Below are 144,179 nucleotides of genomic sequence, written 5' to 3'. Positions count from 1 at the left end.
ATTGATGAATATTGAATATAGAAGAATATAGATTTTAGAACACAAAGAATACACAGTATAGAGAACAGAATATAGAATGTAGAATTTAGAACACGGAAGATGGAATATAGAGAAATATAGAATATAGGATATTGACAAAAATGGAATATAGAATATGGAATACAGATTAGAGATGAATGTCTTATATACAAAAATATAGAATATCAATAAAAATGGAATATAGAATATAATATATAAAATGTACAACATAGAAGAATGTAGAATATACAACACAGAACATAGACTGTAGAAGTACATAGATTATAGCATATAGAAGTATATAGAAAATAGAATTTAGAATGTAGAATATAGAACATAGACTATAGAATGCAGAAGAATATAGATTTTACAACATAGAAGAAAAAAGAATGTAGAATGTAAAATATAGGATACAGAATATAGATTATAGAAGAATATAGAATACAGAAAAATTTAGAATATAGAATGTAGAGTGGAGAATATAGAATATAGAAGAATATAAAATATAGACTGTAGAATATAGAAAACAGAATTTAGAATGTAAAATGTAGTATATAGAATATACAATATAGAATAAAGAATACAGAACAGAATGTGGATTATAGAATATAGAATATAGAGTGCAGAACATAGATCATAGAAGAAAGAAAACAGAAAATATAGAACATTGATGAAAATGGAATATAGAATATAACATATACAATATACAAGAATATAGAATATAGAGTTTAGAAGTATATAGATTATAGAATATCAAGGAATATAGAATATTGAATGCACAATGAAGGATATAGAATATAGAAAAATATAGATTATAGAATACAGAAGGATATAGAATGTAGAATATACAATGTAGAAGAATATAGAATACAGAATGAAGAATGTAGAATACAGGATATAGAATAAAGAGTATAGAACATACAACATAGAATATAGAAGACAGAATATGGAATATAAGATATAAAATATCCAAAATAGAAGAATACAGAATATAGAATGTGTTAGGATATTGATTATAGAATATAGAAGAATATAGATTCTAGAATGTAGAATGTAGAGTATACAATACAGAATATAGAAGAATACAGAACATAGAAGAATATAGAATATACAATTAGAACATAGAACTTAGAAGATAGAATATAGAAGAACGTGGAATATAGGATGCAGAATATACAACATAGAATACAGGATCTAGAATACAGAAGAGTATAGATTATAGATTACAGAACAATATAGAATATAGATGACCGTATAGAAGAATATAGATAGAGAATGTAGAATACAGAATATAGTATATAGAATAGAGAAGAATATAGAATGCAGACTGTTGAATATAAAATATAGTATATAGAATATTTAATATAGAAAACAGAATATTACAGATTATACAATATAGAATCATGGAATATAGAGAACAGAACATAGAAAGTAGATTATAGAATATAGAATACAAAAGATAAAAGATAGAATATAGAAGAACATAGAATATTGGATATTCACAAAAATGGAATATACAATATAAGATATAAAATAAACAATATAGAAGAATATAAAATATACAATGTAGAAGTAGATTATAAAATATAGAAGAATATAGATTGAAGAATATAGAATTTAGAATGTAGAATATAGAATATAGAAGAATATAGATTACAGAATATAGAAGAGTATAGAATATAGTTTATGGAATATGAACTATAGAATGTAGAAAATATAGTATATAGAAGAATATAGAATACAGAATTATGACATATATGGAATACAGAATAAAATATGTAAGAGGTACAATATAGAATACAGAACACAGAATACAGAACGCAGAAGTACATAGATTATAGAATATAGAAGAATTTAGAATATAGAAGAATTTAGAATATAGAATGTAGAATAGAGAATACAGAAGAATATAGATTATAGAATATAAGAGAATACAGAATATAGACTGTAGAATGTAGAACACAGAATATAGCATATAGAAGAATACAGAATATAGAAAATTTTTGAATATATAATGTTGAGTGTAGAATATAAAGTATAGAATACAGAATATAGGATATAGAAAAATATAGAATATAGAATGCATAACGTGGAATATACAATACAGAATATAGTATAGAAAATAGAAGAATATAGAATGTAGAATATAGGATATCAAGGAATATAGAATGTAGCATATAGAATATACAAGAATATAGATTAAATAATATAAAAAATATAGAATATAGGATACAGAATATGGGATATAGAATATTGAAGAATATAGTATATAGAAGAATATAGAACAGAACACAGAAGATAGAATACAGAATATAAAAGAAAATAGAATATAGAATAATGTAGAAAATAAAATCTAGAATATAGAAGGATATAGGATATAAATATAGAATACAGAAGAATATAGTGTATAGAATAGAGAACACAAAATATAGAAGAGAGAAAATAGAAGAATATAGAAAAAACATAGAAGAAAATGGAATATAGAATATACATTATAGAAGAATATAGATTATAGTATACAGAATATAGAATATAAATTTAGAATATAGAAGAATATAGAATATAGGTGACAGTATATAGAAGATAGAATATTGATGAATATGGTATATAGAATATACAATATAGAAGAATAGAGTATAGAATTTAGAAGAATATAGATTATAGAATATAGAAGAATGTAGAATGTGGAATATAGGATACAGAAAACAGAAGAATATAGAATGTAGGATCAAGAATCTAGAAACTAGAACATAGAATATAGCATATAGTAGAATACAGAATATAGAACATAGAATATAGAATATAGAAGAGTATAGAATATAGAATTTACAAAGTAGAATGTGGAATATAGAATACAAAATATAGAAGAAATTAGAATATAGAATGTAGAATATACAAAAGAGAGAAATATAGATTATAGAATATGGAAGAATATAGAATATAAAATATAGAACATAGATTATAGAAAAATATAGAATATAGAAGAATACAGAATGCAGAATATAGATTACAGAGTATATTATATAGAAGAAAATAGAATATAGAACATAGAATATAAAAGAATATAGATATTGAATATAGAATATAGAATTATATAAAAAATATGGAATATAGAGTACAGAATGTAGGTGTGTATAGAATATAGAATACTGAATATACAGGAATATACAATATAGAAAATTATAGAATATAAAAGAATATAGAATATACATTATAGAAGAATTTAGAATACAGAAGAATATACAATACAGAATGTAGTAGAATATAAAATATAGAATGTGGAAAATAGCATATAGAGGAATATGGAATATAGACTACAGAATGTAGAAGATAGAATATAGAAGAATGAATATATAGAATATAGAATATATGATATAGAAGAATATAGATTATAAGATTATTGAAGAATGTAGAATGTAGATTATAGAATATAAAAGAATATAGATTATAGAACACAGAATATAGAGTTTACAATATAGAATAAAGAATGTAGAATATGGAATATAGAAGAACACAGAATATAGAATGTAGAATGTGGAACACAGAACAGAATACAGAATAGAGAAGAATAAAGAATATAGAAGAATTTAGAACATATAATACAGACTAGAATATAGATTATAGAATATAAAAGAGCATAGAATATAGAGCACAGAACATACAATATAGAATACAGAACATAGAAGTTAGAAGATAGAATATAGGATATTCACGAAAATGGAATATAAAGCAAAAAATATAAGTCATAAAATATACAATATAGAGGAATATAAAGAATATAGAATGTAGAATATAGAAAATCATTATAGAACACAGAATTTAAAAGTATATAGATTATAGAATACAGAAGAATGTAGAATATAGAATGTAGAATATAGAAGAATATAGATTATAGCAAAGAGAATATAGAATGTAGAACATAGAACATTGAAAATAGTAGAATATAGAATGTAAAACATAAAGTATAGAATATACAAGAATATGGAATATTGACAAATAGAGAATTTAAGATATAAAATATACAATTTAGAAGAATAAAAAATAGAATACAGAATACAGACTGTAGAAGTATATAGATTATAGAATATAGAAGAATATAGAGTATACAATGTAGAATAAGGAATATAGAACAGAGAATATAGAAGAATACGGAAAATAAAAAAGGAAAATAGATTACAGAATATAGAATATACAAGAATATAGTATTTAAAAGAATATAGAACACAGGACATAAAACATAGAATATTGATTATAAAGTATAGAATGTAGAATATAGAAGAGAGTATAGAAGAAAATAGAATATAGAAGGATATAGAAAATAGATGTAGAATATGGAATACAGAATATAGAAGTACATAGAATATAGCAGAATAAGGAATATAGAAGACCATAGAATAGAGGAGAATATAGAATATAGAAGACAATAGAATACGGGACACAAAAGAATATAGAAAACAGAAGAAAATATAATATCAAATATAGAAGACAATAGAAGATAGTAGACAGAAGACAGAAGATGATAAGAGATAGAAGATTGAACATAGAACACAGCACAAAGAATACCAAATATAGACTATAGAAGAATATAGACTATACAGTATGGAATATTTAATATGGAAGAATATAGAATATAGAAGAATATTAAGTACAGAATTTAGAATGTAGAATATAGAAGAATATAGAGTATAGAAGATAGAATATAGAAGATAGAATATAGAATATTGAAGAATATGGAATAAAGAATATAGAACGTAGGATACAGAATATATAATAATATAGAGTGTAGAATATAGAATACAGAAAAATGTAAAATACAGAATGTAGAATATGAATAAAGAATATAGAATATAGCATATAGAATGTAGAATGTGGAATACAGAATATACATACAGAAAACATACATACAGAATATAGAAAATAGAAGAGTGTAGAATATAGAACATAGAATATAGATTTTAGAATATAGAATACAGAATAAAGAACATAGAATATAGAATGTAGAGTATAGAATATAGGAGAATATAGAATATGGAATAAAGAATATGGAATATAGAAATAGAAGAATATAATATATAGAAGAATATAGAACATACAACATAGAATATTGAATATAGAATATGGAATGTGGGATATAGAATATAGAAGAATAAAGAATATAGAGGTATATAGAATATAGAAGAATATAGGATATAGAATATAGAAGAGTATAGAATATAGGAGGATATAGAATATACAAGAATATGGAATATAGAATAATATAGGATATACGATATAGAATAAAGCAGAATGTAGAATATTGAAGAATATAGAATTTAGAATGTAGAATGTAGACTATAGTATTTAGAATGTAGAATAAAGAATATAGAATACAGTGTATAGAATACAGAATGTGAAATGAAGAATATAGAATGTAGAATATAGAAGAATATAGATTATAGCATATGGAGGAATATAGAATATGGCATGTAGAGTGTGAAATATAGTATATACAATGTGGAAAATATAAAAAATAGAAGTGTATAGAATATAGAATGGGCAATATAGAATATGGAATAAGAATATATAAAATAGAACAGTATAGTTCATAAAATATGGAATATAGAGTACAGAATATAGAATAAAGAACATAGAGGATAGAAGATAGAATACAGGAGAGTATAGAACATAGAATATTGATGAATATAGAATATAAGACATAAAATATACAATATAGAAGAATATAGAATACAAAATATAGAAGTATATAGATTATAGAATATAGGTAAATATAGAATGTAGATTATAGAATATAGAAGAATATAAAATATAGAATGTAGAAAATAGAATATGGAATATAGAATATGGAAAATAGAAGATCATAGTATTTAAAAGAATATAGAATATTGATGAATATGGCAAAAAGAATATAAGAAATAAAATATACAATATAGAAGAATATAGAATACAGAATGTACAAGTATATAGATTATAGAAAATAGAATATAGAATGCAGAATGTAGGATATAGAATGCAGAATTTAGAATATAGAATACAGTACATAGAATAGAGAATATAGCAGAATATAGATTATAGAATATAGAAAGTAAATGTAGAATATAAAATATAGAATATAGAAGACCATAGAATATAGAAGAATAGAGAATATGGTATACAGAAGAATATAGAACAGCAAACATAGAATATTGCATATAGAATGTAGAATATAGAAGAATTAAGAATATAGAATAAAGAAGAATGTAGAATGTTGAATGTAGGATATAGAATGCTGAATGCAGAATAAAGAATGTAGAATGTAAAATATAGAATTTAGACTACAGAGTATAGGATATAAAATTCAGTATATACAATACAGAAATAGAAGAATGTAAAATGTAGAATATAGAATATGGAAAAATATAGAAAAAAGAATATTGAATATAGAACGTAGAATGTAGAATACAGAATATGGAATACAGAACATAGAACATAGAAGCATACGGTATTTGGAAGAATATAGAATACAGAATATAGGGCACAGAATACAGAGTACAAAATATAGAATATAAAATGTAGAAGAATATACAATATAACATATAGAAGAACATAGAATATAGAATACAGAATATAGAATGTAGAATATAGAAGAATATAGAGTAGAGAATATAGAATATAGAAGATAGAACATAGAATAAGGAATATTGAAGAATATAGGATTTGGAATATAGAATATAGAAGAATATAGAGTATAGAATATAGAAGAATATAGACTATAGACTAGAGAATATAGAAGATAGAATACAGAAAAATAAAGGATATTCACAATTATGGTATATACAATATAGAATAAAGGATATAGGATATACAATATAGAAGAATATAGATTATAGATTATTGAGGAATGTAGAATATAGAGTTTAGAGTGTAGAATATAGAACAAAGATATAGAATACAGAATATAGAATAAAGAAAAATTTAGATTATAGAATGTAGAATACAGAATATAGAGCCATATACAATATAGGACGTAGAATATAGAGAATATAGAATAGAGAAGAATAAAGAATATAGAAGTATTTAAAATACAGAATGTAGACAGTAGAATATAGAATACAGAATATGAAATACAGAGTATAGAATGTAGAATATAGATTATAGAATATAGAGAACAGAATATAGAATATAAAATATAGAACATAGAATATAGAAGGATATAGAATACAGAATACAGGATATTGACAAAAATGGAATATAGATATAAAATATACAATATAGAAGATTATAGAATATAGAATGTAGAATTATATAGATTATAGAATATAGAAGATACAGAATGTAGAACATAATATATAGAAGAATATAAAATACAGAATAAGAATGTAGAATATAGAACATGGAATATAGAATATAGAAGAATAGAGCATATAGAATACAGAATATTGATGAATATATAATATAGAAGAATATAGAATATACAGAACAGAATATAGAACATAGAATTTAGAACATAGAAGATAGAAGAATATAGAATATAGGAGAGTATGGAATATAGAATATTGATGAATAATGTAGACTATGATATATAAAATGTACAATATAGAATATACGAAACAGTATAGAATGTAGAAGAATATAGATTATAGAATATAGAATTTAGAATGCAGAATATAGACTATGGAACATAGGATAGAGAATATAGAATGTAGAATATAGAATATGGAATATAGGAAAATTTAGAATATAGAAAGTAGAGTGGAGAACATAGGATATAGAATACAGAACATACAAGAAAATAGAATGTAGAATATAGAATACAGAATATAAAAGAGAGAAGTTAAAGAATATAGAAATATTTAGAATACATAATGTAGACTGTAGAATATAGAAGAATATAGAATATAGAAGAGTATAGAATATAGAGAAAAGAATGTAGAATATAGAACATAGAGGATAGAAGATAGAATATAGAAGAATATAGAATAGAGGATATTCAGGAAAATGAAATATAGACTATAAGATATAAAATATACAATATAGAAGAATATAGAACAAAGAATGTAGAATATAGATAATACAATACAGAATAGAGACTATAGAATGTAAAAGTATATAGATTATAGAATATAGAATACAGAATGTAGAATATAGATTATAGAACATAGAATATAGAATACAGAAGAATATAGATTATAGAATATAGAAAGTAGAATACAGAAGTATATAGAATATAGTAGAATATGGAATGTTGAATGCGGAATATAGAATATAGAAGAATATAGTTTACAAAAGAATATAGAAAATAGAATATTGATGAATATAGACAATAAAACATAAAATATACAATGTAGAAGAATATAAGACATAAAATATACAATACAGAAGAATATAGAAAACAGAACGTAGAAGTATATAGATTATAGAATATAGAAGAATATGGAATACATACTATAGAATGTAGAATACACAATATAAAACACAGAACATAGAATATCGAATACTGAAGAATACAGATTATAGAATATAGAATGTAGAAAAATATAGACTGTAGAATATAGATTACAGCATATAATGTAGAACACAGCACATAGAAGAATATAGAACATAGAATATTGAATATAGAAAATAGAATGTAGATTACAAAATATAGAAGAAAATATATAGAAGATTATAGGATATAGAGTATAGAATGTAGAAGAATATAGGAGAATATGGAAAATAGAATATAGCATTAGAATACGGAATATAGAAGAATATAGAATAAGGAAGATAATAGAACATAGGACACAAAAGAATATAGTAAATAGAAGAAAATATAATATAGAACATAGAATATACAATATAGAAGAAAATTGACGATAGAAGATAGATTGACGATAGTAGATAGAAGAAAGCAGATGATAGAAGATAGAAGATTGAACATAGAACATAGAACACAGAACATAGACTATAGAGTATAGAATACAGAATATAGAATTTAGAATGTAGAATATAGAAGATAGAATATAGAATATTGAAGAATAAGGAATATAAGATATAGAATATAGAAGAATATAGAGTGTACAATGTACAATATTGAGTACAGAGGATAGAATATAGAAGATAGAATACAGAATATATAACATAGGCTATAAATGATAGAAGAAAATAGAATACAGAAGAATATAGAGTGTAGAATGTAGAATATAGAATATGAAATATATAATGTAGAATATAGAAAATAGAATTTAGAATATACTATAAGATAAATATAGAATATTGTTGTTGTTGTTGTTAGGTGCTGTCGAGTCGGTTCCGACTCATAGAGACCTTATGCACAACAGAACGAAACACAGCCTGGTCCTGCGCCATCCTTATAACCGGTGTTATGCTTGAGCTCATTGTTGCAGCCACTGTGTCAATCCACCTCGTTGAGGGTCTTCCTCTTTTCTGCTGACCCTGTACTCTGCCAAGCATGACGTCCTTCTCCAGGGACTCATCCCTCCTGACAACATGTCCAAAGTATGTAAGACGCAGTCTCGCCATCCTTGCCTCTAAGGAGCATTCTGGCCGCACTTCTTCCAAGACAGATATGTTCGTTCTTTTGGCAGTCCATGGTATATTCAATATTCTTCGCCAACACCACAATTCAAAGGCATCAACTCTTCTTCAGTCTTCCTTATTCATTGTCCGGCTTTCACATGCATATGATGGGATTGAAAATACCATGGCTTGGGTCAGGCACACCTTAGTCTTCAGGATGACATCTTTGCTCTTCAACACTTTGAAGAGGTCCTTTGCAGCAGATTTGCCCAATGCAATGCGTCTTTTAATTTCTTGATTGCTGCTTCCATGGCTGCTGATTGTGGATCCAAGTAAAATGAAATCCTTGACAACTTCAATCTTTTCTCCGTTTATCATGATGTTGCTCATTGGTCCAGTTGTGAGGATTTTTGTTTTCTCTATGTTGACGTGCAGTTCATACTGAAGGCTGTGGTCTTTGATCTTCAAATATAGAACATAAAATGTAGAATATAGAAGAATATAGATTATAGCATATAGAAGAATATAAAATATAGAATGTAGAATGTGGAATATAGAAAACAGAATATAGACTATAGAAAATAGAAGAATATAGAATACATAATGCAAAATGTAGAATATAAAATATATAATAAAGATTAGAGAATATAGAATATCGATTATAGAATATAGAATATGAAATATAGAGTATAAAGATGAATATAGAAAAATATTGAAGGTAGAATGTAGAATATAGGATATGGAAGATAGGAAATAGAAGAATATAATATATAGAATATAGAGCATAGAATATTGAACATAGAATGTAGAATATAGAAGAATAAAGAATATGGAGGAATATAGGACATAGAATACACAACAGTATAGAATATAGAAGAATATAGAATACAGAAGAACATAGAAAATAGAATATAATATGTATAATGTGGAATATGGAATAGAGAATACAGGATATAGAAGAATATAGAATATACAAGAATATAGACTAAAAAACAGAAAATAAAAGACAATATAGAATATTGAAGAATATGAAATATAGGATATAGAATATAGAAGAATACAGAAGGATATAACAGAATATAGAATATAGAAGGATATAAAACACAGAAGAATAGAGGGAGAAAGAATGGAGAAGCAGAGAGAGATTTCATAAAGACACAAGCGGAGATGACAATGTGACCACAGAGACAGAGATTGGATGATGCAGCAACAGCCATGGAACAGACACAACCACCAGAAGCTGGAAGAGGCAATGAACAGATTCTCCCCTGGAGCCTCTGAAGAGTGTGTGATGTGGTTGTGCCGTGACAGCTTGATTAAGGCTCACATATTTTGGCTCTGACTTTGGATTTCTGGCCTCCTGAACTGTGGAAGAATAAATTTCTGCTGTTTTAAGCCACTCAATTTGCAGCAATTTGTTATACCAGACACAGAAAATGAATTAACTGACCAATGAAAGATGTGGTAATCTATGCATCATTATAGTACTGTAACCTTATGAGGGTGGGTCTTCCCCGGTGTGACCCCTTGAGTCAATTGAGAGACACCAGGCCTTTGAAAAAGAGAAAACAGACTTTATTGCAAGCTGGTCAAGCAAAGAGCTCAGAGATTAAGTCTCAAATCAAGCTCCCTGAGGTTGGGGATTCTAGTGCAGTTGCAGGGTTTGTGATAGGGAACTTATGCATAATTCATGAAGTTTATAAGAACTGGCAGACAATTTCAGGAAATTAACACATGCAGGGGTGCACTAGGGGGTGCAATATGGTGGCTGGGGGCATGTGGTTTTTAGGGGGGGTATGAAACATGAAGTTTATCTAAGGACAGCTTTGTGGTTTATTGCTCATGTCCAAATGGAGTGGGGGGAAGGTTGGTGGGTAGTGAAGCAAACTTGAGCAGAGAAACAGTAAGATGGCCTTGAGCTGCTACACAGAATTTCTTATCAAAATTGTGTGATGTGGCCCAGGTGTGATGGGAGGAAGAGGAACCATTTAGCCCTGTTGTTTATGGTATCAATAATATATATTTTTAAAAATAATTTTTATTGTGCTTTAAGTGAAAGTTTACAAATCAAGTCAGTCTCTCACATATAAACTTATATACACCTTACTACATACTCCCATTTACTCTCCCCTTAACGAGTCAGACCGCTCTCTCCTTCCAGTCTCTCCTTTCATGACCATTTTGCCAGTTTCTAACCCTCTCTACCCTCCCATCTGCCCTCTAGACAGGAGATGCCAACACAGTCTCAAGTGTCCACCTGATACAAGTAGCTCACTCCTCATCAGCATCTCTCTCCAACCCATTGTCCGGTCCAAACCATGTCTGAGGAGTTGGTTCCTGTCCTGGGCCAACGGAAGGTTTGGGGACCACAACCGCCGGGATTCTTCTAGTCTCAGTCAGACCATTAAGCCTGGTCTTTTTATGAGAATTTGGGGTCTGCATCCCACTGTTCTCCTGCTCCCTCAGGGGTTCTCTGTTGTGCTCACTCTCAGGGCAGTCATCAGTTGTGGCCAGGCACCATCTAGTTAATAATTTTTTTTTATTAACTTCTATTGAGCTTCAACTGAACGTTTACAAATCAAGTCAGTCTGTCACATATAAGTTAATATACATCTTACTCCTTACTCCCACTTGCTCTCCCCCTAATGAGTCAGCCCTTCCAGTCTCTCCTTTCATGAAAACTTTGGCAGCCTCCAACTCTCTCTATCCTCCCATTCCCCCTCCAGAGAGGAGATGCCAACACAGTCTCAAGTGTCCACCTGATATAATTAGCTTACTCTTCATCAGCATCTCTCTCCCATCCACTGTCCAGTCCCTTTCATGACTGATGAATTGTCTTCGGGGATGGTTCCCATCCTGTGCCAACAAAAGGTTTGGAGACCATGACCGCCGGGATTCCTCTAGTCACATCCAGACCATTAAGTATGGTCTTTTTATGAGAATTTGGGGTCTGCATCCCACTGAAGTTAATCATATTTTTAATAAAATATCTAGACTTAAAAACTTAAGGAAGGAGAAGTGTCTTTCACTTCTTAAAATACGGCAGATGTTATGGGTTGAATTGTGTCCACCAAAAATGTGCATCAACTTGGCTAGACCATGATTCCCAGTATTGTGTGATGCTCCACCATTTTGTCAAGTGATGTGATTTTCCTACACACTGTAAACCCTACCTCTATGATGCTAATGAGGTAGGATTTGTGGCAGTTATGTTAATGAGGAAGGACTCAATCTACAAGACTGGCTTGCGTTTTAAGTCAATCTCTTTTTAGATATAAAAGAGAGAAGCAAGCAGAGATACAGGGGGACATCATACCACCAAGAAACAAGAGCCAGGAGAATAGAGTATCCTTTGGACTGGGGGTCCCTGTGCTTAGGATCTCTTGACTGGGGAATACTGATGACAAGGACTTTCCCCCAGAGCCAACAGAGGGAGAAGGGCTTCACCTGGAGCTAGCACCCTGAATTCGGACTTCTAGCCTGCTCTGCAGTGAGAGAAAAAAATTTCTCTATGTTAAAGCCATCCATCCACTTGTACTTCTGTTATAGCAGCACTAGATAGCTGAGACAGCAGGTATATTGAAAAATATATCTCTGGCACAAAAAGCCTCAAATTGCTGAAAGAAATTAAAAATATACTTGTATTTTTGTATATTTGTGTGGGTATATATATGTGTGTGTGTGTATATGTATATATGAGCTCTGGTGGGTCTATATATATATGTATATATATACACCTGTATATGAGTTCTGGTGGCACAGTGGTTAAGTGCTCTGATGCTAATCAAAAGGTAAGCAATTTGAACTCACCAGCCTATTCCACAGGAGAAAGGTGTGGCAGTCTGCTTCCATAAAGATTTAGAGCCTTAGAAACCCTATGGGGCAATTCAACTCTGTTCTATAGGGTCACTATGAGTTGGAATTGACTCAGGGGCAACCGGTTTGATTTGGTTATATATATGCTGTAAGATGAATGATTGAGCTACTGGAAAAGTAAGATAAATTTGCACTATCTGGAAAGATATTGTGAACAAGTCCTGAAAAAGGTCAATACAGGTAACAGACATGAAAAAGGTGTTGGACTTTACTAGGACTCATACAATGGGGAAAGGAAGCAAAATTAAGTCCCATGCACAGTGGTTAGTTATTGCACATGCAGAGATATCAAGCTGGGACCAGGAAAATTATTTTCTTAAAAAAACCCAGTAAGAAAAATCTACATCAAAGATAAATGAGGACCATGGATGTCTGTGGAAGGGAAATAAAAAAGCTTTTCTTAAAATTTCTATTCTCATCCCCACACTTAGATATATATGGAAGTAAATTGCATACCACCATGTGATTTAAATATCACCATCTCAAAATTTAGTTAACATAGAGTCCGAGTGATGAGCAGCCAGTTACTGAGCAACTGTGAAGGACAATTCTCTTATTAGGATTCAAATATAGACATAGATAAATTTCTAAACAATATGATCTCAGAATGAAATACCTCATATTATATGTTTAACAGTATTGCTCTGCGCAAATCTGCTACAAAAGACCTCCTTAAAGTGTTAAGAAGCAAGGATGTCACTTTGAAGACCAAGGTGTGCCTGACTGAAGCTATGGTATTTTCAATGACCTCATATGAATGTGAAAGCTGGACAATGAATTAAGTGTTGGTGAAGAATATTGAATATGCCAGTGACTGCCAGAAGAATGAACAAATCTATCTTGGAAGAAGTACAGCCAGAGTACTTTTTTGAAGCAAGGGTGCCGAGACTTTCTTTCACGTGCATTGGATATGTTATCAGGAGGGATCAGTCCCTGGTGAAGGACATTATGCTTGGTAAAGTAAAGGGTCAGTGAAAAAGAGGAAGACCCTCAAAGACATGGATTGACACAGTGACTACAACAATGAGCTCAAACATGGCAATGATTGTGAGGATGGCACAGGACCGGGCAGCTTCTCGCCCTGTTGTACATGGTGTCACTATTAAAAAAAAAAAAACCATTGCCATTGAGTCAATTCTGACTCATAGTGACGATGGTAACTAACAACAACATATTTTTTTCTCAAGTATTGGGATGGGAAACAACCAAGGTAATAGAATCTTAATATATTGCCTAATGGAGACATAAGTTCCTTTTCGAGTTAAACATCTGACCAGTAAAATTACTCAACAGCTTCATGGGAGCTGAGAGTAGATTGCATACCACCATGTAACTTAAATATCACCATCTCAAAATGTATTTAACATAGGGTCCAAGTGATGAGCAGCCAGTTACTGAGCAACTGTGAAGGGCAATTCTCTTATTACAATTCAGATATAAAAAAAAAAAAAAATTTTTTTTTTTTTTTTTTTTTTATGACCCCATGGGAGTGGAATAGCAGAATACTGTTGACACCTTATATAGAGTTTAAATCATTTTTGGGAGAATGTCCCCTCAGTTTTGCACTTAAAGGAATTGACAATTCTCTCTCTCTCTTTTTTTTTTTTTTTTTGTATGTAGTTGGTAGACAGGAACACCAGTCTCCACAGGAGATTTCTTTTTCTTTTTTCCTTTTATTTCATTTAATCCCCTCGAGTCTTTTATGAGCAAACTGATAAAACTGTAACAATTGCGCAATTTGTGCACAATTGCAAACATAGTCATTCTTTGTTATGAAAAGTGGGTTCCTGTAATCTGAGAGTTTTCCTAAAATATTCTTCCCTTTGAGAATAATATTTTCATTTAGGTTTAAATATTTAAGGAAAAAACTTCAGAAAAATTCTGTCTATTAGAAAGAGTATTCTAATTCAATTATCTGTAATAACTACATCCTGTGATTTTTGTGGAAACCCTGGTGGCGTAGTAGGTAAGAGCTATGGCTGCTAGCCAAAAAAAAGTCAACAGTTCAAATCCATCAGGCGCTCCGCAAAAACCGTATGGGGCAGTTAGTTCTACTCTGTCCTGTAGGATCACTGTGAGTTGGAGCTGACTCAATGGCAAGGGGTTTCATTTTGGTTTCAGGTGATTTTTGTAGTGTATGTCCAATAAGGTAACCATGAGTTGGAATCAACTTGACGGCAACAGGTTTGATTTTTGGATGCAGGAATAAAAAGAAATATTTTATTTAACTGGGATAACAGATTAAAAACCTAGTGTAATGATATAAAAAATGACTAAAGTAATTATTCTTACAAATACCCAATCTAAATACCATATTACCAAACCAAACCAAACCCGTTGGCTTTGAGTCAATATGGACCCATAGCTAACCTGTAGAAGAGAAGTAGAACTGCCCCATAGGGTTTCCAAGGAGTGACTGGTGGTTTTGAACTGCTGACTTTTTGGTTAGCAGCCTGAGTTCTTAACCACTGTGACACCAGGGCTACTAACCATATGAGACCTATAAAATACCTTTGACTTTAAATAGGTCAATGTTGAGGACTTCCGGCCAACATGGCACCGTAGCCAGAAACACCTCACCATCCCTCCACAACAAAGACCCAACAAACCAAATAAAACAGAGACACACATCATTCCTGGACCCCAAAGTGTCAAATGAAGAGATAAAGAACTCAGCCAAGCACCAAATGGAATAAGAAACTGACAGAGGACTGAGAATGAGCAGAGATATTTGCTGAGAATCCTTATCAGCTAATTCAGCATGGATTGACCATCTTGGATTCCTGTCGAAGACTGGCTAACAGAGAGCATGGGAAAGCAGCTTCATGGAGCTCCTAGCAGGAGATAGAGCACCTGGTAACCAGCGATACGTGCTTTCCTGCCCCCCATCATCTCCCCACTACTCTACTCCCCGCTTCTCTACCTTCAAACTTCCTGACTGGCTGTGGTGGCTTGGACAGCTGGGAAGTGCAGCATCTGCAGCGAGTATAGGAAAGCAGCTTCACAAAGTTGCCAGCAAGAGGCAGAGGACCTGATAAGGACTTATATATCTTTCCTAATCCCCACTCTTCTTCCCCTCCCCCTTCAGCCTCCTCTGCTTCCTGCCAGCTGCAGTCTTTTGGCCAGGAGGCAACTGCTTCAGCCCCAGGATGCTTGGGTTTGCCCCATCCACACTGGCCAGTTCCCTGAGCTGGGTTGCTACTTTCTGTCTCTTTTGGTTTTTTCCATGCCTCCTACCACCTCCCCCTCATTCTTCTCCAACACTTGGCTCCATGTGCCATCTTTGCTTCTTCTTGAAGGGCTTTGAAGCCCTGCTCAACTGGGGATCCACTCCCCTGGCCTAAGGCACCACATTGGCGGGATCCCTGGGGCTTTTCTTTCCTTTCTTTTTTTTAAATTTGCTTGTTTGTTTTCTTTCTCTTTTCACACTTGAGAGCCCTTTCTAGCTGGGCTGGACTGCACAACCTAGGAGACACTCCCCCAATCTGCATAGCTGAGTAGGCGGGATCCCTGGGGAAATTTCTTTTTTTTTTCTTTTTCCTTCTACCTTTTTCCCTTTCGGTCTCTCTTCATTTCTCAGTTCTCATCTGTGTATACTTACCTTCTTTTCCTGTCTCCTGAATACTTGGTGTTATGTGACATCCATACCCCCTCTAGCCAGGCTATACTGCGCAAACTGGGAGACATCCCCCAGCTTCACGGAGACACAGGAAGGACACCTGAGGGCATTTCTTTTCCAAATTTTTGTCTAGATTTTTTTCTTCTTTTTCTCTTTTCCTTTTGCTTCTCTCCATTTCTTGGATTCTCATCTCTCCAACAGCAAGCTCCCTTTGCACTCTTTTGTTGTTGTTGTGTTTCTCTCTCTCTTTTTTTTTTTTGGCTCCTGTTTCTCTCTCCTCTTTTCCATACTCGTGCTAGCTCCTCACACCACAACCTCCTCCGTTTCCTACCTACCTGCACTTTGTGCTAAACATCACACCTCAGAGTAGCACAGGCACAGCCTACTGGGACCTGCCTGGCACTGATTCCTGGCCCTCCCTGTTGGCTCTATGTGTGCCACAAACCCATTCCAGGCCCTCCCCTTCAGCTGGACTTGCCCTGCTGCACTGTACCTGAGTGACTGGCCCCACCCACTGGACAAGTAGGTGAAAAGTATCGTGATTACAGATGAGAAAACAAAGAAGGCACAGCCCGCCTGCTCAAACATAACCAAATAAAACTGTAAGACAAAACAAACAAATCAAGAAACAAAGAAAATAACCACTGAATGTCCTGAAGACAGCAGACAATATCAAAACATATTTAAAAAAGGAGAAGATGGTTCCTGTAGGTGTCCAAAATAAAACACCAGATGACTTTCCAGTAGAAGAAAAGGCACTAGAACTACCTGACAGGGAATTCAAATCTCTAATAGTCACAGCTATCCAAGAATTGAAGCAAAAAAAAAGACAAAAAATGAGGAAAAGTACACAAATTTATGGAAAAAGCAGACAAATTCATGGAAAATACAGACAAAAAATTGAAGAATTCAGGAAAATAATACAGGAACAAAATGCCAAAATAGATTCACAACTAGAAGTCATGCAAACACAAGAATTAGAAATCCAAAAGATAAACAACAAGATTTCAGAAATGACCAGTGTCATAGAAGGACTGAGGAGCAGGTTTGAAATGATGGAAAACAGGATTAGTGAAATTGAAGGCAAACACTTGGATACAACTCTGAGGAAAAATCAGAAAAAAGAATGAACAAAAATGAGGAAACCCTGAGAATTATGTGGGATATGATTAAAAGCAAAAATTTGCAAGTGATTGGACTTCCAGAACAGGGAGAGAAAATAGAAACCACTGAGGGGATCACTGAAGAATTACTGACAGAAAACTTCCGTAATATCATGAAAGATGAAAAGGTGACCATCCAAGAAGCTCAATGAACACTATATAGGATAGACCCCAAAAGAAAATCACCAAGGCATGTCATAACACACTCGCTAAAACCAAAGACAAAGAAAAAATCCTGTGAGCAGCTCGAGAAAAACTAAAAGTCACATACAGAGGAGAAACAATAAGACTAAGCTCTGATTACGCAGCAGAAACCATGCAGGCAAGAAAGCAGTGGGATGATATATATAAAACCTTGAAAGAAAAACATTGCCAACTGCAAATAATATATCTTGAAAACTTTCATTCAAATATGATGGTGAAATTAGGACATTTCCACATAAACAGCAATTAAGGGAATATGTAAAAACCAAACCAAACTCACAAAATTATTAAAGGGAGTCCTTCGGCCTGAGAACAAACAACATCAGACCACAGCCTGAATCTAGGACACAAGATTGTACCAGCCAGACACCAATGTAGGAAATGAACTCTCAAGGACTATCCAAAACCAAAAGAATTACCACAGGGAACCAGAGAAGCTAGTCTGTAAACGACAACAGCATCAGAACAATAAAAGAGGGGAAAAAATGGTGTAGGTATAGAGCTTTGTAATGGAGAGGAAGGCAAGGTGATACCAAGAAATACTAGGCTTGTTCAAACCTAGGAAGATAAAGGTAAATTTCAAGGTCACCACAAAGAAAATTAATAAACCTACTCATCAAAATAAAGAAGAAAAATAAAGTCTCAATAAAAACAAAATCTACAAAAACAAATTAAAATAAAAACCACAAACAAAAGGAACTCAGCACAGGAGAGTAAGAGGAACAAAGAAAATGCTAGCACCACAAAAAAGAAGCACTACAAAATGACAGCAATAATTGCACACCTATCAATAATTACACTGCATGTAAATGGCCTAAATGCACCCATAAAGAGACACCACGTAACAGAATTGATAAAAAAAAAAAACAGGATCCATCAATATACCGTCTACAAGAGACACACCTTAGAAACAAAGATGTAAATTTATTAAAAATCAAAGGATGGAAAAAATACATTAAGCATATAACTACCAAAAAACAGCAGGAGTGGCAATACTAATCTCAGATAAGAGATTAGATAGACTTTAAGACAAAATCTACCATAAAAGACAAAGAAGGGCACTGTATAATGAGTAAAGGGACAACCCATCATGAAGACTTAACCATAATAAACATCTACACACCCAATGACAGGGCTCCAAAATACACAAAAGAAACTCTAACAGCACTGAAAAGAGAAATTGATGGTTTCACAATAATAGTAGGAGACTTCAACACACAGAACATGTAGAAAGAAACTCAAGAAAAATACACAATCAGCCAACTCGACTTCCTAGACATATATAGAACACTCCACCCAATATTTGCAAAGTACACATTCTTTTCCAATGTACACGGAACGTTCTCCAGAATAGACCATATCTTAGGCCACAGAGCAACCCTCAACAAAATCCAAAACACTGAGATAATACAAAGTATCTTCTCTGACCACATTGTCATCAAAGTAGAAATTAACAAGAGGAAGAGGAAGGAAAAAAATCAATTACATTCCTAGGTTTGAACCTACTTAAAAACCACTGGGTAACAGAATAAATCAGAGATGAAGTAAAAAATTCCTAGAATCAAACAAGGATGAAAAGACATCATACCGAAGCCTTTGGGAGACAGCAGAGGCAGTCCTCAGAGGTCAATTTATAGCAAGAGATACACACATCAAAAAAGAAGAATGGGACAAAATCAAAACATTAGCTACAGAACTTGAACAAACAGAAAGAGAACAGCAAAAAAAAAAAAAAAAAAAGGTGAATGTTAGGATAACACTTCAACATCTTCATTCAGTTAAAAGCTCTTTTCCACCATAGATGTATATATACAAGACAATCATCTACTGAACATAATGCATCCAATAAGCAATTTAGCAAACAATGGCCCTGTTCATCTACAGAAAAGACTTACTTCTGGATTTAAGAACAGTTATGTTGAGTGACAAAAATGATATAGTTAGGATTGTAAGTTGACTATTTACTATCACTTCTGTACTCACGTTTGACTAACAAAATAATTTAATTCAATTCTTTACTCCTTATTAAAATCACTTTTGTATTAAGAACACAAAATTATTTATTATGGTCTGCATAAACAGGAAAAATGTACTATATAGAATTTATTAATTATCTGAATCTAACACAACAATCAAGTCAGAAAATGCCTGATTTGTTTGTTTCTCCTAAAAGCTGTATTTCTTTCCCTAATGTCTTTAGACTTTTTTGAAATCAGTAAATGCATCTTGAACATATTTCAAAATGATGAGTTTAAATGCAACATTTTCAAAAAGCCTGATGATTTGGAAACAGAAAAAAATAATAAAGGAAATAAGTCAAAGAATAGTGAAGTGGTTCTGCATTGGGGCTGAATAATTAAAGGCATATGCTGAAGAATTTCAATCATACTTAGGGAAACCATGTAATAGCTGATATTACTGTATGTTTCATAGATTTGAAAAAGTCTTTTCATAAGGTAAAAAATACTGAACATGCATAATAAATTGACACTGGCAAAACTGTCTAGATTTTATAAGAATTTATTGTGATCACTAATAAACATACACAGAAAATACATCTTAAATAATACTTGGGCTCTCTTTATTTAGAACGTTTAAGCAGAATTCAGATCATTTAGATTTAAATTACCTTTCAAGCCTAAAATGGGAAAAGAATAACTTGCTATTGTAGTACGTAAAACTTTAATGTATAAAGTCAATTATAAGATTATGCTTAGTTTGTTCTGTACTATAATTTTAGGTATCATCTGCCTTGTTAAACTGCAACAAATGTTTACACTTGTTTATATTTCTAGATAACAGATTTTTTTCTTGATGGTAACTTTAAAAAACTACTGTTATTTCTGCTTTTGGAGTTTCTTTCAATGTCCATTTAATAGGTCTCAAATCTGAAATGAGAACCAGGGAGACAGAGCTCATTCTCTTGAGACTGACAGATGACCCACAGTCGCAGATTGTAGTTTTTATATTTTTTCTTTCTCAACTACATTTTGAGTGTGATGGGGAAATTACCCATCATTCTCCACAGCTTGCTGGATCCTCGCCTCAAGACTCCAATGTATTTCTTCCTCTGAAATTTCTCCTTGGAAATCTTGTTGACAACAATCTGCATTCCTAGATTCCTGACAACCATTGTGACTAAAAACAAAATCATTTCCTACAATGGTTGTGTGTCTCGATTATACTTTTTTCTTTTATTAGGAGATGTACAGTTTTACCTTCTGGTTGCCATGCAAACTCCTGCATTATTCAGTCATTATGAGCAGCAAAGTGTGCTACCAACCTGTACTTAGTTCATGGTCAGCTGGCTTTCTGAGTATCTATCTTTCCACCACTGGTCTTGGGACTGAAATTGTAATTCTGTGTTTCCAATGTAATGGATTGTTTCATATGGAACACTTCTCCACTCTTGCAGGTTTCTTGCACAGGCACTGTCTTCCTAGAATTGGCTTCATTTGTTTCAGCAGGTGTAACACTTGTGGTCACATTGCTGTTAGTGATTTTTTTCCAGTACACATATAATCAAGACCATTCTAAAAATCCCCTCTGCTCAGAAAAGAACAAAAGCTTTTTCTACTTGTTCTTCCCACATGATTGTAGTCTTTCTTACAGGTAGCTGTATCTTTATTAACTTGGAGCAATCAGCAAAAGAAAGTGTGACTTTATCTAAAGGTGTAGCTGTTATCTATATGTCAGTTGCCCCTTTATTAAACCCTTTTATTTATACCCACAGCAAGTGAAACAAGCTTTCAAGGATACACTGAAAAAGATTTTCATTTTTTTCAAAAAATGAAGAAATAATTTAAAATTTTTGATGTAAACATTGAGTAAAGGTTATTGCTCCCATGTTCATGTTTACTTAATCTATTCTTTCACTTAATTAACATTCTTAGAATATTTTAGACAAATATCTCAGGATGATTCACACTTTCCTACTTCTCTTTATGATTATTACTTCTTGCAGTGTCATAGAATTATCCCTTCAAGTTTTCAAGATAAATTTAAACACATTTTACTTCCCAAGGCATGGAACTCACCTTCACTAAAAAGAAAAAAAAAATTAAATTATGTGTTTATATATCCCATAATCAATTTGCCTGGATAAGTGTAGTTAGTTAACATCCTTTATTATAGATAAGCTCATCTGTTTCTACATTAGTCATAATTTTTTTTTTCTCATTAGGATGATACAGTTTACTGTGGGGCAGAGAAATAAAGAAACCGAAATTATTAAAGACTGCAATTTCTTTTATGACAGAGCTATATACAGAATTGTGTGATAACAGTAATATTTTATTATTTTAGTGAATCAAGTTTCATTATTTTAGTGAATCAAGAATGCAGTTCAAAAAGAGGCAATTCTTGTGACAGTTGCAATACATAGAAAAAAGAGTAATAGGATGTTAAAGACATGTATATAACAACATACACACTGTTCAGAAGCACAGGAAGTAGTTCAAATATCACTAGCTGGTATCACTATACTGATATGCAGGAGCATAGTCTGAGGCATCCAGCCAGGGTATAACCGCAGAATTATGTATAAGCATGGTCAAGGTTCTCAAACTCTTTGTTGCTGAATTTCTCCATTTATGAAATAAACATAATAACTGTTCTCACTTGATAAGTTTGGGAATGAATTGAGGAAGTACAAAAAAAGCAATTCTAGGTCAGCACCTGGCCCTCAATGAGCTCTCAATAAGTGTTAGCTGCTCTTTGGGGGTAAAATTTACCTTAGCTGGGATAAATTGTAACAAGAAAAAGAGACAGACTACAGATTTTAAAAACGTAAATGCACTGAAATGTACCGGAACTTAATCTGGTAGGTGTACAGGCCCAAAAGTTTAGTGTGAACAGAGCAGTGAGATGCAAGTTCTTTGTGTCTCATACCTAAAGCAACTTTAAAATCACATGGAATATCCTAGAAAAATGAACTGTCGGTGATTCTGAGGCAGATATTCATATAAGGGTTTCCTCTTTTAATCTTAGCATCTATATGATGAGGTATTTATCTTATACAGATTGCTCTGTCAAATGTGCTCAGAATGGATTTTTAAATGTTTAGAGTTAGGACAACAAGTTAGAGTGCCAATACTTTAAACTAAATGAGATATTTTAAGAGTTAAAAACACAATAGTGGGAGTGGATCAAAAGCTCCAGATGTGACCCCCAGATACATTTAGGAAAATGAACTGAGGGAAATTATTGAACGTGTCATATCTGGGATAAGTGAAAGAAGGTTGCAAGCAGGTTATAAAAAATGATTCTTCTTGGGCTCTCCCTGCTTTCCACTTCTGCACACAAGCACCCACATATTTAATGCCATTTAAAAAAGGAAGTTTTAACTCTATGGGGAGCAAGGGAAAATGAAGAAAACAAAAGACACAGGAAAAAAATTAGTCCAAAAGACTAATGGGTTACAACTACCACAGCTTCCTCCAGCCTGAGTCTGGTGCCTGCCTACTACCACTGACTGCTCTGACAAGGATCACAGAAGAGAGTCCTGGACAGAGCTGGAGAAAAATGTAGAAAAATATGCTAACTCACAAAAAAAGACCAGACTTACTGGCATGACAGAGATTGGAGACACCCTGAGAATACAGCCCCTAGACACTTTGTAGCTCAGCAATGAAGTCAGTCCTGAGGTTCACCCTTCAGCCAAAGATTAGACAGGCCCATAAAACAAAACAAGACTAAAGGGGCACACCAGTCCAGGGGTAAGGACTGGAAGGTAGAAGTGGGGAGAAAGCTGGTTATAGGGAACCCAAGGTCGAGAAGGGGAGGTTGTTCACATGTCAGGGGGTTGGTAACCAATGTCACGAAGCCATATGTGTACTAATTGTTTAACGAGAAACTAGTTTGTTCTGTAAACCTTCATCTGAAGTACAATAATAATAAAATAAAATAGAAAGGGAAGTTTTATTAATATACTTTCAAATTTTTTAAAAATCACCTACAAAACTTATGGGATTCTATATGGGATATAATTTGCCATATAAGTGAATGATGGTGTAACTATTATATATGTGACCCTGAATATAAATCATTTAACTTCAGATTTGTGTTCAAATTAGTTTTACAAACTTTCAAAGAGAGAATTTTGAGTAATCTACTTTTCCTTTGGTAGATATGGTGTAAGGGCACATGATTATTTCAAGGCCTTGAGAGCCTCCATCCACATAGATTTTGTTTCCTCAATAAGCTCTTAAAAAAAAAAAAAAAAACTAGAATCTTATCAGATATATGGTTTGCTGGTGGAATTTTTATTTTCTTAGTAGTGTTCTTGGATGCACAAAAACCTTTCCAATAGATGAAGAAAAGAAAATCCTTCCTTTTGACATCTAAAGAAGTAGTTTGTATCACAATATTTTTTCAAAAAATAAGTGGACAGAGATATATTGCATATTACTGAAATTAAGACACTATTTATCTGAATTAGTTTAAGATGCTAACTATAATCTTTACAGAAATTTCTAAGAAAATAATTTAAAATATATATTGTAAAAGATAAAAAGTAAATTTAAAAATTCACTAGGAATATTGATTTAACAAAAAAGTAGCCAGGGATCAATAAATAGACTAACTGAAAAAGAACTAAGACACATAGCAAACAAATTGAAAGAAGTAAAAGGAAATATTATCTGTAATTAAATTAAATTTAAATAGTGAAACAGCCCAATTGAAAGACAGATGCTGGAAAAATGCATTAAATAGAAAATACGATCCGAATAAAAATCAGTGTGCATAGACACACTTAAGATTTAAAGACACAAGTAGTTGTTTGAAAATAAAGGATGGTAAAATGTATGACCTGTGTTATGAAATGAAAGTGTACCTGGAAGTAATATGTTGAAGTCCTAACCCCTATACCTGTCATCGTGGCCTTGTTTCAGGAAATAAGGTTATTCTTTGAAAAAAAAGAAGATATTATCAATTAAGTCATATCAGAGTAGAGAAGGTCCTAATCCTAATATCTTCTGAGAGGTATATTATAAAAGGAGAGAACAGTTGGAGAGACAGACATACAGGCAAGAGAGACGATATGTGAAGATGGAGGCCAATGCATCTATAAGCAGCCAGGGAATGCCAAGAAATGCCAGGGGCTACTAGAAGCTGGAAGACAGGAAGATCTTCCCCTAGAACCAAAAGAGGAAGTGTATAACCCTAAATTTGGAGCAGAACTGTGAGATAATAAATAAATTTGTTATGGCACCCCCAGGAAATTAAGACACCATGCAAGCAGTGCCAAAAAAGACTGGAATCAGCTATACTAATATCTGACTGCAACAATTGAGATTGTGTGTCACCTTGGCTGGGCCATGATTCTCAGTGTTTACATGTGATCTCCCCCATGATGGAATCTGCTGTGAGTAGCCAATCAGTTGAAAGGGAGTCCTTGGGCATGTGGCCTGCATTTGAATATAAGTCGATGTTCTGGCTTTTACCCTGTCTGGGATCCTACAGCTGCCTCCTGTTCACCTGACCTCTGATTCTTGGGACTTGAGCTAGCAGCTTATCAGCTGGTCTTGGGATTTGTCAATCTTTACAGCCTGTGAGGAAGGGCCCTGCTCTCTGACCTGCCAATTTTGGGTTCACCAGCCCCTGTGGCTACATGAATCAGGAGAAGCCTCTATTCTGATCCATGGACTTGGGACGTTCCAGCCTCTACAATCCCATAAGCCGTTTCCTTGATATAAATCTCTCTATATATTTATATGTTTTACTGTTTTTGCTTCTCTAGAGAACTCAGGCTAAGACTCTGACTATTAGACTTCAAGTAAAAACACGTTACCAGACACCAAGAACATTTTAAAATTATAAAGGTGTTAATCTGTTGGGCAGAACAAACTATTAGAAACATATACACACCTAACAACAATTCAACAGTAATAGTTGGAGACTTCAATACCTCACTTTCAAAAATGGATATAAAAAATGAGCAATATACATGGGACATTCTCTAGATTAACCATATGCCAACTATAAAACTTGACCAAATAAATAAAAAATGTTTGACGTAATAAAAATATGTTCTTTACTCGATGGTGCCCGGCCACAACCGATGACTGCCCTGACAGGGAGCACAACAGAGAACCCCTGAGAGGGCAGGAGATCAGTGGGATGCAGACCTCAAATTCTCATAAAAAGACCAGACTTAATGGTCTGACTGAGACTAGAGGAATCCCGGCAGTCATGGTCCCCAAAACTTCTCTTGGCCCAGGACAAGAACCATTCCCGAAGACACGGAAGGGACTGGACAATGTGTTGGAGAGAGGTGCTGATGAAGAGTGAGCTACTTGTATCAGGTGGACACTTGAGACTGTGTTGGCATCTCATCTCCTGTCTGGAGGGGAGATAGGAGGGTAGAGAGGGTTGGAAGCTGGCAAAATTGTCACGAAAGGAGAGACTGGAAGGGCTGACTCATTAGGGGGAGAGTAAGTGGGAGTATGGAGTAAGGTGTATATAAGCTTATATGTGACAGACTGACTTGATTTGTAAACATTCACTTAAAGCTCAATAAAAATTATTAAAAAAAAAAGAAGATTCAACAACCTCTGCTCTTCTTTACAGTTGTAGTTATAAACCATGAAGTACAATATCTCATAGACTGTGTGTCCAAAGAGGTGGGGAGAAAATATGAATGATTCTTACCAGTTTTAGAAATGTAGAGTGGTTAATATTTTTTAGGAGCTATGTTTACTATCCCTTTGGCTCATAATACAACATGAAAAGATGCAGCCATTTTATTTCATTAAGCATATCATTTATTCTTTTATTACTGATTATAAAAAACTCATGTTCCTTGTGAATAATTCTGCAAGTTAACAAAATGCCAAGGAATAAAATTAAAAAATCAGCCATAAATCCACAACCTAGAGATCTAGACATACATGTGTGTTATAAAATTGGGGCAATCTTATTTTATGAATTTGCTCTTTAACTTATCAACACATTGTAAACATGTTCTCATGCCATTAATATTTTCCTCCATTATTTTGGATGGCTAGATAGTTTTTCTTTGAATGAATTGTTTCAACTTGTTTCAGAATTTGTTTAGCCCTTGTTGTTTGCATTCAGGTTTTGCCCTTTGAAAAATAAACAATTTACCAAACTCAAAATATATATATATATGTCCTTTGACCCTGATGAAAGTAAATTAGGAATCAATTACAGAAGAAAATACAAGAAATTCACAAATATGTGGAAATTAAGCAGCACACTCCTAGATAAACAGTAATCCAAAGAGTAACACAGGAGATAGTGGCTTAGTCAAACACACCATGCCATCCCCCTACAGTAAAGACCCGAGAAACCAAGTGAAACAGATACAGATGACAATCCTGGAACTCTGAGTATCAAACCGAAAGATAAAGAATTAGATTGAACACTGGAAGAGGAAACTGAACAAAAACAGAGAACAAGGAGAGATACACAGCAGAGGTGCCCTGCCAGCCTGACACATCCCCCTGCCTGCCACCTCACCCACTCAAAAGCAGCAGAGAGCACTCTGCACACTCAATAACCTGTCACATCCCCTCATGCTGGGTGAACAGCAGTGAGCACACCTACGCCACTGGTCACCCACCATATCAACCCCACCTACTGCCCAGTGCACTTAATGAGCATCATCAGGCACTCCCGTGCCTCTGAACCAACTGAAAGTGGCCTGTCCAGCCCTTCCTCAGCTACTTCCTACATCCAGTGAATAGTGACATATACTTGCCCTTCCTGATAGTGTTCCATCCACCTGGAAACAGATGGTGAGCCCTCCCATGCTGCAAGACAAGCAATCAATGCAGCACACCTGCCCCACTTGCCCTAATTAAAGAAAAAAAATCAGGACAAAACAATCAATAAATACATACATACATAAATAAAATAATACCTTAATGTCTTGGAGAGAGAAGACAATAAAAAAAATCATATGAAAAAACAAGATAAGCTTGCTCACGCATGTGAGCAAAATAAAGGGAAAGAAAACCTTTCAGAGGAAAAGACAATGATAGAACTATTAAAAAAGGAATTCAAAAGACTTATATATTTAGAATCCTCAAAGAGATCAAGGAAAATACCAAAAAAATCCTAGAAGAATTCAGGAAAACAATACAAGAACAAAATGACAGACTCAATAGACAATTAGAAACTATACAAAACAACAACTAGAAATTCAGAAAGTTAACAATAAAATATCAGATATAGATAACTTGAAGGATACAGAAGAACTGAATCAATACAAGAAAGAATCAGCAAAGTAGAGGACAAATCTCTTGACACTAATTGGCTTGAGGAACAATCAGAAAAAAGAATGAAGAAAAATGAAGAAAGCCTAAGAGTTATGTGGGACACCACCAAGAGGAATAATTTATACTTCATAAGAATTCCAGAAGAGGAGAAAAAAAGATAAGTATAGAGAAAAACTTTAAAGACATTGGCTGAAAACTTCCCAAATATCATGAAAGACAAGAAGCTTACAATGCACAAAGCTCAACAAACTCCAGACAGGACAGATCCCCCCCCAAATTACCAAGAAATTTCATAATCAAACTTCCCAAAACCAAAGACAAAGAAAGAATTCTGAAAGCAGATCCTGAACAACAAAATATCACTTACAAAGGGCACCAATAAGATTAAGTGCTGATTTCTCATCAGAAATCATGTAGGCAAGAAGACAATTGGATGACATGTATAAAATCCTGAAGGAAAAGAATTGCCTACCAAGAATAATATACCCAGCAAAATTTTCTTTAAAAAATGATGGCAAGATATTGGGTACATCAGCCCCTGCATCTACATGAATTGAGAGAAGCCACTATCCTGATCCACACTCTTGGGACGTTTCAGTCTTTACAATCATGTGAGCCGTTTCCTTGATATAAATCTCTTTAAGTATATCTTTATATGCCTTACTGATTTTGCTTCTCTAGAGAACCCAGCCTAGAGTGGTCTCCGGGAATGGCTTCTGTTCCAGGTCAGATGTGTGGCTTGGGGCCATGGTCTTAAGTGTTCATTCAGTCTCTGTCAGACCAGCAAGTCTGGTCTTTGTGTGAATTTGATTTTTTTTGTTGTTGTTGTTGTTCTACATTTTTCTCCTGGCTATGTTCAGGACTCTGTTGTGATCCCAGTCAGAGTGGTTGGTAGTGGCAGCTGGGCACCATCTAGTTCTTCTGGTATTGGGGTTGTGTAGGCTGTGGTTCATTAGTCGTTTGGACTAATTGCTTCCTTGAGTCTTTGGTTTTCTTCACTCTCCTTTGCTCTAGATGGGTAGAGATCAATTGTATCTTAGATGGCTGCTCATAAGCTTTTAAGACCCCAGATGCTAATCACCATAAAAAAAAATCACCAAAGTAGGATGAAAAACATTATCTTTATGAACTAAGAAATAAAAAGAAGATGGTGAAGCTAAGACATTTCCAGAGAAGTAGAAACTAAGAAGATTTGTAAAAAGCAGACCAGACTGACAAGACGTATTAAAAGGAGTCCTTCAAATAAAGAACCAATGACATCAGACAACTTGAGATAAAGACCCACAACAATATCTCCCAGATACCAACTCAAATAAAGACTTCACAAGAATAAAATAAAGCTAACAAACTGATCACAGGGAACCAAGGAAGATAAGCTGTAAATGATGACAACTTTGCAAGAAAAAGGGAGAATTAAAGATGTAGTTATATAAATTCCATATGGGGAGAGAGTCAGTGAGATTTCTAGATGTAGCAAATTGTCTTAATTTTAAGAAGACTAAGGTAATATTCAGGGTAACACCTATGAAAAGTAATAAATCTACTTACTTAAATAAAGAAGAGACCCAAAAAGACTCAGTAAATGCAAAAACAACAACACTAGTTGGTAGGAAAAGAAAATCCAGATACAAAAAGAACCCAGCACAGAAAATTAAAAGCAACAAAGAAACCATTAACCTCTCAAAACAAACAATGGTACAACAAAATGACAGCAATGAATACATACCTATGTTAATCACCCTCAATGAAAATGGATTAAATGAACCAGTCAAGAGACAGAGAGAGAGTGGCAGAAAGGATTTTAAAAAAATGCATCAATATGTTGCCTACAAGAGACACATCTTAGACACAAAGACGTAAACAAGTTAAAAATCAAAGATGGGAAAAAAAATGCCAAGAAAAAGTATCCAAAAGACAGCAGGAATAACAGTAATAATTCTGGATAAAAAAGACTTTAAGCCAAAATTCATTATAAGAGACAAAGAAGGGCATTATATAATGATTAAAGGGTCAAACCGCTAAGACATAACAATACACAGTCCATTTATTCATTTAATGAAAGATCTCTAAAATACATAAAACAAACTAACAGAAGTGAAAAGAGAAATAGACAGTTTTACAGTAACAGCATGAGACTTTAACACGCTACTTTAGATGATGGACAGAACAACTAGAAAGAAACTCAATAAAGATACAAAAGAACTGAACCACAAACTCAAGGATGCAATTAATCCACAGGACTAATGGGCCACGCGAACCAAAGCCTCCTCTAGCCTGAGACCAGAGAACTAGACGGTGCCTAGCTACCACTACTGACCGTTCTGACCAGGGACACAATAAAAGATCTTAGTTTGAATGAGAGAAAAATATAGAACAAAACTGACATATGTAAGAAAGACCAGACTTCCTGGACTGGAAGAGACTAAAGGAATCTCTGACATTATAGTCCTAAAACAACTTTTTTTTTTTTTTATACCGTATTTTAGATGAAGGTTTAAAGAGCAAACAAGTTTCTTATTAAACAATGCATATACAGTTTTGTGACATTGATTACCATCCCCACGACATGTCAATATTCTCCCCTTCTCGGCCTTGGGTTCCACAATACCAACTTTCCTGTCACCTCCTACCTTGTCATCCTTGCCCCTGGTCTGGTGTGCCCATTTAGTCTTGTTTCATTTTATGGGCCTGTCTAATCTTCAGCTGAAGGGTGAACCTCGGGAGTGACTTCATTACTGAACTAAAGGATGTCTGGGGTTATCTCCAGGCTCTGTCAGACCAGTAAGTCTGGTCTTTTTTTGTGAGTTAGAATTTTGTTCTACATTTTTCTCCAGCTCTGTCCAAGGCCCTCTGCTGTGAGTCCTCTCAGAGCAGTTGGTGGTGGTAACCAGGCACCATCTAGTTGTACTGGACTCGGTCTGCTGGAGGCTGTGGTAGTTGTGGTCTGTTAGTCCTTCAGACTAGTCTTTTCCTTTTATCTTTAGTTTTCTTCTTTCTCCCTTGCTCCTGATGGGATGACAAGTGGAGTATCTTAGATGGCCGTTCACAAGCTTTTAAGATCCCAGATGCTACTAACCAAAGGAGAATGAAGAATGTTTTCCATAAGACAACTTCTTAAACTGGAATGGAAATCACTCTTATAGGTCACTTTCAGCCAAATAACAGATCGGCCTACAAAATAAACAATAACACCCCTCGAGGAGTATCAACTATATGAGACCAAAACGGCAATATTTGCCCAAAAGCAAAGATAAGAAGGCAGGAAGGGGTGGGGAAACCAGGTGAATGGAAACGTGGACCCCGGAGTGGAAATGGGGAGAATGCTGGCACATTAGATGGACTGCAACCAATGTCACAGAACAATGTGCATATGAATTGTTGAATGGCAAACTAACTTAGTATGTAAATGTTCACCTAAAGCACAATAAAATGTCAAAAAATAAAATAAAATAAAAAAACAGTAACAGTTTGAGGAATGTGCTTCTTAGAACAATCAACTATATGGAAACAAATGGGCAACATTTGCCCTAAAGCAAAGATGAGAAGGCAATTGGAGCATGGAAACTGGAGGGATGGATACAGGGAAGGCAGGGTGGAATTGGGAAGAGTGCTGACACATTGAGGGGATAGCAACCAATGTCACAAAACAATTTGTCTATGAATTTTTTTTTTGTCCTACACACCTGTTTTTGTCTATGAATTATTAAATGGAAAACTAATTTGCAGTGTAAACTTTCACCAAAAACACACAAAAAATACTCAAAAAAACTAAAAAAGGATAAATCACAAGAGAAATTTTAAAATAAAATATTTAGATAAAAGAAATAGAATGCAACTTCCGAATTGTTTATAGAGAAATTAATAGCTGTAAATGATTGCATTAAAAAAGAGGACAGATTCCAAATTAATAACAAACAAGCATTATACCTTTGAAAACAAGAAAAAGAAGAATAAAATAATCACAAAGAGGACAAAAAGAACATATACTATATGATTTCCTTTATATAAAATTCTAGTAAATGGAAACTAATATGTAACAACAAAATTAGGTCGACTGCCTCCTGGGTGTGGCAGGGGGTATGTATCAAAGAAGCTGGAGAAGGGCTGAATGAGGGTGTACAAAATGGAACAGGAAAACTGTTGATGATGATGAATATGTTAATTATGGTGATTGTATTGATGATTACAGGAGTGAATACATACATCAACATGTATCAAATTGTACACATTTTAATCACGTGCAGTTTATTATATTCCAATTATACCTCAATAAATCTGTTTTAGAAAAAACAACCAATGTGTTATTATTTTCTACTAGATAATATACACCAGGCTACATGTCTGAGGATTGTTTATTGCTGAAGATCATTCAAAAACATCTGCAGCAGTATATTGACAGAGAACTGCCAGAAATTCAAGCCGGATTCTGAAGATGATGAGGAACCAGGGATATCATTCCTGATGTTAGATGGATCCTGGCTGAAAGCAGAAAATACCAGAAAGACGTCTACCTGTGTTTTATTGACCATGCAAAGGCATTTGATTGTGTGGATCCTAACAAATTATGGATAACATTGTGAAGAATGGGAATTCCAGAACACTTAATTGTGCTCATAAGGAGACCAAGAGGCTGTCATTCCAATAGAAAAAGGGGATACTGCGTGGTTTAAAGTCAGGAAAGGTGCGTGTCTTGCTTATCTAGTGTTGCCATAACAGAAATACCACAAGTGGATGGCTTTAACAAAGAGAAGTTTATTTCCTCACAGTAAAGTAGGCTAAAAGTCTAAGTTCAGGGTGTCAGCTCCAGGGGAAGGCTTCCTCTCTCTGTTGGCCCTGGAGGAAGATCCTTGTCCTCAATCTTCCCATGCTCGAGGAGCTTCTCAGGCACAGGGACCCTGGGTCTAAAGGATGCACTCTGCTCCTGGTGCTATGTTCTTGATGGTACAAGGTCCCCAACTGTCTACTTGTTTCCCTTTCATCTCTTGAGAGATAAAAGGTGGTGCGGACCACAACCTAGGGAAACTCCCTCTACCTTGGATCAGGGAAGGGACAGGAGTACAGGCGATGTTACAGTACCACCCTAATCCTCGCAACATAAAATTGCAATCACCAAATGGAGGGCAACCACACAATACTGGGAATCACGGCCTAACCAAGTTGATACACACATTTTTTGGGGGACATAATTCAATCCATGACAGTGTGCATCAGGGTTGTATCCTTTCACCATACCGATTCTATCTGCATACTGAGCAAATAATCTGAGAAACTGGACTATATGAAGAAGAACGGGCATCAGAATTGGAGGAAGATCATTAATAACCTGTCTTATGCAGATGACACAACCTTCCTTGCTGAAAATGAAGAGTACTTGAAGCACTTACTGATGAAGATCTAAGACCACAACCTTCAGTACAGATTACACCTCAACATAAAGAAAACAAAAATCCTCACAACTGCACCAATAAGCAACATCATGACAAATGGAGAAGAGATTGAAGTTGTCAAGGATTTCATTTTGCTTGGATCCACAATCAACACCCATGGAAGCATCAGTCAAGAAATCAAAAGATGCCTTGCACTGGGCAAATCTGCTGCAAAAGATCTTTTTAAAGTGTTGAAAAACAAAGATGTCACCTTGAAGACTAAGGTGCGCCTGACCGAAGCCATGGTGTTTTCAATCGTCTCTTATGCATGTGAAAGCTGGATGATGAATAAGGAAGACCGAAGAAGAACTGATACCTTTGAATTGTGATGCTGCAGAACATTGGATACACTATGAACTGCCAAAACAACAAACCAAATCTGTCTTGGAAGAAGTACAGCCAGAGTGTTGTTCCTTAGAAGCAAGGATGGTGAGACTACTTCTCACATACTTTGGACATGTTGTCAGGAGGGATCGGTCCCTGGAGAAGGATATCATGCTTGGTAAAGTAGAGGGTCAACGAAAAGAGGAAGACCCTCAATGAGATGTAATGACACAGTGGCTGCAACAATGGGCTTAAACATAACAACAATTGTGAGGATGGTTCAGGACCGGGTAGTGTTTCATTCTGTTGTACATAGGGTTGCTGTGAGTCACAACTGACTCGATGGCTCCTAACAACAACAGGTCTGCAGGTGTCTGGAGAGTGGTGCTGCCTATCATGATCTGGGTATTATGAGATATAGAATTGTATGTTTGGGCAAGTCAAGAAGCAAAGTATTACACAATGCATTCTGGACAGGCTTTAGAAAGTCTTAAAATAAGACTTTATATCACTTTTATAACACCTAATTATACTTTACTTATATTTACTTCTTTGCTCAGAGAGTATAAGCTCATTGAGTCTTCCCATGGCAACTGACAATGGAAGAAAATGTTCACGCATGTTTTATGTAGATGGATTGATGTGATAAGTGATTCTGCTCATAAATGGATTGCTACCGCATAGTAGTTCAATTTAGGGAAGATCTTAAAAGACTTCATATGTAGAAGAACTGGCCTGAAATGTCAATATACATGGACGCCTGGGCAGTGGTAAATGGCTTAGTTAGTTGATGAAAGTTCTGAAAGTCTCAAGACTGCAAGTTTGGGGCAAGGGCTGTAGAAGTGGTGTGTGGTTCAATCTATGGAAATGAACAAAAAATATGCAAAACTTATTTTCTCATGTTGTGTCAACTATGGAGTTTCCACTACAGAGAAGACTACCAACAACCACTGTCATGTGGATGTCAGTGAGCCCTTCTTGTTAGCCATGTCAGTACTGGTGCTCTGTGCCAATGAACAGGCTGGCCATGGTAAACACTGTTAGAGACTATGCATAAGCCCAATAGCATGGACTAACTCTCACCAAAGCTGATGCACTTACTACTGCTATTGAATTCTCAACCTGCCAGAAGCAGAATTTGATGGTAAGCCCTGAATGTAATATTCTTGCGTTAGAAAATTAATGATAAATAATGGTACACAGGCACTAAAAATTACAACGGCCTAAGAAAGTTAAACTAGCTAAAGAACAAACACCTTGAAAATGAAAGGTCTGGCAACGCTGACCAACAAAATTGCTGGCTCAGACTGAGGAATCCTAGACTGCTTGGTGAAGCAGGGTGACAAGGAATATCAACCATTCTGTTGGAATTAATAAAAGCAACACACTAATGAAATAGGAGTAGCAAAATTGGGACATCCATGCTTTCTTGCATTATGTTTTGTTCAGGGATGGCTGTTTGAATTTGCATATTTTCACCACAAGACGATATTGAGATATACTGCTTTCACGAAAATAAAGCCCGAATATTGTACCATGGGGGCTGGTTAAATGGGAGGACTTCAGCTGATCTGAGTGTCACAATGAGTATACTGTGTCAGAAGACTCTGGTGTTTACATCTAGTGCACCACTTTAATGAAAGAATCCAAAATAGGCTCTAGCTAAATTCATTTGGGTACAACCCGAAAATCTATTGTCTTTTATTGTATCATATGCCTTGTGCATCCTGTACTAGACTCTGTTGTTATTTCTGAGGCTAAAGATATTGCCATACCTGCTCAGTTCGAAAAGTGAAGTACTGAGCAATGAACACAATATAGGGCAAATCTTTGACCAATGGAAAAGCAGGTCAGTGAGTAAATTCTTCCTCTTCTTCCTGGTTGGATTATTCTGAGACATACTCATTCATAGGACCTTTGAAAGAAGGTAACTAAACTAAACCAAACTCACTGTCATAGAGTAGATTTCGACTCATAGTGACCCCATAGGACAGAGTAGAACTGCCCCATAGGGTTTCTGAGGCTGTAAATCCAGGTGCATCTAGTGGATTTGAATCATCCACCTTTCAGTTAACCAAAAGCTTTAGCTACTGCACTACCTGGGCTCCTTTTTGAAAGAAGGTAGTAAGGTCGACCTATTAGTTATGCTTGATAAATAACTGGCACAACATTCCAGTAACGAAGTTTAGACTGGTTTTCTCTGTTTCCCTCAGTCCTAATTTTCTTCTCTTCTGTGTCTTTAATATTGTACTTCATAAAAAGCAGTAGCTTATAGGCTTCTTTTTATATTAATATCTCTGAAAAATTAGCTAAGATATCACGTCTATATCTATTTAGCTATCTATCTACATATATAGAAAGATTTTCTTTTCTTTTTTTTACTTAATACCAGTAAGATTTTTTTGGTTAAACCAAAATGCTCACTAGTGGGAGGACAATACAGAGGTTTCATGTTTTTGAATAATTACAGAAATATTTACTGAGTGTAAATTATATTACTTCTACCAGGCACTGAAGATACAAATACACCCACTACTCACTTATCTACGTGGGTAAGTTCTAAAGACCAGGTTGTTATGGAAAAGTAGGCATTATGAAAAATGAAGGATACAGGGTTCCCCTCACACTCTTCGGTGCGCCTGGCGGCTGGCGGCTGGTGGCTGGTGTGTCCTCTGTGGCACGTCTGCTCCAACCCCTTCTTCTTTTCACTTCCATTCCCTTCCTTCTCTTCTCTTGCTCCCAACTCCTAACCTTCTGCCTCTCCCTCCTTCTTTCAAATTCCTCGGTCTCCTCAACCCTCCACTCTCCTTTGTCCTTTGTGCATGGTTGGAAGCTAGTTGGAGACTGCGTGGTCAGGATGGTAGCGCTGGTGGGACCCTAGCGCTCAAGCCCTGAGTGGGACTGCACCGATGGCGCCAGGCTGGGGGTTGGAAGCCATTTTTTATGTTCCCAGACTGTTCTGCAGCCCTCCTGGCTTGCCCCTGCAGTGCTTTGTTGCCTGGAGCCTGGAGCCGCTTGACGAGTCACCCGTAGCTGGGCACCTGCTCCCGACGCTTGGACGGGAGTTCTGGGAGTTTAGGGTGCTTCCCGAGCTGGAGCTCAGGCTGGGGCTTGTATGGGAGGAGGTCCATGAGTTACCACACTGGTGTGACATCAACCCTAGTGACGCCACTGCAACCAGTGTTACTCTTGTCTCACACCTCTGCATTCCTTAAGCCAGACATACATCGTCAATGCGCAAATTAAGTCAGCTGATTTTTCACTAATGACGTAAATGGGAAAAGTAGGTTAATGCGATAATAAATGAAGAGCAGGTATATAAAATAACCAAGGCCTAATGCCTCCTCCTTAAGTTGCTTTTTAATAGAAACAGATTTCTCTACAAATAAATGCAATGGAGTAAGATAAGAGTACAAATTGTGGAGAGGGAAAAGAAGACAAAGCATCTAATCCTGGTTTTACAGATAGGGAAGATTTCAAAGATTTTATGATATTTAGATTAAACATTAAAGGAAAGTATAAATTTGTGTGTGTGTCTGAAAATACCTCACAATTTGAAGAATTAGAAAAGATTTGATGATATTAGAGCAATGGTTATGCATAGTCTTGGTTCTGGAAAACATGTCGTACACTTGGTTGCTTCCCAAAGAACAATGAAAACGAGAAATAACGGATTCCTCAGCACTTGTCCAATATAATTTTCTGCAATATATAAATGGTCTTTAATCTGTGCTGTCCCATACAACAGCCATTAGCCACATGTGGATACTGAGCATTTAAAATGTGGCTAGTGTGACTGAGGAGTTAAACTTCTATTTGAGTTCATTTGAATTAACTTATATTGAATTGAAATAACCTCATACATAACTTTCTGCTGAGCAAGGATGATACCTGGTTAGTAATTAAAATACAATTACTGCTATTAAGATGAAGCACAGGGTATTATAAAAACACATAAGAGTTTGAGAGAATCAGAGAAGCCTTCTCTAAGAGAGTACAATTAAAGTACAAACGAGCTGAGGTGCCAGAGAAGCCACATCCAGCAGGCAGAAGAACATGTATGAATGTCATGAAGGAGAGAAAGGGTTGAAATATTAAAACAAACAACAAAAACAAGAACAAACAAACAACAACAAAAGCCGGGTTACCGGAATGGAAAAAGTCAGGTGAGATGGTACAAAGTGAGTCTGAAAGGGGAGGAGTGGGTTAATAATTACAGGACCTTGAAGGTATTAAATTTAGTTATTTACATACTTTATAATGAGGGCAGTAGGAGCCCAGTTTGTTCTTTACCTGAAAAGTGAGATGATATTTATATATTACATGCATCATTCTGGTTGCACTACAAGTTAAAAGATCAAGAGAGGAGTTTTTAATTATGATATACTTCTGTCTCCACATGGAGGCGAAGATAGTTCCAGGGATATTAGATAGTTTTTTAGACCAAGGTTCTATTTCAATAGACGCATCTCTATCTCCAGCTGAAGGATTATATGTAGACCTTGTAGGTGAGAACTCTGGGCTAGAAATATTACTAACAGAGGGTAACATGACATTGGTGCTTATATTGTCTCTAGCCTAGCAGTGTTAAAAAAAAAAAAAAAAGGTAGGTGGTTTTTAGAAAATAGTAAAATTAAATCCATATCTCACAAAAACAAGAATGAATTATATGTGGATTCTGGATGGATTAAAGATGTCAGCCTAAAAAGCATAACCATGGAAGTATTAAATATAAAGGAATATTTATATAGATTGGAGGGCATGCAAAATACCACTGCAGAAGAGTTGCCTACTTAAATTAGAGTCAACCTGAATGATGTGGTTGGAGACAAGCTTTCAGGACCTTCATTTGTGGATGTGGCACAATTCAAAATGAGAAGAAACAGGAGCAAACATTCATTTGTAATAGAAATGTGGAATGTATGAAGTATGAATTTAGGAAATCTGGAAATTGTCAAAAATGAAGCGGAATGTATAAACATCAATATCCTAGGCATAAACATATATATCCTAGGACTGGTATTGGCCATTTTGAGTTGAACAATCATATGGTCTACTATACCCGGAATGACAACTCGAAGAGGAATGGTGTTGCATTCATTGCCAAAAAGAATATTTCAAGATCTTTTTGGTCTTTAAAAAGGCAGGAAGAAAGAAAAGACCAAAATGGATGTCAGAAGAGACTCTGAAACTTGCTCTTGAATGTCAAGTAGCTCAAGTAAAAGGAAGAAAAGATGATGTAAAAGAGTTGAACAGAAGATTTCAAAAGGTTACTTGAAAAGACTAAGTAAAGTATTATAATGACATGTGGAAAGACCTGGAGATAGAAAACCCAAAGGGAAGAACACCCTTGGCATTTCTCAAGCTGAAAGAACTGAAGAAAAAATTAAAGCATCAAGTTACAATAGTGAAGGATTCCACAGGGAGAATATTAAACGATGCAGGAAGCATCAAAAGAAGATGGGTGGAATATACAGAGTCATCATACTAAAAAGAATTATTTGACTTTCAACCACTTTAGGAGGTAACATATGATCAGTTACCGATGATACTAAAGGAAGAAGTCTAAGCTGCAATGAAGGCATTGGCAAAAATAAAGCTACAGGAATTGACAGAATATCAATTGAGATATTTCACACAATGGATGCAGTGCTGAAAGTGCTCACACATCTATGGCAAGAAATTTGGAAGACAGCTACCTGGCCAATCCACTGGAAGAAACACATATTTATGCCTATTCCCCAGAAAGGTGATCCAACCAAATGTGGAAATTATCGAACAATATCGTTAATATCACACACAAGTAAAATTTTGCTGAAGATCATTCAAAAGTGGCTGCACCAGTATATTGACAGGGGACTGCCAAAATTCAAGTTGGATTCAGATAAGGACACGGAACAAGGGTTATCATTGCTGATGTCAGATGGATCATGGCTGAAACCAGAAATACCTGAAAGATGTTTATCTGTGTTTTATTGACTATGCAAAGGCATTTGGCTGTGTGGATCATATCAAATTATGGATAACATTGTGAAGAATGGGAATTCCAGAACACTTCATTGTGCTCAAGAGGAGCCTGTACATAGATCAAGAGGCAGTTGTTCGAACAGAAAAAGGAGATATTGCATGGTTTAAAGTCAGGAAAGGTGTATGTCAGGGTTATATCCTTTCACCATACCTATTCAATCTGTATGCTGAACAAATAATCCGAGAAGTTGAACTATAGGAAGAACGGGGCATCAGGATTGGAGGAAGGCTCATTAACAACCTTCATTATGCAGATGACACAACCTTGGTTGCTGAAAGTGAAGAACTTGAAGCACTTACTGATAAAGATCAGAGACCACAGTATGGGTTACAGCTCAACATGAAGAAAACAAAAAATCTTCACAACTGGACCGAGAAGCAACATCATGATAAAGGGAGAAAAGATTGAAGTTGTCAAGGATTTCATTTTACTTGGATCCACAATCAACACCCATGGAAGCAGCTGTCAAGAAATCAAAGGACACATTGCAATGGGCAAATCTGCTGCAAAAGACCTCTTTAAAGTGATGAAAAGCAAAATGTTGAAGACTAAAGTGAGCCTGACACAAACCATGGTGTTTTCAATCGCTCCACGTGCATAGGAAAGCTGGACGATGATTAAGGAAGACTGAAGAAGAACTGACAACTTTGAATTGTGGTTTTGGCAAAGAATATTGAATATACCATGGACTGCCAAAAGAGTGAAAAATCTGTCTTGGAACAAGTACAACCAGAATGCTCCTTGAAAGCAAGGATGGAGAGACTACATCTTACACACTTTGGACACGTTCTCAGGAGGGATAAGTACCTGGAGAAGGACGTCATGCTCGTCGGTAAAGTAGAGAGTCAGAGAAAAAGAGGAAGGAGATGGATTGACACAGTGGCTGCAACAATGGGCTCAAGCATAACATAGATTTTGAGGATGGCACAGGACTGGGCAGTGTTTCATTCTGTTATACATAGGGTCTCCATGAGTTAGAACTGACTCAACAACAACAACATTTATATAATTTTGAAGTCCTTGCTAAAGAGAATATGTCACTAAGAATTTATGATAGTTGTACAATCTTTTCGAGTAGAACTACAGAGGAAATTTACAAAATAAGGATACACAACAGAGAAGACACACCATGTATTTATACCCGCAATATATAAATGTATACTGCCATGGAAACTCTGGTGGTGTAGTGGTTAAGAGCTCTCCTGCTAACTAAAAGGTTGGCAGTTCAAATCCACCAGGTGCTCCTTGGAAACCCTATGGAGCAGTTCTACTCTGTTGTATAAGGTCGCTAGGAGTCGAAATTGACTTGATGGAACAGGTTTTTTTTTTTTTTTTTGATCAGTAAATAGGAAGACAATAAATGCAATGAAAAGTGAAAAAGCTTATAAATAGGCAATTCAGGAACAGGAAATAAAAATACTGAAAATATATTCAATCTCTATATGAATCAAAGAATATGAAAATATAAAAATAGATGATTTATGCATTAAGCACTTACTATACCTCAAGTAAGAAGCCCTTGTGATACAATGGTTAAACACTCGGCTGCTATCCCAAAACGTTGGTGGTTAGAACCCACCCAGCAGCTCCAGGGGAGAAAGACGTAGCAATCTGCTCCAGTAGAGATTACAGCCTTGAACACCCTCTGGGGCAGTTCTACTCCGTCGAATAGGGTTGCTCTCTGTGAGTTGGAATCAACTTGAAGGCAACTAACGATAGCAGCATATCCCAATTAGCATGCTGAACTCTCTTATATATTATCTCATTGTAATTTTTATAATAGCCTATGACTTAGGACTATTAGTCTTCTCATTTCATGGGTGAAGAGACCAGTGTTCAGAAAGCTGCATTAAAATTTGTGAGTTTGCAAAGAAAGTGGATTTGTTTAATCTAAAAACCCAGGCACGGTGATCTCTAAGCTACAGTGTCTTTGCCATTAAATAAATTGTGACATTATTCTGTCTTTCTGCTTATAAAATTTTTAAATGACCAGTAATATCCAGTTTTGACTCAAATGTGAAGAAAATGGTTCATTTTTATCTGTAGGAGAATTTTTTAAAGTATCTATTAAAATTTGAAACTCACAGCTGTCAGTTTTACACATATGTAAACATGCATATAGGTGCATTGTAACATCATAAGTAATAATGTGAAATTTGTCACAATCTAATCCCCTAAATCTTAAATCAGCAAAGTAATGATTAAATTACATGCAAGTCACCTCTGGTATTCTATGCAACTGTCACAAAAAAACTTGATAAGGAATGATATCCATTACATATTACATCCTAAGAAAAAGATAATTATAGAGTATTTGGCATCATATAATGGTATTAATGTGTAATAGCAACAGGAACAAATCTTCAAGTGTGTGAATGGGAGTGCTCCCATATTACTCCAGATAGAGAAAAAACATATCTCGAGAACACACTATAAACTCTTAATACTGGCTAATTTGAAGATTGGAGTAAAAATGGAGGATTCATTGGAAATATTAGGGCCATTCAAAATGCCACTCTATACTACTGTCACCTTGATTCTTATAACATTAAGCATGTATTAGATTTAAAATTAAAAAAAGGAAAATCAAAACTAAATTTTTAAGTACTCTTCTGATATTCAAAGATATTGAAATCCCTTATTTTATTTATGTATTCATTCATTTTGCCTTATGCTGGTGGATATATATGAATGAATAAAACATAGGTAGCACTCCCAAATTTGGGTCCACTGTGGTGTAGTTTGGTGCTGGATTTCACCAGACCCAAGGGACTGAGAAGAAATTATCTCTTGAGTGTAGAACAAGTGCCATATGCATATTAGGAAAATTATACACAGTCATAGGGAGACTAGGTTGATGGTACAAGCTGTATTGGTATGTTTTTACTTTTATCTCATTATATTGCTTAGCTTTCCAGAAAACTGTATGTTATGACATCATTTACAGTTTTGGAATTTATCTCTTCTTGCACCTTTCCTTTCTTCATGATAATCTCTGGGGAATTTATTGTTTTATTTTTGGATAGTGTTAAATCTTCATCTTATCCAGAGAACTTTGAAATGCTTAAACTTCCAGTCTCTTAAAGCATTATTCCCTGGACATTTACCTAAAGAACTCTTAGTGTTAAAATAAGTAGCTCTTATTGGAGTTCAGGTCCAGAGCAATGTGTTTTTGTGGAAAGATAAGAGAAATTTACGTTACTTTTTTTTTTTTTGTAACAAAGGCTGCTGACAAGCTGACATGGAGTTTGGTCTGTGTTATCTTTATGCTAGAGGTTCTTATGTGATAGAAGCAAGGGTGGATCATGTGACAAAAAGTTCTCCTGAAGGACATTATGCGTGTATTGTTTTTCATTTTTTAAATAAATTAAGAAAAAATCAGGATAATATTTCTGACTGGAACCATCAGACATATCACAAAAGTGAGTATGTTTCTTATTATCAGTGAAATGTCCCATCCATAGTTTGATTTTGTTGGAATAAAGTGCAGGGAGTCCCAGATTATCCCTTTAACATATTTAGTGTTATTAATTATATATGTAATATGTTTCAGCCATTGTTGAAAACATAGAAATACAGTCTCTGCCCTTTGATATGCCATATTTTGCTGATATGTTAATAAACACAAGTGCATATTCCTAAAGAAAGAGAGTGTTGATTGCCGGAAAAAGAAAAAAGGATAAAAAAGAAAAGAAGGCATAACACCATCTTGGACACTACTCACCCATCAGTAATATTAATTGTTGAGTTAGGCAGAAGGGAACATCTTTCTACATGTTACCTTCCTCAGTGCTGTCTTACCAGTTCATGCTATAGAAAGAGATTAATACTAGAAACATTACTGAGAACTTATACACAGATACAATTCTGGTTGTAAAGTTAGAGCAGTGGAAAAAAAAAAAAACAGATAAAAATCACTGAGCTTACATTTTAGCAATTTCTGTTTTCCGTATAGTAAATCCTAAAATATATGTATATACATATACATACATATATATATATATTTCCTGTAATCAGTCTTCTAAAAAGGAGACAATGAGATATTTGGCATTAAAACTTTATGAATTCATTCTTGTCCTCAATCAGGTTTAAGATTAAAGAGAATAATAGTAAAAAAAAAAAAAAAAGTCCATTTAATAATTGTTAATTTTAATAAAAAACACAATGATACCACTAATCATGTTGTAGAAATATATTAATGATAGACTCTATCTATGTGAGTATTGATTCATCTCTCTGGTTTCTGTTTTCTTTCCCATTAATGAAAAGCAAACTTTACTCTATTTACAATCAAGGTCATTCTAGTGATATGTTTATGTGACTGGAAAACACCTTTATTTTTGTTGATTGTATTTAAAATAAAAGGTATTAAGAATAAAAATAATTTCAGAAACTGTTAAGTTCAGGGATTGCAATTAGGTTCCAATTACCACCAAAGCCCTAGTAAACAATAAAAACTTTTGTGTTTTGTTTTTGTCTTTTTTTTTTTTTAATTTATTGTACTTTGGATGGAGGTTTACAGGACAAACTAATTTCTCATTAAATAGTACACACATTGTTCTATGACATTGGTTAAGAACCCTACAACATGAGACAAGAAAATTTTTAAAATTTTGGCACCAGGATAAATACTCAAAATTAGATTCATTCCTAAAATCATACAGTCTTCAAAGCTGGAAAACAACGTTTCAGTATATAAAAAATAAAAAACTAGTACTAGATATAATTCATTAATATTGGTGTGGAAATTTATGATTCAAGGATATACTGAAAATGTAGAAAATTTGACTCTATGAAGAGGTTATACACACTGACACTGATTTGGGTTTTAACACAGGTCTGTGAATACATTTTCTTTTCAAAGAGGCTCTAAGAAAATTTTCCGTTTTAATAAGGGTGACAAGATATTGGAAAAGAGCTGAAAGAGAAAAAAGGGTCCATTGTTTAGTGTCATTGGGGTTATTAATACTAATATTTAAATCTTTAACGTTTGCCCATTCTTTATGTTTTGTTTTTCACCAATAGATTTTGCTTAAAGAGGAAAATACATCAGTATGAGAAATCACACAATGATTACAGAGTTTGTACTCTTGGGCGTATCAGACGACCCAAAGTTTCAGGCTGTGGTCTTTATCTTTTTATTTATAGCTTACGTATTAACTGTCACAGGCAACCTGACCATCATCATCCTCACCTTGATAGACTATCGTCTAAAGACGATAGTCTATGTACTACTTATCTGGAACTTCTCCTTCTTAGGAATTACGTTCATCACTGTGTCTATCCCCAGATTTCTGGGGGCAGTCATTACTAAAGTCAAAACCATTTCTTACAACAATTGTTCAGTTCATTTTTTTTTCTTCATCTTTATGGGTGTGTCTGAATTTTTTCTTCTAACTACCTTGTCTGTCTTATGATTGTTACGTTGCCGTCTGCAAGCCCCTTCGTTACACCACCGTCATGAACAAGAAAATCTGCACCCTGCTTGTTCTTCGTTCATGGCTGGGAGGATTCCTGACCATTTTCCCACCACTCATGCTTATCCTCAGTTAGATTTCTGTTCTTCCAATGTCATTGATCATTTCTCTTGTGACCACTTCCCCATCTTACAACTCTCATGCTCGGATACCCGGCCTTTAGAGATGATTGGCTTTTACTTTGCTTTTGTTACTTTGCTATTCACATTGGCATTAGTGATTCTATCCTACTCGCGCATCGTTATCACCACTCTGAGAATCCCTTCTGCCAGTAGGAGTAAAAGCTTTCTCCACTTGTTCTTCTAATATGATTGTCATTTCCATCTCTTATGGCAGCTGCATATTCATGTATGTCAAGCCTTCAGCAAAGAAAGAGCATCATTGACCAACACTTCCATTGCCTCCATGCTGAGCCACTTCATTTACACCCTGAGGAACCAGCAAGTAAAACAAGCCTTCAAAGACTTGATCCATAAAACAGGATTTCCAGAAAATAAATGAAAGTATTTATTGGCATGAATGAATGTTATTATGAAGGTTCAATAAAGAATAAAAGAAATTCTACCCTTCTTCTAATCTTCACTCTCCTAAATCCATCTCTCCACTACCCCTAATGGCGGACTCAAATGCTTAAACTTTCTTTTTAACCCGGAAGTGTCCATGTTGTGCCTTCCTTTTAAACTTTCAGTAAATTCCGTGTAATCGTAGATTTATCATTCTGAATAGAAAACCAGCGACTATAATATACAATCCATTTGGCTAATTATCCGGAACATTAAAGATGTTTTCCATTGTAATCGCTTAAAAGCAGTTTTAATTAACTCTTAAATTTTCTCTGTTACTAGCACAATAGTTTCTTCTTAGCAATTACATGAAACATGAAATTTGACACCATGTTTTTTACACTGTCTGCAGTGTCTGTACAATTATTTCCACTTATCTGATGGACTTGGGTATTATTTTCCTACTTACAAGTAATTTAAAATTCATAAATACTCTGTTTCCTAGTTATGTCGAAGACGTGTTATCTCTGGCTTTTTATAATCTCCTCGTTATCTGTATTTGTTTTTGAAAATGTATAACAAAGATGAATATATATGGAGCCACTATTACCATTATATAACCTGGAAGTCTGATTGATGTGTAATAAATAATAATAGCTCTTCTGTAGAGAATACCTACTCTGTGCATTTACTCAACTAGGTAAGTTCTATACTATATTTTATAAACACGATTATCTTCCTTTTAAAAATGTGTAAATTCATTCTCAATTTGAGTAACTTGCTTGAGGCTAGTGAGCTATAGTATCTAGTGTGATAGCCTGAAGTAAAAAAACAGAACAAATAACAGAAAAAAAAAGCTTGAGTTTGTTCTAGTTTTATACATAGTTGGAACTCTGAAACGACCCACAGATTTTGTATAGATTCTGAAGAATCTGAACAATTTTCCGTATTATTCAAATTATCTAATTTGAGTGTAAGTATATTATTGAACGTAGGCAGGGAAGATACTAACTTCAATTATTATTTTGGAATATAAGTTATAACATTATTCAATCAAAATAAGGTGCACTCTTCATTTTGCTATTGCTGGTGAGCAGTAGCAGAGTGATCACAAAAAAAGCATAAAGTATTAGCAGTATATGGCAGCAAAAATTTGTATTAGAAGGCAGATTAAAAATAATAAGATTCATGTATGTATTTCTTACAATGTCGTAGACTCTTAGCTTTAAAAAATGGCACAGAGTATTGAGAAGAAATCTGAATTTGGACATATTTGGTTTCTTGTCTTTGTCTGGGGGTCAGGGGAATCAAGGGGAACAACTTCAGACCGAACTGTTGTTGTTAGTTTTTATTCCCTGTCTCACAGGCTCTCTTTTCCAATTTCACTACTAATGTGTGTTATGTTTTATATTCCTTAGTGTTTTGTATACATTCCTCTTCTGGAAATTTTGATTCCCTGAATTAATCCCTTTGAGCCAGTGGCAGTTCAAATAGATAAAACGTTAAGTATCTGTGTAAGTAAAAATCTATGTAGAAACCATGTCATAGAGTTTCAAAACACCTTCTGACATTTTTTCTCTTTTGTATTTTTGCTCCTTTCTCACTCTCTGCGATTATATATTCCTCTAGGGTAAAATGAGACATATTTGTAACAGGGCATTATAAGATCCTATGTTCAGTGGGAAAGGGAGGGGATGGTTTCAGGAATGCTGGCTTCCCTGGATTACAACGATGGCATTTTTACTATCCTAGGCATTCTGGGCGTGTGTGAAACTATATGAATAGCAGAGGTAAGTGGGGCATATAAAAGGCAATGAAAATTCCCTATTCTTAGCATTGATTCATTTTGTATCAACTCAACTTTTAATGAAATTAAATAGGATATGTAGGGGTTATAATTTAAAACCAAATATATTAAAAAGTATTTTAAAAAAGTTGAGTATTATTTTATTGTATCAATTTATTTATTCCCTATTAATTAAAGGCAGACAACTGCTGTCTCTATGTCTGTGTTTCTAATTGTACATAGGCTATGCAGTTTAAGGGAACAGAATTGCATTTCAGGTAGTCCGATATTACATTTAACACTTGCTAGCTATTTTAGCTATATGAATTTATTTGTCACATAATTTCTCCCAGCCTTAGTTTTTTCATTTAAGAATAAAGATAAAAAATTCATAGCAATTGTTACAAAGAATGAGATAAATTATAAAATCTTTAGTCTTTCACTGAAATAGTGCCTTTGAAAATTCACAAATATGAATATCTTTTCCAAAGCTGAGCATTTATTCCAATTAAAATGAAAACAAATTTACTTAAACCGTTACTTTTAAGCACCAATTTAGTATGATATAATTTATGAAGCACTTTCATTTATGTTATTTCAATTAATTCTCAAAAACACCCTTGACATTTCCATTTCATTTTTAAAAGAAATTCAGTAACTCACTCAAAGTCACAAATCCATGATGTTGCCTGTTTGAATTTTTAATGCACGTCTTTCTATCTGCAAAGCCCATATATTTTCTAGGATAATAAATTGACCTTATAATACCAAAAGTTGAAAATTAATATTAAGTTTTGATACTATAACTTTATTAATAATTATTTCCTTTTCTTGTTTCCCTGGCAGGGAAGTGGTTAAGAGCTATGGCTGCTAACCAAAAGGTTGGCAGTTCGAATCCACAGCCACTCCTTGGAAGCCCTGTGGGGCAGTTCTACTCTGTCCTGTAAGGCCGCTATGAGTCGGAATTGACTTGATGGCAATGGGTATCTTGTTTCTGTGTTAAATGGTCTGTTATATTACAGGTGGCAAATTAATGAACTGAAAGTGTGAGGTTACAAGTTGATATTCTCCATAAACTCTTACATGTATGAATGTTATTGGTTCTGAAGTTATTAATAAATGTGACTTTGGGTTGTCTATTTACTTTTAATTTGCTTCTATACACACTGGTATAAAATCTGAGAAATGAACCTGCCCATCTTTATTGAAATGAAGAAATACAAATTATTCAACTTTTTCCAGGGAAACAATAAAATTTCTAGGAAAAATGGTAAAAAAAATTTTTTTTTTTTCCTAATAAAACAATTCTGCCTGCAAGTCAATGCCATCCCCTGTGGAGACTTTGTTTCATTCTGGAAGAGGGAAGGTCTCTGATGAGCCCCGTGTTATTCAAAGCCAAGAATGAATGAGCAGTGCCAAATGTATATTTTAGTGTAATTATGAAGCTATGTTGAATGTTGCTCACAACTCTTTTCCTTTTTCTAATGTATTAGTGTAAACACTAAACAAATCTTTAAATTCAGTAAAGTAAAAAGAAACAGGGTGACATGGTCAGCAAAGCAAATTGCTTCAGAGATTCGTTCTGTCCTTGTTTTTCTAATGGCCTTTAATGAGACTTAACTAAAGAAGAGAGAACTGAGTGAACATGGAGGAAGATGAAAAAAGTAAGCTTTCAAAGTCATTAAATCACCAACTGGCATTCCCTCCCAGTGTAACATAAAGCACTAAAAAGAAAAAAAAAAAAAAACACCAGAAAAGAAGTGGAACCAGTCAAAAGTTCATCTTATTTTGTCAAAGGTATATCCTTCGATCTTCAAATCTAACTTGACCTTTAAAATAAAGTTCCTTTCTTATTTTGTGCATCAAAGAAATTGTCTTCAGTATTCGAAAGGGAGATTGTTAGTATCTAATTGATGGTAGGGATTTTGGAAGAGCAGAATCTAGGAGTGCTTTGAGAATGAAGGCCCTGAAAATCCTTTCCAGTCATTTTACTTAACCAGTGTTACAGATTACTGTTAATTTGTATTTTGAATGATTCACAGAGTCTGTCTCAGGGGTCCTTTGAAGGTAATTAAGACTCCATTTTGAAGAAATGGGTGGAAAGAAATGTAAAGCTTGGTAACATGACCCATGTTCAGCCAGGGAAAAATAGGGATCTGCACTCAGCAATACAAAGCTGAAATGTTGAGTTAAATTTTGAAGATGTCCTTCACTACCCTGAGTTCATCCTTGGGATGACTTAAGACTCTACAAATCATATGACCTTGTGGAACACTGAAGTTTATTTCCCTGTAAGGATTATGAGTGGTGAACATTTTTATCAGCTTATTTGATGTTGGTAAATAAATATAATTCATTGGATTTCCATAAACATTTTTGCATAAAAGTTTGATGTACTGCCACTAATCTTATGGTATTGGATCATGTCCTGCTAGAGTTTCTTTTTGCTAGGTTTTTTTTTTTTTTTTTAAATAGTTCTTGCAGACTGGGTATAGAAGTGTTAATTCTTTGTGATGCTCAAGTAAACTATCTCTTCATACATTTCTTCACAGCTCTTTGTACACTTCTTCAGAGCTTTAATCAATCTCCAGAATGAGTAAGTCATGGTACCATTACTCAGAAAAATGCTAAAATTAAGAGGAAAAACAGATACTTTTTTAAAAAGTTGTGTACATTTAAAAATACTGTGCAATGATACGTTACTCACTGTATAATAATAATAATAATTATAAAACAGTGGTAACAATAACCCTTGGTCCCCAAAGCCAGTAAGCTATTGAAGGAACTTCAATCTTGAGATTGAAATAAAATCTTTTCTATTTGATGAGGATGCCCTTTGAGATTTTAAGTTGTTATGAAAAACTAGTGATTTAATGAACAGTGACCTCTGAAAAGGAAGAATAATATCACTGAACTAACAGAGGGAATTGAAAGGATGGATTGTAAAGTAATTTAAAGGGAAGTAATTTTAAAAAATGTTTTATGAAGTTTGTTTTTAAATTTTATATATCAATAATATTTTCTTTCCTTCACATATCGTTTGTTTGCAATTTATTTGATACAGAGAGTTTGGGCCAAACATTATTGGTAAAGGGGAAAATAATTTATCTTGCAAAACATAGACACGAATTTAAGAAATGTCCAAGCTATAATATGGCATAAAATAGAGAACTGCACATGATGGCAATGTCTGGTTCAACAACAAACTTAGCTTCTGTTTGTTTATTTGACAAGTGTTTATTTTAAGCCTAGTATATACTAAGCAGAAAATCCTGGTGGCATCGTGCTTAAGAGGTATAGCTGCTAACCAAAAGGTCAGTAGTTTGAATCCGCCAGTCACTCCTTGGAAACCATATGGTTGCAATTATTTTGATGATTAGTCACTGACCTAACTCTCAAGAATGCACATAAAGGTCAGTAGTTTGAATCCGCCAGGCACTCCTTGGAAACCATATGGTTGCAATTATTTTGATGATTAGTCACTGACCTAACTCTCAAGAATGCACATAGTAGTGGGAAAATTCACAGATTTCAGCACAGTGAAGATCCATAAGTAGATTTTAGTGGATTAGCAGCTTTAAGCTCAATATCTAATTACTAAGAGATTCCAACTTTGGCTATGCTTTTGTTCTATTGATATAACATTTTTATTTTATTCGCTCTGTTTTTATTACTGGAAATTGCAGACTATAGTGCATGAAAACCTACCATTACAAGCATAAAACACAATTAGAATACACTTTTCCCATCCAGATTGTCACAGGCTTCCTACACTAATACTTCCCAGGAATAACAGTTACCGATTAGGTGTACTAGTGATTCCTGGAGACATGAAGGTGTGAAAATGTGATAAGAAAACAAGGATTTTTCACCCCTATTTTTTTTTTTTTTTTTTTTTATGGAGCTGCATGTGAGTGTTAAGTACAGATTCTAGGTACCCATAACTGGGCAGGGAATGTGAAGAGATGCAATGTATTTTCTACATTCTCCTTTTATTCTTGTGGTCTTGGCAGAGCATCTAAGCCATGAACAGGTTTTTTCTTTTTTTTTTGTAGATGTAGCATAAAAACCAAAAACAATGCTATTGCCGTCGAGTTGATTCGGACTCATAGTGACCCTACAGGAAAGAGTAGAACTGCCTTATAGGTTTTCCAATGAGCAGCTAGTAGATTTGAGCTGCTGACCTTTTTGTTAGCAGCTGAGCTCTTAACCACTGTACCACCAGGGTTCCAATGTAACTGTATCTGATTAATAATCAGTTTATTTTTTTCCCTGGAATCAACCAGTGCTTATTTTCTTGTGGTATTACACTGCCTTTTTGCCATTTCTGCCTTCATAAAGTACTACATTGTACAGTTGTAGGAGGCTACAAATGAAGTCTTAAAAATATCACTTTAATATAAAATCTTAGCTTCAGAATTTAATTGTAGGTCTTAATTTATCGAAGTTTTATTTTGATAAGCTTAATAGCTTAAAAATGAATGAATTATCTTTGAATCCTGAACCCAGCATTTTATTTATGATCTAGCTAAATTTGGAATTATATACAATTGACTGGAAGTTTGTAAGAGAGAAAAAAATCATCTCTCACTGGTTTTGCAGGTCAATGTCCAAAACTGACTTCACTTCTATAGTCCATTTAAACTCTTAGTTTCTGTTCCACAGCTTTGGATCATATATTCAACTTCCATGGGGTATTACATCATAAATGGTCATGTTTCTGGATATGGTCTTTTTATATATCTTTTTTTCTGGAGATATATCTACTCATATAATTTCTGATTTTTGTACCTTTTTATTTCTAGAATTTGATTGAGCTCATAAAAGAGAATTGAAGAATCATACAAAGAACATAGAGTTTATTCTACTGGGACTGACAGATAATTCCCAGTTACAGATTATCATTTTCTTGTTTCTGCTTCTCAGTTACATGTTGAGCATGATAGGAAACATAACCATCATTGCCCTCACTCTGCTGGATTCCCATCTCAAGACCCGAATGTATTTCTTCCTTTGTCATTTCTCTTTCCTGGAAATCTCATTCACAACTGCTTGCTTCCCCAGATTCCTAAGCACAACTGTAGCCAGGGAAAAGACCATTTCCTATAATGATTGTATGTCTCAGTTGTTTTTTTAATATCTTTTTTGGGGTAACAGAATTTTTTCCTTATGGCTGCTATGTCCTATGACTGCTACGTTGCCATCTGCAAACCCTTGCATTATACATCCATCATGAGCAGCAGATATTGTCACCAGCTTCAATTCTTGGGTAACCGCATTCTTGATCATTTTCCCTCCACTGATTTTCTGTCTTAACTTGGATTTTTATGCTTCCAATATCATTGATCATTTCATTTGTGACATTTTTCCTGTCTTGCAACTTTCTTGCTCAGACACACATTTACTAGAATTGATTGCTTTTTTAATACCTCTGATGACAATCATTGTCACATTGTTATTAGTAATCATCTCTTACTCCTATAACATCAAGACAATTCTAAAATTCCCTTCAACTCAACAAAAGAAAAAAGGCTTTTCTACCTGCTCTTCTTACATGATTGTTGTCTCCGTCACTTATGGCAGTTGTATATTCGCCTACATAAAGCCATCAGCAAATGAAAGAGTTACTTTAAGCAAAGAGTAGCTGTGCTCAATACTTCACTTGCCCCATTGTTGAACCCAGTCATTTAAAACAAGCTTTCAGGGCTGTATTCAAAAAGATATTTTCTGCTTCAGACAAATAAGGCTATCTACTGAAAAAATTAACATGACAACATTAAGGAAACATTGAAAAAAATTGATACTTCTAGTTTATGAAATTATATTTAATATTTAAGACTTTGGGTTATTTAAGCTTACCTAATCATAATTTTTTTAATCATATAAACTTTTTTCCATTCTATGCGTCACAACTTTAACTTTCCCTTCTTCAATATGAAATCTTGTCTGTAATGGAAATATAAAATTGAACTATTTTAGTATCAAATGAATGAGAGGTTTGATTGTATTATGGAATATAAATCCTTGGAGAGTATGAACCTGTTTAATAAATAATGAGTCTGTTTTATTTAGAAACCATGTTCTTGGAAGCTGTTAATAAATTTAATTTTGTCATCATAAGCTGTGTTTAAAATGTACCAAGAGAGCATAATCTTCAAAAGAATAATGTAGGGAATTATTTTTTGTTTTTTTTTAGAAATGTTAACTGTCAACCAGAAAGCATAACTTCTTTGAAATGAACCGTAAATTTCCTTTGTATGGTATTTAGTATTTATAGTGGATATATTTTCAAAGTTGCAGAAAAAAATAAAATATGATTTAAAACACAGGTAACTTATTCAACACACAATATTTTCAAGAACACATGAAGCAAGTTTAATCTCTTTGAACATGCTAATGAATATATTAAATAAATAAGAATACATGACGAGTTTTATGACTTATGCTATAATGATTGGCTTTAATTTTGTACAAGAATACCAATGTCTTAAGCTTTTAATGACTTGTTTAAAGATAAAATTATGTTTCATTTCTTCCAAAATATGTGTATGAAATTATCTATTTTTTAAATCTAAAGTGTCAGTTCTCTTAGAACACATAAATTCCATAATTTTATAATTATCTTATTGAATGTGAAGTATACATTTTTTTTTTTTTTTAGTTTGGTGCTGATTAAACCAGTAGCACAAGATTCTTCTCAAGTTGTATCAGTTGGCTATGCCAACAGTTACCATACATTTCTCGAGTTAATGTTCCTGAAAATATTTACCTATTAAACTTAATTGCCAATGGGAAAAGTAAACATGAATAAAAAACCCAACCAAACCTGTTGCCATCAAGTCGATTCCAACTCATAGCAACCCTGTAGGACAGGGCAGAACTGCCCCATAGAGTTTCCAAGGAGCGCCTGGTGGATTTGAACCACCAACCTTTTGTTAGCAGCCATAGCACTTAACCACTCTGGTACCAGGGTTTCAACATGAATAGATCAATGAAAATCTATTATTAGGCTACTGGTGGACTCTCTGGTCTTCAGGATAAATTATAAGTTGAAGGCTTTCAGGAAAGGTCACACAAAGTTAAAAAGATAGATGCAAGTTTGCCTAGAATAACTTGTAGGGTAATGTGCTGGAGAAACTCTCCATGTTGTTTCATTATCTGTACAGCCTCATTGAATAAGAAATAAAGCAGCATGCTCTGTCCTTCACCTTCACTTCTGTGGCAGAGCTGTTTTTCTAAATGATAGCACCACATTACCTCCTGTCCAACATGCTCTTAAAAGTGACTTTGACAGTTCTCTGAAGGAGAGGTGGGGTCTAAGTTTCTTTTCCCTAAATTTGGGCAGAAACTAGTAACAACTCTAATCAGTACAGTATCATAGAAGACATGCCATGTGACTTCAAGCATAGGCCATAAAAAAGGCTACAACTCCTTTCTAGGCCCCTCTATTTGGAGATTTTTACACTTGGAAGCCAGCCGCCATGTTGTGAAAAAGCCCAAATAGCCCTATGGAGAGACCACATGGAGAGTCCCATATAGGAAGAAAGCTAGCCCTCAAACTTACAACCAACATCAACCATCAGATGTGTGAGTGAAAGTATCCTCAGATAACCCAATCCTCTAGTGTTTAAATCTTCCATGTGATGCTCCAGACATCCTTAAGTAGAGACAAGCCTTGCTGAACTCTGAACAATTTCCTGACAACAGAATCTCTGAGCCCAGTAAATGGTTGCTTTAAGCCACAAAGTATTGAGGTAATTTTTAATGCAGCCCTATTAATCAGAATACTACCAGAATATGATGAGGAACCGATGATACTGAAGGAAAAAGTCTAAAGTACACCAAAGGCATTGGCAAAAAACAAGTCTCCAAGAATTTACTAGATAGCAATTGAGATGTTTTGAAAAAAGGGTGCAGCACTGAAAGCAATCACTCATCTATGCCAAGACATTTGAAGACAGCTGCCTGGCAAACCAACTGGAAGAGATCCACATTTATGTCTATTCCCAAGGAACATGATCCAACCAATTGTGAAAATGTAAAAAATTATTTTTTTGTTTTGTTTTATCGTTAATATCACACAGAAGTAAAATTTTGCTGAAGATCATTCAAAAGTGGCTGCAGCAGTGTATCCACAGGGAACTGCCAGAAATTCAAGCCAGATCAGAAAAGGACGTGGAACCAGGGATATCATTGCTGATGTCATGTGGATGCTGGCTGAGAGCAGAGAATACCAGAGAGATGTTTACCTGTGTTTCATTGACTATGCAAAGGCATTTGACTGTGTGGACAATAACAAATTATGGATAACATTGCAAAGAATGGGAATTCCAGAACACCTCACTGTGCTCATGAGGAACCTGTACAGACATCAAGAGGCAGTCTTTAGAACAGAACAAGGGAATACTGCGTGGCTTAAAGTCAGAAAAGGAGTGTGCCAGAGTTGTATTGTTTCACCATACTTATTCAATCTGTATGCTGAGCAAATAATCTGAGAAGCTGGACTATATGAAGAAGAACGGGACATCAGGATTGGAGGAAGACTCATTAAAACCTGCATTACGGCAGATGACATAACCTTGCTTGCTGAAAGTGAAGAGGACTTGAAGCACTTACTAAGGAAGATCAAAGACCACAGCGTTCAGTGTGGATTACACATCAACATAAAGAAAACAAAAATCCTTACAACTGGATCAATAAGCAACACCATGATAAACACCAAAAAGATTGAAGTTGTCAAGAATTTCATTTTACTTGGATCCACAATCAACCCCCATGGAATCAGCAGTCAAGAAATCAAAAGTCTCATTGCATTGGGCAAATGTTCTGCAAAAAAACTCTTTAAAGCATTGAAAAGCAAAGATGTCACCTTGAAGACCTGATCCAAGCCATGGTGTTTTCAGTTGTCTCATATGCATGTGAAAGCTGGACAAAATAAAGAAGAGCGAAGAAGGATTGATGGTGTTGGTGAAGAATATTGAATATACCAAGGACTGCCAAAAGAACAAGCAAATCTGTCTTGGAAGAGGCAAGGCCAGAATGTCCTTAGGAGCAAGGATGGTGAGTGAGACTGTGTCTGATGTACTTTGGACATGTTATCAGGAGAGATCAGTCCCGGAGAAGGACATCACGCTTGACAAAGTAGAGGGTCAGCAAAAAGAGGAAGACCCTAAATGAGATGGTCTGACACAGTGACTGCAGCAATGGGTTCAAGTGTAATAATGATTGTGAGGATGGCGCAGACTGGGCAGTATTTAGGTCTGTTATATATAGGGTCACTATGAGTCAGAACTGACTTAACAGTGCCTAACAATAGTGTTAATCAGAATAACAGCCAACACTTACCATCTGGCATTTCTCTTTATCTGTTGTGTAGCATCTGCATGTCTGATTATTTTTTAAATGGAAATATACTGGAATATGTTGTTATTAGCTGCTGTTGACTGGGCTCCTACTGATGAAGACCTTATGCATAAAATAAAAATGTTGCCTGATCCTATACCATCTTCATGATTGTTGGCATGTTTGAGTCTGTTGCTGTACCTATTGTGTCAATCCATCGAATGGAGAGTTCCCCTCATTTTCACTGACCCTCTACTTTACCAACCATGATGTCCTTTTCTAGTGATTGGTATTTCCTGATTATGTCCAAAGTAAAAGAGCCAATATCTCTCCATCCTCACTTTCTTAGAAGTGAACATACTGATTGTATTTCTTCTAAAACTCATTTGTTTTTTTGGCAGTTCATGGTATATTCAGTATTCTTCACAAATACCACAATTTGAATGTATTAATTTTTCTTCTGTCTTCCTTTTTGATTTCTGGCTCTCACATGCATATGTGGCAATTGAAAAGACCATGGGTTTGGTCAGAGGCACCTTAGTTATCAAAGTGACATCATTGCCTTTTAAAACTTTAAAGAGGTCGTTTGCAGCAGATATTACCAATGCAATTCATCAATTTACTTATTTCTTGGTCACAGAGTCCATGGACATTGATTGTTGATGCAAGCAGAATGAAATTGTTGACAACTTCATTTTCTTCATGTATCATCATGATGTTTATATAGGTACTTTCAACTGACATTTTTTTTCTTCTTTATAGACACCAAAAGTAATCCACAACTCAGTGTATAAACCTTCAGGTGATATATTAATTTTGACAGATAATGAGGATGTTGCTTACATTAAACATCATCGAATTGAACACATCTTTGTGTATTTCAGCAAATATAAACTTTATTTTTTAAAAAAGAATCCTAGTTAGTAGGTTTGCTTTCAAAGTGATGTGGCTTATCATTTCTATAATGATAATAAACACCGTTCTGTGTTTATTCTTATTGTGCAAATGAGAGATTGAAGAAAATGACACTCAAGTCTCTTACTGTGGGAGAAATAAATATGGAGCATAAAAAAAAATCTACTAAATACCCTATAAGGTGTTGTATCAGAATTAGTGATATCAGTATGAATATATATATAGATATACATGTATACATATTTGAACAAGGGATCCTTGAAGAAATGGCTGTATTCAAAACTAGATAAAGAAACGTACAAGAAATCCAAGGTCATCTTGTAGTAAGAAAGGACACAAAAAATGAAAGGGACATATGAATAAAATCCAGAAGCCAATCTGAAGATGCTTCCTCTCTCCATAACTGGATAATCTGATCATCAAAATAAAGCATGACAGTAATGGATTGTAATATATTAAGTAAAATAAGAGTGTTCAGTCAATATTGTTATAAAATGTAAATGAATAAATATATGCAGGATAAAGTAAAATATGCCAACTAATGAATGTATAAATAATGATGACATTAGAAACCTTCAATAAATACATCATCTTAAAGTTTTTCTCCATAAGTTGTTTATTATTACAAGGAGAAAATAGTAACTTTTCAGTCTAGAGATGTCTGGAAGGTATCAACTTAAACAAATGACCAATATTACCATCACCAATAATGGGAAAAACATTATGCTTAATATTGTGCATTAAGAAGGATTCTTCATTATGTTTGTATTATTCCTGAAAAAAATAAAAAACAGAACCTTGTTTTAACCTTGAAGAAAAATCCCATTAGCTCCAATAACATGTGTTCTTCCAAAATCTCAAGACGAGAAGGTCAAAGATTGGCTGAGAAACTAGTCCAGATTAGATAATTAAATAGGCATAATAGGTAAATGAAATGTGCTAGACTACACAATCGATACGTAATCATTGATGCCTCCCCCCAAAAAAGAGAATACAAAGGACATTACTGAAAAAATTGATAAAATTTTAATAAGGACTGTGAATTTTATTGTGTCAATATAATATAGATACAATAGTATTATATTAATGTTACATTTTCTGGTTTTGATAATTAAAAGCCCATTGCCATTAAGTTGGCTTTGAATTTTAAATTATACTTTGACTATATAAGAGAATGCTCTTGCTAAAAAATACACACTGAGTTAATAAAGGATAAAGAAGCATGATGTCTTCAACTTAATATCAAATTGCTCAGTGAGAAAAAATATGTACATATACATATATCTATCCATATTAAATATAGATATAGATAGATGATAGATAGTTGATAGATGATAGAGAGAGAGAGAGAAAATAACGGAGAATGATAAAGGAAATCATATAAAAACAATTAGTGAATTTACAAACAGGACATATGGAATTCTTTGTATTATTTTTGGAATTTTTCTTTAATTTTGAAATTACAAAAATATAGCAAAAACAGACATACAAAACAACTCTGAAAATATAATATGATGTATTGTTTATTCATGGAAACAGTTCTCTTATGCTCATTCTCACAATTTTAGGAAAAAGATGCCCTTTTATCATGTTTTTCGTCTTAAGTTAATTGAAGTTTTGACTTAATCTTTTTCTCTCTTACAAATGATACATTATTGTTAGATTAAATTCATCCTCATTAATTCATTATTGCTTATGTTTTTTTGTGTAACCATAACAGAACAAAGTGATCATAACATCTTTTAGTGATAATATTTTTTACTACAAAATTCTCCTAATTAAAACTTACAGGTACTAGACTTACAACATTGCAATTTAAATACTATTCAGCTATAATTCTATTGCTAAAGTGAAAACACTACCTCAGAAAAGAGTAAAGAATGTACATAACCTTCCCTATGGTTTGTTACAACCCTTAGGATCATCACTAGGTCCTTCAAACACTATAAAATCCATCTAATTGAGCTGTAGTTCAAACGTAAACTTCTGCACAAATGTTCATAGCAGCAGTATTCATATAGCTAAAAAGTGGAAGCAACCTAAATGTCCATCAACTGATGAATGCATTAAAAAAATGTATGTTATACCCATACAATGGAATATTATTAAACCATAAAAAGGAATACATGCTGTAACATGGACAAACCTTGAAAACATCATGTTAAGTGAATTAAGACAGACACTTTACAAAAAGCCACATATTATCTGATTCCATTTATATGAAATGAGCAGAATAGGCAGATTCTTAAGTCAGGGAAATGTAAGCAGGAATCTAGAGTGACGATCATGTTCTTACACAAAGCTCAGGAGAGCAATTGACTGGTAGACTCTTGACTTATGAAGTGGTGGTATCTTTTTCTGTGGAGACACTCAAAGTTCTATCTCACCTGGACCACACGTTTGTTAAATGAGATCGAGCAGGAAATTATTTTCCTAACTGGTGAGCAATCCTTCCATAGACTAACTGTGGTAAAGTCAGAATTAGAATATTAGTAGAGCAGGTAAATATTAGGCACCACTTTCTTTACTCCATTTAGTTTTCCAGGAAACTTAGAGAATAAGTTGCCAGTTGCACAGCAACCGGCATTAGGAGGGGTTTGCTACATGGAAAGAAGTGTAAAACTTGATCCATAAGATTTTATTTTGAATGTTAGGGTCTCCTTAGCTGTGAATGGGCCTGCTGGGTATTTATTTCTTAAATTCTTAATGTCTTATAGGAGCTCTAGGCCAAAATCCCCAACACTGGACCAATAAGCAACATCTTGATAAACAGAGAAAAGACTGAAGTTGTTAGGGATTTCATTTTACTTGGATCCACATTCAACATCCATGGAAGCAACAGTCAAGAAATCAAAAGATTCATTGCATTGGGCAAACCTGCTGCAAAGGACCTCTTTAAAGTGTTAAAAAACAAAGCTGTCATCTTGAAGACTAAGGTGCGCCTGACCCAAGCCATGGTGTTTTTAATCACCTCATATGCATGCAAAAGCTGGACAATGAATAAGGAAGACTGAAGAAGAGTTGCCTTTGATTTGTGGTGTTGCTGAAGAATATTGAACATACCATGGATGACAAAAGAATTAACAAATATATCTTGGAACAAGTTCAAACAGAATGCTCCTTAGAAGTAAACATCGAGACTACGTCTCAGATATTTTGGACATACTATCATGATAAAAAATTTTTTCTTTATCATGGAGTCCCTGCAGAAGGACATCACGCTTGGTAAAGAAGACGGTCAGTGAAAAAGAGGAAGACCCTCAAAAAGATAAATTGACACAGTGGCTGCAACAATGGGCTTAAGCATAACAATGATTATGACGATGCCACAGGACTGGGCAGTGTTTCCTTCTGTTTTACTTAAGGTGGCTAAGTCAAAACTGACTCCCTGGCACTTAACAACAATGACAACAACAGGCCATTTCACAGTGTTGCAAGGTTGAAGTAAAAGAGGAATTACTAGTGTGTGGCAGACTGAGAATTCAGAGGATTGCCGAAACAGGGATTCAATGTAGAGAAAATATATTCTTAAAGATATCAAACGATTGAAAAATATGAGGGTTTGGAGGAGAGAGTTTTGAAATGAAGCTCCAGCTTCAAGATCAGGGATCATATTGGCTGCATACGTTGAAGGACACAGGCTGCGGAATTCGTGGCTTTGACAAGATTGATGTGTAATTTCAGTTCACTGGCACTGAAAAAATATTTCAAGTCTTATACTTTCACCAGTAAAATGAATTGTGTGCTGGCCACAGACTGGGCACTACTTTGCTTGTCTGATGCTTCAAATTAAGGTCTGAAAAAACTCCAGCTGTGAAAGCAACATATTCTAAACCGTCTGACCCTCAACTAGTATGTTCTCATGCATGGAGAAACTAATGCCAACTCATCACATGGTTCTCAATCTGTGCAATAAATTACCAACCTGGGGGAAAAAGGAGTTTCCCTCTAGCAATGTACTTAAAAATTAGCGGATTTAAGGATGTTATTTTTCTTCTATAATGTTCCAAACTTGTTAACCTTTTCCATGATGAAAACGATGTCAATAAGGCACCTAAAGGATATTTGAAAAAAATAACTACATTTGTCTTTTCAGGGCAACGGTTATGTCCTAACAAAATGAAAGAGAGAAGGAGTAACAGCTTTTCAAAACAAACTCATGCTGTCCAGAGGCGAGCTGAGAAGGCAGAAAGGGACAGGAGCTGGTTGAATGGACGCGGGAAATCTGGGGTGGAAAGGGTGAGTGTGCTCTCATTACAGAGAGAGCAACTAAGGTCACATAACAACGTGTTTATAAAGTTTTGTATGAGAAACTAACTTGAGCTGTAAACTTTCACTTAAAACACAATAAAAAAATTAAACTCATACTTTGGAGAGAGTATACTGACAAGGGATAGTGGAAATGTCTGCAGTGTTACGTGATTTTGAGGCAGAATATTATGTAAGTGGGCCACCTATTAACATCGTTTCTATGCTTTAAACGCTTGAAAACAGGGTATTCGAACCTCATCAAAAGCTAAAATAAGCTAATTTGTTAACAATATGAAAATGTAGAACCTTCCAATTATTTTGCAACAATAACTGATTGACATTAGGAAAAATGGAAATCGTTAGCTGAATTTCAACAAGGGGCTTTGCATAACTGGTGGATAAGGCTGAAAAATGAGTGTCACAACTTGTTAGGCAAAGTCCATAAAGCGCTTTTTCCATTTGGTATCTGTGCATGTTGCTGAAGTTCTTTTTCAAGTACTGGAATAATCTGAATTTAGAACTAAACCAACATTGTCAAACAAAAATAGAGCATATTTACGTTTGCTAACACACACACACACATATATATATATAAAACCAAACAAAACCAAAGCGTTGCTGACAAGTCGTATCCGAGTTAAAACAACCTTTTAGGACAGAGCAGAACTGCCCCACAGGGTTTTCAAAGAATGCCTGGTAGATTCAAACTGCCGACCTTTTGGCTAGCAGCCAAACTCTTAACCACTACGCCACCAAGGTTTCCATGTACATATACATAAACAACAACAAATAAAAACCAAACCGGTTGCTGTCAAGTTGATTCCAACTTATAGCGATCCTAGAGGACAGAGTCGAACTGCCCCGTAGGGTTTCCCAGGAGAGCCTAGTGGATTCAGACTTCCAACTCTGGCCTTTGGGTTAGCAGCTGAATTCTTAATCCCTATGCCACCAGGGTTTATATACACACACACAGACACAGACACACATATTTTTTAGTGAGAACAAAAATGTGCTGTGTCCTAATAAGTAAAATTAAAATATTTTATTTATTTGTTTTTATTGTGCTTTAGATGAAGGTTTACAGAGCAGATTAGTTTCTCATTAAACAATTAATACACATGTTATTTTGAGACATTGCTTGCCAGCCCTGTGACGTGTCAACACTCTCCCCTTTTCGACCTTGGGTTCCCCTTTTCCATGCGTCCAGTTTTCCTGTGTCCTCTTGCCTTCTCGTTCTTGCCCCTGGGCTGGTAGGCCCATTTAGTCTGGTATACATGGTTGAGCTACGTGTATTATTGTTTGTTTTATGCATCTATCTAATCTTTGGTTGAAGGGTGAACCTCAGGAGTGACTTCAGTACTGAGTTAAAAGAGTGTCTGGGGGCTATACTCTCATGGTTTCTCCTGTTTCTGTCAGACCAGTAAGTCTGGTCTTTTTTTGTGAGTTAGAATTTTGTTCTCCATTTTTCTCCAGCTCTCTTGGACCCCTGTTAGAATATTTGGTGATGGTGGCCAGGCACCATCTGGTTCTGCTGGAAAAATAAAAATATTTTTTAAAGGTAGTTTATTTGATATTTATATTTTCTTTTCAAAATATGAAAGTGTAGTACTTGGACCAGCAGCATCAGCACTACTTTGTTATAAGAGAAGGTTCTCAGTTCCCACCCCAGGCCCCACGTCACTGCTTTGAGCTGAATGCAGGAGTTACCTGCACTGATGAGTTTGGTATAAGTACAATCAGGAGAGGCTAAGGCCATTTACTGTTAGGTAGGGTGAGGGGTTAGAAGTGGTCTGCTCTTCCAGTTAGAAGTTTTGAGGATGAAAAATAATTCTTGACATTTTGAAGTGAGTTTGTGTTAAAACAGATTTTCTGGGGTAGGTGGAGCCCCTAACCAAAAACAAAACCCAGTGCCGTTGAGTCGATTCTGACTCATAGCGACCCTATAGGTCAGAGTAGAACTGCCCCATAGAGTTTCCAAGGAGCGCCTGGAGGATTTGAACTCCCAACCCTTTGGTTAGCAGCTGTAGCACTTAACGGTTACGCCACCAGAGTTTCTGGTGGAGCCCCTACTAGGTATAAATTCCAACTCCACTTTTATAATGGCACTCAATAGTGTATGTATAGAATAATATTCGGAGTCCTGGTGCCCCATTGCTTGAGAGCTCAGCTGCCAACTGGAAGATTGGCTGTTGGAATCCACCAATCCACTTTGGAAACCCTATGGGGCAGTGACACCCTGTCCTATAGTGTAATTGTGAGTCGGAATCAACTTGACAGCAAGTTAACATAACATTTATCATGTGCCAGGCTTGTTTTAAGTTCTCACGAATTACTGAATTTGGCCCTTTCTGCAACCCTCAGAGGTGGTGAGTCTGCTATTAACCTCAGTTTAAAAATGGGGCAGCTGAGATACAGAGGTTGTTTGCTCAGGGTCACACCTCTAAAAAGTAGCGAAGCCAGGATTTGGAATATAGTCCATCTGGCTCCAGAAACCAAGCTCTTAACCATTACACTACACTGCCTAGGTATAAAATGTATAAATGAATAAATATTCATGTATTGGAGGTGTGTATGCAAATATTTTTATTGATGAGGAACATGATCAAAAAAATTTGGAGACCACTATCCTAGAGGATATAAGCTCAATCTCTAGTGTGACATAAAACACCTTTTGTGATCTGGCCACAACCAATCTCTCTGACCCCACCTGTTGCTCTTCTCCCTTGAAACCTGTGTTCTGACTTCTGCCATATTGAACGAGCATCCTGGCAGCTCACTGAATTCCCAATTACTTCTCTTATCTCCTACTCCTCCTTGAATTTAGGAACTCTGCCTGCCCTTCTCAATCCCCAGCTTCTCCACTTTCCCTCATTGCCCCTAACCCAATGCCAAGGCCAGCCCAAGTATCCTCTGTACACTCCCAGCATTCTCTGTATGCTTCTCCATGACCCTTGTTTCACTAATTTGTAACTATCTATTCACTTGTTTGTCTACCACCCTAGACTGCAGTGTTCTATTTTGTTAGTTTCTTATGTCTAGCATCTAGTGTAAGGTCTGACATATAGTAGGTGATGTTCATATGAATGAATGAAATACTGATGAAAGAGAAAGCAGCCATTGCCCTGAGTTGCTCTTCGACCTGTTATTTGTATAATGGCCACCAGAGGGGGTTAGATGAACAGGGTCAAGTGAACACCACACATTTAGAAGAATTAGGGGCCAAACTTAGAGATCTGAATTACAGGGAAAGGAATAATGGTGAACGTGAGGGTGGTAATGGTAGTGGTGACAGGTTTTGTAATGGAGGTGGTGATGCTGATGATGTCGTTATTGAGAGTAATGGGGGTGGTTTTGGTGGCACGGGGCTCACTGATGATGGTGGTAAAATTGATGGTAAGAGTGATGGTGATGATGGTACTGGTAATGACGGTGGTGATGAGTTGTGTAAGGGAGGTGGTGAAAGTGGTGGTGGGTAGCATGGTGATGGTGGTGACAGTAGGTGGTGCGATGCTGCTGGTGGGTTGTATGATGGAAGTGGTGATGGTGATTATGGTGAGGATTATGGTTGGTCGTGTGATGGTGGTGGTGGAAATGGTAGTATTGGTGTTGGTGATGGTGGTGACAGTGGTAGTAGAAGTGGTGGTGGTGGGTTGTATGGTGGAGATGGTGATGGTTATGGTGATGGAGGTAGTGGTCGTGGTAGTAGTGATGGTTGGTGCCGATGTTGGCCATGGTGGGTTGTGATAAGATACATTCAATTCCTTCTCTGACAGGAGACCCCTGAGTTTCTTGTGTAACTTGTACAAATCTTCCTTACACTTCTGCATGCTACAAGAGGAGCTGCTTTCCTATTAAAATACAAATGTCTTATTCATGGCCTACATCTGCATAGCAAAACTGGATGTCAAGATCTGCTCAAATATGACTTGGTAGCTTCATTTCTTGAAGAAGAGGGAAAAACTAGTGGTGGTCTACTCACTACACAATTTTGTTAACCACAATAAACTGTATATAGTTTCCATTTCGTTGTATGGGTTCAGACGTTCCTTGTGAAACCTGTACTTGTCCCAAGAAAGACTCGAGTAAATGAACCTCTTCAGGCATTGAAGGTGGGGGCCTGGGAAGGAAGGACCTAACTGACAACTATATAGTAAGGAGTTTGATGCCCTGGGTGACAAGAAATCCTTCCCTCAACTTTACCCTGCACTCCCAGAATGAACGTGCATATAGGCCACCTTTCCTGTATCTCTTGCTTTAACTCCCTTTCATTGATTGCCTACTATGTGCCAGGCATCGTTCTGCGTGCTTCACCAATATTGCAATGTAATCCTCAACAATAGTGATGTGAGGAAGACAGTATTAGTCCCATTGTAAAGCTGAGGAAACCAAGGGTCAGAGAGGGGCAGTAATTTCCTGAAGATCTCACAGCTAATAAGTGGGAAAGGTCCTACACATATTACTATGCCTCTCTTCATTATTCCAGTTCAGCAGATCACAGGACGAAACACCCAGCAATGATAATTTCAATCCACAATGGTGTTTAGGGCAATAAGGGGTTTTGTCTGCACTAAAGGCCCAATGCAGAAACAAGGGTCCCTGGTAAAAGACAAGGAGTCACCACTCATTAATGTGAGTTCTTTGGCTCATGCAGAGAAGTCTGTCACAAACCACTTTCCCGTACCTCCTTGACTCCAATTCTCCAATCATGTTCCTTCCAAGTCCCTGCCTATCCAGCCAAACCATCGTCCACAGCCCATGAATCAGTGTACAATTGCATATCTGGTCATTTATCCTTCCAAGCAAGGTGAACAACCAGGTGCACTGCTTGAAGTTTTGCCATTGGGAAGATATCCCTTCACCACTGTCCTTCAGGGAAGTCCCAGAAATGGGCTGCAGCACTGCCGCTGTGCACATTCAAGTGGTTCCTACATATTATGCAGAACGGTCAATGCGCCAGACACGAGTTTTCTCTTCCTCAGGCAACTGATCAAGAGGCACTCCCAGTGAGGCCATAGGTGTAGCCTGGGAGAGGGCAGGTAATATGACAGGAGTGAGGACCATGAGCATTTGGACCATTTCCTTATGCAAATTACTTGAGTGTTCAGGTCATGTTCAGGCCCTGTATCGTATATACCTCTTCCAGTTAATGATGGAGTGCTGCTGTGCACATCCAGCTTTATGGTTCTATGGGTCAGACAACACCCAATTCATGATGGGCAACTCAGGACACATGGTCATTTGGTGGCACATGGTTAAGATTTCAGTCTCTACTAAGACCCAGTAACAAGACAAAAGCTGTTTCACAAGAGGAGAGTAGTTATCTGTGGAGGATGGCAGGGCTTTGCTCCAAAATCCTAAGGATCTGCACTGTGATTCACCAATAGGAGCCTGCCAAAGACCCCAGATAACATTGTTATTTGCAAGTGACTCTTCAAGCATCATTTCATTAGCTGGATCATATGGCTCAAGTGGCAGAACAGCTTGCACATCAGTCTGAACCTCTTGCAAGGTCTTCTCTTGTTCTGGGCCCACTCAAAACTAGCGGTTTTTCAAGACATTTGATAAATAGGCTGGAGTAGCACACCCAAATGAGGGGTATGTTGCTTCCAAAATACAAAGATGTCCAGCAGGGGCTGTGCCTTCTTTTTAGTTGTAGGAGAGGCCAGATACATCAACTTATCCTTCACTTTACAAGGAACATCTTGACATGCCCACACCACTGGAGCCCTAGAAAGTTCACTGAGGAGGAAGACAACTGAATTTTTTGGGAATAATTCCTACCAGGCAAATATTCTACCAGTAACTGCAGAGTCATTGATACTTCTTTCTTACTATGTCCAATCAGCATAATGTCATCAATGTAATGGACCAGTGTGACATACTGTGGAAATGAAGGGCGATAAAGTTCCCTATGGATTAAATTATGACATAGGGCTAGAGAGTTGATATACCTCTGAGATAAGACAGTGAAGGTGTACTACTGGCCTTGCCAGCTGAAGGCAAACTGCTTCTGGTGGTCCTTCAAAACAGGAATGGAGAAAAATACATTGGCCAGATTAATGGCTGCATACCCCAGAAAATGTGTTAATTTGCAGGTCACGTTCCCAAGGAAATGCCTCTTCCAACTGATTGGCTGCTCACATCAGATTATAAAATGGAGTATGATTACATAATGTCTGCCAAACCCCTGAGAACCATGGCCTACCCAACTCGACACATAACATTAACCATCACAGTGGTGATGAAAATGTTCTGAAGGAGATACTGATGATGGTGAATAGGATTGTGAAAGTACATAAAGCCACTATATTACACACTTGCAAGCTGTTACAGCAAAACTTTAATGAGAAATCTACCAGTTAAAATACTATAAACTATACAGAATAAATTGAGCTGGGAAAATACTACAACAAAACCAAGAACTACCCACTCAGGTGAGGAGAAATAAGGGTCTGCTTCTGGAGCAGATGTCCCCTGGTTGTCAATAAGGAGTTGCCGTGGAGGAGGTTCAGCAACTAGTTCGGCCTCTGGTGCCCCAGACTGAGCTGGAGATGGAGGACTTAATGGTGTATGGGGCTCCAGTGTCGGAAAAGGAGCTGGATCAATATCAGCTGTTTATCTGGGAGTCAGTTGGAAGTGGCCCAGGATGGAAATCCGCCCCTCCAGCTGGCCCTTCATCTAGTGTCGGTGATGAAAAAGGAGAAGGAAGACCTGTGCCAGTGAAGCTTGATTTTGGTGCAAGAGTGGGTTCAACATCAGTAGGTGGTACAGGAGCAGGTTTTGGATGTATCCCAGGATAAGACTCTGACCCTTCAGCTGGCTCTTCATCTGGTGCCAGTGAAGCAGCTCGTGATGGTGGTCTAAGGAGCTCCAGTGTTAGTCCAGGAGCATGATCAACCTCACCAAGTGGTCCAGGAGCCCATTATGGTGTTGGCCGAGGAAGAGAATCCGATCTTCCAGCAGGCTCTCTGTCTGCTCAACTTGCTGATGGAGGACCTGTTGATGTATCCAGCTCCAATGTTGCTGCAAGAACAGAATGTAACTCATGAAGTTTTCCTTCAACGTGTTCTGGAAGTCGCCCAGGGTAAAAATCCAGCTCTCCATGTGGTGGCAGCGCTGGAGCTGGTGATGCTCGATTGAGTTTCAGTGTCCGTTCAGTACCAGGATCCATATCACCAGGTTGTCCATTCTCTGGCTGTGCAGGTGGCCCAGGTTAAGAATCCGAAAGTCCATGGGATTATCCCTCTGCTGCCACAGCTGAAGCTCGTCATGGAACAACTTGGTGCTCCACGGAGCTTCTGTGTTGGAGCAGGAGCAGGATCGACATCAGCTGGTGGTCCAGGTTCCGGTTGTGGAAGTAGCCCAGGATGGGAATACACCTCTCCATCCTGTTGTCCATATGATGCTGGTGATGGAGCTGGAGGAGGGCCTGGGCTACATTGAGCCCTGGTGTTGGAGCAGGAGCAGGATTGACAGTAGCCAGTGGTCCAGGAGCTGCCTCTGAAGGTGGCCCAGGATAAGACTCTGACCCTCCAGCTGGCTCTTCATCTGGTTCCAGTGCAGGTACTGGTGATGAAATAGCTAGTGTGGTATGGAGCTCCAGTGTTGTAGCAGGAGTAGGCTTGACATTAGCCAGTGGTGTGGGAGCCAGTTCTGGAGGTGACCCTGGATGCAGACCCACCCCTCCAGCTGGCTCTCCATCTGGTGCCGGTACTGGAGCTGGGGATGTAATAGGTGGTGTGCTGTGGAGCTCCGGTGCCAGTACAGGAGCAGAATATACCCCAGGACATGGTGCAGGAGCCAGTTCTTGGGGCAAAGATGGATCTTGAGCTACTTTTACAACTTGCCCTGGCCTTCGCTCTGGAGCTACAAGAGGAGAAATGTTCACCAATATGACTGCCTTTCCTCATGCCTTTCTAATGATGAAAAACATCTCACTGCCATCAAGAGAAGCCCATTCCCAAGATTTCCACCCCAGGAAGTCTTCCCAGACTGTGGTCCACCAGAGGAGGGTCTGAGGTTACTCTGCGCTATAGGTCAACCCCAGCCTCTGGTGGTCTTCCCATGTCCCCCTCACAAGCTCACATGCAGGCATGCCCAGTCCTCCTCACCCTCCAGCTCTGTCTCAGTGACCTCCATTTGATCCAGCTGGGCCAAGAGAAGTTGGGCACGGTGCTCCAGATGTGAGCCTGGCATGTTCACCTGCACATACTCCACCGCAAGCTTTAGGCAGGGGAATTATGGGGGCTGATTGAAATCCTCTGAGTATTCCTTCAGCATTGTGCGCAGGATAAAAGAGGTGGCACTAGGGGTGGGTGGTGAAAAGCAGGGTCTCAGGCCTGGCTTTTCCCGACACACTGCCCTCCCAGGGCACCCCTGCAAAGGGCGCTTATGTCTGCCCATCCCTCCAAAGGTCAGCACCACCCTGCATCACACCCTCTGGCTGTCCTGAAAGTGGCAGGCCTGGTCACTGAGCAGGGGGCTAGCACACAGCCTCCGTCCCAGGGAGCTCTCCATCAACGGTCTGACCAACTCTCCCTCCTCGGGGAGCCTGAATTACATCCCTTTCTCTCCGCTGGCCCTCTCCCCACTGGACAGTAACCCTCTAAGGGCACGGAGATGTGTGTCTGCATGTTCTTCTCACAGCCTGGCACACACTAGTGCTCCAGGATTATCTCATGCTGGGCGACACATGGAGGCCGTCCCCTGCCCCAGCTGCCTAGGCCCTCAGGCCCCTCTTCTGGAGAGTGTGCACCAGCATGCTGCCTGATTCTCTGCACACGTATGATCGTCTCTTCTCCCATGGACACTGTTCTCCCCTGGGACAGGGGCCCCACATGGCAGCTGAGCATCCACAACTGGGGATCGAGATTCAGGAGCAGGTTTCTCTCCCTCCCACCCCGCATCTCCTATTTTGGGCCCCCAATATTGGGGGGGGAAGTGGAAATGTGAGGGGATTGTGCGGGGATGGGTTCTCTCAGGGGCCTCTCTGAGGCTCCAGCCTCCCCTCTGCTCCCCAGAATGCCCAGGTTCCACCCCTAGCTCTCTATGACTGCCTATCTCCTGCAGGAGGTGCTTCTAAACTCATTCCTGTAGTGGAATCCAGATGTGTGAGGTCCAGAATCTGCCCAGCCCCAATCCAGACACAGGTCCCGTACAGCCTCCACCCTTCTGAATAGACAGGAGCCCCTCTTTGTCCACCCAAAGTCCACTCAGCCTTTCAGCTGGTCTTGGGGTTCAGCATCCTGGGCAGAATACGGGTGGTTACATCCATACCTAGAGGTGGCGTGCGGGTGTCACATCTAATGCACTGTGGACACTACCTGCTTAAAATGTCTGGTGTTCCTGTCTGACTCCCCGACTAGAATGGAGGCCTAGGAGGGCAGGGTTTCCTATCTGCTTTGTCTACTAAACGATGCTAAGTGCCTATAACAGTGTCTGCAACAGTAGGGGCTTCGTAGAAAACTGGTGAATGGGTGAACCCAAGCAGCACCTTCCCAGGTATCTGAGAATCCTGGGACCCTTCTACCAGCCTCCAAGATCCCCGTTCTGGCAATACCAAGGACAAGGACCCATTAAATGGAATCTCAACCTCCCCCTTACAAATGGGAAATAGGTTTGCTCAAGGGCACATGGTGAGTGAGGGCTGAGGCAGATATTTTCTTTATGGGGGAGAAGAAAATAATAAATGTGAACATCCCAGCCCCTCCAAAATGCTTTACTAAAGAGCTAGGCTTCAGTACACACTTTCCATGGCTTGTCCCACGGGGTCCTGACAGTAATTCTAGCTGATTTGTCCTTTACCAACCCACTTCTCAGTGGAGCAAACAGGCTCTGAGTGGTGAAGTGACATTCTGCAGACTCACAACTGGTAGGGGACAGAGTCTCCACTGGGCTGTGGGGGGCGTGGCACTCACTTTTGGAGCAGCTGGTCTAGGACCTGCTGGGTGGTGGCATAGGTTCTATAGGTTCCCAGGAAGGTTCTGAGGTAGGAGAAGTTACCCTTTAGGAATGTGAGCACCAGGTGGTCCACCAGCTTCTCCAGTGAGCCTGCCCTGAAGGTTTTCATCACCTGGGCCTCATCCAGGCCCTCATCAGAACCACAGACACACTGGGGTGGGACAGAGGAGGGACATATTGTCAGAGGCAGCCTCATGAACCACCAGGAGGGTCGGAGGCCCAGAGCTCAGACCAGGCTCTCCCTCTCCCTCAGTGACCTGTGGCAGGAGGCGGGACACAAGTGCCTTCAGCAGAAAACAGGGCTCAGCTTTCCAAGCACAGTTGGAGGTGGAGAGATGATTACAAACATTAGGAACCTGAAGTTATTTTGTTAACTAAGTAACCATGGTATCTTCCTGGAGGAAGAGCAGTGTCCCAGTGAGTCCTCACAAAACACCCCATTCCACAGATGAGAAAACAGAGGCTTGGTGATGTCTAGTGTCTCTTCAAAGTCACCTGGCCAGCCCCCAGAACTGTCCAACACTAGGGCTCTGCGATGTTCCCTCTGTGCTGCGTGAGGCCTGCTCTGCTCCTGACTCAGAGGGGAACATCTAGTGCAAGCTCACTCCTTCCCGGCTGGAGACAGTGCACAGAGCGAACACACCCATGAGATAAGCAAGACACGGATATTTCTTTCTGTACATCATGGGGTTTTTGAGAACTTGAGGCTATGGAGTACCCAGATCCAGCCAAGGGTGAGAGCCTGGAGATCCTGGGGTGGGAGAAAGACCCCCACAGGATCCAGGATCCGAACAAATGACTCAGGAAGAGTGAATCTGAATGGCCAGCAAAGGACTGAAAGGGGCTCGGCTTCTCAGGGCCAACAAGCACCTCAAAGCCACCCTGCAGTTCCATTGGCCACCCTGACAGCAGATTGGCAAAATGGAAAAGAACCCTAATAGCCGGAACTGGCTTGATATAGGGACACAGCCATTGTCACAGACTGTTGGGCCACAGGACTGTGGCTGCCGTTTGGGAAGGAGTCTGGCTCTAGTGATCCTAACTTGAAATGTGCACATCCTTCCCCCAGCATGCCACTCCTGGAAGTCTGTTTTGGGTGGGTCTGTGTATGAGAACACATGTAAGCATTCCTGTAGCCCTGCTGAAAGGGCAGCACAAGGAATCAGTCCAGGGCCAGCAGCCGGAGAGGCTCAGTCACTGTGGGGACAAGCCTCCCTTCTGGAACATTCTGTAGTAAGGACACAGCTCCTGAACTGGACGGGTCACCTGATGTGTTTCTTGAGCTTGCAGGTGGCAGAAAAAGATGTGTCGTAGCCTGGGCCCTGAACTTTAGGGTAAAAGAAGCCTGCTAAGCGTGACGATGTGTGAGGCTGGGAGAAGGTATGGAAGGACAGTCCAGCCGACTGCTGCCCAGGGCCCTGGGATTGGAAGTTAAACACTAAAACAGCAGCAACATGCAAAAAGATCCATGGGCTTATGTGAAAGGACGTCAGTATAAAAAACTCCTTTCTGATATTTCTACAAATATGAGAAAAGAGACTTTGTAGCTGGCCAGGGCAGGGAGGGCAATGGCAAGCGGGTAGGAGGACAGGAAAGGGTGGTGGTCAATTTCATTGAGAGGGGACTGGGGGCCCTCAAGAGGGAAAGTCCTGGGAGAGAACTGGGGTCTCCAGGGCAGTGTCTGGGCCCCAGGCACCCTCTGGTCATCTAGGTTCCCACCCAGGGACCCACTCCCCTCCCTCGCACTTACCAGCCCTTCCTGGACCCTGGCTGGGTGATGCCATTCTCCTTTTCCTTGGGGATCTTCTGTACCTGGTTCTGGAGAGACAGTGGTGGCAGTGGCCCCAGAGGCATCAAGGGCCCCTCTGAGCCACCATCTTCACTTTCTGCCCCTTCAGGCCCTTGTGCCCCCTGGGTCTTGGAGGAGCTCCCAGTTTCCTATCTGTCACCATGTGATGAGTGGGTCAGCCTAGGGGTGCACCATCCGGCCCCAGCCAAGCCCATGGATAGAAAAATCAACCTCTGAGTTTTGCAGCAGGATCTGGGAGAAGCCGGACTAGCATAGGCTAAGCAGTGGCTCAGGCAATTCCAGTAGTTAGGACTGTGATTTGACTGCCCCACTCAGGCGAGCTGCATCTCAGAGAAGCCCCAGGTGAGAGTGCTGACGCAGCCTGTGACCCCGACAGTCCCTCCCTAAAGCCCTGGTCTGAACTGGGACCTCTGGGCAGACTTAGGTTCCAGAGAGTTCTATGTGATCAGTGGGGTTGGGGCAGGGACTTGAAGGAGGTCTCCGCCTTGATGCCCCAGCTCCCAGTCTCCAAGGCACCCAACCTGATGGACTAGGCCCGGCCACCACCCCATTCCAGGTCAGACCCAGCCCCATGAACCCAGTGATGGTGAGGGGCTGTGGGGCTGGAGCTTGGGGTTGCCTCAAGCAACAGCACCATTTTCATCATCCTCATCATCACTTCTCCCCTCCCAAATCTTGCCAGATCAAATGGCCCTGCTTCTCTGACTCCCACCCACCTCTCTCCCAAAGGGACCCTGCCTTATCCAACAACTTTCTGCCTCATTAGTTCTGTCCACATTTCCTCCCTGCCCCCATTACCAGGGACCCCATGAGGACAAGGGCTGGCATGGCCTGGGGGATGGTATGACCTGGGGGAGGGGTGTGGGGCTGCCCAGGTGGGATCACAGTGGTGGCCTGGCTTGGACTGGCTGCTCTGGGCCACCCTGTGTTACCTTCGGGTTCCTTTTGGAAAGTGGCCAGAGCCTTTGGGGGTGGGATATGAGACCATGTCTCAGGCTTCGGGACAGGGTCGAACTCCTGGGTTTCTCAAGCTTCGGTTCAACAGGGGATGAGAAACAACAAGAAAACATGTTCTCAGTTTGAACGTCTCCACTCAACTGAGCTGGGTAGGGGGCTTTGTTTACGATGTGGGTGCCTGGTTACCAGGGTTCCAAGTTCTACGTACTCTGGTGTCAAGGAAGTGAGGTCATGTTCTAGGTCCCCTGACCTGGGCCCTACCTCAGATGAGACCTCCCCAAAGTCTCCTCTGGGCTGCTGATTGCTCACCTCTCCCCATGCCATCTCCATAACTGTACACAGTGACACCAACACAGCCCTCTCCCATTCCCCCACAGAACCTGGGGAGGGCCTGGGTGCAGCAGACAGATCTGGGTTCAGACACAGCTCATCCCTCTTAAGCAGTGTGCAATCCTAGACAAGTCTCTGTGCTTCTCAGAGCCTCCCCATTCCCCCCATCCACACGGTGGGCATCATTCTAGCATCTTCTTCTTAGGGACATTAGCAAGTGTTTGTGAGATAAGAACCCGTGGGCTGATGTTGCATTTAGCTAATCAGGGGCAGATTATTCAATAGGCAAGGTAAGTACAGGGCTTACTGGTTACCAGATCAACTGTAATGAACATTTTCACATTTTTTCACCACATCAAAGACTCTGCTTCTAAGTATGGCTGGCATCTGTCTCTCTCCCAACCCCACAGAACCTTCCTACAGAATCAAAGCCTCTTTTTCCATTTACAATCCCTGATGGGGGCAGATGACCCAGTAAGCAAGGTAGGCACAAGTTTACCTGTGCTTACTTACTAATCTGTAGTGAACAGTTTCACATAGGCTTCACCACATCAAGGTGTGGTGTTCACCACACTTACCTTGCCTTTTGGAATATCTGCCCCTGTAGCTAATGCACAAGCTCAGAGATGGAAGAATTTCAAGCAGGAGCGGGAAGCAGCATGCATGGAGTACACCTTCAAACAGGGCTGGGTTCTGGTGCTGTGATCTTGGGAAAGTCACTTCCCCTCTTGGCCTAACTGCACTAGTACCATTTACATCTTCTATTTTTTTAAGTGAAGAAAACAGAAATATTTGATGCACACATACAAGGAAGAAATACTCATAACAATTATAGTCCTCATTTCTGCAACTCATCAAGTGGTCATAACTGGTATTTAAAACTACCTTCTTCTACCACCCCTTCTGTTTTCCCTTTACCCTCAGCAAGCACCTCAACTGATTATAGTTCTTTGCCTGGTGGGGTGAATCATACCTTCATTTCTGAATGGTCTGGGCTATTAGCAATCATGTCAGAATTGGGTTGCTGTAGTTTTCCATTGCCTTTAATCACAGGGCATGGTAGTACTACGAGATGTCCTAAGGGATCTCCTGTATTCCAGAAACCCTCTTCTTTACCTTTATTATGCAATATCACTCTGATTTCCCCTTGGTAATCAGGATCAATCACACCAGCCAATATGGTAACCCCTTTCTTTGCCTGCTGATCCAGAGGCCAAGGAGCTCAAAGTGACTAGGTGGCATTCTTAACTTCCAGTTCAATCAGTGTTTTGTCTCCTGCTGGGATCATTCCTCACTTTGAAACTAAGATCCCTTGGGTCTTGGGGATAAGATCCCTTGGGTCTTGGGGATAAGATCCCTTGTGTCTTGGGGATAGGAAGCAAAAATTTTGCAAGTGAGTCACTAGGGGTAATAGGGAATGGTGCCACTTCTGTTTCCATCCCTTGATTCCTGGACTCATGAATCCTGGCTATGGGAGAAACAAGTTTCTGTGGAGGATGGCAGGGCTTTTTTCCAAAATCCTAAGGGTCTGCACTGTGATTCACCAACAGGAGACTGCCAAAGATCCCAAACAGCATCTCTATCTGCCATGGACACTTCCAAAAGCATTGGATCTGCCAGATCTCATGGCCCAAGTGGCAGAAAAGCCTGGACATCAGCCTGAACCTGCTGCAAGGCCTTCCCTTGTTCTGGGCCCCACTCAAAACTAGCAGCTTTTCGAGTCACTTAATAGGCTAGAATAGCACACCCAAATGAGGGATATGTTGCCTCCAAAATCCAAAGTGGCCCAACAGGTGCTCTGCCTCCTTTTTAGTTGTGGGAGGGGCCAGATACATCAACTTTTCCTTCACTTTGCAAGGAATATCTTGACAGGCCCCATACCACTGGAGCCCTAGAAGTTTCACTGAGGTATAGAGGAAATGAATTTTGGTTGGAATAATTTCCTACCCTTTAGCATACAAATGTCTTACCAATAAGTTTAGCATCATTGATACTTATTTCTTACTAGGTCCAATCAGCATAATGTCATCAATGTAATGGACGAGGGTGATGTCTTGTGGAAGGGCAAGGAGATCAAGATCTGTGATGGTTAAGATTGTGTGTTAACTTGGCTGGGCCATGATTCTCAGTGTTTTGGCAGTCCTATAATGTTGTGATCACTTCTCTATTGAGATTTAATACGTGATCAGCCCCATGATGGGATCTGCTGTTAGTAGCCAATCAGTTGAAGGGAGCTTCCTTGGGCATGTAGCCTGCATCGAGTGTGGGCAGACATTCAGAAAGGGCTCGGGGGCTTTTGCTCGTTCTGGACTCTGCAGCTGGCTGCCATTTGTCTAACCTCCAGTTCTTGGGACTTGAGCTAGCAGCTTACCTGTGGTCTTCCTGCCAATCTTGAGATTTGCCCATTTTCACAGACTGTGAGCAAGAGCCCTGCTCTCTGGCCTGCCAATCTTAGGTTTACAGCTCCTGTGCCTATGTGAATCAGAGGGCTCTTTCCTGACCCATGGACTTGGGAGATTCTCATCTCTACAACTGCCAGAAATTCAGGCCGGTTTCAGAAGAGGGCGTGGAACCAGGGGTATCACTGCAGATGTCAGATGGATCCTGGCTGAAAGCAGGGAATACCAGAAGGATGTTTACCTCTGTTTTATTGACTATGCAAAGGCATTTGACTGTGTGGATCATAACAAACTATGGATAACATTGAGAAGAATGGGAATTCCAGAACACTTAATTGTGCTCGTGAGGAACCTTTACATAGATCAAGAGGCAGTTGTTTGGACAGAACGAGGGGATACTGATTGGTTTAAAGTCAGGAAAGGGGTGCATCAGGGTTGTATTCTCTCACCCAAAACCACTATTTAATCTGTATGCCGAACAAATAATACAAGAAGCTGGACTATATGAAGAAGAACGGGGCATCAGGATTGGAGGAAGACTCATTAACAACCTGCATTATGCAGATGACACAACCTTGCTTCTTGAAAGTGAAGAGGACTTGGAGCACTTACTGATGAAGATCAAAGACTACAGCCTTCCGTATGGATCGTGCCTCAACATAAAGAAAACAAAAATCCTCACAACTGGACCAATAAGCAACACCATGATAAACGGAGAAAAGATTGAAGTTGTCAAGGATTTCATTTTACTTGGATCCACAATCAACAGCCATGGCAGGAAAGTCAAGAAATCAAAAGACGCGTTGCATTGGGCAAATCTGCTGCAAAGGACCTCTTCAAAGTGTTGAAGACCAAAGATGTCACCCTGAAGACTGAGGTGCGCCTGACTCAAGCCATGGTACTTTCAATCGCATCATATGCATGTGAAAGCTTGACAATGAATAAGGAAGACTGAAGAAGAGTTGATGCCTTTGAATTGTGGTGTTGGCGAAGAATATTGAATATACCATGGACTGCCAAAAGAACGAACAAATCCATCTTGGAAGAAGTGCGGCCAGAATACTCCTTAGAGGCAAGGATGGCGAGACTGTGTCTTACATACTTTGGACATGTTGTCAGGAGGGACCAGTCCCTGCAGAAGAACATTATGCTTGGCAGAGTACAGGGTCAGCGGAAAAGAGGAAGACCCTCAACGAGGTGGATTGACACAGTGGCTGCAACAATGAGCTCAAGCATAACGATTGTAAGGATGGTGCAGGACCGGGCAGTGTTTCTTTCTGTTGTGCATAGGGTCGCTATGAGTTGGAGCCGACTCGATGGCACCTAACAACAACACTACAACAACTGCATGAGCAATACACCTTCAGTTCCCTACCTCATGGCTACAACTCTCCAGCCATACGTCATAATTTACACTGCAGGGAACTTTATCACCTTTCCCTTCCACAAGACATCACATGGGTCCATTACACTGACTGGACCTAGTAAGGAAGACGTGTCACTGACTCTGGACTTACTGGTAAAATGGTTGCATGCTATAGGGCGGGAAATTAATCCCACAAAAATTCAGGGATTATTCTAGGGGTGAAATTTCTAGGGGTCCAGTGATGTGGGGCATGTCGAGATATCCCTTCTGTCTTCCTTATTCATTGTACAGCTTTGGCATGCATACGAGGTCACTAAAAATATCATGGCATGGGTTAGGGGCACCTTAGTCCTCAAAGTGATACCTTTGCTTTTTAATGCTTTAAAGAGGTCTTTTGCAGAAGATTTGAGTACAAATGACAATAGTTAAAGACTAAAAAACAACAGGCTATCTCCACCTTGTCAGGGAACACCAGGTGTTAGATGCTGGTCATCAGGTCTAACCTAGAGATGAAAGGGGAGACAAAGTGGCCAACACATGAGCCTCGTGGCCTCTGCCCCAACCCCGGGCTGGGTTGCTCTAGCTCACTGATCACCATTGAGCGATCCCCCTGAGGTCCCCTTATACAGTGGTCTTTGGGTACTGAAAGCTCAGCTCTGTTTCATTGTTTCAGTTAAGCCAAGAAAGAAAATTTCTTAGTCTTTCTCCCTTCATATGCCTCAAATACTGCTTTAGTTTTCTTTTCCATTGTCTTTCTCCTCTCCTTCCTCTCTCTTTTAGCTCAGCACACACACAGGCACCCCCACTTTTTTAGTCCATCTTCCTGCAGAATAACCCCAACCAGAGACCTTATGACTACAGCCGAGCCATGTTCACAGGCAAAAAGTGATGATGAAAAACAAAGTCCCTCAATGTTGGAACTGTTTTACTGCTCAGCAGTCTGTTTAGAAGGGATGGCGGTCTCATATCGGGGCAGTCCTTACTTTCCTGAACCTTCCTGACCATTGGACCACACTTCAGTGATGGAGCGTGGGCAGTGGTCCCTGAACGAACTTGACCACTTTATTTCCCGAGATGGGCCACAGCATAAGGGAAGCTGGAACTGCAGCTCCTCTGCAGACTTGGAGAGCTTGTCTAATTCCCTGTGACTTGTCAGTCTTTCCCCCTCCCACAGGAGTTTTCTTTCACAAACTGAACTCCCTCACTGAGTTAAATGTATTTTCCTCCTACATCTGACTACACTGGAAAATATACACAGAATGGAAGAGACCATGCAGTTCCTTCCCATATAAGCCTGTGTATGAATGGGTCTGGCAAGAATGAAGACAAAGTTTAGCTTTCCTTTCATGTGGGCTCTAGGTACAGGGTTTTATAGGTACTGGATCTGGATCTTAAACACAAATTATTGCAAGCCAAATACCTGTGGCATACGCATTTCATAGTAAGCACCACAAATCATCACTTCTCCACAGTCCTGGTTTCCCCTTGTTAGATTCCACTCACAGATGGCCATGACTTATGGAAGCATTTTGGCTCAAGCCTGACAAGCAGGTACTGATGTTGGGACGGCAGGAAAACAGCCTCATCTTGTAGCAGGATGGACGGGACCTGGCATGATGTGGAAGGCCAGACCCATGACTCTTTCCATTCTACCCTATGCCCACTAGAGTGTTTACCTGGTGTAGCAGAAGGCCCATATGCAGAGGGGGAACCAAAATATTTCATAACCAGAGATCACTGGCATTACTCTCTGCCACAGCAGCTAGGGGAGAATCCTGATTGTTTCTTATTGCTCCAAGCATTAACCCTTCAGCTGCTGAATCAAGGGAGTGGTCTAGGATGTCTTGGGGGAGGGCTGAGGTTTCCTGCATGTTGGTGGGGCACTTAGGGGTAGTGATAACTTACAAGTGGCATGGAAATATTTTAACAGCTGGTTTGGCTGTATTCTTGTGTTTCAGCTGAATAGCTGTGCACTGGGTCGAGGCTGGTGGTCACAGATGTTACTGCCCACTATGTGGCAATTCCCAGGTTATCCTGAAAGCTGAAACACATGACTTAGGCTCACTTAATAAGTAGTACCCACTCAGAAATTTTAAGCTAAAACAAGAGGTTCAGAGAGCAAAGATGGCGGAGAATGGATTTGGGCGCTGTCTGTAGGAGAAGGCTCTCTTTGCTGTTCTGGGGGAAGATCCTTGTATCAGCCTCTGTAGCCCCAGTGTTCCTTGGTTCCTCGGCAGTCTTCATGTGGCATTTATCCTTCCTCCATCTGTGCTTGCTTCTAAGTCTAATCAGCTTTGTAAGAGTCTAATCTACTCTTTTTATAACTTAGAAGTAATTAGGCTTAAGCCACACCCTACACTGAAATGGCATCATTAACATAACAAGAAAACCCTATTCCCCAAAGAATTACACCCACAGGTATAGCCTTAGGATTCCAACACATATTTTGGGGGACACAATTCAATCTTTAACCCATGACCAAGCCCAAAGTCAGTGGAATAAGGAGATACACTCCACCCAGAGAAGTCAGGGCAGGAGAAGGGAAGAAAGGAAGAGTTAAAGACAGATAATGCAATCTATGACAACATAACTCCATACTAATTTTTAAAACTAAAGTAGAACATAGTGAAGAGCTCATTGAAAGTCTTTTTCCCATTAGTAGTAAGTCTATAATATTAATAACATCAACAACAATGGAACAACTAAAATACTCGAGCAAATAGTACATGCCAGGCCTTGTTCTAAGCATCTTAAAAAAAAAACTTAGAGACATAAATTTATTTAATCCTCAATGCAAAACAGTATCTGTGAGGATGAATTATTATCCCCACCTTAGAGGTGAAGGAACCAAGGCCCAGAGAGGTTAAGTCACTTTGCTAAACTCACACAGCATAGTGGTACAGCTGGGATGTAGTCCCAGAGAGTTGTTTCCAGAGTCTAGACCCCTAACCACTAGGTTATACTGCCTCTCCCACAATTACTACTGTATTTTATTTCCCTTTGAGGCTTTCCAAGAATTTGAATCATCTGTCTACATCAGGCAAGCAAATTTTATTCCTTACCACAGCCTACGATCTCACACGATCTAGCCCCTGCATACCCTTGGGCTTCATCTGAAATCCCTTTCTTTCACGCCAGCCACACTGTCCTTTCTGTTCCTGAACAACTAAGCTTGTCCCCACCTTAAGGCCTTTGTGCTTGCTGTTTTTTCTGTCCAGAATACTCTTTTCCCCAAATCATGTTATTATTTAAGTCTCAGCTTAAACGCAATGTTCCCCAGAGCGGTCTTCTACCACCCTACCAAAGCAGCTCACTCCCATCTTAGTCTTAGCAATTTTCTCTCATCACATTTTTTCACTTTTACTCATAGCTCTATGGCTATCTGAAATTATCCTTTTATCTGTTTATATGTTCATTGTCTATCCCCTTTCTTCTAGAATATAAACCCCATGAGGGAAGAGATTTTTATCTATCTTGCTTATGGCTGTATTCTCTGTCAGTACATAGGATAATTTACGGGCATAATAGGTACTCAGTAGACGCCTGTTGGGTAAATGAATGAAATTCTCACTTTGCACTGACACTAAGCAGACTTTCCAGAAGCGCCCAATTGCCAGATCTCCCTCTTCTGTCTCCTGGTACAAAAAATTCTGGAGATGTCTAAACCATACAGAGGCAGAAAGATGCTACCGAAGCCAAATTTTATTTCCAAGCAGACATCGTCATTGAGTCCTAGTTATTGTGGTTAGAGGCAAGTGAGGTCATGCATTCAATCCAAGAAGAAAGGTCAGAGGGAAAGTAGTCACAGAAGATGCTGAACAGATGTAAAGTGTTGAAATCCAGAACTTTGGCTTTGCAATGATTCTTTATTGTATTGAATGAAGTTGGAAAAATCTGAGCCTGTCTAGATAAAGGTGCTACTTTGGTTGTCTGGGTTTGAAGTAGAGCTGGGTAGATGAGCCATGTGGCAAAGATTAGGGCTCAGTGCCAAGGGTCCAATCTTTACTAAGCTGCAAGCACCTCATTGCTCCATAACCTCCACTTCATGGGCTAGGTGTTTGTCCTTTTGAAGTTGTGTGGGAGTAACCGGACTGAGTTTGCTTCTGTTTTCTCAGGAAACCATCTAGGGGACTGAACTGGCGGACAAATCACCAAACTTCTGAGCACAGTTTTAACCACAACCCGTAGTGTCTCGGCGGACTATAAGACATCCCAGACTGTGTGTCCCAAGACTGTGTTGGCTGGTGATCTGGCTGCCAGCATTCTCCATCTTTCATCCCAGGCAAATATGAAATGCTGCTTCCTTTCTGGGGAAGATGAGGATTTGGTGAGTTAGTTGAGACTAAACATCTGCAATCTTAGACAATTTGATGAATATGTACTTAATTTCCTGCAGAGAACAGATTCATCTACTTTCGAAGATGGCCAGGATGGGGGAGGGGAAAGGGATATTTGTGGGCCAAAAATCTATGTCACTAGGAGAGCTTCCGTCCAGTGGAAGAGGCTTGGGAATTAATGGCTAGATACCCAGGCTGAAGAAACCCAGACAAGATACCTTACATCCAGAAAAGGAATTTTAAACAACAGTACAGGTTTCTCATGGAATCTAAGGAATGCTGCTAACATTAGCAGGCATTCATCTGTTTCTAGACTATTTTTAAAATTTCAGATTAAAAAATTTTTCCTAAATCTTTTTACTGAAATATGAATACGTAAAGTGCATGTCTTTTTTTAAAAGTGTATGTCATAAGTACACTGCTCAATAAATTTTCACAAACTAAACACAGCAATGTAACCAGCACCAGATCAAGAAACAGAGCATTGCCAGCACCTCAGAAACTTCCACTCCTCCACTCATTCCCCAAGGCTAGCCACAGTCCTGACATCTAAAAGCACACATTAATTTTTTTACACTGACCTTCTTCATTCAGCATTTTACTTATGAGATTCATTAATGTCATCCATATGTCACAGTAATTCATTCATTCTTACCGCTGTGGAGCATTCCATTCTGTGAATATACCACAATTTAGTCATTCAGGCTACTAATGTTGGGCATTTGAATTGTTTCCCATTTGGGACTATTTAAAATGGTGCTTCAGGGAACATTCCAGCACATCTCGGAGGAAATCTGTATGTTGTGAATATACACGGAGTAGGGTTTCTGGGTTATATGGCAAGTGTGTGTTTAACTTTGTAAGAAACTGCTGAACTGTTTTCCAAAGTAGTTGTACCATTTTACATTTCAACTAGCAGTGAGTTCCAGTTGCTCCATATTTTTACCAACAGTTGGTATTGTCTGTCCTCATTTTAGCAACTCTAGTGGGTACACAGTGGAATCTAAGCTCATTTTTACTGTACTTCGCCTTTACTCTTCTTTCTGTTGTCTCTTTCTGCAAATGGCCTTTCTCTGCTCTCCATCTCCACCTAGAGGAGACCATGATTTCACTCCCAGTTTTCCTGAAAGGTCTTTCCAAAGACCAGTACAGTCACAAATAGAAATCTCTTAGTGCAATTCCAAAATAAGAGAAAGTATATCTGAGTCAATCATCTATAGCAAGGCTACATCATGTTATATAAACAAGATTTCTGGGACTGCAGAGCTGGTATCAAATGGATGGCTGATTCCCTGAAAAGTGGATGAGGAAGAAACCCCAAAAGGCATCCTTTTTATGACCCTTAGACCATCCAAATGCCCCATGAGACAACTTCTCAACAAAAGAAGGAAAATTTCACTCATTTAACAAATATTTATTGAGCTTCTACTATGTGCCCCGCATTGTTCTTGGTGCTGAAACACAGCAATGAATAACAAAGTCTCCTTTTTTCCTTTGTCTATTTCCGCATCAAGGGACTACACACAATGCAAATACTTTAATGACAAGCACATTTTAAAAAGTACATGTAGGAGGCACCCTGAGATTCCTCAGGAACATGTCTTTATTTTTTCCAATAACAAAATGCTGCCAGTTGATGTGCGAAGTTCATGTCAAGAGTATGGCTGGTGTAGTGGGTATATATTCAGGCTGGTATAATCCTGGAATGAGAGCTTTACATATAAGGACTTATTCTAATATTAATTTTTGAAGTACACTCAGTCCCTAGAGTGAGTAGGGCAAAGAGTTCTAAGTATCAATGTTAGGGTTAAATTGTAAGAATGGGAGCTGGTGTTAAGATTCAGGAATATAGTATAACTGTTTTCTTTTGTTAGCTTTAGAAACACACAATGCTAAGGTACTATGAGAAATTGTCCAAAGACACCAGTGGGTCTATAAGGAACTTGAGTTCAGTGTCATGATCTGGTACTACTTTTCAAGAAGGCAGTTCAGCAACACGTATCAAGGTCCTTAACAATGTTCATATCTTTTAACATAATAATTTCACTTTTTGCAATCTAGAACAAGGAAATAATCCTTATGAGGAGAAATGACATCATACTCACAATCTCTTTGGTTTCACTCCTCTTGACAGAGGTGTAACTAAGGTATGGCAAGTAGGGTGTGTACCCTCAGTGCAGCTTGAGGAGGGGCTCTAATGAGCAGTTTCTATTGGCCATCGAAGTTTCCACTGCCAGCTGTGAGAGATCATTCAGCCATTTAAAACTAATTGCCATAGGCACTAATTTCTGTAGACAGGCCCCGACTCTTGGATGCTCAGATAGAGTCATTCTTGGCTAATTTGATAGCACTTATTACAAGTAGGCTAAAGACAAAAGGTAAGAGGGCCTTAGGAAGTGAATTGAAAGAATATGCCTTTTTCATTTGAGTCTACCTTCTGTGTTTTTTTTGAGACAAAACTGTCACTTGCTGTGATGAAGTGTGCTTTCCATTAGGCCAACTGGGAGGAAGCTGGCTAAAGCTCTTTAGATGGATAGGTTCAACTGGACTGTAAACATCCCCTTTCTTCCTCAGGGTTATAAGACCCTTCCAACCTCCCTTTGGAACCTTTCACTTGGGCATGACAAGCGTCTATTATCATCTAACCAAATCTGAAGTACTAGATTTAAAAGACACAGAGACAGGGCTGGAAGGTGGAGTGTGGGTAAGTGTGAAGAACTGTTCACAAAGGACACCCTTGTTCTCCAAACAGTATTGTCAATCATGCTACTTGATGGCTCCAGGGGCCTCAAATCATCCCCTGTGCAGCTTCTTCACAGCTTGACTAAAATATTTTTATGTCCAAATACATTTCTACTTCAATCTCTTAGCTCTTCCCCAACTTCCCAGGGAAGTGTGGAAATTCTTACTTGTGGGCACATAAACACTGAAGTTTATAACAAGCTTCAAGGAGGTTTAAAGTTTTAGGGTCTCTTCCTAAAACTTTGTCACTTAGTGTCCATCCTGGTAGACCAGCATAATATTAGAGCTTAGGATTGACCGAGGTGAGTGTTCAATCAAAGACAAACAAGTAGAAATATTTAGGAGATTCAGAACTGTTGCCAGAGTCTCTATGCCTTTAATTAAATAAGGTTTTTGCCTCTCGCTGGTCAAGAATGAGCAGGTAAGGCACACCAGCAAAGCTTTATTGAAGAGGCTTGCAAGCAGAGATAAGGAAGGCCTAGGCAACGCTTATCCCCGTCTCACGGAACGAAGGACTTCAAGGGCTTTTAAAAATACTTGAGCAGGAAAAAGATTCATGTTTATTCAGGGGCATAGGTGGGGTTTTCTGGCAACTAGCCGGTTTTGGGTGGGGATAGGCTACCTAAGGTGCACGCGCAGCTGCTTTCTAAGATGGCTCCTGTCCCATAGGCCTCTGGGATTCACAGTAGGACTTATTATGGGGTGTCATGCCTGCACAGTCTCTCACTCCCTGAGTTCGATACCCAGCTGCAGCTGCACCCTTCGCTGCCCCTGGTGAAAGGTCACACAGCAGTCACAGGTCAATGTTCTACGCGTGTCTCGTGTCTCTGGGGGCATGTCTCTGGGGGCTTGTTTCATCTGGCTGCTTCTGAGAGACAACTTTAAAGAAGTTTGTGGGCTAGTTTCTGATACCCTGCCCCATGGTTCTGGTGAACATCTTTGTTTCTGCGCCCTGGCCCATTTCCTGTTACTCTGTCACTTTAATTTGTTTATGTCAATTGCAGATTTGGGGGCCCCTCTGTTCCCTTAGAACTTTGGATCCAGAAGTACAAGGAATAACAAAACACTCTTGTTGACTCCAGTAAACCACCAGGAACTCATATCAAGAAAGGTATCTTGTCTCCCACCAGTACCCACAGGAGCTATGTGGAAGACACTGGATATTCGTACATTGGACAGAGCTTTCAAAGCAGCCCTCTCATACTTCTTGGCAGCACTCTCTGGGCTCACCAGTGTGATAATATGGCAGACAGGAGGGCCGCCACAAAGCTGTGCTGGTCAGGACTATATAACCCCTTCTGGAAGACCTCAGGTTGCCGCTGAAAATCAGAAAATAACTAAGTGATATGCTTCCTTCTTTCCGCACCCTGGCCAACTTCTCCATCTACCACAGAACTCACAACTTGAACATACACAACACCCTCCAGGGTTTATCCTAGGATGTTCTACCCCACAAATTTAACTCATATATGGTCTTTGTAGGCTTGTCAGTGAGTCACAAAAAATAGGGTTTGGAGAAAAGTATGTGGAGCTGCAATAGACTCTCAGAGTTGGATGCAACAAATCTGTGAAAGTGCCTCAATAGTGTCGAGCACATAATAGGTACTCAATAAACTTTTTTTTTTTTTTTTGTCTCTTCTAGTTCAAAATGTACCTGAGGTGTAAATCATTCTGGACAACTCTGCTAGAATCTTCTTTTCTTTTAATGAACATAAATATATTTCTCTGAGCCACAAGTCAAGAACTGACTTGATGGCAACTGGTTACTGGTTAGCTTCCTCTCATTATCTTATATTTACTCCTGGAGGCTGTAGAGAATAGCCTTTATCTCTTTTTGCACATAAAACATTCAAAGGCAGCCATTTCATTTCCTAAATATTCAATATAACAATCCCCAAGTGTTCAACCAATCTGCTTATGGCCTGATTTTAAGGCCTTCATCATCCTGTTTACTCCCTCTGAATACACTCTTGTCTTTCTCCCTCCTGAAAGGTAACCATGAATTGAACACTATATGCTGCATGGGGAGAGGGTAGGGGGGAAGGAGGCAGCAGCTAAGTCTTCACTAAAATATATTTTCTCCTTCTTTCATAGTAGTTGGGTGCATGGCTACTCAGCTAAAGATTACATTTCCCAGCCTCCTTTGCAGCTAGATATTGTCATGGAGCATAAGAGAATGAGCAGAAACATACATCCACTAGTGAATACCCGTTGCCACCATGTTGATTCCAACTCATAGCGACCCTATAGGACAAAGTAGAACTGCCCATAGGGTTTCCAAGAAGCAGCTGGTGGATTCAAACTGGCAACCTTTTGGTTAGCAGCCAATCTCTTTATAACTATGGTTTAAAACCACTGCCGTCGAGTCAATTCTGACTCATAGTGACCCTAGAGGACAGAGTAGAACTGCCCCATAGAGTTTCCAAGGAGCACCTGGCGGTTTCGAACTGCCGACCTTTTCGTTGGCAGCTATAGCACTTAACCACTTAAACTATGGTTTAGCAGTCTCATTTTCAAGTCATCTCAGGAGTTAAGATATATTTCCAAACTCATTTTAGAGTATCTAGATCTTCTATAATCTCTTCACCAGTTTGGGTCTTAGTCTCTCAGTATTCCCATTCCAAAGTCACAGGAGAAAGTCCAACTGGGCCAGCTCAGCCAACAGAATCATAGGTCAGGTGTCCACTCTGGTTCAACCATCTGTGGCCAAGAAAACAGAGTCCTGAGATAAAACTATGACAACCTAAATTCACGTCTTCAAGTGATGATGAGAGGCAATTTCAGATAAAAGCATGGGGCTAAGCATGAACCCCTAATCACATAGAGTTTCTGGAATTGCAAAGTCAAGGACCAGATCTTAGGTTACGCATCCATACCTAAGCACTGACAATTGAGGAGACCTGGTGTGCAAAATTGCCCTGCTCACTTGTGGTAAATTGTTACAGTGGTGGCCTCTAGTGAACAAAACCTCCTGGTGCTTGCACCCTTGTGTAGCCTCCTCCCACACTGACTCTGCACTTGATCATGTGACTTGCTTTGGCCGATGAGACATTAGCAAAACGATGCCACCAGAGGCTTGATTAGTGCTTGCATCTTGGGGCTTGTCCTCTTGAAATGTTCCTTCTTGGAAGCTAAATGCCATGGTATGAAGAAACTTGGGCTAGATTACCAAATGGTGAGAGGTATTAGAGAATGAGAGGCCACCTTAGATGTCCTAGTCCCAGCCGGGCTTCCAGCTAAATGTAGCCCATGAGTGACCTCAGCTACACCATGTGGAACAAAACCACCCAGCTGATACTAGTCAGTCCACAAAATCATGAAAAGTAATAAATTGCTGTTGTTTTAAGTCACAAAGTTTTGTGGTATTTTATAAAATAAATTCTTTAGATAACTGAACTTTTCTACATAACTGAAATACCTCCCCTCTATAAAAATCTCCTTGACTACAAAACCCATCTGGAAATCCAGGTGTCTGGCCCAGGAATCTTGGAGAAAATGTTCTGACAGCGGAAATGTAGCCAAAGGACCCTCGAAATGGGATCCTGAGATGTCTTCCTTTCCTCCTGTCTTCCTAAAAACAAATCCTGAAAAATAACAAAGAAATCCTTAAACAACAAGGCATAAGAATGTTCCATAACTAGCCAGATAAGACCAAGTTCTCAAACAGTGCCCCACACTTCCCTGTTACATAATTTCTTTCCTCCTCAATAAATACATCAACATTAAGGAAAGGCTGTGACTCTTTCTAGTTCTCCTGAAACACCAAGAAAGAGAACTCTCATCATTGAATGTCTCCTGTTCTCTTGATCAGTTTCCTGTGAGGTGGCCCAATATATGGTGGGTTGTACGGCCTTAAAGCTAAAGAAAAAAAAAAATTCTGGTTAATGCCAGAGAGATTACCCAGAGAGGTAAACTTCACCATCTCCTGAGGTCATTAAAAACAGTGGGTACGATGTCTCAGGAGTCCCTGGGTGGTGCAAACGATTAAGTGCTTGACTGCTAGCTGAAAGACTGGCAGTTCGAACCCACTTAGAGGTACCTCGAAGGACAGGCCTGATGATCTGCCTCAGAAAGGTCACAGTCTTGAAAACCCTGTGGAGAACAGTTTTACTCTGCATATACTGGGTCATCATCAGTTGCAGTTTCACACGGCATCCCAGTTTATTGCCCTAATAACATGTTTAATGCTTCTTTTCTACCTCCTGGTTCCTTGCATAGTGCCTGGGTTCTTAAAAGCTTGCAAGTGGTCATCCAAGGCACAATAATTGGTCTCTATTTGCCTGGAGCAACAGAGGAAGAAGGAGAATGAGGAACAGGAGGAGATATGGAATGTGTTGCTAATTGCCTCCATGAATAACTGGTGGGGCAGTGGTTAAGAGCTCAGCTGCTAACCAAAAAGGCTGGCAGTTGAAATCTACCAGCCACTCCCTGGAAACCCTATGAGGCAGTTCTACTCTGTCCTACAGGGTTGCTATCAGTCAGAATAGACTTGAGGGCATCGGGTGTTTTTTTGGTTGCCATAAGACCATAAGAACTGGATGGTGCCCAGCTACTATGACTGAACATTTTGAGCAAAGAGTCTATAGAAGAATCCTGATCAAAACAGGGTAAATGCAGAAAAAAAAAAAAAAAAAAAAACCCCGTTGCTGTTGAGTCGATTCCGACTCATAGTGACCCTATAGGACAGAGTAGAACTGCCCCATACGGTTTCCAAGGAGTGCCTGGTAGATTTGAACCGCTGACCTTTTGGTTAGCAGCAAAGACTTTAAAATTTAAAATGCAGAAAAGAATTTAAAATTCTCATGGAATCCAGACTTTCTGGAGCCATGGAGGCTGAATGAATCCCTGAAACTAATGCTCTGAGATAATCTTTAAACCTTAAACCAAAAAAAATCTCCTGAAGTCTTCCTAAAACTAAAAAATAGTCTAGATTAACTAGTAAAAAAATGTCTGTTTTGAGCACTGTGCTCTTTGAAGGACTATATGGGATCAAAGTAACAGCAACTCAAAAGATTAGATAGGAACTTTAGGAGGCAGTGAGTTTATGTTAATGTGGGAGGAACAACACTAGAAACGAAAAGGAGAGTGAGAATAGTTACACAACTCGAAGAATGTAATCAGTGTTACTGAATTGTGGTGAATTGGTGTATGTTATGGTGTATGTGGTGAATTGGTGTATGTGGTGAATTTGGTGTATACATATTCTCAAGAATATAAAATTTTAAAAATGATATTGTGGTCCCAGGAAATACGGATGGGGCACACTGACCATATCAGGCATGGTAGATCAGTGTTGTTATAGTTATTCTACTTTTGTAAAAACAAATATACCCTATGCAATAATAGGGGGAAAAAAAAAGAATGTAACCAATGTCATTAAGTAATATGTGTGAAACCTGTTGAATTGGAATCACCAAAAATATATTATGTAAAAACTAAATCTCTTTTGTTTTTAACCACCAGAATTCGAGGTTATTACTACAGCAGAATCTAGCCCATCCTAGCTGACACCCTCTCCCTCCCATGATCTGTGCCATCTGTGCTTTTGATGAGTACACCTTATATCTCATCCAATGGATGGAAAACAACAGGCTCCATGTGCAAAAAGAAGGCTCTGCTGTTTTATTTCTTAATGAATTCAGGCTATTTCCTAATGATTAGTGCTTCACCTCTCCTGGAAACAATTTATCCTTTAAGTAATTTATTCTAGACTCTCACCTGAGGGCCATATCAAGCTCTATAGTCTTCCTTCTTCCCGTTTCTGAAAAATATACTTCTCTGTCTCTAGTTTTCAGGCATCTCTCTCTTTAATTCCACAAGTCCTAAAAATAAAAAGGTATTTAGAGGCTTCATTTTCAGGTTCTTACAACCCTAGGACACAATTCATTCAAATCAAAAACAAAAAGTTTCTCTCTTTTAATCACCCTTTCTGGATTTCATTTCCCTCATTCGGTTACCTCTCACTATTTTGCTTTAACCCAAAGGCTGACCGTTTATGAACATGGCCAGCCAGAGGAATCCTTTTCTTCAGATGTCTCTTTCATGTCTTTCTACACTGGGCTAGTCTCACTGTTCCCTGCTATTCATCACTGCTTAACACTCATTCAACAAACATTTACCAAGTGCCTACTATGTTTTAAGAAAATGCCTGGTGTGGGATATGATCTCTGCCCTCAAGGAAGTTACCTTAAAAAATGTCAAGCAGACACTAGACAAGTGGGTAAGAGCCACAACAGAAGGGGTCTTGAATGTCCTATATAAGTAACATAAGAAAGTGCCTAAGAGCATAAACTTTAAAAACAGACAGTCCTGGGTTTAAATCTAGGTCTCAATTTCCTCATCTGTGCAACCAGGAAAGTAGCAAAGGACTGTTCAAAGAATAAAATCAGAAAACGCAAGTGTAAAAATGGCATAGCGGGGCATCTGACCTCCTCTAACTTCATATGCGAGAAGGAGAATCAAAATCAACAGCCCATGCTGGTTCTTACAAGGCAGGAGTCAGACATGCCTCCACCTTTCAACCTTTTTACCAATTATGACACCAACCGTCCCTCCCACGGCACTCTCTACTCCTCTGCTGGGTTTAATAATTTGTTGCAATGACCACAAAGAACTCACAGACAATATTGATAATTATGGAGTTTATTAGGGAAGTAACAGGTGACAATTCAGGTTCAGGGATGCTCAGGACACAGTTCTTTGATCAGGACAGCCTCTTCTCAGTGTCTTTGCAGGCACATCTTTCTCTGGCCCCTTGGCCTCTGCCCTGCTCAGGTAAGTGTTACAAAGCTCTTTTAACTCTGCCGGTAAGGACCTGGAGGCACCCCACAGGTGCTCAACTCTCTCGCTCTGTGGCTTGGGAAGCCAACCTCGCCACCTCCTGCCAGTCTCCTGGTTCTGCTGCCTCTGCTGCCACCATTTCTCTGCGGCTGTTTCTCACCATCTCTGGTGTCACAACTCTCTGTCTGTCTACTGAATCTAGGAGGATCTCAGCACAAGGATCCTGGGCCCAAAGGATGCACTCCACTCTTGACTCTTCTTTCTTAGTGGTGTTGAAATCCTCCACCTCTGGGATGGCTCATTTTAAGCCTAGTCAGATGGTAAAACTAACCAATCCCCTCATTAGGGCTGCATACACCTATCTGCATGGTTGTACTCCCACAAGGTGCCATGCCCCTTATTTATATTATTAACAAACTTGCCAACCCCTTTGGTGGGCCACAAGCACCTCATTCGCATAGTCTTACCCAGTCATTTGGTGGGAATTACAAAGACCATGGCTACAAGGGCCATATTAATTCACTGCACCGCAATAAGTAATGCACTAAGCTATATTTAATGCCACTGTTTTTTTTTTATCATGAAGGTGATGGCCAATAATTGAAAATTTTAACCACCGGTGTGACTATTGAAATTTGTATCTTAGAAATATTAAGAATTGAATGCACTAACAAGAAAGATCAAAGAGTCAGCCTAAAGTCCAGAAAGGCAATTAAGAGGCTGATGCAGTAGTCAATGGTTCAAATAAGAACCTGAACCATAGCAGAAGGAATGAAAGAAGAGGAACAATTTCTAGGATATTAAGACAGAATCAACAGAACTTAGTAATCAAGTGACTATGGCAGGGTGATGGAAGGAGGAGTTAAGAATGACTTTTGAATTTATGACTTCTGGAACTGAACAGATGATAGCACCGTTCACCAACGAGGGAAACACAGAGAGTAACAGAATTTTTGGGGAAAGGAAAACGATAAATTTAATTTCAAGGACACGAAATTTGAAGATGCTATGAAACACTGTTAAGGGGGCAGTGGCGGTTCAGGGGTAGAATTCTTGCCCTCCATGCAAGAGACGCAGGTTTGATTCCAGGTCAATGCAACTCATGTGCAGCTACCGCCCGTCTGTCAGCGGAGGCTTGTGTGTTGCTATGATGCTGAATACGTTTCAGTGGAGCTTCCCGACTAAGACGGACTAGGAAGAAAAGCCTGCCGATCTGCAACTCATCACGGGGACAGGACGGCACAAGACCAGGCAGCATTTCATTCTGTTGTGGATGAGGTCTCCGCAAGTCAGGGTGGAATGCTAGCAACTTGACTCAATGGCCACTAACAACCATGACTAATGGCCTTTGAGCATCTTTTCATATGCTTATTGCCCATTTGGATAGTTCTTTGATGAAATGTCTAGTCAAGTCCTTTGCCCATTTTTAACTGAGTCATTGGTCTTTTTGTTGTTGAGTTGTTCTTGCTGTTAGCTGTTGCTGAGTCCGCCTCTGATTCATGGAGACCCCATGCACAACGGAATGAAATACTGCCTAGTCCTATATCACTCACATGATCGGTTGCAGAATGGACCGCTGTGATCCATGGGGTTTTCATTAGCTGATTTTTCAGAAGAAGATTGCCACTGGCCTTTCTTCTTAGTTCATCTTAGTCTGGAAGCTCCACGGAAACCTATTCGGCATCATATTCAGCTAATCTCCACTGACAGACAGGGGTCTCCCACATAGAGGTTGAGAATTTTGCCACTGAATCGCCACAGGTAAAACCCAAACCCGTTGCCATCAAGTTGATTCTGACTGATAGCGATTCTATAGGACAAAGTGGAACTGCCCCATAGGGTTTCCAAAGAGCAACTGGTGGATTCAAATGGCCGAACTTTTGGTTAGCAGCCTTAGCTCTTAACCACTGTGCCTTAATACATATTCTGGATATTACATGCTTCCCAAATATTTTCTCCCATTCTGTAGGTTGTTTCTTCACTTCCTTGATAAATTTCTCTGATGCACAGAAGTTTTTAATTTTGATGAAGTCGAATTTATCTATTTTATCTTTTATTGTTCATGCTTTTGGCATCATATGTAAGAATCCACTGTCAAAAACTAGGTCCTGAAGCATCACCCCTATTCTAAGAGCTTCATGGTTTTAGTTCTTACACTTAAGTCATTGATCCATTTTGATTTTATGTTTATATATGGTATGAGATACAAGTCAAACTTCATTCTTGTGCATAGAGAGATCCAACAGTCCCAGCATCATTTGTTGAAGAGACTATTTTTTCCCCCACTGAAGGGACTTGGCACCCTAGTTCAACATCAGTTGCCCACAGATACATGCGTTTATTTCTGGACTCCCAATTCTAGCCTGTTGGTCTATATCTCTCTCTGTATACCAGTACCAGACTGTTTGGGTTACTGTAGCTTTATAGTACATTTTGAAATAGAAGTGTGAGTCCTCCTACTTTGTTGTTCTTTTTCAAGATTGCTTTGGCTATCGGGGGCTCCTTGCAATTCCATATGAATTTGAGGATTGGCTTTTCTACTTCTGCAATAAAGACTACTGGCATTTTGATAGGAATCATGTTGAATCTCTAGGTCACTTTGGGTAGTATTTCTATCTTAACAATATTAACTGTGTCTTTCCCTTTATTCAGATCTTCTTTAATTTCTTTCAATGACCTTTTTCTATAGTTTTCAGTGTACACTTTTTTCAGCTTCCTGGTTAAACTAATTCTTTGGTATTGTATTATTTAAGATGTCATTGAAAATGGAATTGTTTTCTAAATTTCCTTTTCAGATTGTTCATTGCTTTTAAGTAGTGGCTGAGTCCTTAACCATTGTACCATCAGGACTTCTTAAGTCAAGGTAATCCTGATTAATTTTATACAGATAAAGAAAAATATCTGTGAAGTCTCTAAATTACCTTCAGTAAGGTTTTCATAAATGTTCCCCACAATTAACTTTCATAGTAAAAAAAAAAAAAATTTTTTTTTTTTTTTTTTTAACTTTCATAGTACCTACCAACAATTTACTCAAACACATAGTTCACAGAGACAAATAAACTATTATTTCTATTTCTTTATGGTTGGGTAAATCTGTAGTGTTATCAGTAATTAAAATACTCCTACTGTACCCCCTCTTATACTTTGCAATCTCTTTCATTTAAGGTGTTTACTAAACCTAATCTTGTTTGTCTAATTAAGATTCCCATTAGGATAATGCTTAGGGTCGCTATGAGTCAGAATCCACTCGATGCCAACAGTTTAAGACAATGCTTGTTCCACAATTATTTGCAGTTCACAGTTCAGTATTTTTTATTCATCATTTTCTGAAATTCTTTTCTTTTTCTTCTGGATATAATTATCCACTCATTTGATCTGCAGGTAACACTTTCTTTAGCCATATGAAGTCAAAATGTAACCATCAATTTAAATTCTGTCATATATTTTATACATTAAAAGTATATTCGAGAGGGGGGCCAAGATGGCGGACTAGGTGGACGCTCCCGCGGATCCCTCTTGCAACAAAGACTCGGAAAAACAAGGGAATCGATCACATACATAACAATCTATGAACTCTGAACAACAAGCACAGACTTAGAGACGGAGGACGAACAAATACGGGCAGACAGCGACTGTTTTCAGAACTAGGAGCCAGCGCACCAGGCAGGTGACCTTCGGAGCTCGATCTGGGGCAGAGCCCAGGGGGGCAGACGGCACAGAAAGGGGGCCCACCCCTTCCCCCCCGAACCCATCCCGGGAGGAAGCCTAGCAGGTTGGCGCGGGCGGCGTAGGGGCGCAGCCGGAGGGAGAAACACCCGGGAGGCAGTGACTGATCTGAGAGGGGGGAGAACAGCGTCCCAGCTGGGGTGCCCTGCTGTCCGCCGGGAGTTAGGCGAGAAGCCGACGGGGCGCGCGCGGGGGGGGGGGTCAGCTGTGTTTCCCTGGAGTGACCCCAGGGCGGGGCCCACGCGTTCGTGCGGGAGGACGCGCACCCAGTCCGCGCGTGTGGCACGGCACACCAGAGGGAGAAATCCCCGGAGGTGTCTGGTCTCAAAACAGGGAAAGCAGCATCCCAGACGGGGAGCCATTCCGCTGCGATCTGGGCACGCGCGCGCGCGCGGGCGGGGCATGAGCGCGGGGTCCATTTTTATTACCCTGAATTGACCCAGAGGGCGGGAACACCTGGTCGTGCGAGTGACGCCCTCCCAGTTTGCGCGAGAGGTGCGGCACACTGGAAGGAGAAGTCCCCGGGAGGAACTGATTGGTCCCAAAGCGCAGAAAGTAGCATCCCAGACAAAGTGCCGCCCTGCTGGGGCTTGGGCGCGCGCACGAGCGGGCCGTGAGCGCGGAGTCCATTTTTATTGCCCTGAATTGACCCAGGGGGCAGGCCCACCTGGCCGTGCGGAGGAACTGATTGGTCCCAAAGCGCAGAAAGTAGCATCCCAGACAGAGTGCCGCCCTGCTGGGGCTTGGGCGCGCGCGGGCGGGGCGTGAGCGCGGAGTCCATTTTTATCGCCCTGAATTGACCCAGGGGGCGGGCCCACCTGGCTGTGCGGAGGAACTGATTGGTCCCGAAGCGCAGAAAGTAGCGTCCCAGACGGGGTTCCGTCCTGCTGGGGCTTGGGCGCGCGCACGAGCGGGGCGTGAGCACGGAGTCCATTTTTATTGCCCTGAATTGACCCAGGGGGCGGGCCCACCTGGCCGTGCAGGTGACGCCAACCCAGTTCGCGCGAGAGGTGTGGCGCTCCGGAAGGAGAAGTCCCGGGGAGGAAGTGACTGGTTCCCGAACAGGGAAAGCAGCGTCTCAACCCGGAAGTCATCCCGCTGGGATTTGGGCGCGCGCACAGGCGGGGCGTGACCGCGGGATCTAATTATAATCGCCTGAATAGACCCTGGGGGCGGGCCCACCCGTTCGTGCGGGAAACGCCCACCCAGTGCCCACGAGCAGTGCCGCGCACCAGAGGAAGTCCCCAGGAGGAAGGGACTGGTTTCCGAGCAAGGAAAGCAGTGTCCTAGCCAGGGACCCGTCCAGCCCAGATTTTGGCAAACGGGGGCGGAGCGTGAACGTGGTGTTCAGCTCTATATTCTGTGGTGCTACACTCCTAGCTCTCAGATCCCTCCCCCACCCTCCCCAGGCGACCCCATTAACATCCGAATACCCGGAGCCAGAGAGAGAATTCAGATAGGGATCTGACTGCATTTTTTTTTAGCTGACTACTTGGAAAATCTAGTTTCCCAGTGATGGCTCGGAGACAGCAGTCCATATCAAACCACATAAAGAAACAGACCATGACAGCTTCTCCAACCCCCCAAACAAAAGAATCAAAATCTTTCCCAAATGAAGATACAATCCTGGAATTATCAGATACAGAATATAAAAAACTAATTTACAAAATGCTTAAAGATATCACGAATGAAATTAGGATAAATGCAGAAAAAGCCAAGGAACACACTGATAAAACTGTTGAAGAACTCAAAAAGATTATTCAAGAACATAGTGGAAAAATTAACAAGTTGCAAGAATCCATAGAGAGACAGCATGTAGAAATCCAAAAGATTAACAATAAAATTACAGAATTTGACAACGCAATAGAAAGTCAGAGGAGCAGACTCGAGCAATTAGAATGTAGACTGGGACTTCTGGAGGACCAGGGAAACAACACCAACATAGCTGGAAAAAAATCAGATAAAAGAATTAAAAAAAATGAAGAAACCCTAAGAATCATGTGGGACTCTATCAAGAAGGATAACTTGCGAGTGATTGGAGTCCCAGAACAGGGAGGGGGGACAGAAAACACAGAGAAAATAGTTGAAGAACTCCTGACACAAAACTTCCCTGACATCATGAAAGAAGAAAGGATATCTATCCAAGATGCTCATCGAACCCCATTTAAGATTGATCCAAAAAGAAAAACACCAAGACATATCATCATCAAACTTGCCAAAACCAAAGACAAACAGAAAATTTTAAAAGCAGCCAGGGAGAAAAGAAAGGTTTCCTTCAAGGGAGAATCAATAAGAGTAAGTTCAGACTACTCAGCAGAAACTATGCAGGCAAGAAGGGAATGGGACGACATATACAGAGCACTAAACGAGAAAAACTGCCAACCAAGGATCATATATCCAGCAAAACTCTCTCTGAAATATGAAGGAGAAATTAAGATATTTACAGATAAACACAAGTTTAGAGAATTTGCAAAAACTAAACCAAGACTGCAAGAAATGCTAAAGGAGATTGTTTGGCCTGATGACCAATAATATCAGGTACCAGCACAATACAAGGTCACAAAACAGAACGTCCTGATATCAACGCAACTCAAACAGAGAAAGCACAAAAACAAACAAATTAAGACTAATTCTAAAAAATAAATAAATAAACAAAATAATACACACAACAGGAAATCATGGAAATCAATAGCTAAACGATCAAAATAATCAAAAAGAGGGACTAAATATAGGAGGCATTGAACTGCCAGATGGAGAGTGATACAAGGCGAAATAGAAGGATACAAGTTAGGGTTTTACTTAGAAAAATAGGGGTAAATAAAAAGGTAACCACAAAAAGGAATATCAATTCCATAACTCAAGAAAAAAGCCAAGAAAAACGTAACGACTCAATAAACACAAAGTTAAACATTATGAAAATGAGGATCTCACAAGCTACTAAGAAAAACGTCTCAGCACAAAAAAGCATGTGGAAAAATGAAATGGCCAACAACACACATAAAAAGGCATCAAAATGACAGCACTAAAAACTTACTTATCTATAATTACGCTGAATGTAAATGGACTAAATGCACCAATAAAGAGACAGAGAGTCACGGACTGGATAAAAAAACACGATCCATCTATATGCTGCCTACAAGAGACACACCTTAGACTTAGAGACACAAACAAACTAAAACTCAAAGGATGGAAAAAAGTATATCAAGCAAACAATAAGCAAAAAAGAAGAGGAGTAGCAATATTAATTTCTGACAAAATAGACTTTAGACTTAAATCCGCCACAAAGGATAAAGAAGGACACTATATAATGATAAAAGGGACAATTGATCAGGAAGACATAACCATATTAAATATTTACGCACCTAATGACAGGGCTGCAAGATACATAAATCAAATTTTAACAGAATTGAAAAGTGAGATAGACACCTCCACATATATAGTAGGAGACTTCAACACACCACTTTCGGAGAAGGACAGGACATCCAGTAAGAAGCTCAACAGAGACACGGAAGACCTACTTACAACAATCAACCAACTTGACCTCATTGACTTATACAGAACTCTCCACCCAACTGCTGCAAAATATACTTTTTTTTCTAGCGCACATGGAACATTCTCTAGAATAGACCACATATTAGGGCATAAAACAAATCTTTGCAGAATCCAAAACATCGAAATATTACAAAGCATCTTCTCAGACCACAAGGCAATGAAGCTAGAAATCAATAACAGAAAAACTAGGGAAAAGAAATCAAATACTTGGAAAATGAACAATACCCTCCTGAAAAAAGACTGGGTTATAGAAGACATCAAGGAGGGAATAAGGAAATTCTTAGAAAACAACGAGAATGAAAATACTTCCTATCAAAACCTCTGGGACACAGCAAAAGCAGTGCTCAGAGGCCAATTTATATCGATAAATGCACACATACAAAAAGAAGAAAGAGACAAAATCAGAGAACTGTCCCGACAACTTGAGCAAATAGAAAGTGAGCAACAAAAGAATCCATCAGGCACCCGAAGAAAACAAATAATAAAAATTAGAGCTGAACTAAATGAATTAGAGAACAGAAAAACAATTGAAAGAATTAACAAAGCCAAAAGCTGGTTCTTTGAAAAAATTAACAAAATTGATAAACCATTGGCTAGACTGACTAAAGAAAAACAGGAAAGGAAACAAATAACCCGAATAAGAAACGAGAAGGACCACATCACAACAGAACCAAATGAAATCAAAAGAATCATATCAGATTACTACATAAAATTGTACTCTAACAAATTTGAAAACCTAGAAGAAATGGATAAATTCTTGGAACAACACTACTTACCTAAACTAACACATACAGAAGTAGAACAACTAAATAGACCCATAACAAAAAAAGAGATTGAAATGGTAATCAAAAAACTCCCAACAAAAAAAAGTCCTGGCCCAGATGGCTTCACTGCAGAGTTCTACCAAACCTTCAGAGAAGACTTAACACCATTACTATTGAAGGTATTTCAAAGTATAGAAAAAGACGGAATACTACCCAACTCATTCTATGAAGCCACCATCTCCCTGATACCAAAACCAGGTAAAGACATTACAAAAAAAGAAAATTTTAGACCTATATCCCTCATGAACATAGATGCAAAAATCCTTAATAAAATTCTAGCCAATAGAATCCAACAACACATCAAAAAAATAATTCACCCTGATCAAGTGGGATTTATACCAGGTATGCAAGGCTGGTTTAATATCAGAAAAACCATTAATGTAATCCATCACATAAATAAAACAAAAGACAAAAACCACATGATCTTATCAATTGATGCAGAAAAGGCATTTGACAAAGTCCAACACCCATTTATGATAAAAACTCTCACCAAAATAGGAATTGAAGGAAAATTCCTCAACATAATAAAGGGCATATATGCAAAGCCAACGGCCAATATCACTCTAAATGGAGAGAACCTGAAAGCATTTCCCTTGAGAACGGGAACCAGACAAGGATGCCCTTTATCACCGCTCTTATTCAACATCGTACTTGAAGTCCTAGCCAGGGCAATTAGGCTAGACAAAGAAATAAAGGGTATTCAGATTGGTAAGGAGGAAGTAAAGCTATCACTATTTGCAGATGACATGATCGTATACATGGAAAACCCTAAGAAATCCTCCAGAAAACTACTGAAACTAATAGAAGAGTTTGGAAGAGTCTCAGGATATAAAATAAACATACAAAAATCACTTGGATTCCTCTACATCAACAAAAAGAACACCGAAGAGGAAATAACCAAATCAATACCATTCACAGTAGCCCCCAAGAAGATAAAATACTTAGGAATAAATCTTACCAAGGAAGTAAAAGACCTATACAAAGAAAACTATAAAACTCTGCTACAAGAAATTCAAAAGGACACGCTTAAATGGAAAAACATACCCTGCTCATGGATAGGAAGACTCAACATAGTAAAAATGTCTGTTCTACCAAAAGCCATTTATACATACAACGCACTTCCAATCCAAATACCAATGTCATACTTTAAGGGAATAGAGAAACAAATCACTAACTTCATATGGAAAGGAAAGAATCCCCGGATAAGCAAAACATTACTGAAAAAGAAGAAAGTGGGAGGCCTCACCCTACCTGATTTCAGAACCTATTATATAGCTACAGTAGTCAAAACAGCCTGGTACTGGTACAACAACAGGCACATAGACCAATGGAACAGAATTGAGAATCCAGATATAAATCCATCCACGTATGAGCAGCTGATATTTGACAAAGGACCAGTGTCAGTCAATTGGGGAAATAATAGTCTTTTTAACAAATGGTGCTGGCATACCTGGATATCCATTTGCAAAAGAATGAAACAGGACCCATACCTCACACCATGCACAAAAACTAACTCCAAGTGGATCAAAGACCTAAACATAAAGACTAAAACGATAAAAATCTTGGAAGAAAAAATAGGATCTACCCTAGGAGCCCTAATACAGGGCATAAACAGAATACAAAACATTACCAAAAATGATGAAGAGAAACCCGATAACTGGGAGCTTCTAAAAATCAAACACCTATGCTCATCTAAAGACTTCACCAAAAGAGTAAAAAGACCACCTACAGACTGGGAAAGAATATTCAGCTATGACATCTCAGACCAGCGCCTGATCTCTAAAATCTACATGATTCTGTCAAAACTCAACCACAAAAAGACAAACAACCCAATCAAGAAGTGGGCAAAGGATATGAACACACATTTCACTAAAGAAGATATTCAGGCAGCCAACAGATACATGAGAAAATGCTCTCGATCATTAGTCATTAGAGAAATGCAAATTAAAACTACGATGAGATTCCATCTGACACCAACTAGACTGGCATTAATTCAAAAATCACAAAATAATAAATGTTGGAGAGGCTGCGGAGAGACTGGAACTCTCATACACTGCTGGTGGGATTGTAAAATGGTACAACCACTGTGGAAATCCATCTGGCGTTATCTTAAACAGTTAGAAATAGAACTACCATACAAACCAGAAATCCCACTCCTCGGAATATACCCTAAAAATACAAGACCCTTCACACAAACAGATATATGCACACCCATGTTTATTGCAGCTCTGTTTACAATAGCAAAAAGCTGGAAGCAACCAAGATGTCCATCAACGGACGAATGGGTAAATAAATTGTGGTATATTCACACAATGGAATACTACGCATCGATAAAGAACAGTGACGAATCTCTGAAACATTTCATAACATGGAGGAATCTGGAAGGCATTATGCTGAGCGAAATGAGTCAGTTGCAAAAGGACAAATATTGTATAAGACCACTATTATAAGATCTTGAGGAATAGAAAAAACGGAAAAGAACACATACTTTTGTGGTTACAAAGGGGGGAGGGAGGGAGGGAGGGAGGGAGGGAGAGGGCTTTTTATTGATCAATCTGTAGAGGGGAACTGCTTTGGGTGAAGGGAAAGACAACACTCAAAACAAGGAAGGTCAGCCTAATTGGACAGGATTAAAAGTAAAGAGGTTTCCGAGATAAAATGAAAGCTTCAAAGGATAGCGAAGCAGGGGCTGGGGTCTGGGGAACTTGGTTTGAGAGGACTTCTAAATCAATGGGCAAAACAATTCTATTATGAAAACACTCTGCATCCCACTTTGAATTGTGGCACCTGGGGTCCTAAATGCCAACAAGCAGCCATCTAAAATACATTAATTGGTCTCAACCCACCGGGAGCAAAGGCAAAGGAAGAACACCAAGGTCACACGACAACTAAGAACCCAAGAGACAGAAAGGGCCACTTGAACCAGAGACCTACAATATCCTGAGACCAGAAGAACAAGTTGGTGCCCGGCCACAATCGATGTCTGCCCTGTCAGGGAGCACAAGAGACAACTCCTGAGGGAGCAGGAGACCAATGGGATACAGACCCCAAATTCTCATTAAAAGACCACACCTAATGGTATGATTGCGACTAGAGGAATCCCAGAGACAATGCTCCCCAGAACTTCTGATGGCACAGGACAGGAACCAACCCCGAAGACAAATCATCAGGCATGAAAAGGACTGGTCAGTGGGGGGGAGAGAGATACTGATGAAGAGCGAGCTAATTAAATCAGGTGGACACGGGAGAGTGTGTTGGCAACTCTTGACTGGAGGGGGGATGGGAAGATAGAGAGAGATGGAAGAAGGTAAAATTGGCACGAAACGAGAGACTGTAAGGGCTGACTCAATAGGGGGAGAGCAAGTGGGAGAAGGGAGTAAGATGTATGTAAACCTACATGTGACAGACTGATTGGAATGGTAAATGTTCACTTGAAGCTTAATAAAAATTAAAAAAAAAAAAAAGTATATTCAAGTCTTAAATGAAAAGGTCAAAACTTTCCTTCAAAGCCCAATTCCATCGCCTAATCTATGGCAGACTAGCCTAACAAGAGACACAAACTGACGTTCAACAATATCTGAGGGACAACTCTTAGGAGTCTATTTGGTTTAAAAATTGTGAAGAGGACCCTTCCACATGTATAGATTACTGAGTTCCTCAAAGAAGTTTGCTCATGTGGGTTGTATCTACTAATGTTTACTGCATTCCAAATTAAAACTAAAAATCTAAAAAAACTATTTTTAAATTCATTTCATAATAAAATATCATTTACCTATTAACAGAAATAAATTTGCTATGAAAACAATTATCTTCAAAAGAATTTTGTGAAAAGAGTAGCACAGTTTCATGTTTTTACGAAACTCTTTAATGTCTGAATTAAAAAGAAAAAAGTTGGTGTCTCATAGCCATGTGTTGAAATAAACTGTCTTCATTCAAGAACATGCAGAAAATCTCTACTCACACAAAACAGCCTTTTCAGATAATTGTGGATATTCTTCTTTGATAGGACATCAAAACTTGACCAGTAGAAAACATCAATCAAAACGGTCTGGTACTAGTGTAACAAAAGAAACACAAATCAATGGGATAGAACTGAGAGTCCAGAAATAAATCCACACATCTGTGATCAACTGATTTTTGATAAGGGTGCTAAGTTCCATTCGATACGGAAAGAAAAGTCTCCTCTATAAATGGTGTTAGGAAAATTGAATTTCCATATGCAGAAAAATGAAACATACAAAAACAAATTCAAAATGAAGTAAGAACATAAATGTGAAAAGTAAAGCCATAACATTGCTAGAAGAAAATGCAGAGGCAATGCTGTCAGGCCTAGTTTTGAACAATGGATTACCTATACAATAACAAATGCACAAACAGCAAAAGGTAAAATAGATTAATGGGACCTCATAAAAATTAAAGATTTCTGTTTATCAAAACACTTTACCAAAAAGTGAAAAGGCAAGCTACCGACCGGGAGAATATCTTCGGAAGCCATATATTCGAGAAGAATCTAAAGCCCAAAATACATATAAAGTCTCAACAACCTAACAACAAGAAGACAAATAACCCAATCAAAAAATGGGCAAAGGACTTGAATAGACATTTCACCAAAAAAGACATTCAAATGGCCAACAAACACATGAAAAGATACTCAACATCATCAGTCATCAAGAGATGCAAATCAAAACCACAGTGAAGGTGCATTTCACCAGGCTGGTAGCATAATGGTTAAGAGCTCAGCTGCTAACCAAAAAGTCAGCGGGTTAAGAGCTCAGCTGCTAACCAAAAAGTCAGCGGTTCGAATCCACCAATTGCTCCTTGGAAACCCTATGAGGTAGTTCTATTTTGTCCTAGAGGGCTGCAACGAGTTGCAATCTACTTGAAGGCAATGGGTTTTTGTTTGTTTAGGTTGGCTTAAAAAAAAAAAAAAGTAACAAATATGGTCAGGGTGAGGATGTGGGGAAACTGGAACCATTATCCATTGCTGGTAGAATGCAAAATGGTACGACCACTGTGGAAAACAGTGTAGCAGTTCCTCAAAACACTAAAAACGCTATCAGATAACCCAGCAATTCCACTCCTAGGCATATACTGCAAAGACTTGAAAACAGAGACTTGAAGAGAGTAAACATTGTACACCAATGTTTACTGCAGCACTATTTAGAACAGCCAAACAACCTTAATGCCCATCAACAGACAAATGTATAAACAAAAATGTGGAGCATACATACAATGGAATACCATTCAGTCAGTAAGAGAAATGAAGTCTTGATACATGCTTTAATATGGATGGAGCTTAAAGACATTATGCTGAGTGAAACAAGTCGATCATAAAAAGATAAATATTGTACGGCCTCACTTACAGAGAAAGATAAGAAAAGGCAAATGTATAGAGACCAAAGTTTCTTAGTGGCTACTGGGACAGGAAAAAAAAAAAAAAATTTTTTTTTTTTTCCAGGAAGCAGGGGAAAAAAAGAGGGTTACTGCTTATAAGGAACCGAGGTTTGGGTTATGGTGATGGAAAAATTATATTCGTCAAAGTCAAGGTTATACAGCCAATTAATGAAACTGCTGTCATTAAGGTGAACACCTGTAAAAAGCTGAACTGGCAAAAGTTGTGCAACAGATATGTTTACAAAAACAACAACAACAAAAAGAGAGGAGCTGCTAAGACTGCTTCTGTACGACCAAATACCTCCTGGGATTTGGTTCCTTGGTTCAGAAGTTTAGGGTCATGGTTTCACGGGACATCCAAGTTAACTGGCCTAATACTGTGTTTAGTGCTTTTGTTCTACCTCCTTGTTTGCTGTGCAGTGCCTGGGGTCTTCAAAGCTTGCAATCTGCCATCCAAGGCACAACAACTGGTAACTATTTGCCAGAAGAAGGAGAAGAAGGAGAGTCAGGCACAGGAGGTAGAAATGGAATGTGTGGATAATTGCATCCATGAACAACTCCCTCATTTGCCAGGTGACCAGAAGACCTGGATGGTGCCTGACTACCATTACTGAACATTTTGATCCAAGATTCCACAGAAGAATTCTGATCAAAATGGGTAAAATGCAGAACACAACTTCAAATTCTCAGACTCAAGACTTTGTGGAGCCATGGGGGATGGACAAACTTCTGAAATTACTACCCTAAGATAACCTTAAACCTAAAACCAAAAATATCCCCTGAAGTCTTCTTAAAACCAAACAATACTTCAGCTTAACTAGTAAAGAATGCCTTGAGCATTATGTTCTTTTAAGACTTATTTATGTGGGATCAAACTGACGACACGATTCAAAAGATTATGTAAGAGTCTTAGGGTTTATGCTTATGGGGAAGGATTATCTCAGAAAAGGAGGGTGAGAATGGTTGCACAATTCAAAGAATGCAATCAATGTCACTAAATTGTACATGCAGAAAGTGTTGAATTGGTATATATTTTGCTGCATATACTCTCAGCAAGAAAAAAATTATTTTAAAAAGGCAAGGAAAACTATCTCAAAGACAAAAACATCTAAAAGAATAAAATACCTAGGAATTAATTTAACCAGGGAGGACAAAGACTTTTAACTGAACACCATAAAACACTGCTGAAAGAAATTAAACACCTAAATAAATGAAAACACATTCCACGTTCTTAATATTGTTAAAATGTCAATACTACTCAAACCAGTCAACAGATTCAATGCAATCCTTACACAAATTTCAACAGTTTATTAGCAGAAATGGAAAAGTCAAACCTCGAATTGATATGAAACTGCAAGGGGCTCCAAAAAGCCAAAGCAACCCTGAAAAATAAAAACTCTGTAAGAGGACTCAAACTTCTCTATTTCAAAAACTAGTATAAAGCTACAGTAATCAAAACAGTTTGGTACTGGTATAATGACAAAGATATAAATGAATTAAATAGAATTGGGAGTCCAGAAATAAATTCATTTTCTACAGTTAACTTATTTTTTTATAAGGTGCCAAATGCATTCAATTGGGGAATAGTCTTCAATAAATGGTGCTGAGAAAAAGACTGCAAAAGAATGACATTGGACCCATACCTCACACCATGTATGAAAACTAACTCAAAATAGATCAACGATCTAAATGTCAGAACTAAAAGCGTAAAATGCTAAGAATAAAACACGCTTTGGGATCCAGTTTCCAACAACGGATTCTAAGATATAACACCAAAAGCAGCACAAAAGATAAAACAGATAAATCCAGTTCTCCAAATTTAAAAACTTCCAAAGGATTTTTTTCAAGGAAGTTAAGAAACAACCTACAGAATCCAAGAAAATATTTAGGAACCATATATCTGATAAGGGTTTAGTATCCAGAATATTAAAAAAACCAAAACCAAAAAAACCCTAGAACTTAACAACAAAAAACAAACCACCAAATTTAAAAATGGGCAAAGCATTTGAACAGACATTTCTCTAAAGAACATACAAACAGCCAATAAGCACATAAAAAGATGCTCAACACAAGGGAGAATAAAGGAAACCAAAGACACAAGGGAAAGATTAGCTCAAAGAACTAATGGAACACAACTACTACAGCCTCCACCAGACTGAGTCCAGCACAACTAGATGATGCCCGGCTACCATCACCAACTGCTCTGACAGGGATCACAGTAGAGGGTCCCAGACAGAGTTGGAGAAAAATGTAAAACAAAATTCTAACTCACAAAAATAGACCAGACTTATTGGCCTGACAGAGACTGGAGAAGCCCCGAGAGTATGGCCCCCAGACACACTTTTAGCTCAGTAATGAGGTCATCATTCCTGAGGTTCATCCATCAGCCAAAGATTAAACAGACCCATAAAACAAAAGGAGACTTAACAGGGCACACCACCCCAGGGGCAAGGACAGAAGGCAGCAGGGGACAGGAAAGCTGGTAATGGGGAACCCAAGATTGAGAAGGGGAGAGTGTTGACATGTCGTGGGGTTGGCAACCACTGTCACAAAACAGTATGTGTATTAATTGTTAAATAAGAAACTAGTTCGCTCTGTAAATCTTCACCTAAACTACAATAAACTAAAAAAATTTTAACTTAAGGGAAAAAAGAGATGCTTGACACGTCATTAATCATTAGGGAAATGCAAATCAAAACCACAATAGCACTTCACTCTCACTAGGATAACTATTACCAGAAAAATAGAGGATAAGAAGTGTTGGCAAGGATATGGAAAAATTGGAACCCTAATCAACTGTTGGTGGGAATGTAAAATGGTGTAGTTGCTGTGGAAAAGTTTGGTGGTTCCTCATAAAGTTAAACACAGAATTACCATATGACTCCGCCATTGCACTATTAGGTATATACCTACCCAAAAGACTTGAAAGCAGGGTGTGATCATTATGGTTGTGTTTCAAATTGATTGGGCCGTGACTCTCAGTGGTTTGGCAGTCGTATAATGATGTAATCACTTCCATGATGAGAAGATATAATGTAATCACCTCAATGATAGGATCTGCTGTGAGTAGCCAATCAGTTGAAAGGGAGTTTCCTTGGGGGTGTGGTCTGCAATCAATATAGGAAGACTTGCTGGCAAGGCTCATGGACCTCTGCTCGTTCTGGATTCTGCAGCTGGCTCCTGTTTGTCTGACCTCCAGTTATTGGGACTGGAGATAGCAGCTTACCTGCCATCTTGCCTGCCGATTTTGGGTTCCCCAGCCCTGCAGCTATGTGATTCACAAGAAGCCTCCAGCCTGATCCATGGATTTAGGACATTCCAGCCTCTATGACATTAGCCATTTCCTTCACACAAATCTCTCTCCATATGTACTTATCCACTTTACTGAATTTGCTTCTCTAGAAAACCCAGCCTAAGACTCAGGGTCTGTTTCCTGCTTACCAATGTTCACTGGAGCATTATTATTGTTGTTGTTATTGTTAGATGCCGTCGAGTTGGTTCCAACTAATGGTGACCCTATGCAAAACAGAACAAAAAATTGCATGGTCCTGTGCCATTCTAACAATTGTTGCTATGTTTGAGCCCATTGTTGCAGCCATTGTGTCAATCCACCTCGTTGAGGGTCTTCCTCTCTTTCACTGACCCTCCGTCCACCTTACCAAGCGTGATGTCCTTCTGCAGGGACTGGTCCTTCCTGATAACATACCCAAAGTATGAGAGATGAAGTCTTGCTATCCTTGCTGCCAAGGAGAACTCTGGTTGTACTTCTTCCATGACAGATTGTTCATTCCTCTGGCAGTCCATGGTATACTCAATATTCTTCACCAACACCATTAACTCAAAGGCATTGATTCTTCTTCAGTCTTCCTTATTCATTGTTCAGCTTTCACATGCAGATGCGATTTAAAACACCATAGCTTGGGTCAGGCCAACCTTAGTCTTCAAGGTGACATCTTTGCTTTTTAACCCTTTAAAAAGGTCTTTTGCAGCAGATTTACCCAATGTGTCCTTTGATTTCCTGACTGCTGCTTCCATGGGTGTTGATTATGGATCCAGTAAAATGAAATACTTGACAACTTCAATCTTTTCTGTTTATGATGATGCTGCTTACTGGCCCAGTTGTGAGGATTTTTGTTTTCTTTATTGAGGTGTAATCCATACCGAAGGCTGTAGTCTTTGATCTTCATCAATAAGTGCTTCAAGTCCTCTTCACTTTCAGCAAGCAAGGTTTTGTCATCTGCATATTGCAGGTTGTTAACGAGTCTTCCTCCAATCCTGTTCCCTCATTCTTCTTCATATGGTCCATCTTTTCAGATTATTTCCTCAGCATACAGATTGAATAAATATGGTGAAAGCATACAACCCTGACACACGCTTTTCCTGACTTTGAACAATGCAGTATCCCCTTGTTCAGTTCCAACGACTCCCTCTTTATCTATGTACAGATTCTGCATGAGCACAATTAAGTGTTCTGAAATTCCCATCCTTGGCAATCATCCATAATTTGTTATGATCCACACAGTCGACTGCCTCTGCACAGTCAATGTAAAACAGAGGTAAACATCTCTGTGGTTATCTCTGCCTTCAACCGAGATTCATCCAACATCAGCAATGATACCCCTCTTTCCACCTCGTCTTCTGAATCTGGCTTGAATTTCTGGCAGTTCCCTGTTGATATACTGCTGCAGCTCATTCTACATGTATTTTCAGCAAAATTTTACTTGCGTGTAATATTAATACTGTTGGATAATTTCTGCATTCAGTTGCATCACCTTTATTTGGAATGAGCACAAATACCGATCTCTTCCAGTTGGCTGGCCAAGAAGCTGCCTTCCAAATTTCTTGGCATAGACAAGTGAGCACTTGCAGCACTGTATCTGTTTGTTGAAACATCTCAATTGGTAGTCCATCAATTCCTGGAGCCTTGTTTTTCTGCCAATACCTTCAGTGCAGCTTGAACCTCTTCCTTCAGTACCACTGGTTCCTGCTCATAGGCTACCTCCTGAAATGGCTGAATGTTGACCAATTCTTTTTGGTATAGTGACTGTGTATTCCTTCCATCTTCTTTTGATGCTTCCTGTGTCATCTAATATTTTCCTTATAGAATCTTTGAATATTGCATCTTCAGGCTTGAATTTTTTCTTCAGATCTTTCAGCTTGAGAAACATCCAGCATGTTCTTCCCTTTTGGTTTCCTAACTCCGGGTTACTTTACTTTGTCTTCTGGAGCCACCCTTTGAAATCTTCTGTTCAGCTCTTTTACTTCATCATTTCTTACATTTGCTTTAGATACCTGATGTTCAAGAGCAAGTTTCAGAGTCTCTTTTGACACCTATTTTGGTCTTTTCTTTCTTGTCAGTTTAATGACCTCTTGCTTTCTTCACGTATGATGTCCTTGATGTCATTCCACAACCTGTCTGGTCATTAGTGTTCAACGTGTCAAATCTATTCTTGAGATGGTCACTAAATTCAGGCGGGATATACTCAAGACTGTACTTTGGCTCTCCTGGACTTGTTCTAATTTTCTTTAGCTTCAACTTGAACTTACATATGAACAGTTGATGGTCTGTTCTGCAGTCGGCCCCTGGCCTTGTTCTGACTGATGATACTGAGCTTCTCCATCATCTCTTTACACAGATGTAGTTGATTTGATTCCTGTGTATTCCATCTGGCGAGGCCTGTGTATATAACTGACACTTATGTTATTCAAAAAAGATATCTGCAATGAAAAAGTCATTGGTCTTGCAAAATTCTATCCTGCGAGCTCCAGCATCGTTTCTATCACTGAGGCCATATTTTCCACCAGCCAATCCTTCTTTGTTTCCACCTTTTGCATTCCAATCACCAATAATTATCGATGCGTCCTGATTGCATGTTCAATCAATTGGAGATTGCAGAAGTTGTTAAAAAATCTTTAATTTCTTCATCTTTGACCTTAGTGGTTGGTGCATAAATTTGAAAAGTAGGTCACGTTAACTGATCTTCCTGGCAGGCATATGGATATTATCCTATCACTCGCAGCACTGTATTTCAGGATAGATCCTGAAATGTTTTTTGATGATGAATGCAATGCTATTCTTCTTCAGGTTGTTGCTGCTGGCATAGCAGACCATATGATTGTCCAATTCAAAATGGTCAGTATCAGTCCTTTTCAGCTCACTAACACCTAGGACATTGATGTTTATGTGTTCTATTTTGTTTTTTATCATTTCCAATTTTCCTAGATTCATACTCTGTACATTCCAGGTTCCGATTATTAATGGATATTCGCAGCTGTTTCTTCACATTTTGAGTCATGCCACATCAGGAAACGAAGGTTCCAAAAGCTTGACTCAATCCACGTCATTAAGTTAACTCTACTCTGAGGAGGCAGCTCATCTTCTGGGACAGCCTCTGACAATGTTCCACTGCTATCCAGAAGGTTTTCACTGGCTAATTCTTTTCAGAAATAGACCACTAGGTCCTTCTTCCTAGTCTGCCTTAGTCTGGAAGCTCACTAAAACCTGTCCACCATGAGTGGCCCTGCTGGTATCTGAGTACCAGTGGCAGAAATTCCAGTGTCACAGGAAATCGCAAGCCCCCACAGTACAACAAAATGACAGACACGTGGGGGGAGCATTATTAACAATTGCCAAAAAGTGGAAACAACCTAAGTATTCATCAACAGATGAATGGATAAAATGTGGGATATCCATACAATGCAGTAATTCAGCCATGAAGAAATATGAAGTTCTGATACATGTTAAAACATGGATGAACCTTGAAAAGATTACACTGAGTGAACTAAGTCAGACACTACTGGACAATAGTGTATGACCCACCTATATAAAATACCTAGAACAGGCAAATGCATAGAGACCAATGTTTATTAGAGCTTACTAAGGGCAGGTGGGAGGGGAAAATAGAAAGTTATTCCTTAAGGAGTATGGAGTTTCTGTTAAGGGTGATAACAAAAAAATTTGGAAATGGATAGGGATGACAACTGCACAGCATGGTGAATGTAATAAATGTAACTGAATTGTACATATACAAATAGTTGAAATGCCAAATGTTTTGTTATACATATTTTATCACACACACACACAAAATCCATTTGTCTAACTTGCTCTTTGAATGGGATCTTTACCTATGTGTGATTTCATAACGCCATCTGGAAAATGTTGGTTTGCTGAGTTATTCAGTTCTTCCAAACGTTGACACAGTTCATTAAATAATATCACCATTACTATCCTATCATTATTACCACAAATGTCTCTACTAGAATGCTATCAAGCTCAAGGTAGGCCATACAGGTATCCCCAAATTCTAATTTTTTGCCTGAAAGCTCCAATTTTATCATTAGTAACAAGTTCATTTTGTTCATTTTCAAAGAAATGTTTGCCAAATACCAAAGTCTGAATAACAATGGTTTTTCAGTTGTTTTTTCAATTAAAGAAGATACTACATGAAAATGGGGAGGGAGGTAGCTGAGCTAGCAACTCAATCACACAAATTCTTTCCCTCTGCAGCACATACCCATTTTATCACACAGACACTCTAGAGCCAAGTATAGTGAAATTTAATTCGTACTGAAAAAGAATCTGAAGGAAAAATGAATTTTTTTTTTTAACTGTATGACATGAAGTATTCATGACAGAGAAGAATATACACTACTAGAAAATTCAGTGCCACTGCCTTGATTTCCTGCTAAGGTATCAGCTGTTTTACTCAGCATTGCTTTTGCATCTTTAAACCAAACATCAAAGAGAAAAGGGTGGGGGCTAAGATGGCTGACTAGGTATAAGCTACCTCGGATCTCTCCTGCAACAAAGACTCGCAAAAACAAGTGCATCAATCACATACGTGACAATCTACGAACCCTGACCATCAAACACAGATCTAAAGAGTTGACCTGAGTGACAGGGACTGGAACGAACAACCACGGGGAAGCAGTGACTGTTTTCAGAGCCTGAAGCCAGCGTTCCAGTCAGGAAACCTTGGCGCCGGGCTTTGGACTGGGCGCAGGGGAGCTGAGCACGCCATCCTGAGACGGCGCAAACACGGGACGCAGCCCTAGCCCCCAAAAGTGACCTCGGGGGAAGCCCAGCCAGTGCACGCAGGTAGCACAGCAACGCAGCTGACAGAAGTCACCGGGAAGCAGCGACTGGTTTTGGGAGCCTGGAGTGCAGAGTTTCAGCCGGGGAACCTTGGCGCTGGGCTTCGGACTGGGAGCGGAGGAACTGAACATGGCTTCTGAGACAGCACAAGCATGGGACGCGGGCCTGACCTTCGCCGGCAATCTCTACCCAGCCAGCGCACACAGTCGACTCAACACGCCCCTCGGGAATCTCAGATAAAACAGTCATCCCAAGCAAGATAATTAACTTTGTCTATATTCTGGGGTGTTACTCTCTCCTATTTATCGGAAAACTCCCCTCCCCTTCCCAGGCGGCTTCATTAACATTGGGATTTCCTGAGCCAGAGAGTGACGTGTGCTGCACGGTTTTTTTTTTTTTTTTGGTCTTTTCCTAACCCATTCTCCTGGCCTGAGAGAAGCAGCTACAAAAAACCCAGGGACCAAAAATCCTTCCCTAATTGGACTAAAAACACAGAACCAGCTCCAGCCAAACATATGTGATCCACAGCCTTGGGCTTTCATCCCTACAGGGAACAAGGTGGCTATTATAATGCAAAGGCAATTCTGATAGGGATCAGACTAATTTTTTTTAGCAGATTACTGGAAAGACGAGTTTCCCAGGTCTGATATCTCTGTGTATTCAACAGAGCTCTCACGGACCCATAACAGGGAACTGAGGGCTGAAGCTCCCCCCAGACCACCTAGCCTCCTGCCTTAGGGGTCTAAAGAGGGTGACACCTACCAATTTGTAGAGGTACTTGCATTGGGGGCCTAAGGTACAGCAGCAGAGCCCACCCACCAAAGTGCTTTAGGAATAGAGACACACCTACCTCACTGGAACTTGAGGGAAGCCTGTCAGCATCCTGCCCCTCCTGGAGTGTGAACCCCTGCTGCTACTAGAATCTGGTGAACACAACTATCACCACTACTTCTCTAGGTGGATAGGTGAGAGTCTGCACCACACACTTGATGACCCAAAATCAGATTCTACTCAAGAATAGTAAATGGATTCTTAGGCTTATATATCTGGTAACCGCCCAAACCAGCTAGTAATAGGATATAAGTGATTCAAGGGCTACAACATTCAAGAGAGCACAATCTAGTAGCCCATCTACGAATATTGAAAGAAAACAAAACAAGATGAGACTCAGTGAGCAAATATAGAATAAATCACTACAATATCTTAGAGATGGCTCGGAGACAGCAGGTGATATCAAACCACATAAAGAAGCAGACCGTGACTGCTCAACTAAAAATCAAAATCTTTCCCAAATGAAGATACAAACCTGGAATTGCCAGATGCAGAATATAAAAAACTAATTCACAGAATGCTTCAAGACATCAGGGATGACCTCAGAAATGAAATAAGGCAATCTACAGAAAAAGCCAAGGAACACACTGATAAAGCAGTTGAAGAACTCAAAAAGATTATTCAAGAACAGAGTGGAAAAATGAATAAGCTGCAAGAATCCATAGAGACAGCATTCAGAAATCCAAAAGATTAACACTAAAATTACAGAATTAGACAACTCAACAGGAAGTCAAAGGAGCAGACTCGAGCAACTGGAATGCAGGGTGGGGGATCTGGAGGAGAAGGGAACTGACACCAATATAGCTGAAAAAAAAATCAGATAAAAGAACTAAAAAAAAAAATGAAGAAACCCTAAGAATCATGTGGGAAGCTATCAAAAAGAATAACTTGCATGTGATTGGAGTCCCAGAACACGGAGGGATAACAGAAAATACAGAGAGAATAGTTGAAGATCTGTTGGCAGAAAACTTCCCTGACATCATGAAAGACGAAAGGGTATCTATCCAAGATGCTCATCGAACCCCATTCAAGACTGATCCAAAAAGAAAATCACCAAGACATATTATCATGAAACTTCCCAAAACCAAAGAAAAAGAGAAAATTTTAAAAGCAGCCAGGAATAAAAGAAAGGTCTCCTACAAAGGAGAATCAGTAAGAATAAGTTCAGACTACTCAGTAGAAACCATGCAGTCAAGAAGGCAATGGGATGACATATATAGAACACTGAAGGAGCAAAACTGCCAGCCAAGGATCATATATGCAGCAAAACTCTCTCTCAAATATGAAGGCGAAATTAAAACATTTACAGATAAACACAAGCTTAGAGAATTTGCAAAAACCAAACCAAAGCTACAAGAAATACTAAAGGAAATTGTTTGGTCAGAAAACCAATATCAGATACCAGCACAACGAAAGGTCACAGAACAGAACATCCTGATATCAACTCAAACAGGGAAATCACAAAAACAAATTAAGATTAATTTTAAAAAGAAAAAAAAAAACACTCCAAACAGGGAATCATTGAAGTCAATATGTAAAAAATCACAATAATCAAAAAGAGGGACTAAATACAGGTCGCACAGAACTGCCATATGGAGTGGGAAACAAGGCGATAAAAGACAATACAAGTTAGGTTTTTACTTAGAAAAATAGGGGTAAATATTAAGGTAACCACAAAGAGGTATAACAATTCCATAACTCAAAATAAAAACCAAGAAAAACATAATGACTCAGCAAACATAAAGTCAAATACTATGAAAATGAGGAACACAGAATTTACAAAGAAAAACGTCTCAGCAGAAAAATTAAGTGGAAAAATGAAATACTCAACACACATAAAAAGGCATCAAAATGACAGCAGTAAACACATACATATCTATAATTACGCTGCACGTAAATGGACTAAATGCACCAATATAGGGACAGAGAGTCTCAGGCTGGATAAAGAAACACAATCCATCTATATGCTGCCTACAAGAGACACACCTTAGACTTAGAGACACAAACAAACTAAAACTCAAAGGATGGAAAAAATATATCAAGCAAACAACAAACAAAAAAGACCAGGAGTAGCAATATTAATTTTTGACAAAATAGACTTTAAAGTTAAATCTACTACAAAGGATAAAGAAGGACACTACATAATGATAAAAGGGACAATTACCAGGAAGATATAACCATATTAAATATTTATGCACCCAATGACAGGGCTGCAAGATACATAAAACAAACTTTAACAGAACTGAAAAGTGAGATAGACACCTCCACATTTATAGTAGGAGACTTCAACACACCACTTTGGAGAAGGACAGGACTTCCAGTAAGAAGCTCAATAGAGACACCGAAGACCTAATTGCTACAATCAACCAACTTGACCTCATTGACTTATACAGAACACTCCAACCAACTGCTGCAAAGTATACTTTTTTTTCTAGCGCACATGGAACATTCTCTAGAATAGACCACATATTAGGTCATAAAACAAACCTTTGCAGAATCCAAAACATCGAAATATTACAAACCATCTTCTCAGACCACAAGGCCATAAAAATGGAAATCATAACAGAAATATTACGGAAAAGAAATCAAATACTTCGAAATTGAACAATACCCTCCTGAAAAAAGACTGGGTTATAGAAGACATTAAGGAGGGAAAAAAGAAATTCATAGAATGCAATGAGAATGAAAATACTTTCTATCAAAACCTCTGGGACACAGCAAAAGCAGTGCTCAGAGGTCAATTTATATCGATAAATGCACGCATACAAAAAGAGCCAAAATCAGAAAACTGTTCCTACAACTTGAACAAATAGAAAGCGAGCAACAAAAGAATCCATCAGGCACCAGAAGGAAACAAATAATAAAAATTAGAGCTGAACTAAATGAATTAGAGAACAGAAAAACAATCGAAAGAATTAACAAAGCCAAAAGCTGGTTCTTTGAAAAAATTAACAATATCGATAAACCATTGGCCAGACTGACTAAAGAAATACAGGAAAGGAAACAAATAACCCGCATAAGAAATGAGATGGGCCACATCAAAACAGACCCAACTGAAATTAAAAGAATCATATCAGATTATTATGAAAAATTGTACTCTAACAAATTTGCAAACCTTGAAGAAATGGATGAATTCCTGGAAAAACACTACCTACCTAAACTAACACATTCAGAAGTAGAACAACTAAATAGACCCATAACAAAAAAAGAGATTGAAACGGTAATCAAAAAACTCCCAATAAAAAAAGCCTGGGCCCGGACAGCTTCACTGCAGAGTTCTACCAAACTTTCAGAGAAGAGTTAACACCACTACTACTAAAGGTATTTCAAAGCATAGAAAATGACCAAATATTACCTAACTCATTCTATGAAGCCACCACATCCCTGATACCAAAACCAGGTAGAGACGTCACAAAAAAAGAAAATTACAGACCTGTATCCCTCATGAACATAGATGCAAAAATCCTCAACAAAATTCTAGCCAATAGAATTCAACAACATATCAAAAAAATAATTCACCACGACCAAGTGGGATTTATACCAGGTATGCAAGCTTTTGGTTTAATATAAGAAAAACCATTAATGTAAGCCACCATATAAATAAAACAAAAGACAAAAACCACATGATCTTATCAATTGATGCAGAAAAGGCATTTGACAAAGTCCAACACCCATTCATGATAAAAACTCTCAGCAAAATAGGAATTGAAGGAAAATTCCTCAACATAATAAAGGGCATCTTTTTTTTTTTTTTTTTTTAATACACAGCCAACAGCCAACATCACTCGAAATGGAGAGAGCCTGAAAGCATTTCCCTTGAGAAAGGAAACCAGACAAGGATGCCCTTTATCACTGCTCTTATTCAACACTGTGCTAGAGGTCCTAGCCAGAGCAATTAGGCTAGACAAAGAAATAAAGGGCATCCGGATTGGCAAGGAAGAAGTAAAATTATCTCTATTTGCAGATGACATGAGCTTATACACAGAAAACCCTAAGGAATCCTCCAGAAAACTACTGAAACTAATAGAAGAGTTCGGCAGAGTCTCCAGTTATAAGATAAACACACAAAAATCACTTGGATTCCTCTACATCAAGAAAAAGAACATCGAAGAGGAAATCACCAAATCAATGCCATTCACAGTAGCCCCCAAGAAGATAAAGTACTTAGGAATAAATCTTACTAAAAATGTAAAAGACCTATACAAATAAAACTACAAAGTACTACTACAAGAAACTAAAAAGGACCTACATAAGTGGAAAAACCTGCCTTGCTCATGGATAGGAAGACTTAACATAGTAAAAATGTCTATTCTACCAAAAGCCATCTATACATACAATGCAATTCCAACCCAAATTCCAACCCAAATTCCAATGCCATTTTTTAATGTGATGGAGAAACAAATCACCAACTTCATATGGAAAGGAAAGAAACCCCGGAGAAGTAAAGCATTACTGAAAAAGAAGAAAGTGGGAGGCCTCACTCTACCTAATATTAGAACATATTATACTGCCACAGTAGTCAAAACAGCCTGGTACTGGTACAACAACAGGCACATAGACCAATGGAACAGAATTGAGAACCCAGATATAAATCCATCCATATATGAGGAGCTGATATTTGACAAAGGCCCAGTGCCAGTTAATTGGGGAAAAGATAGTCTTTTTAACAAATGGTGCTGGCATAACGGGATATCCATTTGCTAAAAAATGATACAGGACCCATACCTCACACCATGCACAAAAACTAACTCCAAGTGGATCAAAGACCTAAACATAAAGACTAAAACGATAAAGATCATGGAAGAAAAAATAGGGACAACGTTAGGAGCCCTGATACAAGGCATAAACAGAATACAAAACATTACCAAAAATGACGAAGAGAAACCAGATAACTGGGAGCTCCTAAAAATCAAACACCTATGCTCATCTAAAGACTTCACCAAAAGAGTAAAAAGACCACCTTCAGATTGGGAAAGAATTTTCAGCTATGACATCTCCGACCAGCGCCTGATCTCTAAAATCTATATGATTCTGTTAAAACTCAACCACAAAAAGACAAACAACGCAATCAAAAAGTGGGCAAAGGATATGAACACGTACTTCACTAAAGAAGATATTCAGGCAGCTAACAGATACATGAGAAAATGCTCTCGATCATTAGCCATTAGAGAAATGCAAATTAAAACTACGATGAGATTCCAACTCACTCCAACAAGGCTGGCATTAATCCAAAAAACACAAAATAATAAATGCTGGAGAGGCTGCAGAGAGATTGGAACTCTTATACACTGCAGGTGGGAATGTAAAATGGTACAACGACTTTGGAAATCTATCTGGCGTTTTCTTAAAAAGTTAGAAATAGAACTACCATACAACCCAGAAATCCCACCCCTCGGAATATACCCTAGAGAAATAAGAGCCTTCACACGAACAGATATATGCACACCCATGTTTACTGCAGCTCTGTTTACAATAGCAAAAAGCTGGAAGCAACCAAGGTGTCCATCAACGGATGAATGGGTAAAGAAATTGTGGTAGATTCACACAATGGAATACTACGCATCGATAAAGAATAGTGACGAATCTGTGAAACAGTTCATAACATGGAGGAACCTGGAAGACATTATGCTGAGTGAAATTAGTCAGAGGCAAAAGGACAAATATTGTATAAGACCACTATTATAAGATCTTTAGAAATAGTATAAACTGAGAAGAACACATACTTTTGTGGTTAAGGGGGGGGAAGGAGGGAGGGTGGCAGAGGGTTATTTACTGATTAGTTAGTAGATAAGAACCACTTTAGGTGAAGGGAAGGACAATACTCAATACATAGAAGATCAGCTCAATTGGACTGGACCAAAAGCAAAGAAGTTTCCGGGATAAACTGAATGCTTCAAAGGTCAGCGCAGCAAGGGCGGGGCTTTAGGGACTATGGCTTAAGGGGACTTCTAAGTCAATTGGCAAAATAATTCTATTATGAAAACATTCTGCATCCCACTTTGAAATGTGGCGCCTGGGGTCTTAAATGCTAACAAGCAGCCATCTAAGATGCATCAATTGGTCTCAACCCACCTGGATCAAAGGAGAATGAAGAACATCGAGGTCACAGGATAACTATGAGCCCAAGAGACAGAAAGGGCCACATGAACCAAGAGACTCACATCATCCTGAGACCAGTAGAACTAGATGGTGACTGGCCACAACCGATGACTGCCCTGATAGGGAGCACAACAGAGAAGCCCTGAGGGAGCAGGAGATCAGTGGGATGCAGACCCCAAATTCTCATAAAAAAGACCGGACTTAATGGTCTGACTGAGACTAGAGGAATCCCAGCGGTCATGGTCCCCAAATCTTCTGTTGGCCCAGGACAAGAACCATTCCCAAAGACAACTCATCAGACATGGAAGGGACTGGACAATGGGTTGGAGAGAGATGCTGACGAAGAGTGAGCTACTTGTATCAGGAGGACACTTGAGACTGTGTTGGCATCTCCTGTCTGGAGGGGAGATAGGAGGGTAGAGAGGGTTAGAAACTTGCAAAATTGTCAGGAAAGGAGAGACTGGAAGGAGGGAGCGGGCTGACTCATTAGGGGGAGAGCAAGTGGGAGTATGGAGTAAGGTGTATATAAGCTTGTATGTGGCAGACTGACTTGATTTGGAAACTTTCACTTAAAGCACAATAAAAATTATTAAAATAAATAAATAAAAGAGAAAAGGGCATATAATATTTTATTATTAATATGAACAGGTTTTAGTCCTAAGGGTTCAAGGACTACACTTTGAAAACTACTGACTTACATACACAAACAAGTCTTTAAAATGTAAGATATGTGCATATTTAAATTAAAACTAAAACGCCTATTGCCAGTGGAGACCATTTCGACTCATAGTGACCCTATAACCAGTGCCTTCGAGATGAGTATGACTAGTGACCCTATAAAACTGTCCCATCAGGTTTTCAAGGCTGTAGTCTTTACAGAAACAGACTACCACATCCTTCTCCCACACAGTGGCTGGATTTGAACTGCTGACCTCTTAACCACTGAGCCATAAGGGATCTAAAACATCTCTAGATGTCAAAATGTCCCCCAGAAGCAAAATCCTATCCTACCCAACATTGAGAATTAATTAGTGTTTTGGACGAAAACCATTTAGAAAGTCTAACCTTGCCTGTTTTTTTTTTTTACAAAAAGAAAAAAAAAAAAAGGAATAAACTCAATTTTAGGTCTATGTTCCCTCCTTTCCTAAACTTAATCATTTGATGATGGAATGCAATTGTCCATTCTGAGTCCCACCTACAAACAACACTTGAATACCATTACCAAATTAAACTTTTCCTACTAGGGAAATGAGGTTACCAATTTCAAGAGTGATATCTTCTATATCTCACACACATTGCAAAGGGAAGATAGACCAAGGTTTCCCAACCATGGGAGTGCACACCAAAATAACCTGAGGTGCTTTTTCAATATGTCAGGATACCATCTAAGCCACACCAAATCAGAATTCATTCAGCAATTACTTGAGTGTCCACTATACGCAAAGCACTGTTAATAGGTGATAGGGATTGTCTCAGTCATCTAGTGCTGCCTTAACAGAAATACCACAAATGCAGGGGTTTAACAAAAAGAAATTAATTCTCTCACTGTCTAGTAGGCTACAAGTCCAAATTCAGGGCGCCAGATCCAGGGGAAGGCTTTCTCTCTCCGTCAGCTCTGGAGGAAGGTCCTTGTCATCAGTCTTCCCCTGGTCTGGGAGCATCTCACACAGGAACCTTAAGTCCAAAGGACACACTCTGCTTCTGGCACTGCTTTCTTGGTGGTATGAAGTCCCCAACTCTCTGCTTACTTCCCCTTCATCTCTTCAGAGATAAAAGCTGGTGCAGGCCACACCCCAGGGGAACTTCCTTTATACTGGATCAGGGATGTGACCTGGTAAGGGTGTTAAAATCCCAACCTAATCCTCTTTAACATAAAATTACAATCACAAAATGGAGAAGGACCACACAATACTGGGAATCATGGCCTAACCAAGTAAACACACATTTTTGAGGGGGATATAATTCAATCCATGACAGGGATACAGCAATATATAAAAGACACATGGTCCCTGTCCTCTTAAAGTTCATATTCCAGTACAGGGAGATACCATAAACATGTAGAAAAGTAAACAGGATTACCTCAGTCTATTAAAAAAAACAAAACACATGGGAAAGCTTAGTCCAAAGGGCTAATGGACCACAACTACCACAATCTCTGCCAGGCTGAGCCCAGAAAAACTAGATGGTGCCCGGCTTCCACCACCAACTGCTCTGATAGGAATCATAATACAGGGTCCTTGGACAGAGCAGCAGAAAAATGAAGAACAAAATTCAAATTCAAACACACAAAAAGGACCAGACTTGCTGGTCTGACAGAACCTTGAGAAATCACAAGCCTATGGCCCCTGATACCCTTTTAACTCAGTAGAAAAGTACTCCAGAGGCTCGCTCTTAGGCCAAAGATTAGACAAGTCTATATGGCAAACAATAGCACACTTGAGGGACTGGCTGCATAATTTAACCACGTTTATGAGACGAAATGAATACACCAGCCCAAAAGGAAAGATAAGAAAGCAGGAAGGGACAGGCAACTGAACAAATGGAAACAGGGAACCCAGCGTGAAGGGGAGAGCATTGGTCCATCAAAGGGTTGGCACCCAATGTCCTAAAACAATTTGTGTATTAATTCTTTAATGAGAAACCAATTTGCTCTGTAAACTTACACCTAAAACATAATTGAAAAAAAAGGCAAATAGAAAAAACTATAATGGGACCAATTGCACTACATTCTCACCAGTATCAGTAAAGATATAACCAAAGTATTCAATGGTCTAAGTGAAAGTTATATTTTTATATTTAGAAAGGCCATGACATAATTATGTCCATAAATTCAAAATTACTTGTTCTATGTTTGGTGGTTGGCAAAACTATGGCTCCTAACTTTGGGAAATTTTAAGCTCAAGCCTAAATAGGTAAATTCTCTCACAGTTTCAATTTTAACTTACATCACTTCAATGAAAACAATGTTAAATTCCTGAAAACAGTAGAATTTAATGGTTTTATGAATAAGGGGGGAAAAGAGCACCTGTACTCCCGAAGGCAACTTTGGGCAATAAGTAAGGGTGATCCAAAGCAAGGTATTCCCCAGAAATTACTCAAAAGAAAAAAGCATCCCTTGGCAAGCTGGCAATCACAAGGATTGTTTACAAAGGAATCAGGCAGGGATTCTGTATTTTTTACTTCTGTGAAGAACTGGTAGCAAAAATTTGAAGGCAGTCAATTTACTGCTCTTAAATTTCTTCTAAGAAGCAAGTACAAAGCCTCTTACCTAGCCTATCTATGGTTTAAGAAAAAAAAAAAAAAAAAAAAAGTTGTGGGTTCCAAGTAAGTAAAAGGCCAAACACTTCCCTGTTATGTCAACTACTAAAAGGCACTGCTATTATCAGCCCAGCCTTCCTTGAACAGTCAAAAATAAATAAGATGCCAGAGGATGTTTAGGCTTTAGTACACACCCCACTCCATACACACAAACAATAAGCAATCTGTTCAGCCTGTAACAAACCAAAACACCAGCTGCTGTCCAGTCAATTCCAACTCATGGCAACCCCCTGTGTGTCAGAGCAGAGCTGTGCTCCACAGGGTTATCGATGGCTGTTTTTTTGTAAGAAGATTATCAGGCCTTTCTTCCAAAGCACCTCTGGGTGGACTCCAACCTCCAATCTTTTGGTTAGGAGCTGAGCACGTTAACCATTTGCCCCAGCCGGGGCTCCCATAATAGTGGTTTTCTCAAACTGTTGCTGGACAAACCTCACAGAGAGCTCTCATGATTCCCTCTCCATATACTATACATCACTGTCACAAATTTGTAAATATTTCATGCCTGCAGGGAAGTAGTTTCTTGGATACAAACAGCTTTAAACTGCCCAAAAGAATGAAGGACCAATTCCAGAGAAAAAGGCAGATTCACCTTCCTCTTTGAACCTGTGATTTGTCACTACCATCTCTAAGCATTCAGAGCCCAGTCTTTGCAAAGTTGGTTCCTAAAGGCTCAAACTGAATGACAAAACTCTAAATAAAATTTTCCAACGGTTGCCACCCCACAGCTGTAAGAACAAATTTCAAGCCCCTTAGCTTAGAATTGCTCCTATATATTCTTCCTCCCCTAGTCTCATCTCCTGCCATCCCTCCTCAGTCCTCATCAACTAACACCATGTATAAAATCATCAGGCACATAATCCCCAGTTGACAAGATGGGAGGATAAAGATGAAAGTCAGGTACTGTCTTTGTGCTGTGCCACAGGGCCCTCTCCCAGGCCTTGTCTGGAGTCTTTCTTTGCTTGTACCCTTTCTGATTATAATAAACGGGTAAATGTAGGTACAAGTAAAGGAGCCCTAGTGGCACAATGGTTAAGCTCTCTGCTGTTAACCAGTGGTTCGAGCCCACCCAGCGGTTCCGCAGGAGAAAAGACCTGGCAATCTGCTCTCGTAAAGATTATGGCCTAGGAAACCCTACAGGGCAGTTATACTCTGTCAAAAGGGTTACTCTGAGTTGGAATCAACTCAACAGCACACAACAACAACAAATTAAAAAGTTTCCGTGAATTTTATAAGCAGTTAGAGAGAATTAGCAAACCCATAGGGGGCAATAAGCCAGCAGGGGTTAGCAGGACAGAGATTTGTGAAGACCCAGGTCTGGGCAGCTGGGTGACACAGAAAGGCTGCACAGGCTAGTCCCAGGGGACGAGAAAGAGAGAGAGAGAGAGAGACAGAGAGAGAGAGAGAGGGGCCAGCTGGTCTGAAGTGATGGGAGTTGTGCAGACTTCTGAGCCTACGGCTGGTACCCAATGACCTTGGCCCTAGGTGGCCAGGGATGAGGTCTAGTTTAACTCTGGGTGGTTAGGGTAAGACACACAAAGTGCCATGTAAGTGACTGGTGACAAGGAAATGATAAAGGTGAGGTTTGCCCAGCTTGTCCCTTTAGCAGTACATACACTTTGAAAAACACTGCTCTAACCAGACTGTGCAAATCAAAAGGTCAAGGCTTCTAAGGAGGTCAGTTTGTGGCCACACTGAACTGAGCAACTAAGTGAAGTAGGCTTAATACAGCAAAGCTCTGGTTCACTGGAAGAACCAAGGATGAAAGAAGCTGTGGTCAGAAAAAAGAAATTTCAAGTTCAGAACTGCGGCTCCAAGGAGCAAAGAGGGGCACAAGGTGAGCAGGTAAGGAGTTCATTTGACATTAATTGAGTCTGTAAGCTTTAGAAGGTGAAACACTGTCAGTAAGGAGAAAATACAAACGAGTTAATTACGAACATTTAAAAAGCAACAGTTCAACAGCCAATACATAAGTGGTTCTAAAGCCAGTAATTTACCAAACCTGAAACGTGAGGCTGTCGAGTCGATTCCAACTCATAACGACCCAACAGGACAGAGCAGAACTGCCCCACAGCGTTTCCAAGGAGTGGCTGGTAGATTTACTGCCGGCCTTCTGGTTAGCATCTGGGTTCTTAAGCGCTATGGCACCAGGACTCCAGTAATTCATGAGAACATAAAAAATAGTCTCTGTAGTGATCACTTGTAACAGTCAAACCTTCAGAGCATCTACATTTAAGTGAAGGTGATATATAGAAATTCAGTTTTATGACAAAAGATAAGCTAAAAGATCACTTATTCTATTAAAGGACTTCACATTTTAAATAATTTACAGTAAGTTTCTTTAAAATAACAAGTTCATCCATTGTCAAGTGAGTAGATTAGCCATTACTGAACATACACACAATCACCTAGAAACATTTCTATAGGACATACAGCCCATATTTCATTTTCCCCCTTGACTAGCTTCTCTATTAGGAAATACTCTAACCAGGTTCTCTCTCACTGTCCCTGCTACAAGATCACTTGAGAATGTCTGCAAGGTTACCTAGCTCCTTGGCCTCATTTGCTGAAGTCTCTTGATCCCAGACATCTTTCCTATTTGAATCCTGCAGGCTCTCACAGACACGCTAGTTTCTAACTACTTGCTCGTACCTCGAATTAGGCTACTTATCTGTCTTGCCTAACTAATGCCACACTTGCTACTCTGATCTAGTCCCCTGGTTTCTATCCTACTGATGCTGCAGTCGCTTACATATCCTTTAAAAGCCAACTGTTGTTAACAAACAAGTCCAACAAACTCCAAGAGCATGCCACGCCTACTTCTCCAGGTTGTGGCTGTCACTTGCTCAGCCTTTTATAGTTCTCCTGGGAACGCTTTCCTCACGCTGGTTAACGATCCAGTTTGACACTGCAACCACACACTGCCTAGCGTGTAAGCTTTCAAAACTGGGGGAAATCCCTAAGTATTTAGAGAACTATGCAATATAGAAGACTCGTTTATTCATCTACACATGCACCCATCTACAACACACACATGCATATACACACACAGACACACACACACAGCTACTAACCTCAAGGGTGGAGGTTCGGACCCACCCAGTGGCACTACGGAAGAAAAACCTGGCGATCTGCTTCCATAAAGACTACATCCAAGAAAATCCTACAGGGTGCAGTTCTACTCTACACACATGAAGTCGTCATGTCAGAATCAACTGGACAGCAATGGGTTTGACAAGACAGACAGATATATCTTTCCAAGTCCTGTTTGATTAATTATGTGATTTTACCCTACGGAACTTACACAGATTTAGCATACCATGCTTAGGAAGAAAGTAGGTTCTTTCTGACTTTCACCATTCCCAATTCAAAATTTCCCTGCAAAAGAAGAGGGAAAGAGTAAATATCATCAATAAGGTTTTCTTTAAATTTTTTTCTTTGTTAATTGCAGGAAACATCTAACAACATAATCTGCATCAAGACTAAAATCTATAGTTCTCTTAAATAATTTTCTTAGTGATAGAGATTAAGAAAAGGCACATGTTCAGCACACCCCATGTAACACAAATCTACCAAAAATGTACTTGTTTTTGATTTTCTAAAGGGAATCCACCAGGCGCTCCTTGGAAACTCTGTCCTCTAAGGTCACTAGGAGTTGGAATCAATTCAATGGAAACAGGTTTGGTTTTTTTCGTTTAAAGGGGTATTTTAAAGAGGTTAGGTATGACTCCTGTCCAACAAGTATAAAAGAGAACAATCTTACAAAAGGGATATAAACATCAAGAAGGACTCCATCCACTCCACCTTGGGTTCAATTAGCCACTTCTCCCTTGGTGCTCCAAAGTACAGGTAAGATAATTGCCCTTATCTAAGGCCATCTTATTCCACACCAGAAGGCAGACCCTTTGTTTTATATATAGATGTATCCCCAGCATCAAAGACCAGGAGGCAGTAAGCATGCAAATGTTTGTCATTTAATAAAATTATCAGGATGTTAACAAAAGCATTTCCATTAAAATTATTACAGAAAAAACCACAATATTTACCTACAATGCCTGCAAGTAAACAACTGAAGACTATTGCTGTCAGGTGCCATCGAGTTAGTTCCAACTCACAGCGACCCTGTGTACAACAGAAGAAATACTGCCCAGTAACTGTGCCACCCTCACAATCCTTGCTATGTTTAAGCCCATTGTTGTAGCCACTGTGTCAACTGATCTTGTTGAGGGTCTTCTTTTTTGCTGACACTCTACTTTACCAAGCATGATGTCCTTCTCTAGGGACTGGTCCTTCCTGATAACATGCCAAAAGTATACAATCTCACCATCCTCGCTTCTAGAGAGCATTCTGGCTGCTACTTCTTTCAAGACATATTTGTCTGCTCTTCTGTCAGTTCATGGTATATTAAATATTCTTTGTCAACACCATACTTCAAAGGCATCAATTCTTTTTCAGCCTTCCTTATTCATTGTCCAATTTTCACAAGTATATGAGGCAACTGAAAATACCATGGCTTGGGTCAGGTGCACCTTAGTTCCCAAAGTGACATCTTTGTTTTTTAAAAATTTAAAGAGGTCTTTGCAGCAGATTTGCCTAATGCGATACATTGTTTGAAACTGAAGACTACCCTACCATATAAATGAGTTTAAAAATACAAATGGCATAGACAAAGGGCCATGGTTCCCAAACTCTGATCATTAAATAGTAATCTAAGAAACCATACTGGCTAATGTAACAGTGGATGTTATAATAGGTAAATTCCAAAACTGTGGCATAACACAATAGTTTATTTTTAATCCATGCATACAGAAAGACCAAAATCAGTGTTAATGATCAGTTTGAGGAGGGTGGAGACGACCCAGGCTGACAGATGCTCAGCTCTATTTGACCCCTCGTTTCCAGTGTTGCTCTGTCATACATACAACTGCCAGACAGAAGGTAGGGAAGAGAGAGGATTGATCAAGGGGGCTTCGTATTTGCAATGGATAAAGTGACACTCAACATTTCTGCTTAATTTCCTATAGAAGGATCTCAATCATATGGCCATCCCTAACAGCAAAAAAAAAAAAAATTTTTTTTTTTTTTTCCAGCAAAGGGACTAGTAAATATAAGTTAGTTGGCATCAGGGATAAAAAGAAACAAGCTTGGTAAAGAGCAATCTTTATCACAGAAGTTTTTTAAAAAATACAGATTCTAGAGGCGGAGCCAAGATGGCAGACTAGGCAGACGCTACCTCGGATCCCTCTTACAACAAAGACACGGAAAAACAAGTGAATCGATCACATACATAACAATCTACAAACCCTGAACAACAAACACAGATTTAGAGACGGAGAACGAACTAATACGGGGAAGCAGCGATTGTTTCCAGAGCCTGGAGCCAGCGTACCAGTCAGGTACGGCACAAGCACAGAGACCTGCTCCACCCCCCTGAACTAACCCCGGGAGGGGGACCAGCCGGTTCCACGGGCGGCGTGCGACGCAGCCGGTAGGAGAAGTCCCCGGGAGGCAGTGACTGGTCTTGGAGCAAAAAGAGCAGCATCCGAGCCGGGGAGCCGTCCCCCAGGGATTTGGACTGGACGCAGGTACACCATAAACACGGAGAGTTGCTCCACCCCCCTGAACTAACCCCGGGAAGGGGACCAGCCGGGTCGCGCGGGCGGCGTGGGACGCAGCCGGTAGGAGAAGTCCCCGGGAGGTAGCGACTGGTATTGGAGCGGGGAGAACAGCGTCCCAGCCGGGACACTCTGTCACGGCACAAGCACGGGGAGCTGCTCCACCCGTCTGAACTAACCCCGGGAGGAGGCCCAATTGGTTCTCGGGAGCAGCACGGCCACGCGGCTGGAGGGACGGGAAGTCCCCAGGAGGCAGCGACTGATTTTGGAGTCGAGAGTGCACCATCCCAGTAGGGGAGCCTTGACGCTGGGCGTGGGGCTGGAAGCGGAGGATCTGACCGTGACTCCAGCGGGCCAGACCGCCTGGGGGCAATCTCCACACAGCCAGCACACATAGGCGACGCACCCGTGGGAATCTCAGATATAATAGTCATTCCAAGCAAGACAAGCAACTCTGGCTATATTCTGAGGTGCTACTCTCCTATCTCTCTGTTCCCTCCCCCACCCTCCCCCACCCTCCCCAGGCGGCTTCATTAACATCTGAATAGCCTGAGCCAGAGGGAGAACTCTGATAGGGATCTCACTGCATTTTATTTTTAGCGGATTTTCTGGAAAAACTAGTTTCCCAGTGATGGCTCGGAGACAACAATCCATATCAAACCACTTAAAGAAGCAGACCGTGACAGCTTTTCCAACCCCCCAAACAAAAAAATCAAAACCTTTCCCAAATGAAGATACAATCTTGGAATTATCAGATACAGAATATAAAAAACTAATTTACAGAATGCTTAATGATATCACAAATGAAATTAGGATAACTGCAGAAAAAGCCAAGGAACACACTGATAAAACTGTTGAAGAACTCAAAAAGATTATTCAAGAACATACTGGAAAAATTAATAAGTTGCAAGAATCCACAGAGAGACAACATGTAGAAATCCAAAAGATTAACAATAAAATAACAGAATTAGACAACGCACTAGGAAGTCATAGGAGCAAATTCGAGCAATTAGAATGCAGAGTGGGACATCTGGAGGACCAGGGAATCAACACCAACATAGCTGAAAAAAATCAGATAAAAGAATTAAAAAAAATGAAGAAACCCTAAAAATTACGTGGGACTCTATCAAGAAGGATAACCTGCGGGTGATTGGAGTCCCAGAACAGGGAGGGGGGACAGAAAACACAGAGAAAATAGTTGAAGAACTCCTGACAGAAAACTTCCCTGACATCATGAAAGACGAAAGGATAGCTATCCCAGATGCTCATCGAACCCCATTTAAGATTGATACAAAAAGAAAAACACCAAGACATATTATCATCAAACTCACCAAAACCAAAGATAAACAGAAAATTTTAAAAGCAGCCAAGGAGAAAAGAAAGGTTTCCTTCAAGGGAGAATCAATAAGAATATGTTCTGACTACTCAGCAGAAACCATGCAGGCAAGAAGGGAATGGGACGACATATACAGAACACTGAAGGAGAAAAACTGCCAGCCAAGGATCATATATCCAGCAAAACTCTCTCTGAAATATGAAGGTGAAATTAAGATATTTACAGACAAACACAAGTTTAGAGAATTTGCAAAAACCAAACCAAAGCTACAAGAAATACTAAAGGATATTGTTTGGTCAGAGAACCAATGATATCAGATATCAGCACAACACGATATCAGCACAACACAAGGTCCGGATATCAACTCAAATAGGGAAATCACAAAAACAAACAAATTAAGATTAATTAAAAAAAAAAATACACATAACAGGGAATCATGGAAGTCAATAGGTAAAAGATCACAATAATCAAAAAGAGGGACTAAATACAGGAGGCATTGAACTGCCATATGGAGAGTGATACAAGGTGATATAGAACAATACAAGTTAGGTTTTTACTTAGAAAAATGGGGGTAAATAATAAGGTAACCACAAAAAGGTATAACAACTCTATAACTCAAGATAAAAACCAAGAAAAACGTAACGACTCAACTAACATAAAGTCAAGCACTATGAAAATGAGGATCTCACAATTTACTAAGAAAAACGCCTCAGCACAAAAAAGTATGTGGAAAAATGAAATTGTCAACAACACACATAAAAAAGGCATCAAAATGACAGCACTAAAAACTTATTTATCTATAATTACCCTGACTGTAAATGGACTAAATGCACCAATAAAGAGACAGAGAGTCACAGACTGGATAAAGAAACACGATCCATCTATATGCTGCCTACAAGAGACACACCTTAGACTTAGAGACACAAACAAACTAAAACTCAAAGGATGGAAAAAAGTATATCAAGCAAACACTAAGCAAAAAAGAAGAGGAGTAGCAATATTAATTTCTGACAAAATAGACTTTAGACTTAAATCCACCACAAAGGATAAAGAAGGACACTATATAATGATAAAAGGGACAATTGATCAGGAAGACATAACCATATTAAATATATACGCACCCAATGGCAGGGCTGCAAGATACATAAATCAAATTTTAACAGAATTGAAAAGCGAGATAGATACCTCCACAATTATAGTAGGAGACTTCAACACACCACTTTCGGAGAAGGACAGGACATCCAGTGAGAAGCTCAACAGAGACACGGAAGATCTAATTACAACAATCAACCAACTTGACCTCATTGACTTATACAGAACTCTCCACCCAACTGCTGCAAAATATACTTTTTTTTCTAGCGCACATGGAACAATCTCTAGAATAGACCACATATTAGGTCATAAAACAAACCTTTGCAGAGTCCAAAACATCGAAATATTACAAAGCATCTTCTCAGACCACAAGGCAATAAAACTAGAGATCAATAACAGAAAAACTAGGGAAAAGAAATCAAATACTTGGAAAATGAACAATACCCTCCTGAAAAAAGACTGGGTTATAGAAGACATCAAGGAGGGAATAAGGAAATTCTTAGAAAGCAACGAGAATGAAAATACTTCCTACCAAAACCTCTGGGACACAGCAAAAACAGTGCTCAGAGGCCAATTTATATCGATAAATGCACACATACAAAAAGAAGAAAGAACCAAAATCAGAGAACTGTCCCAACAACTTGAACAAATAGAATGTGAGCAACAAAAGAACCCATCAGGCACCAGAAGAAAACAAATAATAAAAATTAGAGCTGAACTAAATGAATTAGAGAACAGAAAAACAATCAAAAGAATTAACAAAGCCAAAAGCTGGTTCTTTGAAAAAATTAACAAAATTGATAAACCATTGGCTAGACTGACTAAAGAAATACAGGAAAGGAAACAAATAACCCGAATACGAAATGAGAAGGACCACATCACAACAGAACCAAATGAAATTAAAAGAATCATTTCAGATTATTATGAAAAATTGTACTCTAACAAATTTGAAAACCTAGAAGAAATGGATGAATTCCTGGAAAAACACTACCTACCTAAACTAACACATTCAGAAGTAGAACAACTAAATAGACCCATAACAAAAAAAGAGATTGAAACGGTAATCAAAAAACTCCCAACAAAAAAAAGCCCTGGCCCGGATGGCTTCACTGCACAGTTCTACCAAACTTTCAGAGAAGAGTTAACACCACTACTACTAAAGGTATTCCAAAGCATAGAAAATGACGGAATACTACCCAACTCATTCTATGAAGCCACCATCTCCCTGATACCAAAACCAGGTAAAGACATTACAAAAAAAGAAAATTATAGACCTATGTCCCTCATGAACATTGATGCAAAAATCCTCAACAAAATTCTAACCAATAGAATCCAACAACACATCAAAAAAATAATTCACCATGATCAAGTGGGATTTATACCAGGTATGCAAGGCTGGTTTAATATCAGAAAAACCATTAATGTAATCCATCACATAAATAAAACAAAAGACAAAAACCACATGATCTTATCAATTGATGCAGAAAAGGCATTTGACAAAGTCCAACACCCATTCATGATAAAAACTCTTACCAACATAGGAATTGAAGGAAAATTCCCAACATAATAAAGGGCATCTATGCAAAGCCAACAGCCAATATCACTCTAAATGGAGAGAACCTGAAAGCATTTCCCTTGAGAACGGGAACCAGACAAGGATGCCCTTTATCACCGCTCTTATTCAACATCGTGTTGGAAGTCTTAGCCAGGGCAATCAGGCTAGACAAAGAAATAAAAGGTATCCAGATTGGCAAGGAACAAGTAAAGTTATCACTATTTGCCGATGACATGATTATATACACAGAAAACCCTAAGGAATCCTCCAGAAAACTACTGAAACTAATAGAAGAGTTTGGCAGAGTCTCAGGTTATAAAATAAACATACAAAAATCACTTGGATTCCTCTACATCAACAAAAAGAACACCGAAGAGGAAATCACCAAATCAGTACCATTCACAGTAGCCCCCAAGAAGATAAGATACTTAGGAATAAATCTTACCAAGGATGTAAAAGACCTATACAAAGAAAACTACAAAGCTCTACTACAAGAAATTCAAAAGGACATACTTAAGTGGAAAAACATACCTTGCTCATGGATAGGAAGACTTAACATAGTAAAAATGTCTATTCTACCAAAAGCCATCTATACATTTAACGCACTTCCGATCCAAATTCCAATGTCATATTTTAAGGGGATAGAGAAACAAATCACCAATTTCATATGGAAGGGAAAGAAGCCCCAGATAAGCAAAGCACTACTGAAAAAGAAGAACAAAGTGGGAGGCCTCACCTTACCTGCCTTCAGAACCTATTATACAGCCACAGTAGTCAAAACAGCCTGGTATTGGTACAACAACAGACACATAGACCAATGGAACAGAATTGAGAACCCAGACATAGATCCATCCACGTATGAGCAGCTGATATTTGACAAAGGACCAGTGTCAATTAACTGGGGAAAAGATAGCCTTTTTAACAAATGGTGCTGGCATAACTGGATATCCATTTGCAAAAAATTGAAACAGGACCCATTCCTCACACCATGCACAAAAACTAACTCCAAGTGGATCAAAGACCTAAACATAAAGACTAAAACGATAAAGATCATGGAAGAAAAAATTGGGACAACCCTAGGAGCCCTAATACAAGGTATAAACAGAATACAAAACATTACCAAAAATGATGAAGAGAAACCCGATAACTGGGAGCTCCTAAAAATCAAACACCTATGCTCATCTAAAGACTTCACCAAAAGAGTAAAAAGACCACCTACAGATTGGGAAAGAATTTTCAGCTATGACATCTCCGATCAGCGCCTGATCTCTAAAATCTATATGATTCTGTCAAAACTCAACCACAAAAAGACAAACAACCCAATCAAGAAGTGGGCAAAGGATATGAACACACATTTCACTAAAGAAGATATTCAGGCAGCCAACAGATACATGAGAAAATGCTCTCGATCATTAGCCATTAGAGAAATGCAAATTAAAACTACGATGAGATTCCAACTCACACCAGCGAGGCTGGCATTAATTCAAAAAACACAAAATAATAAATGTTGGAGAGGCTGCAGAGAGATTGGAACTCTTATACACTGCAGGTGGGAATGTAAAATGGTACAACCACTTTGGAAATCTATCTGGCTTTATCTTAAACAGTTAGAAATAGAAGTACCATACAACCCAGAAATCCCACTCCTAGGAATATACCCTAGAGATACAAGAGCCTTCATACAAACAGATATATGCACACCCATGTTTACTGCAGCTCTGTTTACAATAGCAAAAAGTTGGAAGCAACTAAGGTGTCCATCAACGGATGAATGGGTAAATAAATTGTGGTATATTCACACAATGGAATACTACGCATCGATAAAGAACAGTGACGAATCTCTGAAACATTTCATAACATGGAGGAACCTGGAAGGCATTATGCTGAGCGAAATTAGTCAGAGGCAAAAGGACAAATATTGTATAAGACCACTATTATAAGATCTTGAGAAATAGTAAACCTGAGAAGAACACATACTTTTGTGGTTACCAGGGGGGGAGGGAGGGAGGGTGGGAGAGGGTTTTTTATTGATTAATCAGTAGATAAGAACTGCTTTAGGTGAAGGGAAAGACAACACTCAATACATGGAAGGTCAGCTCAATTGGACTGGACCAAAAGCAAAGAAGTTTCCGGGATAAAATGAATGCTTCAAAGGTCAGGGGAGCAAGGGCGGGGGTCTGGGGAACATGGTTTGCAGGGACTTCTAAATCAATTGGCAAAATAATTCTATTATGAAATCATTCTGCATCCCACTTTGAAATGTGGCGTCTGGGGTCCTAATGCTAACAAGCGGCCATCTAAGATGCAGCAATTGGTCTCAACCCACCTGGAGCAAAGGAAAATGAAGAACACCAAGGCCACACGACAACTAAGAGCCCAAGAGACAGAAAGGGCCACATGAACCAGAGACCTACCTCATCCTGAGACCAGAAGAACTAGTTGGTGCCCGGCCACAATCGATGACTGCCCTGACAGGGAGCACAGCAGAGGACCCCTGAGGGAGCAGGAGATCAGTGGGATGCAGACCCCAAATTCTCATAAAAAGACCAAACTTAATGGTCTGACTGAGACTGGAGGAATCCCGGCGGCCATGCTCCCCAGACCTTCTGTTGACACAGGACAGGAACCATCCCCAAAGACAACTCATCAGAAATGAAAGGGACTGGTCAGCGGGTGGGAGAGAGACGCTGATGAAGAGTGAGCTAATTATATCAGGTGGACACTTGAGATTGTGTTGGCAACTCTTGTCTGGAGGGGGGATGGGAGGATAGAGAGAGAGGGAAGCAGGCAAAATTGTCAAGAAAGGAGAAACTGAAAGGGCTGACTCAAGAGGGGGAGAGTAAGTGGGAGTAGGGAGTGAGATGTATGTAAAGTTATATGTGACAGACTGATTGGATTTGTAAACATTCACTTGAAGCTTAATAAAAGTTATTAAAAAAAAAAAATACAGATTCTAGGGTGTCATCCCAGGTGATTCTCATTCAGTAGGTCTACCAGGACCCAAAGAACCTGCATTTAATCTCACCAAGTGACTCTGATATATGTGCAAGTTAGGAAACACTGGCTTAGGTAGTAAAGAGCATAAGGCAAATGGGAAAAACAAAACAAAAAATTTTCATGTTAAAGTTTAAAACAATGTACTGGATAAAAGGAAAACTAAACGATAACGAAAAATTGAGCTAATTCTTCCCTACTTTGGCCGGTAATAGCAGCCTCTTGTAGCTTTCTTCCTACCTCTTGTAGCTTAATTTCAGGTTTCCTTTCCTCTATTCATCCTATAGCCTCCATTATACTTTCATTGACCATAAGCTCTGCTCATTTCTTGAGTGACCTCATTCACATTAATTATCACCTAAAACACTTTTCTCTGAACCCAGCCTCACATTTAACCGCCTAGGATTCCCAAGGTGGTGCAGAAGGTTAAAACACTCGACTACTAACCAAAAGGTTGATGGTTTGAACTCACCCAGATGTGCTTTGGATGACAGGCCTGATGATCGATTGGCTTATGAAAGATGACAGCCTTGAAAACCCAGTTCTACTTTGCACACATGGAGTCGCCATGAGTCGGAATGAACTTGATGGCAACTAACAACAACTATAACACTTCTCCAATGTAGATGTCCTGCTAGTACCCCAACATATCCAAATATGAATTCACCTTCCTGCCAAACCAGTTCCCTCTGTTTGTTCCCTAACCACCTAGGCCCCCTAGTCAAAACCACAGTAATCATGGAGGTACTGTCCTGCTCCTTCAGCCTCTACAATCCAGTTACCAAGTACTATCCATTTTTCACTTCCTAAAAATCTACAGATCTATCCCCACTTAAAAAACAAAAAACCAACATTGTCATCGAGTTAATTCCGACTCAGCAACCCTATAGGACAGAGTAGAACTTCCCCACAGAGTTTCCAAGGAGTGGCTGGTGGATTTGAACTGCCAACCTTTTGGTTAGGAGCCATGGCTCACTGTAGCTCTTAGTTACTGTGCCACCAGAGCTCCACTTCCAGTGTCTTATTTCAGGCTTTCTTTTCTTTTCAAATGATAGAACTACCAGTTCCCCAACCTCCAGCTTCATTTTCAGCATCAATCTATATATTCTACACTAGCTCTCCTTCCTCACGATTTGTTCAAGATTCACATCTGACACTGATTTCCTGCTTCAGATCTTTCAGTGGCTCACTACTACTTTCAGAATAAAGTTCTAACTCCTTAGAACTTAGCTCACAGGATCTTCGTGATACGGCCCCTGCGTATCTCCGAGAGGGTCCTCTGTTGACACGCCAGGTCCTCTGTGTTAGAGCCATTCTTACCTCAGACATTTCTCCAAACATATTCTTGTATCCTTTGGACCCTGGAATAGCACTCAATGTACAATAAATGAATCAATCAAATGAATGCATGAATAAAGTCGTGCTGAATTTGGAATGACAGGCTGGTAGCTAATTGGAATTACTGAATAAGCAAATGTCACAGAGATTAGAACTTAGGGGAAAATTCAAAACCTGAATCACAAATTTGAGCATCACTAATAAAAAAGCAATATTTAGAAGTCTTGAGAATGGACAAATTCTGACAATATATGACCTTGGCTAAAGCCAGGGGATTTTTCCTTCTAGTTATATGGCTTTATCATGGACCCAAGGTGGGAACTTCTTATCCATGTATAAGAAGCTACCAGTCAACAAACTAGAGATAGAAAGGAACTTCCTGAAACTGATAAAGGTCATCTGTGAAAAACTCACAGCTACCATCATACTTAAAATAAAAGACTAAATGCTTTCCCCAGAAGATCAGCAACAAGATAAGGATGTCCACTCTCACCACTTCTATTCAACACTGTCCTGGAGATTCTGCTCAGGTCAATTCATCAAGAGGAAGAAATAAAGGGCTAGACTGGAGAGAAGTAAAACTCCCTCTATTCACAGATGACATGATCTCATATACAGAAAATGCTCAGGAATCCACTCAAAACTATTAGTACTAATAAACAAGTTCAACAAAGTTGCAGGGCACAAGAGCAATATACAAAAGACAACTGTATTTCTATATACAATAAACAATCCGAAAATAAAATTAAGAAATTTGTACTCTGAAACTACATCATTGAAAGAAATTAAAAAAAAAAAACTAAATAAATAGAAAGATATCCCACGTTCATGGGCTGAAAGACAATATTGCTAAGATGGCAGTATTCCTCAAACTGATCTACAGATTGAATACAATTCCCATCAAAGTCCAACAGCCTTTTTAGCAGAAATTAACAAGTTGATCTCAAAATTTATGTGGAAATGCAAGTAACCCAGAAAAGCCAAAATAATCTTGAAAAAGAAGAATAAAGCTGGGAGACTCACACTTTTCAATTTCAAACTTACTACAAAGCTACAAGTAATTAACACAGTATGGTACTGATATAGCCCAGTGGAACAGAATTGAGAGTCCAGAACTAAATCCTCACATTTACAGTCAGTTGATTTTTGACAAAGATACCAAGACAATTTAATGGGAAAAGAATAGTCCAGACACACAAAAAAATGAAGCTAAACTCCTACCTCATAGCATATGCAAAACTTAGTCAAAATGGATCACAGACCAAAATGTAAGAGCTGTAACTATACAACTCTTTGTACTAGTTTCCTAGGACTGCCATTAACAAATTACAACTTGGTAGCTTACAACAAAAACTTATTTTCTCACAGCTGAGGCCAGAAGTCTAAAATCAAGGTGTCCACAGAGCTGCCCTTCCTCCAAAGGTTTTAGGGGAGACTTCTTTCTTGCCTCTTCCAGCATCTCAGGCTCCAGCTGTTCCTTGGCTTGAGGGTACATGATTTCAGTCTCTGCCTCCATCTTCACATTGCCTTCTTCCATGTGTTTCTAGGTCTCTCAGTCTTCTCCTTTTCTATCTCTTACAAGGACATTCCACTGGATTTGGAGCCCACGCTAATCAGGGTGATCTCATCCCGAGATCATTACCTTAATTACATCTACAAAGATCCTCTGTCCAGGTAAGATCACATTTACAGGATCCTCGGGTAAGGACTTGGACATGTCTTTTTCAGGACCAGTGTTCAACCCACTACACTCTTCATGACTTTGAATTAGGCAAATATTTCTTAGATATGACAACAAATGAACAAGTAACCAAAGAAAAAATAAATTGGGCTTAATCAAAATTAAATACTTTTATGCTTCAATGGACACCATCACAAAAGTGAAAAGACAGGTTACAGACCGGTAGAAAAATCTGATAAATGTTATATCTGATAATGGACTTGTATCTACAATATATAAAGAACTCCTACAACTCAATAATAAAAAGACGAATAACCCAATTAAAAAATGAAAAAAGGATCTTAATAGATATATCTCCAAAGATAAGAAGACAATCACAAAGAACATATGTTATTTAATCCCATTTATACAAAATATCCAGAAGAGGCTAATCTACAGAGACAAAAACAGTTCAGTGATCATCTACAGCTGGAGAGGATACGGATTTAGGGAGTGACAGCTTAGAGGCGAGGGGTTTCTTTTTGGTATTATAAAAATGGTCTAAAATTGATCATAATGAGTTGTTCCATTCTGTGAACTGAACCGTAAAATTTAAATTGGTAAACTGTATGGTAGGTGAATATATCTCAATAAAGCTGTCTAAAAATGAGATAGTGATCCAGCTTTTGAATCCAGAAACTGATGCAAAAGAAAAGGCTACCTCTTCAAAGTAATTTCTGCTCGCTACTATAAGACATAAAGTCAATCTCTCTCTTTTTTTATACCTTAGATAACAGGGAATAAAGTTAAATGTAGTGCTCAATTGTAATAACTCTCATTCTAAGCTTTAGAACAAATATTTCTTACATGATTTTACTTCTTAAGTGTTTTAATTATCCTATGCTGCATGTTTTAATGTTATCTGTGGCCTTAAATCCTTACAAGTACAAAAGATTGACCTTTAAGTTGATAATAAACTAATAAATTAAGTGGCCTTTTCCCTAAAGCTGTGAAGTAATAACTGCATCCAGACTATTTCCAATGCCAATCAGCAAATACAGAGAAGAATGTTAGTAATTATAGTTATCATATAAAAAAGAATGGGGAATGGTGGAAATAAAACCTAAAGTATTTGACAGTTGTAATCATTTTAACTTTATATTTGCACACGACATACTAGTAACTGTTTAAAACATTACTAAGTAACTGGAGATTTCATTAACTTTTGTTTTGAATCAGAAGTATTACCGTGTGACTGATTTGATTTCATGTGGCTGTCTACCGGGAATATTACCCAAAACAAAAAGACTTAATCCTAAACTACTCTCTCCAGACACACAGCATTTTTCCAGGGTCACTTCACCCCAGAGTACATTCACTAAATACCAATTTTATGTTAGACTAGAATAATAAAAATCAAATAACAAGATAAAAGGCTAAAAAACCTAACACAACCCAAATCTGAACACCTGGATTATCTGATTCTTTTTTACTGCCATAATCAATGTTTGACTTCATTTTCATAAAGTTTAATTTATCCTACTGGGACTAAATAATGACGACAACAACAAAAATATATGATTAAAAAAAAACCTGACTCATAGCAACCCTATAGGACAGAGCAGAATTGCACTATAGAGTTTCCAAGGAGCACCTGGCGGATTCGAACTGCCAGCCCTTTGGTTAGCAGCCACAGCACTTAACTACTACGCCACCAGGGTTTCCAAAATATATGATGGTCACTCTCAATTGTACTTACAAGTGAGCCATTAATACGGCTATGTGGGACCTTTAAAGATATATTCACTTCCATTCAAACTTCTGCTTAGTACTTAATGTCCTCAGTTTATACTCAAACATATTACATACAGTCTGAATTATAGCAATAGCCACCCAACTGGCCTTGGGTGTTTATCTGTCTTTTGTAATCTACTCTTCTAAAACCTGTAATAGAGTGGTAATTTAACTTTCAGGGATCATAGGCCCCTCTGAGAATCTAATGAAAGTTAGATTAGGAACACGGTGAAGATTAACTTTTGGGAGAATGAAAGTGCTTTTGAGAACATGAATTTAAATTATGGACCAAGTATGCATTTTTGGAGGTTTTGTTAATTGATCTAATAAGACTTTTCGGGGCTCCTCTGAATTTTTCTAATTACCAACAATTAGTGAATGTGTTTTATAATGCACCAAATCTGACAATTTTACGAATAGTAAATGCCAAACTCTCCTGCTAGAGAATGTTTAAGACCTAGCTGGGTTCTTAGCCTTCCTGACTCTGAACATCATTTAACCTCTCTGCATCTCAATTTTACCATTTGTAAAATCTAAACTTGAACTTACCTGACCTGCTCATCTCCCAGAATCAAGTAAGATGAAATGAAAGGCTGTGGGAACTCTGAAGGGCTGTACAAATTTAATGTTATTATTACAGCAACTACATTTCCATAGCTGGCAAGAGGGTAATAACCATTTATTCTGAAACATAGGAATAAAAAATGTAAGGAATTGAGCAACAAAATAAAATTCATGTTGAATTCTGATATTTAAAAAAAATATATATAAGATTTCTCCTGCTTCTTATAAAATATTCAAATATTAAAGAAATGTAGAAATGTACAGTACTGACAAAAGTCAGTTGGATTCCTCTACACTAAGAGAACTTCAGAGAGGAAATCACCAAATCAATACCTTTTACAGTAGCCCCCAAGAAGTTAAAATACATAGGAATAAATCTAACCAGAGACATAAAGGACCTATATAAAGAAAACTGCAAGACTCTACTGCAAAGACCAAGAGACCTACATAAGCAGAAAAACATAACTTGCTCGTGGATAGGAAGACTCAACATTGTAAAAATGTCAGTTCTACCCAAAGCGGTCTACAGATACAATGCAATCCTGATCCAAATTCCAACAACGTGTTTTAACAAGATGGAGAAACAAATCACCAGCTTCATATGGAAAATGAAGAGGCCCCAGATAAGTAAAGCATTACTGAAAAAGAAGAACAAAGTGGGAGGCCTCACACTACCTGATTTTAGAATATATCATACCACCGTGGTAATCAAAACAGCCTGGTACTGATACAATGACGAATTGACCAATGGAACAGAATTGAGAACCCAGATGTAAATCCTTCTGCCTATGAGCATCTCATATTGGACAAAGGTCTGAAGTCATTATATAGGGAAAATACAGGCTCTTTAACTTATGGTGCTGGCATAACTGCATATCCATCTGCAAAAAAAATGAAGCAAGACCCATACCTCACACCATGTACAAAAACTAACTCAAAATGGATCAAAGAACTAAATATAAAATCTGAAATGATAAAGATCATGGAAGAAAAAATAGGGACAATGCTAGGAGCCCTAATACATGTCATAAACAGAATACAAA

The 144,179-nt window shown here is 38.6% G+C and overlaps 1 protein-coding gene across 5 annotated transcripts; it reads right to left on the bottom strand.

The window, feature by feature from the left end:
• Window positions 1–64,396: 64,396 nt before the first annotated feature.
• LOC135230415 (uncharacterized) lies at window positions 64,397–130,492 on the bottom strand. 5 transcript variants are annotated; one of them, XM_064279672.1, is made up of 10 exons: window positions 129,235–130,492; window positions 128,508–128,566; window positions 127,191–127,414; window positions 105,416–105,508; window positions 92,291–92,394; window positions 81,399–90,156; window positions 75,374–75,472; window positions 74,382–74,449; window positions 70,783–72,782; window positions 64,397–70,537 (listed from the first exon to the last, which is right to left on the bottom strand). In XM_064279672.1, the coding sequence occupies exons 9-10, from the start codon at window positions 70,865–70,867 to the stop codon at window positions 69,939–69,941; spliced, it is 684 nt and encodes a 227-aa protein (XP_064135742.1). In that variant the 5' UTR covers window positions 70,868–72,782; window positions 74,382–74,449; window positions 75,374–75,472; window positions 81,399–90,156; window positions 92,291–92,394; window positions 105,416–105,508; window positions 127,191–127,414; window positions 128,508–128,566; window positions 129,235–130,492; the 3' UTR covers window positions 64,397–69,938. The 5 variants fall into 5 exon arrangements, with proteins under 5 accessions (XP_064135742.1, XP_064135740.1, XP_064135741.1 ...); XM_064279670.1 differs by lacking the exons at window positions 127,191–127,414; window positions 129,235–130,492 and having other exon boundaries at window positions 128,493–129,228; XM_064279671.1 differs by lacking the exons at window positions 128,508–128,566; window positions 129,235–130,492 and having other exon boundaries at window positions 127,191–128,486.
• Between the last annotated feature and the right edge of the window lie 13,687 nt (window positions 130,493–144,179).

Source organism: Loxodonta africana, chromosome 2 (assembly GCF_030014295.1).
Source record: "Loxodonta africana isolate mLoxAfr1 chromosome 2, mLoxAfr1.hap2, whole genome shotgun sequence".
In the NCBI taxonomy this organism is placed as follows: domain Eukaryota; kingdom Metazoa; phylum Chordata; class Mammalia; order Proboscidea; family Elephantidae; genus Loxodonta; species Loxodonta africana.
This window is presented reverse-complemented; position numbering and strand designations above follow the sequence as displayed.

Excerpts from the sequence above, each read along its gene's own strand:
- LOC135230415 (XM_064279672.1), bottom strand. The coding sequence starts at position 70,867 with ATGCCAGGCTCACATCTGGAGCACCGTGCCCAACTTCTCTTGGCCCAG. Across the intron at positions 70,538-70,782 it reads CACTGAGACAGAGCTGGAGG|CTCCAGAGCGAAGGCCAGGG; the intron begins GTGAGGAGGACT and ends CTCCTCTTGTAG.